Here is a 142,902-nt window from a genome sequence, read left to right as displayed (position 1 = left end):
CATGGTGGCTCACAACCATCTGTAACAAGAACTGGTGCCCTCTTCTGGCCTGCAGGCATACATGCTGTATACGTAATAAATAAATCTTTAAAAAAAAAAAAAAAAAATCCTGGCGTGAGCCGTACGGTGGTGGCGCACACCTTTAATCCCAGCACTCGGGAGGCAGAGGCAGGCGGATCTTTGTGAGTTCGAGGCCAGCCTGGTCTACAGAGCGAGATCCAGGAACAGCGCAAAGCTACACAGAGAAACCCTGTCTCGAAAAACAACAACAAAAAAAATCCTGGCATGATAGATCAGGAGTTCAAGGTCATCTTTGGCCACAAAGTGTATTTGAAAGTAGCCTGAGCTAGGTGAGACACTATCTCAAAAAAAACAAGACAAACAAATAAACTAATTGTCTAAGGTGGGGTGGCACAAAGCTATGATCCTATCACTTGGGAGGCAGAGGCAGGGTCATCAGGGGTTAGCTACAAAGAGAATTCAAGGCCAGCCTAGACTGCATGAGACTGTCTTAAAGAAAACAAACCAGCTAGTACACTGTCTTCTGGCCTCCAAGGACACCAGGCACACACATTGTGCACAGACACACATGTAGACAAAACAGCTATACACAAAAAACATTTTTAATTAAAAATAAAATTCAATGCTAGGTATGGCATGATGGTGCATACCTTTTATCCCTACACTCGGGAGACAGAGGCAGGGCTACACAGAGAAGCTATGTTTTTGAAAACACAAGCAAACAAACAAACAAATATAACCAAACAAAAGGTATCAGCTATGACTTCAAGTGATGGAACTTTTCTTTGCATTTATTCAGTTGTTTTGTTTTTTTGTTTTATTTTTACAGTACCAGGGATCAAAGTCAGAGCCTCTTGAAAGCTAGGCAAGTGTTGTACCATTGGGCCACATCCCCAGCTCTAACGAGGCTTTGATTAAGTTTATTTGGGTTGAATCAGGGTTTCCTAAGTAGTCCCAGGTTGGGTTTGAACTCTCTCTATAGCCCAAGTTGGCCTTGATTGCTACTAATCCTCTCAGCTCAGCCTCCTGAGTGTTGTTTTTCTAAGTGTAGACTACCACACTCTCAATCCTATTGAGATTTTGTTGTTGTTTGTTTTTGAGACGGGGTCTCTCTACATAGCCCAGACTATCATGACTCACTGTGTAGACCAGTAGACCAGGCTGGCCTCAAACTCACAATGACCCATCCACCTGCCTTTGCCTCTCAAGTGCTGAGATTAAAGGCATGTGTCACCACACCCAGGCCTATTATTATTTTTAAATAAACAAATATAAGTCTTTAACCCTTTCTTTCAGTGTCTAATGTGAATTGAGTGTGTGTGAGCATGCATACAAGCTCTTCTCTGGGGATCAAACCCAGCGCCTTATACAATCTCAGCAAATGCTATCACTAAACCAGCTGCTCCGACATGGCGAATGCTGATGGACAGCATCACCTCACCAAACAAAGACTACTAGGAAGTTCTCAGCAGTCTTAAGCAACTAAAAGAATATAGAGAATGAAGAGCTGACAGCCACTGGTCTATGCATCCATGGAAGGAAAACCCAGGAGTGGACATGGAGAATATATGGGTCTGTAGAGGCCAGCAGTGCCCGCAAAGGGGGCTACTAGAACCCATTTCTTTAAAGAGGTCCTGAAGTCTGGTGGGCAGAGTTCGAAAGGAAGGAGTCGAGCAGGAGGGATCATAGACTTTCAGACAGGGGATCCTGGCTCCTAGGAGTCCCTGCTTCCCTCTGCTGCCCCCACGAGGGTGCAAGTATACAGGGGAGGCCTCAAACCCAAGCCAGACCTCCCCTCACATGGGACTGAAACCTCCCCACCCCCACCCATGAGAAGGACTTGGGCCTTAAAATTATCGTCACCAAGGCCGTGCCGCAGACAATACAGAGGGGACATTATGCACTGAGAAAGAGGCCTTATTGTTGGCGCAATCAAGACAGCGGTGCTCTGTTCTGAGCAGGCTGGGGGCTGTCCATGTGCCTCAGGCCAGACCCCCTCACACCCAGAATCACGTCCTCACCCAAATGCACACACAGGCTCACTCTAGGATAGGCCTTGGGCCCTGGCTATGTCACATAGCGCATAGGAGCCTGGCAAGTGCCAAGCTCTCCACCCTCACCCTGTGTCAACATCCACCCTCTGCTACCTGGCTGGGCCTCTAGCACAGGCTTTACCACCTGCAGAGCCCTGATGGAGAGCAAGGGACAAGAGGCAGCCACATCGGGGGAACACAGGGGACAAACACCCTGCATGCCCCACCCGGCCCCGCCTGGCTGGGATCACAGGGCACTGAAACCAGCAGCCGCCTAGGCTGGGCCAGACGTGCCTGGACCCACAGAGGGACACAAAGGCTGCCTTGTTGCTTTGCCAAAGCCTTCCATCTCTGAGTGGGAGGGAGGGATCGGGGCAACTGGCGCCCCTATCCCCAGCTCCTGGCTGGCCCTAGAGCAAAACTGGACTTTAACCTCTTAGGCCACTGCTAGATCTTGAGTTAGAAGCCCAGAAGGGACACCCTAATCTGGTAAGGAAACCTGCCAAAGGAGGGTTCCCAGGAACAGAACAGCCCTAGACCCAAAGTCTCCACGCTTTAAGTCCTTCGAGGCAGGCTCACGGCCCCTTCTTTCCAGCTGTTCCAGCTGTCTGTCCAGGTCCGCTTGCCCTTATCCTGAAGGCATCTCCTCTGGAAGGCCTTCCTGGCCCTCAGCAAGTAAGTGGCTTCTGTGTGTGTGCCTGGTCACCACTGGGAGCTCCAGACATCCACAGGAGGGTCCCCAACACAGGGATCACCTTACTGCCACAGTGTGCCTCTGTGGCTAAGGACTTAGTCACATCTCAAGGCTCGACCAACCTCAGCAGGGGTGGATGGGAGCATAATACCACAGGACTGGATGAGAGTCAGGAGAGTTGCCAGCATAGCACACACAGAGCAGGACAGTCACCAGTCACCTCTCTTACTTTGGTCCTTGTTCTCTGCCCCAGGACATTTATTCCTTTCCATACGCATGGCAAGACTCACTTAGCCACATGGCAGCTGGATCGATTTCTTACTTAACACCTGCAGAGGCCTGACCTTGTACACGGGATTGTTTGGTGGGATGTGCATGTACCAACTCTCCAACTCTTCACAACACTGTGGACAGGCAGCCCAGTCGTTCCCACTCCAAAAGCAAGGAAAGTAACACGCAACGAGGTGCTGATTTCCAGGCCACATAACAGGCAAGTAGTGCGACTCCAGCTGGAATCCAGGAAGTCACTTCTGCCAGGCAGCCTTCTCTGGCCTCTCATTCCGGATGAGCCTTAGCTGTAAGACACCCCCCCCCCCCAGGCCCAAATGCAGCAGAAATCTCACCAGGTGCCCACTGGCTTGTTTCTGCATGTTTATTGGCTTGCTGACTTATTTTTGTGGTTTTTGTGGTGGTGATGGTGTTGGTGGTGTGGCCGTCCTGATGCTGGGAATCAAACCTGGTGCCTTTGCACGTTAGTCACTACCACTGCGTTAAATCCACAGCCCAGCTCCCCAGCTCGCCTCTCTTGAGGATGATCTACCAGCATCCCGGCCCCGGCCCCCACCCCCACCTGGAAGCCCAGCCTCTATAGCATCACCACACGTGGCTCATGGAGGCTCTCAGGAAACGCTGTCACCCAGCTAGCGGAGAGGAGGAGGCAAGGACTGCCTAGGAAGGCTCAAGGAGTTATGCCTCCCTACACTACACGAGGTCAGCTGTAGCTTGTGCAGTTTCTGTGGTCTCTGTGTACCTGTGGCTCTGGGAAACCCGGAGGGAGGGTCTGTGGGTGCCTGGAGGCCCAACAACTCTCTGGTCTGTCATTCCAGGCAAAACCCTCAGAATCCTCAGGTACCACGAACCAAATGATAGAGACCTATCTTTTTGGTTGTGGCTTTCTCTTTATAGCCAATTTTCTGACCTATGGGTTAGTTTCTCTGGCTTCCACCCAGTGCTTCCAAACCACTGATCAGATCCGAACCACTGGAGACACGTTTGGTGGACCTGCCAGGCCGTTTGGACAGACCCCTTCCCGTACAAATCCCATGGCCATTGGCTGTGGTGCAAAGATCAGACGCAACCACGTTCCCGCCTTCCAGTGGTTACCTTTGCAGTTCCAAAGCAAAGTCAGTCCCACAGAACCCCTGGGGACTAACAGTTCCCAGAAGACACTCCTGTCTCACAGCCCTGACACTGGGCTAGGAGAGCACATCAAAGCTGGATGTGGCGTCCCAAAGCTGTCATCTCAGCACTTGGGAGGTTAAAGCGGGGAACCTCCATAAAGGCACGGCACAAGAACATGCCTCAAAGAAATAATAAATAAAATAAAGATCACTGAGACGTCTGGGAAGGTAGAGCACTTGCTGCCAGACCTGACCACGTGAGTGGGGTCCCTGGGAGTCACATGGTTGAAAGAGTAAACCAACTCATCTGACCTCCACAGGCATGCTGTGGAATATGTGTGCCCTTCCCCCACCCCAACAACATTAAATAAATGTATAAGAAAATTAAGGAAAAACAAAACAACAAAAAACAGGTTGAGGACCCTAGAACCTTCTGAGGACTCTGTCTCTCCGGAACCAGCCTATCTTTATGTTAATGGTACTCAGAACTATTCCCTTGTGAGGGGGGATGAAAGCAAGGCTTCTGTGAAAGAACCAGGATTTCCTACCCCATGGCAGGGGTGGCATCCAAGGTCCTATTCAGGCAGTTTCTGTCAGGAAGGGAACTTGGGAGGCCTGTTTGAACTGAAGCTATATAAACTACTCCTGAAGCTTGTACAAAGAAAGAAAGAAAGAAAGAAAGAAAGAAAGAAAGAAAGAAAGAAAGAAAGAAAGAAAGAAAGAAAGAAAGAAAGAAAATGGCCCTGGAGGTGCTTGCCTGCCTGTAATTCTAGGATGAGGCAAAAGGATTTTCAGTTCTAGGACAGTCTGGGCTACAGAGAGACTCTGCCTCAAAAAACAAAAACAAAAACCCAGAATGTAGTTCATTTGGTAGAGTGCTTTCTTATCTCATACAAAATACAAAGTCTGAGAACAACAATTAATAAATGGGACCTCTTGAAACTGAGAAGCTTTTGTAGGGCAAAAGACACGGTCAATAAGACCAAAAGACGGCCTACAGAATGGGAAAAGACCTTTACCAACCCTACATCTGACAGAGAATTGATCTCCAAAGTATATAAAGAACTCAAGAAACTAGACATCAAAATACTGAACAAACCAATTAAAAAATGGGCTAAAGAGCTAAACAGAGAATTCTCAAAAGAAGAATCACAAATGGCTGAAAGACATTTAAAGAAATGCTCAACATCCTTAATTATCAGAGAAATGCAAATCAAACTGACTCTGAGATACCACCTTACACCTGTCAGAATGGCTACGATCAAAAATACTAACGACAGTCAATGTTGGAGAGGATGTGGAGCAAAGGGAACACTCCTCCACTGTTGGTAGGAGTGCAAACTTGTACAATCACTGTGGAAATCAGTATGGCGATTTCTCAGAAAATTGGGAATCGATCTACCTCAAGACCCAGCCATACCACTCTTGGGCATATACCCAAGGAATGCTCAATCATACCACAAAGATACATGCTCAACTATGTTCATAGCAGCACTATTTGTAATAGCCAGAACCTGGAAACAACCTAGATGCCCATCAACTGAAGAATGGATTAAGAAAATGTGGCACATATACACAATGGAGTACTCCTCAGCAGAGAAAAACAATGACAGCATGAAATTTGCAGGCAAATGGATGGAACTAGAAAATATCATCCTCAGTGAGGTAACCCAAACCCAGAAGGACAAACATGGTATGTACTCACTCATAAGTGGATTCTAGATATAAAGCAAAGAACAATCAGACTGCAACCCACAGAACCAGGGAAGCTACAGAGCAGGGGGGGGGACCCTAGGATGACTGTGGCTTAGAATAAGTTTTGGTTTTACTCAAAATAAATAAACAAACAAACAAACAAATTTTTTTATTTATTTTGCTTGTTTGTCTGAGAAAAAACAAAAAACAAAAACCCAGAATGTAGTTCATTTGGTAGAATGCTTTCTTATCTCATACAAAATACAAAGTCCTGGCTTAAGCTGGTCAGTGGTAGCACAAACCTTTAATCTAGGCAGATCTCTAAGTTTGAGGCCAGCCTGGTCTACAAAGAGAGTTCCAGGACAGTTAGGCTGCTGTCTTGAGAGAGAGAGAGAGAGAGAGAGAGAGAGAGAGAGAGAGAGAGAGAGAGAGAGAGAGAGAAACAAAACAAAAACAAAAACAAAAACAAACCCCACAATGACCTGGCTTAGATCCTCTACAGAGTGAGCTTAAGGCTACCCTGGGCTACAGAAGACCTAGAATTTAAAAAAGAAAAAAGAAAATAGATGCCAGAGCTGTCCCACCCAAGAATTTTACGCTAGTTCCTGCTGTATTTTTTGTCTTGTTGACAACCCACAATTGTCTCTAACAAAAAAAAAAAAAAAAAACTGTGGAATTACTGGTCTCCTCCTAATAAGACAGATATTGCAGGAAGTTGAGCCATTTATCCCAGCCTGCAGCCCCATCATGCCACCTACCCAGGCCCCAGCCTGAGAGGCACAGGTGGTTCCAGGTGGCAGCCAGCCTCCTAAGAGAGCCCTGCCCAGAGTCCCCAGCCTTCACATCTGTGGGCTGCTATCCAGGATAGGCACCCTCCTCCTTCTCAGTCAACTGCACCCGGCTCTGGCTAGATTTTTTTTTTTTTAAGTGTTTCATAACTGAAGAACTGTCTTCCAGAAAGTGCTGTCCTCTTGCCCTGCTCCTTTTCGGAGGGGTCTTTGCAGAACTCACTGGAGAAGCTGGCCACATCACGCTAGTTTATTTCTCTCCTGGACCTCTTCCAGACTGGATATTTCCTAGCCCTCTATGACTAGTCTGTCAGGCTTAACTGATCATGAGCATGTCTTGCCCACCATTATGTCTCTGTCTCTGTCTCTGTCTCTGTCTCTGTCTCTGTCTCTCTCTCTCTCTCTCACACACACACACACACACACACACACACACACACACACACACAGGACAATGCCTGGCACACATCAGCTGCACAAAAAAAAAAATATTTTGTAGAAATAGAAAGAAGGGAGTGAGTTGAGAAAGAACTAGCATACATCAAGATCTGGGTTTCTGTCCTCCAAACATTAGGAAGCAACTTTTGTTTGGGTTTTGCTGTTTTTTTTTTTTTTTTGAAACAGGTCTCTCTGGCCTGGCATGTGCTCTTCAGCCCATGCTAACGCCAAAGTCAAGTTGTCACGATTCACTCTCCCTGGCCTTGGGACTATAGGTGTGCACTACCATGTTTAACCTTAGGAGGTGTCTTCGAAATCCAGGTTACTCCCTTCCCCAGAATGGGCAGGACCTACGGCCCTAGGCTCTCTGCCCAAGGACCAGTGGTACTATGTGGTCAGCGTACAGAACCCCCATCCCAAGATCTCCCTGCAGAACCGTCACAGGCCTACCTCTGGAGATGCTTTCCCTTTTCCACACTCATCACAGAGAGATGGAAATTAATCTCCTTTGGCATAAACTGATTTTGATGAGCCCAGTCCCCAGGAAGTCATCGCAGACTCTTGAGTGCGGAGAATAGCGTAACCTATGGGCTTTGAGGTCCCAGACACTCGGCTGCTTCTGATGGCTCTGGACACCTCCAGTCCCCCTGAATCAACTGTGACAGAGTGACCTGGACAGCTGCCCAGCCTTCCTCAGGCTCGACTGGTGCCCCTGGCAGGCGCCTTCCGGGTCAGGGGGCACAGGCTTCACGGAAGCCGGTGACATCATCCTGGCTGAGTCAACACAGCCAGCCAGGGCAGGGAGACTTCAAGGGGAGGCGCCAGCAGTCTTCTCCAGCACAGACCTTTAGGGGGTCATCACTCTCCCCTGCACCTCTAGGGGTCCCCCAGACCAGACTGATCCTCTACACCGCACCATCATCCAAAACTTCACATAGACTGTCTTTTGGCACAGCACGGTCCCAGAGTTTTGAGGTCCTGTCCCAAGGCCCCTCAGACCAGCCAGGTGAAAGACACCAGCCACATGAGCATTGACTCAGTTTCTCTACCTGAAAAATGGTGACCTTTGCTCCCCTGGTACTGGGTGAACTTGACAGCTGTGAGGAAGTCTGGGAAAGTGCCAGGCTTGGAATGCTGGCTCATCTGGTCCCATGTTGGTTTGAGCCCAGTCTGTACTTGTGGCTGCAATGCCCCTCTGGCCCCTGACTCCACCCCTGCCACATCTAGGGTCCTTAGACTCTCCAGATTGGCTGCTCCCCGGCTTGTCTGGCCGAAGGAGCTGTTTCCCGCTCACCTTCTTTGTTTTTGTTAGTTGGGGTGGGGTCTTTGTTTTGCTTTAAGATTTATTTGTAGGAACTGGAGAGATGGCCCAGTGGTCAAGACCATGCTGCAGAGGACCCGAGTTCAGTTCCCAGTCCTATGTCAGGTGGCTTACAACTGCCTGTAACTCTACCTCCTGGAGATTCTACATTCTCTTCTGGACTCCAAGGCCACGTACACATACATGCCCTCAATATGCACATAATTAAAAACTGTTTTAATTAATTAATATTTTTGACCAGAAGGTAGTGGTGCACACCTTTAATCCCAGCACGTGGGAGGCAGAAGCTGGTGGATCTCCGAGTTCAAGGCCAGCCTGGACTACTGAGTGAGTTCCAGGAAAGCCAGGGCTACAGAGAAACCCTGTCTCCAAAAATCAAATATAAAACATTTTTTAGATGGGGTCTCACTACATAGCCTGGAACTCCCTATGGCCACAAACTCTTAGAGATCCACTTATCTTTTCCTCCCAACCTTGGGAACTAAGGGTGTATACCACCATGACCTACTAAACATCTTATTCCTAAGATTTATTTTTATTATTCCTGTAAAAACATTTATTTCATGTGTATGAATGTTTTGCCTGTGTGTAGGTATGTATGTGCACTAAGAGCATGCCTGGTGCCCTCTGTGGTCGAAAGAGTGCCAGATCTCCTGGAACTGGAGTTATAGATGGTTGTAAGCGGCGATGTGCATGCCGGTAATTGAACTGGCCAGAGCAGCCAGTGTCCTTAACCACTGAGCCGCCTCTCCAGCCCTATTTTTAATTTCTCATGCCTGTGCATGTGAGTGCAGATACTCGAGGAAGCCAAAGGCACTGGATCCCCCTGAAGCTGGAGTTCTAAGTGGTCGTAAACCACCAACATGGGCACTGGGGGCTAGGACTTGGGCCTTCCGGAAAGAGCAAGAAACAAAGCATTCTTAACCACTTACTTGTGTGTTTGTGCAGGGGTGTGGGGGGGGGGAGTGTGGGAGGGGTGTGTGCAGGTGTGTGTGCGCACCATGGCACACCCATGTGGAGGTCAGGGGACAACTTGGTGGGTTGCTTCTCTTCCCTCTGCCTTTATTTTTTCTTTTGAGACAGGGTCTCACTATGTAGACAGACTGTCCTTGAACTCGCAGAGATCTGTCTGTCTGCCCTACCAGCAGGGAATTAAAATGAAAGGTGTACTCCACCACACCTGGCTCTTCTTTCCACTTTTAGGAGGAGCCTCAGGATCAATCTGCGGCCGGGCGGTGGTGGCGCACGCCTTTAATCCCAGCACTTGGGAGGCCGAGCCAGGCGGATCTCTGTGAGTTCGAGGCCAGCCTGGGCTACCAAGAGAGTTCCAGGAAAAGGTGCAAAGCTACACAGAGAAACCCTGTCTCGAAAAACCAAAAAAAAAAAAAAAAAAAAAGGATCAATCTGCGAATCTGCGGTCATCAGGCTTACTCGGCCAGCGCTTCTGTCCACTGAGACCCTCTTACTGTTTTGAGATCCAGTCTAATGTACCCCAGGCTGACATGGAACTTGCTAAAGAGCTGTGGTTGACCTTGAACTTCATTCTTTAAAAGACAGGATCTCAGTGTACAGCCCTGGCTGGCCTGGGACTGTCTATATAGACTGGGATAGCCTCAGAATCACAGAGAACTGCCTGACCCTGTCTTTCAAGTGTTGAGATTAGAGAAGTCTGCCACTATGCCTTAAACTTTTGACCTTTCTTTTCTTTTCTTTTTTTTTTTTGGTTTTTTGAGACAGGGTTTCTCTGTGTAGTTTTGCGCCTTTCCTGGATCTCGCTTTGTAGACCAGGCAGGCTGGCCTCGAACTCACAGAGATCCGCCTGCCTCTGCCTCCCGAGTGCTGGGATTAAAGGCGTTCGCCACCACCGCCCGGCAACTTTTGACCTTTCTATACCCACCTCTTCAGTGCTAGGAATTGAACCCAAGGCTTTGTGCATACTCAGCAATCGATCTACCTAGTATGGTACATACTCAGCCTAGGTTTTTTGTTTTAATTAATTAATTATTGTTTTTTGAGACAGGGTCTCTCTACATAGCTTTGACTGTCCTGGAAACCACTCTGTAGGTTAGGCTGGCTTCTAACTCACAGAGATCTATCCACCTGCCCTTGCCTCCAAAGTACTAGGATTAAAGACCGGCACTACCACACCCAGTTTATTTTAAAATATTTATTTATTTATTGAAGGGAGACATGTGCTACATAGTGAGACCCTGTCTCAAAAACAGAACAAAAAACAAAACTAAAAACAAAAAGACCTTCCACATAATAAAACTTTGAACAGGGTCTCACCATGTAACCCTAGCTATCCTAGAACTCACTATGTAGATCAGGCTAGCCTCTGCTTTCCTGAGTGCTGGGATTGAAAGCATGTGCCACCATGCCTGGATGTTTTACCTTCTTGGTAAAGCACATTCCTCATCCCTAATCAATTAAGATGGTGTGAGCTCAGACAGAGACCACAGAACCAAGAACATTGTCAGAAATGGTAGTTTCTCATTCCCAAGCCCTTATCATGAGATCCTTCTTCATAAAATCGCAGTCTGCTGTGAAGCCCCCTAACAGAGCCAAACCTCACTGCCTATCCTTCAGTTGTGTGACCTTGTGCAAGTCCATCTCGCTCAATCTATTTATTCATTGAAAACGTGACCATAACAGAGCCAGGCATTCGCTCGGTTGGTAGAGTTCTTGTCCAATTCTCATGAAACCCTCGTTTCAATATGCAGTACTGCAGAAACCCACCCAGACTGAGTCCGGTGGTGCAAGCCTGTAATATTAGCTTTAAAGAGGTGGAGGTAAGAGGTTCAAAAATTCCAGGTCATCTTCTGCTACAATACTGAATTCAAGACCAGTGTGGGCTACATGATTGATCTTACCTATAAATAGTAAGTATATGAGTCAATCATTAAATAAACAAATAACAATGATAACAATATCCTCATCTGAGCACAGTGGCACAGGACCTAATCTCAGCACGTGGGTTAAGAGTTTGAGGCCAGGGGCCATCAAGATGGTTCAGCAAGGAAAGGTGCTTGCTGCCAAGCCTCATGACCTGAGTTCAATCACCACACCCACAGGGCAGGAGAGAACCAACTCCCACAAGTTGTCCTCCGAATTCCACACATGTGCCATGGCACATGTGTGTACACAGACACACAGACACAATAAATAAATAAATGAATAACTGTACAGGGAGACAGTAGAGGGTGGATCTCTGAATCTGAGGCCAACCTAGTCTACATAGTTAAGTGCCGGGCAAGCCAGGGCTACATAGTAAGACCTAGCTTCAGAGAGGGAGGGAGGGAGGGAGGGAGGGAGGGAGGGAGGGAGGGAGGGAGGGAGAGAGTTTGAAGTCAGGCTTGGGCTACAGAGTTTGGTGTCACATTTCAAGAGTCTATGTCAAAAATGAGATAGTTCAGTGGCTAAAAGCACTCAAGGTTCTTGTGGAAGACCAGAGTTCAAGTCACAGCATCCACATTGGGTGGCTCACAGCCACCTGTCACTCCAGCTCCAAGGGATCTGATGAACTTTCTTGACCTCTTTGGGCGTGCACGCACGCACACACAATGCACACACACACACAAATAAAAATAAGAAGTTTTTGAAATAGGATCACATTCTGCAGTCCTGGCTGGCCTAGAACTATGTAGACCAGACTGACCTTGAACTCACCGAGGTATAATATGCCTCTGGCTTCCAAGTGCTGGGATTGAAGATGTGAACCCACACACTTGGCCTAAGCCTGGCTTTTTATGTGAGTGTTGGAGATCCAAGCTGGGGTCCCCATGCTTGTCCAACAAGTGCTTCCCATACTAAGCCATCTGTCTCTGACTCGGAGCCCGTACCCCCCACCTTTGGTAGCACTGGGATTTATTAGGATCTTCCCTCACACAGGTGCTAGGCTCGTCCAAGGTGCTCTCAATGTGCAAAGCCCAGACATTCTGCCGGTTCTTCTTCAGCAATGACAGCAAGACTCTGACAGACAGGTGGACGTTGGAGACTGGCTCATCATCTGCCATCCTCACGTGATGAAATGAAACTTGAGTGTGGACTTCATCAACTCGGGCCACCGTGTTTTCATTGTGTGTCAACAGGGAAGGGAACTTATCCAGGCCCTGGCCCAGGATTCATGGGATCAGCTTGATCAGAGGTCAGAGGCCAAAAAGGCATTACTCCTTGGCCACCATCTTTGATGCCTCCTGAGCCCACACTTTTAGCCAGAATCCCTAGCTTAAGGAGAACTCAACAGTCTGTTCCCTGAGTTCCCTGATTTAGGCAGTGATGTGCTTGATCCTGGAACCGTTGATCTCTTGGGTCCTCCCAACATGCCTCTCAGAGTAAACACTAGGACCACCCCAGAGACGACCCCTATCTGCAGGCTCGTGAGCCCAATGGTCTGAAAATTCTCGGGGTGGAAGCTCAGGAGATGCTGGAACAGTCCCAGGGCGTCCTCCTGATGTGTGGGGGGCACTTGGGGGTCTTAAAGCAGGTGCTCTGTGATTTGGCTACCACCAAATGGGCAGTACTAAACAAAAGATCTATGAGGTCCAGACACGTTCCCAATTAGAATAGGGGTGGGAAGGAGAAGACAGGAGTTTCCCATCTCCCTGAGCCAAACAGGCACAAGGGTCTGAAAAGACTCACTCCCCTGAGCCACACTTGATTGGAAGCAACCTGCACGATCTTCGGAGAGTGAACAGTGGCAGGCTGACCAGCAGGAAGGTGTGAAGACAAAGGCTGACCTCAGCCAGGCCGGCCGGCCAGCCAGCCTACCCCCTCCCAACTGGAGCAAGCAGCTCGGCAGGGCTGGGCGCCAGCTTCTCGCTCCAAACCAAGTTCCCGCCGAGCGTGCTTAATGCTGCAGCGGTGACATTTCTGTCATCAGAGGCAAAAACAGGAACCCGGCCATTTTGATGAGAGACACTAGATTGGGAGAGTCGGTTGATGAGGAACACTAGATTGGGAGAGTTGGTTCCTGCAGTTTAACTGCCAAAGGCCCAAGGCAGAGTGTCCTCATAAGAAGGTTCCTGACAAGGAAGCTGCTAACAACAAACAAACAAAAAAACCACCGGCTGCCTTGGAAAAGTAGGGAAACTGAGGTCATGGAGTTGACAGTAGCCGAATCTAGAAAAAGGAAAACTGAAGTATTGGGAAAAGCATCCAAGATGTCTTGAGGAATGTCCAGGTGGGAGCCCCAGGCTGGGGAGTCAGAGAGCTGACCTAGCAAGCCCCAAGGACCGGTGCCAAAGGGCTCTGCACACCTGCCCCCGGCCCTGATCGCCCTCAGGAGGGCGCCTGCACCGCGTCTCATGCGCCAAGCAGCGACAGGGTTAAGCTTCCTCGCGGTACTTGCCGCAGTAAGTGGAAAGGAAAGAAGTGTCAACTCCGTTCTCACCACAGCGGGGCTGTCGGATGGCACCTCCCCCCGCCCCGCGCACCCCGCCCGGCCTGCTTCCCCGCCCTCCCCTCGGAACGCGCGCGCACACACCTCCCACCGCTTTGCCCAAATTATTTTCGATCCCGGGAGACTCCGGATGCCAGACGCGCTCGGCGGCGGCGGCGGCCGTGCCTGATTCATTGCGCCAAAGCTGCAGATGCGACCTCCCGCCTGCGCCCCGTGCCCCGGCCCGCACTGGGCTGAGCGCGCACCGTAGAGAACTGGAAGGGGGGGCAATTTGTAGGCGCTTTCCCCTCCCCACAAAAGGCGCCCCCCCCCGGGGGCCAGGTCCCCTGTCTCCAGCTCCCCGGGCTGCGCTAATTAGCTTCCTCCGGGGGCGCCACGCGGCGTGAGGGGCGGCAATTTCCCGGCTGGGCTGCGGGGGAAGCGCTCCTGCCGCCTGGGAAGGTGAAATGGGAAACTCGATTCAAAGAGACCTCCCCCACCCCTCCCGCCAAGCTCCGTAGAAAACGGGTTTGAAATTCCTCCTCTTTTTTTTTTTTTTTTTATTTATAGTGCACGGTCACCATGGCAACCGCGGAGGAGGTCACGGTAGCTGGGCCCCCGCGCGTCACCCCGCGCCTCGCCGGCTGCAGGCGCCCGGATTGCGGCCTCCCAGGCGCCGTGGCCCTCGTGGACTCTGCTCCGAGCTCTCCGCCCCCGCTCCGCCCTGCCCGCAGCTCAGGCCCCTCCACAGGACTCTGCCGAGTCCCAACCGGGAATATAGCACCTGGGCGCCAGTGCGCTCAGCTATGCTGTACCCCCCCCCTCCCCAGGCACGCGGGACTGCGCCATGAAACACGTGCCCAACACCCAGATAGGAACATGTGCGGCTCTTGCCGAGGGGCTCACCGCACTTACGGATGCCCTGGGGAATCGACCTATATTTGGTGCCCAACTCGGCAGTCCTTGCCAAAAGAGACCTCCGGTAGCTAAAAGGGCCAGATCTGGCGTCAGAGCCTACTAGCTCTGCCTAGCTAATTTAGGAGGAGCTGTGTGACTTTGGTCAAGTCCTGGCCTTTCTGTGCCTCGGCTTGCTCATCAGCAAAATGGACCTGTGCGGTTTAAATGCTTTTCGAAGTCCGTTTAAGTGCTTAACGCGGTGGTTCGAAAATCTGTCTTTGGGGTCGTTGTTCTACAGGCTGGAAACGCAAAGGCAAAGGTTCTGGTTAAAGGGGGCGCGCTCAGGTTGGAGGCTGCGAGGGGATCCCCAGGTCTCCAACACCCCTGCCTAGGCGCACAGGCGGCAGGTGAGGGGACCCTAGCGGGCAGCCCAGGGCCCGGGCCTGCCTGAGGCGTGGCGGGCCAGGCTGAGCTGTGGACGTCCGCTACATCCGCACCCGGAACCCTGGAAACGCGCCCCCCGTGGAGCCTTTCCCCGCCCACTCGCTCCAGCACCATTAGCAACAGGCCGGCTTGCCCTCCGTCGCGGGCCTGAGGCCGCACCTGCCCCACCGGATGACTGCCGGGAGCCGGGCGCTGCCCCCCCACCGCGCACACTTCCTCCCGGACCCCTGCGCCCCGTCGAGCGCGCAGGGGGAGGGGACCGGGTCACCCCGGCCCCACCAGCTTCCCACAGTTTAAGCTGCCCGCAGCCGGGGAGGCAGGAAGTCTCAGAGCCGGGGCGTGGAGGCGGGGTGGGGGCAGGAAGTTGGGGGTGACTCTCCCAGAGACCCCAGACGGTCCCCGGCGTGGGAGCAGGGTGGGCGGGCGCGCAGGGATTAAGGGCACCCCCTCCTCTGTAGCCCCAGGCCATGTGACTCTGGCTGGAGCGCCCCGCAGGGTGAGGGCGAAGGCCGCTACCTCTGGCGACCCCCAGCAGCGCGCACGAGGAGGGAGGGGCCGCCTTTGTCTACTTTGCCGCAGAGGCAGCCCCCCCACACCCCCTCCCCCCGCACCCGTCGGCCCTGCACAGCCCGGGTTTTCCATCCGGCCTGGCTCGGCTCGGCAGCTGTCAGGGGACCGAGCTGACCTTCGCGAGCAGGGAGTTTCAATTAGCTGCAGATCAGATAAGCGGGCGGGCCCGTCTCTCTGGGCACCGCGGGGGCGCAGCCCCGCCCCCGCCACGCCGCGCCAAACGCGCTCCAGATGGGAACAAAGATGAGGACGCAGCTCCACCTGCCTCCCCAGGGAGGGGAGGGGAGAGGAGGCCCCGCCGGGAGAAGCTTCCCACCCGAGGCCCGGTTGCACGCCCTCCCCAGCGGATCTGGGATCCTGGGTCGGGCCAGGTCAGGGCTCCGGCCAAGATGATCTTTGCGGCTCCTCTTGCCTCCTGCACTGACCTCATCTCCACTTGGGCATCGTGCCCTCTCTCCCCCGGAAGGAGCATTTTGCCATCTCTGATCTCATGCAGACTCTTCTCTGTGTGGCTGGAGGAATGAGACGAAGGCCAACAACGAAAGGAAACTGAGGCACTCTGTGCCTCCTTGGTCCACGGCACACACCAGGCCCACATCATCATCGCGAGTTTATTGAGTGCCTACTAAATGCCAGACAGTGTTTAAACTCTATGGGCACCAAGAGAACAAACAGTCTCGTCCCAGCTTCACAGAACTTACATTCTTGTTCAAGGAGACGCCATAATCAAATAAATCGTTGGACACAATCGCTGAAGAGCCAAGAAGACGTTAAAACAGGTCGTGTGAGACTGACTTCAGGGAGGGTGCATACTGCTGTTGTAGTCAGGGAAGGCCTCTCAGAGGAGGTGACATCTGACCTGGGACCTAAAAGACCAGGAAAAGCCTGTTAGCAAAAGAGAGGGTAGAGTATTCTGGCTGGAGGCTCATTCAAGGCAAAGGTCCCAAGGCTCGAAAAGAACTGGCCTTGTGGACGGTAGGAGAAGGCCTTTATGGGCATGGCCATAGGTCCTAATAGGCCTTAAACTCACAGAGATCCTCCTGCTTCTGCCTCTGGAATCCTGGGTTGTGTGCCACCACACCTGGCACTGACTTTTAAAAAAAAAATTTAAGATTATTATTTTTATTTTAGGTGCATTGGCGTTTTTTGCCTGCATGTGTATCTGAACAGAGTTGTGAGCTGCCGTGTGGGTGCTGGGAATTTAACCCGAGTCCTCTGGAAGGACAGCCAGTTCTCCTAATGGCTGAGCCATCTCTCCGGCCCCAACTTAAAAATGTAAACGGTCCCTCTGACACCTATACAGATCAGGAAAAGGCACACATTTTGGCAGGGAGGAGAAGGAGATGATTAGGATACAGAGGTCTGAGGAAGACGGGAGAGGTTGCTGGCTTTGTAGTACTTTTTGGTAGGGGAATTGGATTCGCGGTAAACTGAGCAGGACTGAGTGTAGGCTGGCCCCGGAGGGCATGGAGAAGCTGTGTAGAGCAGAGACTGAGGCAAGGTTCCACGCCTGGTATGTGACTGCGTTAGCCTCTTGTTGAGTTTCCTCAAGGGTTGAAGAAGAAAGGGAAATCTGGCAGTTGCTCAGTTAATAGGATGCTTGTCTAGCATGTACTGAAGATCAGTATAAACAAGATGTAGCAGCACGCACCCAACACTCTTTAATCTCACACACAGGAGCTAGAGACTAGGGGATCACAAGTTCAAGGTCAACCTCAGCTACAAAGCCAGTCAGAGCTGCCTAAGATCCTGTCTCAGAAGAAAAAAAAAAAAAAAAAAAAAAAAGGAATGGGTGGGAATTGAGAGGGTCGCTGTTAGGTATAAATATGATGCAACATGTGAGGTGTTTAGCACAGCCTGGGAAAGAGCTATTGTGTGACAGACTTTTCCTGGGGAGACACAACACACATAAACACGCGTACCTGCTTACCTCAAATAGGGACTTGACAACAGACCAAAGTACAGATACCATCATAAAAGTCCAACTTGGTGAACCAATTAGTTTTATTGGGATTATTACAGGAATAGGGGTTAGGGGTTATTTACAAGAGTGGAAATGACTCAGACAGCTGCATCACCAAAGGCCCCTCCAGCATGGCTAAGAAATTATAGCTAGAAACCTGGAGCACATTGTATAATCTGTAGGCAGCTCAACAGGTTGGAGAGTGTCCTTTCCTGGTTGCTCAGTTGGTCTGAACCTCTTCCAGGCTGGTGGGTGGGTTTCTGTTTCTTCCAAGTAGCTGGACTTGTCTGAGAGCAACTGTGAGTATATTTTCCTATTTATATATTCTTGGTGAGGGAGGGGCCTAGTGAATCTAGTCAGTTTCAGGGACTTCCTGAAACTATTTTGAGTTCTTCCTTCCTTAATGAATTTCAGGGCAGGATGGACTGTTTGAGTCTGAGGAAAACTGCTATAGACAAGTATCCTCTTAGGGCTGGAGAGATGGCTCTGCAGTTTAAGAGCACTGACTGTTCTTCCACAGGACCCAGATTTGATTCCCAGCACCCACATGGCAGCTCAAACCATCTATAACTCTATTTCTAGGGGATCCAATGCCCTTTTCTGGCCTCAGGCATCAGCCATTTACCTTTGTGTATGGATATACACAAAGGTAAAACACCCATACACATAAAATAGTAGTAGTAGTAGTAGTAGTAGTAGTAATAATGATGACGTTAAAAAAAAAGATCATAAAATAAGCACACATGGGTCATCCCTGGAGGGTGCACTCTGGAGGATAGGGTACAAGGATCAGGATTTCAAGGCCATCCTCAGCTACCTTGGGAGTTCAAGGTCAGCCTGGGCTATAAGAGACCTTATCTTAGAAAAACGAATGAAAAACAAAAACCCCACAAAAACAAAAGTCTTTTTTTTTTTTTCTTTTCTTTTTTAGACCTAGTTTCTCTGTATAGCCTTGGCTGTCCTGGAACTCATTATATAGATCAGGCTGGCCTCAAACTCAGAGATCCACCTGCCTCTGCCTCCCAAGTGCTGGGATAAAGGCATGGGCCACAACACTCAGCCAAATTCTTAACATGCTCACCAATGCTGGCTCTGACTGTGAGGTTGCCATCCCACCCACCTCCACAGACGCACCTCTGCACCAGGATTTTCCCAGTGCCTTGGCCAGCCTTCCACTCCACTGAGGTCTTGTTTTCACTTGCTTGGAAGCAGAAAGTCCTTAACTTCTCCCATTGACATTGCCACCATCTTTGCAAGGTGAAGGTCAGTGAGAAGCGGCCACCAGTCTACACAGCACGTTCTTTCAACTGTCTACTGGGAGCCTCCTCATGGATAGGACCAAGACAGTCACTGGATGTCTCTGAGGAAGCCCTTCCTCACTTCCCGCTACCCAGATGAGATGCGTGAGCCTCTCTGGGGCAGATGTGGGAGAATTGGGAGAGTAACCCCAGGTCCTACCTACCCACCCTCTGGCAGAAGCCTGGAACTAGACAGCCATTGCTGTTGGGTGTGGTATTTTGTCTTCTGGGAGCACCCAGAAAAGCACAGGATCAGGGAAAGAAGGCAGGGTGGTGTGCCTGTGCTTCTCTCTCTCTCTCTCTCTCTCTGTGTGTGTGTGTGTGTGTGTGTGTGTGTGTGTGTGTGTGTGTACCCTTGGGGATGTGTACTACTGTTATAATTGATATTCACAGACTTGTAGCTCAGAGGTAAAGTGCTTGCCTGGCATCTGTGATGTGACGCCTTCCTTAAGTTTGATTTTTAGCTTTGAAAACAAACAGGCCTTGATGCAAAGGCTATCTTTAAATAAAAAATAAAATAAAATAAAAAAGCAAACAAACAGGGCTGCAAGATGGCTTCCTGGTTGACAACACTTTGCTGTTCTTGCAATGACTGGCCTCAGTTCCCATCACCCATGTGGCAGCTCACAACAGCTTGTAACTCCAGCTCCAGAGCATCACATGCCCTCTTTTGACCTCCTACGGAGTGAGACACACTCGTGGTACACATGCATACATGCAGGCAAAACACTCATACACATGACACATTTTTAAAAGGAGCAGGGCTGGCGAAATGTCTCAGCAGTCTTGTAAAGGACCCACCCGGGCTCAGTTCCCAGCACCCACATGGCAGCTAATAACCATCTGTAACTCCAGTCCAGGGGATCTGACCCCCTCTTCTGACCTCTGTGGGCACTGCACTCATGTGGTACACAGACATACATGCAGGCAAAACACTTATACACTTAAAAATAAATCTTCCAAGAAAAACAGTAATTAATCGGATCTGCTGGGGCAGATCTGTAATCTCAGTTATTCCAGAGGCTGAGGCTGGAAGATGGCAAGGTCAAGGTAAGCTTGAACTACGGATGAGTTCAAGGCTATCCTGGGTGACTTAGTCTTAAAAGGTAAAAAGAGGGTTCAAGATGAAGTTCAGGGGTAGAGCCCTTGCTTAGCATGTGAGAGGCCCTGGTTTGAATTCCCAGTACTGGGTGTGTGGGAGGAGAAAAAGCCATTTATAGAGCCTTTACCCAGGGCCAGGCACTTGCCATGGTCCATCCACACTACATATGTCTCCGAGGGAGTCCTTACAAACACTGTACAAGAGCTTTGTCCAATTACTGTTCTTAATTTATGAACAAATAAACAGGCGCTTCAGAGGCAACTTGGTGACTTGCCTTGCCCAAGGACACAGCGATTAAATGGTGGTGCTGGGAATCAAACCCAGGTCTGGCAAAGGCCAGGACAGAAGAATTTAGCGAGTCTGTGATCTGTCTGTCACACCATTAAATGGATGGATGGCTCCGAAAGGTTCCCAAAGCACTGGAGATAGATCAGCCATTGCCCTCTCCACTTGCAGAGCAGTGTGAATCAAGGACAGTGCTTCACCTGCATTCCAGGAGCAGAGCCTGGAGCTATGGCAGGAGGGGAGCCCGCATGTCATTGCTTCTCCACAAAGTGTCCATGATGCCCGTCACACCTCCACATCTCCCCTTGGGTTCTGGGCCTCCTGTAGCCCATTTCAGAACACCCCAGAGCAGTTGGCTAGAAAAACAAAGTTCTATTTTGTGTAATATTTGTATCTGCTTTTCCTGTCGTTCACATGACATCAAAATGCACAGAGACCCTGGTACCCTACTTCCTGGCCACCCTACCTATCCATATGCTGACTCCCAGCTTGGACTGGAGGTTCTTAGGACTTGTCAACTTTTGGGGTTGTATAAGGGGGATCAGAGGGCTCTTGCCAGCCTCCCATCTCTCTCCCCACCCCACCCCTATTCCATCTTGAGGTGGCTGAGGCAGTGAGAGAGAGGTAAGGGATCGAGCAAGCATGCATACCTGCAGTAATTCGTGCACACTGCCATGGAAGAGAAACGTATGCGGTCTGCAGCGGTCTGCAGCCCCAGACAGGGTAAGAAGGGAAAAGAAGCATTTGCTGCAGGTGTTTCCAGTCTGCTTCTCCCCACCTCCCACCTACAGCACCTTCTGATAGGCCAGCCTGGCCTGAGGGAAGAGGGGAAGGCAGGAAGAAAGGGGATGATGGGTGGTAGCAAGGTCTAGAAGGCAGGAAGCTGGCTGCAATCCTAGGGGGAATAGGGGAAAGTTAGTGTACAGTCCAGACTTTTAATCAGGTCAGGACCTCCTAAAACACCCCAACATATGATAACTGTAGAAAGTAGGCACATTTGTGACTGGCTGATGTGGTGTAGCCCATGTGGGGTGGCAGAAGCCAATAACCTGCCCTGGCTGGCCCCAGCCATCGTTGTGAAGATTGTCTTGGAGTCTGATTGGCCTTGAGGTGTGAAGAGTTGTGTACTGAGGCTGGCAGAAGCATCATGCTGCTCTCTTCACGTGGAGATTTTAGGCTTGGACACCTAGTAGATTAACCTGAGGGGAAATTAGAGCTCCAGAGTCCCAGAGCAGTGGGTTCACCTGCATTTATGGATGGACAGGAGGCTTTAATGAGTGGCTTTGTACCAACCATGTGATGTGTGACATAGCGCACTTGACCGCTTGGAGGACACCACCACACCAACACCAGCCTGGGCAGCTTCCTAGAGGAGGCAGCCTAGATGCTGGGCTTCAAAGGTGTGAGTGACCTGGGCACAGGGGCCAGGGATCCTCCAGTGTGGTGCAGACAGCCTGGGAGAGAAGAGAAAGGTGTCAAAGGCTGGGTTGCGCCAGGTCCAGGAGGCAGCACTTTGCCGGGTAAAAAGGGACAGGAAAGGAAGATGTGCACTGAAGAAGGGACCCGCCTGGCCCCTACACTGACATCCTCCCTCCTGGCCTGTGTGAAGGCCCCTTAGAACTCACCCGCCCATTTTGCCCAGAGCATATAGGGATTGGTTTCAAACCCAGGAGCAACTCCCCAGGCTGCCAAACGAAGCTCCCAAGAAACACACCAGCCTGGGGTGGGCCCGTGGCACTGTCCCCGTCACATCAGCATTCAAGGGAGGGGTCAGGAACTCAGTCCTAACACACATAAGGCCCCCTAGTCTTGGGGTTCCTTCCTAGTTACCAAAATTTAGAATCTCCTTAATCTTCAATTTCCTCGCCTCAAAACGGGGACGCAGGGATGGAGAGATGCCCCAGTGGTTCTTGTAGAAGGCTCGGGTTCAGTTCCTGGCACCCACATAGTGGTTCACAACTATCCATAGCTACAGTTCCGGGGGTTCTGATGCCCTCTTTTGACTTCCATGGGCATCAGGCATGAAGGTGGTGCACACACATACATGCAAGTAAAAAAAAAAAAAAAAAAAAAATTCACATAACAATAAATAGCCGGGCGGTGGTGGCGCACGCCTTTAATCCCAGCACTCGGGAGGCAGAGCCAGGCGGATCTCTGTGAGTTCGAGGCCAGCCTGGGCTACAGAGTGAGTTCCAGGACAGGCTCCAAAGCTACGCAGAGAAGCCCTGTCTCGAAAAACAAAACAAAACAAACAAAAAAAAATTTGGTGCACATACAGGCGAAATGCTCATACACATAAACAAACCTATTTAAAAAGGGGAGGACCATCAAGTTTTTAGATTTATGTGAGAAGGTGAAGCACTTAATTTCACTTATTTAAATACTCCTTACGGGCCTCCATGTGCCCAGCCTTGTTTGAGGCACTGAGGTTTCAATCACAAATATGTAAACGAATAGTTTCACATCATGACTGTCAATATATGAAACAGGTTAATATAACAGGGTGATGTAACAAAGGTACCTGGAGGTGAGTGATTTGGGATAAGGTGGTCCAGGACCCAGTAGAGGGAAAAAGTATGTGCAAAGGCACTGAGGCAGGAAGTATTTAGTGGGAGTGAGGTTGGAGGGTCTGGAACAGGGGGAACCTGGAGGATAGAGGCGTGGGAGAGGTACAAGAGGGTGATCGGGTCCTTGGGAATAGTGTGGCTTGAATTCTAATTGCAATAAAAATTCCATTGGAGGTTTTCAATAGGCACATTGATCTACATAGCAACTGCTCTGTAACGCCTTACTGTTATCATTATTAATATAACGCTTAGAGAGGAGTAGCAATTTGTCCAAGATCAGAGAGTCCTGTCCCACAGCCCATTCTTCTCTGCTTTCCTTTCCCCCCAAGGAGCCGTGTGGATCAGCCCCAAGCCGGCTGCGAGGAGGTGAAGCCGGCTTCCTTCCCCTCCTTCCCCCTCCTTCCCTCCGGCCATTTCCCGTGCTCTGGGCGCCCGCGCCCCAATTAGCCAGCGAGGCTGACTGCCTCGGCTCCGAATGACAGACACCTCCTGTCACCCCCTGACGGGCAAGGAGATTAACTCGGAGAGGCGCCCGCTGGAAGGGAGGACAGGGAACGGAGGAAGGGGGAGAGAATGACCAGGCCTCCCCCTACCAAAGGGCTCTTTGTAAGGAAGGGGTGTGGGCTGAGGGGATCCGGCCCTCGGAGAAGAGCTCAGGCCGGCTGGGGAGGGCTACCCCACTCTCCTGATGGGCTGCTCCAAGCTGCAGCCACCGCTGCCTCAACTTCTCCTTTGCGCTTCTCCCAGGGCGGGGGAGCTGGACGTTTCACAGCCGAGTCCTCAGCTCCACATACGTTTGGGAGCCCAATAAGTATCTGTGGGCTTTTGAGCAAGATGTGGTGGGTCACTCCTGTAATCCCAGCATTGGGGAAAAGATCAGGCATTAAAGGGCATCCCAGGCTACCCAGGGAGTTTCAGTCCAGCCTGGGCTATGAGATGCTGCCTCAAAACAACAACAGAACACAAAACAAAATCCGTGTGCTGTCAGTATTAAGCACTTTTCATGCAGATTTATCCAGTCCTTTTTTGTTCTGTTTTGTTTTTCAAGACAGGGTTTTGTGTGTGTGTGTGTGTGTGTGTGTAGCCCTGGCTGTCCTTGAACTCACTCTTTTTTTTTTTTAATTATTTATTATTTTATTTGCATTGGTGTTCTGCCAGCTTTTATGTCTGTGTGAGGGTGTCAAGATCTTGGAGTTATAGACAGTTGTGAGCTGCCATGTGGGTGCTGAGGACTGAACCCGAGTCCTCTGGAAGAGCAGTCAGTGCTCTTAACCACTGAGCCATCTCTCCAGCCCCTTGAACTTGCTCTAAATGCCCCTGTTTTTCCAGGTTGGGGGGGGGTATGTGATGTTGGGGACTGAACCCAGGGCCTTGGGTAAGCTTCTTCTTTCCAATGAGCCACAGCCTCAGGCCCAATACTTTTCATTTTTCAGTTTTAAATTTATCAAGTGTGAGGCAGGCTGTGTTGAGGAGCAAACCGCCAAGTTGGCTGGCCTGGAACTACCCAGCTGAGGCTGGCCTGGAACTATTGACCATCCTGCCTCTGCCTCCCAGTTCTAGGGTTGCAGGAATTCGTGACTTTATGATGGGGGTGAGGGTCTCCCAATGTTGCCCAGGCTGACTTCAAAACCCTGTGCTCAAGGGATCTTCTACCTCAAGTCTCCTAGTATCTCAGATTGTAGGCCTGCAAAGTCAGGCCCAGCTACAATATCTTCAGACAAAACCAGGAGTGTCGGCTCTCAGGAGGCCGGGGGAGGAAGATCATGAGTTCAAGCCCAGCTTGGACTACATAGCAAGATCTTTCCTTAAAAGGCTGTAAAGGACAGAACAATAGAAGTAGGGGTGGCTTCAGAGATATTTATTTATTTATTTATTTATTTATTTATTTATTTATTTATTTATTTATTATGTATACAGTGTTCTGCCTACATATATGCTTGCAGGTCAGAAGAGGGCACCAGATCTCATCATGGATGGTTGTGAGCCACCATGTGGGTGCTGGGAATTGAACTCAGGACCTCTGGAAGAGCAGCCAGTGCTCTTAACTGCTAAGCCATCTCTCCAGCCCTTTTTTCTTCTTTTAAAGATGGGGTTTTTCTCTGTGTAGCCCTGGCTGTCCTGGAACTCACTCTGTAGACCAGGCTGGCCCTGAACTCGGTTTCAAAGATCTTATGATTACAAAGAAGACAGCTCAATAGGTCAAGGCATTTGCCTGCCAAGCCTGACATCTTAAGTTTGATTCCCATGAGCAACTCCCAAAAGCAGTCTCCTGACTACATGGACTACAGTGTGAACCAAGTCAGCTCCTGACTGAGGGACAGTATCACTTGTGGTACTTCCGGGGAGAATACTGCCCACACCATTTAGGAATCACAATCCACTTTGGGACTATGATGTGGAAGGCCCAAAAAAGGGATATTATTGATTGATGATTGATTGATTGATCGATCGATCTTGAGGACAGGGTCTTATTGATAGCCCATGCTGCTCTGCAACTTGTAGGGGGTCTTCCTAATTCTCCTGAGTGCTGGGACAGAGAGGGAAATTAGCAAAGCCGTTGTGGGCACAGCACCGAGTGGCAGGCTTGTGTGAGAAGTTCCAGGTAACTTCCAGAAGAGTGAAGCTCAGAGAGAAGGTCCAGAGGGCAGTGAGCTTTCCGGAGAAGGTGTGACAAGCTGGGCTCCTACACCCATGTGGAGCGGAGAATGGGAGGAAGGCGGTCTGCTTCCAGGCAAAGAGCAACACGGAGGGACGAAGCCTAGGAGGCAAAACCCGGCAAAGCCTGTGCTACCTCGGCAGGACCCCAGACTACAAGTGCAGAGCCCCAACACACATAGCTCACACAAAATGCCAACAGACTGACTTACTCCAAGGCTAAATCATGTTTCTAGAGGTGCTGCTGATGCAGCCCTTAAAGCCTGTGGAAATAAGTGCTCTACCACTGAGCTACACCCCCCAGCCCAAGGTCAGTTTTCTTTGCTGGCTTGTTGGACAGCGATCTTCCAAGGCGGTGAGGATGAGGATGAGGATGGGGATGGATCCTGATGTTTTGGCTCATGCTTGTAATGGTAGTACTTGTTGGGTAGAGTTAAGAGGATGAGTATTTCAAGGACATCCTGGGCTGTGCATCAAATTTGAGGCCAGCCTGGGATTCAGTCCAGAAAAAATAAAAAAAATAAAGTTAATGGTCCCCAAATCCCCAACTGCCAGAGCAGAGAACTCTCCCAACCAAATCCTTGGGGTTCAGTCTAATTGGCTAGATTCAAGTCATATATCTACTTCAGAACCAATCAATGTTGCCCAGAATCAGGGGTAGGAAGAACCCCTAGAACCCTGAGGCAGCTGAGGTGAGGAAGATCATTTTTTTTTTTTTTGGTTTTTCGAGACAGGGTTTCTCTGTGTAGCTTTGCACCTTTCCTGGAACTCGCTTTGGAGACCAGGCTGGCCTCAAACACAGAGATCCGCCTGCCTCTGCCTCCCGAGTGCTGGGATTAAAGGCGTGCGCCACCACCGCCCGGCCGAGGAAGATCATTTTACTGATACTTCCTTCCCCTCCTAGCTCCAAAATGAATATAATTCCCAAATGAGATGAGCTGTGTTCCCCTCCCCCTAAAGTAACCACACTGATGACATACAGAAGTGAAAAGTTGGGTGTAGGTGTCAGGCATTCTCAGCTCATATTCTAGCCTAGTCTTAAGACTGTTTGTGCCAGGTGGTGGTGGCGCATGCCTTTGATCCCAGCACTCTGGAGACAGAGGCAGGAGGATCTCTGTGAGTTCAAGGCCAGCCTGGTTTACAGAATGAGTTCTGGGACAGCCAAGATTGTTACACAGAGAAACCTTGTCTCAAATATATATATATATGAATATATATGTCGGTATACATGCATGTGTGTATGTGTGTATATGTATGTGTGCATGTGGAGGTATTAAATGCCTGTCAGTGCCAACCTGGTCTCATAGTCAGACCCTGGGCCTTACATAACTCCTCCACCATCATCTGAGGACCCAGCCAGTAGTTCTCAGTTGCTGAATAGCAACCCCAACCCAGCTCTGCTACTGAGAGGAGGCTCCAGGAAGGCTCCCTAGTTAAGGCAGTGTGCTGGGGGTTCCTTGGGTGTCTCCATGGGCCCACCTGACGGCTTCATCCACTTCTGGCCTTAGTCCAACTCTTTCCCTTCCATGTGTGCCTTTTACAAAACTACCAGCTCTGACTGGAGCCCGAGAAGGCCAGTCTTCCAAGAGGAAGACTATCGCCAAGTGCACCCCACCTGTTAGCCAGGAGTCAGGTGTGGCTGTCAGTTTTAGGAAGCAAAGAGAACCACAGGGCCAGCTGAGGATAGGGGGACAGCCTGCTGCCCACCCAGAGCTAATGACCTTGAGTTGGGTTCACCAGGCCAGCAGTAACCTTTCTGCTATTCTGCTCTTCCCTATCATTTGGAGCAGGTACTTGGAGTCAGAATGACAGAGGTTTGAATTCTGGGTTAGCTGGGTGGACATAGGCTCACTCTCTCCAGCCTTGACATTCCCATCTGTAAAATAGGGACAACGCACGGATGGCCAGACCTCAAAGGGTAGTGCCATAGTGATGCGATAGTGCACACCAGGTGCTGGCCATGCTCCTGCAGCAGCAACTCCTCCATAAAGAGGCAACTGTGGCTACTATTTTTCAAGCTCTGAGCCTAGCGCTTAGCCTGACGCTCAAGGTGGACCTTTCTGGACCTCAGTTTCTCCGTTTGTCCTTCTAGCTTTCACACTCATGGAGTGGGTGACTAGGATGATCTCACTGAAGGGAGGACCCCTCCCACACGGGTCAGTCCATGGGGGGGGGGGGGCAGGCGACAGTGCCCAACCAACATTTTCACCAGGCTGGGCAGGCAGCGCCAGGCAGGCGGGAGCTGGTCAGGTTTTTAATTGAACGCGATGCAAATGAAATGTAAATACCATGCAAATAAGCTCTTGCCAGGAGGTGCTGGGCTGAGAGCAGAGAGCAGGGAGGGGACTGACTGCTGAGCAGGGATCCCTTCTTGGGGGGGGGGGGGCGTCGCTTTCCCCTGTCCACACCCACCCCTGTGTTGACCACCCAGCCTGGCCATTTCAGAAGGGCAACAGCAGAACTTTGTCCCGCTACAGCTCCTTCCCAGACTCCCTTCCTTAACCCTGCTGCTCTTGGTGATAGTGGGGTGCTCTAAAGAGAAGCAAGGGACCCTGTGGAGAGGGTGAGGTTGACACAGTCCCACAGTCACACAGAAAGACACAACAATAAACACAGAGACAAGCATGCGGAAACACGTTTCCCTCCCCAGACCTTGCAACACCCAGGCCCACTTGGACACTGCCAGTCACACGTAAATATACCCAAGTGCACGCTTAGTCACACACGCAGTGACAAAGACAGACAACCCAGTCACAGAGGCAATGTACGTACACACACTGCCGTGTCATGAGGACTGCAGAAGGAAGTCCCTGTGCTGTCTGGAGAGAGCTGGGTGTGGGGGTGTAGGACAGACACCCTGTGTGGTCAGAGCCTGGTGGCCTGAGGAAGGCCAGACAGCCAGTAGGGGGATTTTCAGGGTGGCCTGGGCCCTTTGCCCAGCCCCCATCCCAACACATGACCAAGGGACTCGCAGTTATGAGATTCCAGGTGCTAGTCCATCCTCAAGGGCTCTGGGCCCCATACTACGATCTGCAGTCTATACCGTCCCACAGCCCCTACTTCTGAGACAGCCATCTTTGGGGGGAGGCTGGCCCAGGGTGACGGGGTCATCCTGACAAGGGCTAAGGGATGTGGTGCAGGGGAAGAGGGAGTGGGGTGGGGAATGAGCAGTGTGACAAACCTTATTCCACTCTTCACATCTGAGGGTGGTCCCATCCCCCTCTCCGAGGTGACTCACGCCCTACATTTAACTCTCATTAAGCGCTTCTGAGCCCAGCTGGAGGGACAACCGCCAACTTCCCCCAACAGACAGGGAGCTCTGGGTGGGCCGCCCTCGCAGCCTCAGTTTCCCCCTAGGGGCCTGGCCCAGGGACAAGCACTGCGTGGGAAGCAGAGCTCACAAGTCCCGTTGGCCTTTGGCAAGGGCTGTCCTCCAACCCAAGGAATGAGGGACTGGGTGTGGCCTCTTCCAGGAACCACCCTCCCCAGACCCTTCCGGATGCGTTGCAGCCTCCTTCAGCCCCAGCCCAGAGCTTGGCCACGACGGGAAGAAGAGGAGGAGGTGACGGCGTGGGTCCCAGGGGACCGAAGTCACTGGTGATCTCGCCAACAGTGCTTCTCCGACACCCCACCCCCCACCCCGTGTGCAGGCCGGGGCAGGGTGGACTGAGACTGGCCAAAGATCCAGGACGGCCGGGTCCTCGGTGGCTCTCAGTGAGCCCGACACCGTGCGAGGGCTCCCGGCCACCTCGGGAGGCCCCGTTGCGCTCGCCTCGTCGCCGCCCTCCCCCTCCGCGGTTCTGTGGGAAGGAGGCAGCTGGGGCGGGGGTGGCCGCGGGAGCGTCTTGCCCGTGTGATCGTGCCGAGCAGGGAACTCGGGGCCATGTGGGAAAGACATTAGTGCCGGCCGCCCTGCCAGCCAGGAATGCGCCCCCCGCTCCGCAGTCAACGCCTGCCTGGCCCAGAAACGGTGACTCACACGCTCCGGGCTCCCACCCCCTCGGCGGCGCGCACCCTGCACAGCCCACCAAGGGCCTGGCCCATGCTCCCAGCCTCCCTGCCTCGCCTGCTGCGGGCCCGCTACCTGCCTCGCCCAGCTTCCACTGGGCCAGCGTCGGGGAATCGGGGGATCCGGGGCGTCCTGGGACGCACACGTCGCCCCCTCCACCCAGGCGGGCCTGTTTCTGGGCTTGCTCCGAATAGCCACCCCTTTGGGACTTATTACCCGAGGTTGCCTCCCTCACTGCGGAAACATTCACCTCGGGATTCCCACACTCAGCCCAAGGCCAAGATCTCAGGGCAGATTTATAGCAAGGAGCCAGTGCAACATCTTGAGGCAGGAAATGGGACCTTGGTGTGGGAGGGCCGTCCCAGGGCCACCTACCTCAGATGGCATATGGACCCTTACTCTCTTGTTCTGTCCACCCGAAGTATCCATCCCTTGTGGCGAACAGGGCAGCCTCTGTGAAAGTGCTGTCTTTAGCCGTCAGCTAGGGGCAAATTGCTGAGGACTGTCTTGAAGATTTAGGAGAGATTACTAGTAATCAAGGTTATCTAACAAACACTATGTGCCCACCTCTGGCTGGCTCCGGACCTTTATTTATTTGTTTGTTTATGTATTGCGATCCAGGGCCATGCCACTCAGGCTGGCCTGGAACTAGCAGAGAATGCCCTTGAATTTTTTGATCTTCCAGCCTCCACCTCTGCCTCCTCCTCCTCCTCCACCTCCACCTCCAGAGTGCTGAGATTACAGACTTGCGCCATTAAGTCTCATTTTATTCGGTGTTGGGGATCGAATCCAGAGTTTCTAGCAGGGCTAATCACGCACTCTACCAAGCGAGCTACATCTCCAGTCCCTTGTTTTGTTTTTTCGACAGGCTGGCCTGTAATTCCACGGTCCTCCCCAGTGCTGTGAGGACCTGGTTGCTATGACCCCTCTTTCACAGATGAAACACTGAGGCTTGGTGAACAGCAGGGGACGACCAAGGGACTCTGAGAGACAGACTCAGGGCTGTGAACACCCCATGTCCCCTAACTGCAGATGGATACAGGAGCATTCTGTTTCCCCCACCTGCTGGACCTGCAAAACCAAACTGGGTTCCAGCAGGCAGCCTTTTGCCTCCGCTACCCTCCCCAGAAACCTTGCAACCAGCCTCCACCCAAGGCCACCTCTCATAACTTTTAATAAGAGGTAATAGCACCAAGCAGCAGGCATCAGCTTCATTTTTAATTATCTAATTTACATTTAATTTTCCCCACCAATGCGATGCAGTTTATTAATGTTTTACCTAAGAGCACCTTTTCATGGTCTGAAAATGCCTTCACAAAACTAATGCGCATGGGTTCTTTTGGAAGATTGATCTCGTTCAGAGTAGACCCCAGCTGGGGTCTCTTAGCATTTTTTTCCTTCTCTCTCTCTCTCTCTCTTTTTTTTTTTTTTTTTTTTCTTTTTTTGGTTTTTGAGACAGGGTAGCCCTGGCTTTCCTGGAACTCACTCAGAGATCTGCCTGCCTCTGCCTCCCAAGTGCTGGAGTGCTGGGATTAAAGGTGTGTGCCACCACTGCCCGGCTTACACTAGAATAATGAATGGACAAATTACCCAGAATTCTTTCAGAACGCATCTCTTCCCTGGCAGCCTCCAGTAATAAAGGTCATGGTGCCATGTTTGTGGAACTTGAATCTATGAACCTACTTCTCTTTTCTTTCTTTCTTTCCTTCCAGTCAGGGTCTTTACCGTATAAACGAGGCTCACAGAGATCCTCCTGCCTTCTGCTTCTTGAGTATGAGTATTCAGGCATTTTTACTCCCCAGTTCAGTAGGTATGCTAGAGAAGTGTTGCTCTGATTCAGGGCACAGCCACTTAAGAAGAGTAAGAGCAGCCCAGCACTTGGGAGGCAGAAGCAGTGAGTTCGAGGCCAGCCTGGTCTACAGAGTGAGTTCCAGGCCGTTACACAGAGAAACACTGTCTCATAAAAAGAAAGAAAGAAAGAAAGAAAGAAAGAAAGAAAGAAAGAAAGAAAGAAAGAAAGAAAGAAAGAAAGAAAGAAAGAAAGAAAGGGGAGAGTTTTGGAAGGCCTTAGAGGTGGCAGCCAGGGCCCTGACCCATCCCTGAGCCTCTGCATTTCTATGTAGCCTCTTTATTTCATAAAAAGGGAAACGGAAGCTCAGAGAAGCCAAAAGACTATCCCAAGATCACACAGCAAATTGGGGTCAGAGGAGGAAGGAGAGCCATATTTTGGTCTCACCCAGAGTGGGGACTTGGGGAAGCTCAGACAGAGCACTATGTGATTAATTCAGAGAGCACCTTGGAATAAGGTCCAGGCTGGGCTTGGGTAAGTGCAAGTATGTTCCCGTGTGTGTGTGTGTGTGTGTGTGTGTGTGTGTGTGTGTGTGTGTGTTGCTGGGAGTGAGGGGCGGGTGGATGGGGTGTCTAGGGAGCTGCTGCTGCCGCCTTCTTGGTATTTTTAGCCTTGAGAATGAGCTGAGCTCAGGGCTCTGAGATCTGGCTGTTGTTGGCAGTGAGGGAAATGGGAAGGTCCCCACCAACCTTCCTTGACACCACTAACCTAAAACTAAGTCAAGAGAAGGTGGGCACGGAAAAGTGCAAGACTCTAGGGACCCCGGCCATGATTATCGGCACTGTATCCCATCCCTATGCAGGTCATCTTTTTAATTGTAAATACACTTATTTATTTATCGAGGCAGGTGGTGTGCAAGGTCAGGAATCTTGCCAGAATTGGTTCTCTCCCTCCACTATGTGGGTCCTAGGGATCAAACTGTTAGGCTTAGTGGCAGGTGCCTTTACCTGCTGAGCTGTTTTGCTGGTCCCAGGTCATCCATCTTTCTAAGGCCCTCTTCCCAAGAAGAAAGCCATGCTACTAGGAACAGAAGCCCCGATTCCCCTACCCCAGTATCATCAGCTTTTCTTGTTATGAGCTCTAGGCCTGCTCTTGCCTGTGCTAGGTCAGAACTGTAGGGTTCCCATGACAACAAATGATAGCAGTAGAGGCAGCTGGTCCCAGCCAGGGTCAGAGGTTAAGGGGTGTAGACGGAAGAGCAGAAGGTAGCCTACATGGCATGGACACAGGTTGAAGAACTCTACATTTAAAGCCCACTCCTGAGCATTGAACTCCCAGGAAAGGCCTAGAGCCAAGGCTGATTGCTGCTGAATGATATTCTGCCACACCAGTGAGGAGAGCTGGGCACAGGAAGGGCGAGCTGACTGTGCCTTTGGTTGAAGTCATGAAACCAGTTTGAGGTGGGGCTCAGATGGAAATACCTAAACCCTACCTCTCAGCCCACCGCCATGCCGATTCTAGGTTAGGGTCTCTCGGGACCCAGATGTTTCCTTATTTCCATCTCCAGAAAGTAAGAGTCCTAAAGCCCTCCTATCCTAAACACAATCTGTAACCTGGTTTCATCCTGTTCATGTCCCTAAGAGGACAGGTCACTTCCTGCACACCCCACCTTAACCTTCTAACATGAAATGGAGTGTTTTGGTTATCCTACTAAGACAGGGGTCTTGGCCTCTGACGAGCTCCAGGAGCCTAGAATGGAGCTAGGAAGTTGCCCCACGTACCCAAGTTGACTAAAGGCTGACAACATCCTACTTTAGTCCCTCCAAATGTTGCTGAAGTTTGGAAACCATGACTGGTTCCCACTGTCCCAAGGTAAAATGTAACCACTTTAACCCTTGCAGTTGCCCGGGTTCCCACTAGCACGGTCTCACTGCCCAAGAAAGAGTTCCTAGGGCTCTTTTTTGTTTGTTTGTTTGTTTTGTTTTTTGAGACAGGGTTTCTCTGTGTAGTTTTGGTGCCTTTCCTGGAACTTAGTCTGTAGACCAGGCTGGCCTCGAACTCACAGAGATCCACCTGGCTCTGCCTCCCGAGTGCTGGGACTAAAGGCATGTGCCACCACCGCTGCCCGGCTTCCTTTTTTTTTTTTTTTTAAAGACAAGAGTTTCTCTGTGTAACCCTGTCTGTCCTGCAACTCACTGTAACCACCTCAGACTCAAAGAGATCCACCTGCCTCTGCCTCCTGAGTGCTGGAATGCTGGGATTAAAAGTGTGTGTCACCATACCTGGCCCTAAAGCTCTTAAGAAAGCAATATGGCGATGCCAGCACTCCAGGCAGGTTCAGGCAGATCTCTGAGTTTGAGGTAAGCATGGTCACCCTGTCTTGAAAAAAAATTTTAAGTTTAAAAAAAAAAAAGAAGTGCCGGGCGGTGGTGGCGCACGCCTTTAATTCCAGCACTCGGGAGGCAGAGCCAGGCGGATCTCTGTGAGTTCGAGGCCAGCCTGGGCTACCAAGTGAGTTCCAGGAAAGGCACAAAGCTACACAGAGAAACCCTGTCTCAAAAAACCAAAAAAAAAAAAAAAAAAAAAAAAAAAAAAAAAAAAAAAAGAAGAAGAAGTAAGCAAGTGATATGGTTGGGGCTGAGGAGATGGCTCAGTGGTTTAGAGCACTGCTTGCTTTTCCAGGGGACCCAGGTTCAATTCCCAGAACCTACATGGTGGTTTATGAACATCCATAACGCTAGTCCCAGGGGATCAGGTGTCCTCTTCAGGCCTCCACGGGCACTGACATACAATGAAGGCAAACACTCAATGCATAAGAAATAAATAAAAGAAAATAAAAACCTGAGTGTGGTGCATACACTTGTAATTCTGGAGCTGGGAAGGAGGAAATAGGTGGACCCCTGGGGCTTGCCGGCCAGCCAACCTAGACAAATTGGTGAGCCTTGGGTCCCAGTGAGATTCTGTCTCAAAAAAAGAAAAGAAAGAGACAAACAAACAGGTTTTGATGGCTCCTGAGGAATGATACCTGAGGTTGACCTTTGACCTCCACCCAGACACACATGCACTGGTACATATAAACATGTATACATGCATGCATGCAAGCCTCACTCCCACACAAAAAGAAGCCAGTCCTTTGCTCATCTCCAGAAAGCCATTTCTGTTCTTGGCTGGCCTCTTCCCATCCACTCTAGTATCTCTAGAGCATTGTGGGATCTGAGGGTGAGGGACCGTGCTCTCTGTTGACAGGGTCATGCACTCTCTGTCTCTCTCTGTGTGTCTCGACAGGGTCATGCTATGCTACAGCCCAACCTGACCTAGAACGTGCAGCAACCTCTTATTTATAGGCACGCATTTCCACACACAGCTAGGTGAGGGAGTTCTCAAGGATTTTTTCCCACAGCCTTCTTATTCTACCCTCCATGTGTCTTGGAGATGGGATGCCAGTGACTGAAGAGTAAACTGAGGCTGGGGGGAGAGTAGCCCCTTGCCCGTCCAAAGAACCTACACATGGAAACACAATGTTCAGACCCGGGAGTGCCCTACTGTGCCTGGCTAGGCTTTTCTCCTCCATCTTCTTGGTTCCCTTTGTGGTACCAACCCTGGGTAGCCGCCGGCTTGCAGCACCAAAGTTGGGATCCTCAAGCTCAGACCTAACAGTTCTTCCACAGCCTCTTGTTGGCAACAGGCCCATGCAGCCATTCCAACACCACTTAGCGCCTGACATTCACCAGAGGCCAGGCCTCCCCGTTACCACCCTGCTCTTTACCCAGGGCCCGCCACCACACAGGTCAGTCCCCCAGTGGGACCTCTGCGGGGCCGGGGTCTCTCGGATGGAGGAGGGGTAAGCAGAAGAAGGTAGAGGGCAACTCAACGGGTCTATTCTGGTCTAACCTGAGCCCCTCTTGCTGCAACTTGTTGAAGATGAAAGTGGGGTGACTGGCTGAGGAGCCTGCAGCTGGGTTCGGCACCCGAGGACTTTACTAACAGGCCCTTGCCCTGTTTCTTCTTAGGATGTCCCCCCTGCTCCCCATCTCCAGACCGTTCAGGGTGAGCAGGAGGGGCAGGCTGGGGAGCATACTATTCAAATCCACCACACCTCTCTTTGAGTTCCCCATGTAAACAGGTCCTGGGGGCGGGGTGTCTCAGGCCGGCTCTACTTTCAGGGCTGGGCTGGCCGGCGAGCCAGGGCGGCCTCCTCCTCCTCCTCCTCCTCCTCCTCCTCCTCCTCCTCCTCCTCCTCCTCCTCTCAGAGCTGCTGAGCTAGACTAAAACCAGGGAGACCACAGGATTACTGCTTGCTGCTTGCTCCTCAGGGTCCCTGAGGCCACCAGGAAAAGAACCAGAAAAGGCAAAAAGGAACTTGGCCTCCGCTCTCAAAACCCTCCCCCAAGTCAGACTGGCCACTGTAGGGACTTTGAAAGACAGAGGCGGCCTCGTGGGGGCGTGCCGGTGGGGTGTCGAGTACTGGGTGCCCTTGTGATGAGGCCAGCTGCAGGGTGATTAATCTTGTGAGGTTTGAGCATCAGCCCCCCCCCACCCCCAGCCTCCCAGGGCCAACCCCACCCGCACTGCCCCAGGAGTTAATCTCTGCTCCGGGGACTTCTTAGCCGCTCTCACTGATGCATTAATTTTGAGGAAGGCAGGAAGCAGGAACACAGTTGTGTGTGAGGTGGGGGTGGGGGCAGGGGTGGAGGGTGGTCAGCCTCTCTGGAAAGGTTTTGTGACTAGCAGCCAGTGAGGAAGGACCCCAAAAGATGCATCTAGGGTTCCCTTCAAGACCCAGCGCTTTCTGATGATCAGCTCCCATGCACCCCTGGTCTGTATCCTGATCATGCACAAGCTGAGCCCCGAATGCAGTTTGCAGTTTTGACAGCAGATGTCTCTGCTATTATGATTTATCAAAATGCTTAGGGTAAATAATACACACATATTTATAGTAGAGGAGTGGGTAGCACATTGGGAGGAGCTAAGTGGGGAAGGTAGGCTTTGGTGGAGCACCCTGCCTATCCTTGGTCTCCCCTACCAATGCCCAAAGACTGACTGACCCCAGGCCGACCCTAGGAAAGCAGGCTGGGGTGATACCTCCAGCCACCAGCCCAGGCTGGCCCCTGGGAGGGCAGGAAGAGACATAGCCTGTGGCTGGACTTGTCTCGCTGGGTCCCTGCCAGGCCTGGGAGGCAGCCACCTGGGGAAGCGGCTGAGCCAGCCTCACACTTCAGCCGTGTTTCCATGGCTTCACCGTGTCCCTGCTCCCGAGGGCTCTGTCGCCTTATCAACGGCTGCAGAGCGGGCACTGCCCTGGCCCGCTCACTCACAGCGGCCACTCTGCTGGGCCCCCAGCAGTTGCCTATTGTTGCACGGGGTCTGGGAGGCGGGGTGGGCTCTCCAGGGTGGGGAAGGGGAGGAGCTGTGTGAGCTCAGCCGGTGCCCATTTTGCACCCCCAGAATTTCTACACTTGCTGCTCTAGGTTACGCCCTTATTCCCTATACAGTACTTTTGTTCAGTTATTTTTTTCTAAACCTTTCTGGACGTGAGAACATTTGGTTAAAGGATTTTGGGGGCCGGGTGTGGTAGTATATGCCTGTAATCCCAGCACTCAGAAGCTGAGGCAGGAGGATCCCAAATGGGAGATAGTGAAACCTTGTCTCAAACAAACAAATCTGACTGACTCCACTGGGCTTAGGCCTGTCAGGAGGGGCAAGGTTGGTTTGTTTCCAAAGTCTGAAGCATAACCGAGTGTTTACAGAATCAGCTGTGTGACCCTGCATGTCGCTCTCTCTGGGCCTAATTCTGTCATCTATAAAGTGGGGATAATGGATCAATGCCCTCCTCATGGTATTCTGGGCATATGGATGCCATGAACTAGCCCAGTGCTTGATTTACCAGTCACAAGCTCAGTGCCCTGTGAGGCAGGAGAATTTCGCCCATCAGTACCTCTAACCAAAGGCTGTGGATGCTTTTGGGGGTTTGCAGTGCTGGGGACCGCGCCCAACGCATCGTATGCTATTTAAGGCACCGAGCCATAATCTCTGCCCAAGGAGGCTCTTTTTAGTAAGTTTCCTTCATTTATGGACAGTACCTCAATTATGATAAAAAATGCACACAGAAAAAAGTACCCAAGAAGGGAAGATGATTTTTATTTAGCTCACAGGTTTGCTGTGAGACAGTGTCTTTGATATGTAGCTCAGGCTGTCCTTGAACTCCTGATCCTCTTGCTTCCACTTTCCCAGTACTGACTATAGGCCTGCTCCACACATCTGGCTCTACAGATGTTTCTTAGCACACTTCCTGTGACGGTGCCAATGACGCCTTTCATGAACTCAAGACCACAGCCTTGACAGTATGTGATGTCACCCAAGTGGTCAGTACTGTGGCAGGGGAGATGAGGGCACCTGAGCCAGTGGGAGTCAGGCGGGTTGAGGGTGTGTTTGTGTGTGCTGGGGAGGTGAGTGAGGATCAGTTAGAAGGGACAGGAAGCAGATGTGCATCCCTAGAGCCTGGCATCTGAGACAGGGCTAGTGGTTAGTGCCAACCCTTAGATCAAATCCTCCAGTACCCAGACCTTCAGCCCTGGAGGACCTGGCCCACCTCTTCTTCATGCCCCCTGCCGCCTCTGAAGCCTGCCCTTGATCTCCGGAAGAGGGGAAATTTAATGCTGCTGGAAGATGGTAGGTGGGTGGCAGCCTGGCCAGCGGTCTCAGGAGACCCTCCCCCTTCCCAGTAAGCAGAGACCTCAAGGCAGGTGTGGCCCTTAGGGACAGGACACACTACAGAGCTATATGACACTGGGGAATGAGGTTTCTTGGTGCTCAGTTCTCATCTGCAGGGCATCAGGGTTGAGATCTGTTTTACTGTCGCCTGTCCAGTCCACAGTTCTGCTTGTTTACAGCAGCAGCAGCAGCAGTTCATCAGGTGGGCAGTGGGGAACCAGGGAGGGCTGTGCAAGTGACCTCCATCCGTGGATCTCTGGCACCTGGGAGGGAGTGGGAGCTGGTAATGCAATCAGGTCAGACCCGAATGGCCTTGATACAGCTGAGCCATGCCAATATCACGTCCTCCTGTGTAGCAGCGCGAGCTGGGCTGGGAGTGGAGGCTGGGCCTTCATGCCCAAATCTGTCCCCAGGGTCACCGGTCTCATGGCCTTGCTGTGGATCTTGGCACTATCTGTGAGGTGACCTTGGGGCTTTGCAAAGCACCTTGTCAAGTGCCCCATTCTACAACTCCTGGCTGCTGCCCTTCTTTCCAGAACAGAGGCAAGGGTACTTGGCCAAGGTCATCCAACAAGGAGAAACACACACACACAGCATGGTGGCTGTGACACATCATGACCCAGATGTCCAGACTCCCAGGCCCCCTCCCAGCCCTTTTGGAGGCAGCTGGTCCTCCTCCCAAGGGGGCCAGGAGCCTGGGTGCCAATCACCATCCTGCTTTCGGTGAGTCATACATTGTTCCTCATCTATAAAAGTGGTTATAATTCCAATCCTGATGGTTTACCTGAGCCAAAGAAATTTCAACCGACTCAAATGGAAACCAGTCTGGACTGAAGGCTGAGCTTCCAACTTGGCCATGTGCCAAGGGGAAGTTGTACCGGTCCAGAGCCCAGGTGTTGGCCCACAATCACCCAGTACAGCCCCAGGAACTACTGTTTCCTTCTTCCTGCACACCAAGCTCACAGCTCAGGGCCAGGCTGGAGCCCTGTCTCAGACCTGGAGCATGGGACAGAGACATGGGGTGTGTGTGTGTGTGTGTGTGTGTGTGTGTGTGTATGTGTGTGTGTGTTTGTGTGTGTGTGTGTGTGTGTGTGCCTTCGTGCGGTGGTTTCAGTGGGTAGAGACTAGGTCACACCAAGCCTGGCTGCCATGGGGGAAGGGTCGCCTGCCTGGCAGGCGCTGGACAGTCTGGGATAGAAGTGGGAGGCCTTTGGCGGCCACAGAGAACAAAGGAGGCAGAGTTGCCAGGGTATTCTGTGGAGCTGCAGCCAGCAGCGAAGGATCTGGGAGAGGGGCATTTCGGCTGTGGGAAAAGTCTCTGTTGCCCCTGTGCCAGTACCCAATGCAGCCTGGACCTCTGGACCCACACGGAGGCTGAGATGCCCCAGAACCCTGCGCTCTCCCTAGAACCGCACAGCTGTCGGGGTGGGGAGCAGGAGATGCTGTGGGTAGACACACACACACAGGGCAATGGGTCTGCACCCCTGGGATCCCATGGGCACACTGACAAAACTTATATCCACAACCCCAGCATTATGCAGGGTCACAACATGGTCATTACTTACATCACACACACACTCTCTCTCTGATGTCCCAGGGCCACATCTATGACAGTCACGGACACTTAGGATTATAAAGTTTCGTCCCAGGCTTGCACAATATACAACGTTGTATATTCAATACCATGAACACAGAATCACCCAATGTTACACACTCAGTTGTATAGCTTGATATCACATTGGGTTTGCTACAGGACTGTACAAGATCACAGGATCACACAAACAGTATCACTGAACATCCCAGTGACATCATTCATATATGAATCCTTGGCCACAGATCTTGAATGTCTTCTGCAATGTCACACACACACACACACACACACACACACACGGTCCCTGTGGTGTTACTGGACTTGTCTCCAGCAGTGTGTCCAGCCTCAGACTTTGCCACCCTCAAAGCTAGTTCTAAATGCTAGACCCTCAGGGGAGTATAGGATGCTGGGTGAAGGCTCCTAAATCACCAGGAGGCCATCACCACCACCACCCAACCCCAGTGTCCTTTATCAGCAGATGTGCAGGACAGGGGTAAAGGGACAGCAGACTCTGAATGTGACCAGGAGACTCAAAGGTGTGCAAAGACTAGGTTACAGGAGTGAAGACCTTTAAACCATATGGCCGGGAAGTAGGATGGCAGGCTGGCTGGCTGTACTGTACAGGCGGGTTGTACGGCGGGACAGGGCCTTAGGGAGAATGCCAAGGTCAGGTCCAGCTAATTTTGGAGAGGTCTAGTGAATGATTTTTATTATGAAGAAATATAATTTGAGGCTGGGGAGATGGCTCAGCAGTCCAAAGCACTGGCTGCTCTTCTAGAGGACCAGAGTTCAATTTCTAGCATCCATCCAGTGGCTTACAAACAGCCTGTAACCCCAGTACCCTGGAATCTGACACCCTCTTCTGGCCTCCATAGGTACTGGGCACCCATGTGGAGCACAAGGACTACACACAGGCAAAACACCCACACACGTACTAAAGTTGAATGGAAAGACATTCCCGAGAATGAGAGTGGGCTGGTGAGCTGGGGAAAAGCACACCCTCAAAATCTGTTTTATTGTGTGACAAGGTCTCTCTACATAGCCCTAGCTGTCCTAGAACCCACTCTGTAGTCCAGGCTGGCTGCAACATCAGAGATCCACCTGCCTTAAAGGTGTGCCTCGCTACACTCAGATTTTTTCTGAGACCGAGCCTGAGGTAGCTCAGGATGACTTCAAACTCACTATATAACTAAGGTTTTCTTATCTCCTGATTCCATCCCCTCAGTGCTGGGCTCAGGGGCATGCCATCACCGTATCAGCTTGTTTGGGTCTTTTCTGACAGGGCCTCCGTAGCCCAGGCTGTGCTCCTGTCTCTGCCTCCCCACAGCTGGGGTTACAGGTGTGTACCACCACAGCTGGCCCAAATATTTGTTTTTCTTACTTGTATGTGTGTACATTTATGTACTGGTGCCTGAGGAGGCCAGAAGAGGGTGTTGGACCCTCCAGAACCAGAGTTACAGGTGGTTGTGAGCCATGTATACTGGGAACCAAACTCCAGTCCTTTGCAAGAGCAACAAGCACTCTTAACCACTGAGCTATCTCTTTAGCCCCATGGATAATTTTAAAATTGGAATTGCCACTGACCGGTGCTTCCTGTGCACCAAGAACTGCCTTCATGACGGTGGTTCCTCCTTAGGCCATTTTCTGGTGAAATCACTTTCCAGGGCAAGGTTTGACCCTGCAGCGGTCCCCTCCCTTTGCTTTGGCCAGAGACACATGGATGGCTTTCACTTCCACAGTGCCCTTGGGTAGGTACACTAGGTACATTAAGAGGCAGAAACTGGAAGTGAGGGGCTTTGAACTTTGGGTGTTTCTGCACGATGGGGTGGGTCCAGGCCAGCTGACTCATAACATCCCCTCCCATTAAGGCTGGCACTGGACCCACCCACCTCAACACCTGGAGGTGTGCCAGAGGGCCGGCCTAGGCCATCTGCAGCCTGTATGCTGCCAGCAACAGCCTCTAGCCCAGTGCCCCCTGCTGGCCAGCGTCCCCACACCCTCCTAAGCCCTCCCTTCCCCCCGAGTTTCTGGAGGTGCTGCAGTTTGCCTCGTGCTGGAGTGAGGGTGCCCCCAGCTGCAACACCTCCCCCTACTCCCTGCTGGACACCCCCCTTTGGCAAAGCCGCCTGGAGAGATCACAGGCAGCCACATGAAAGGGAATTTTCCCAGGCAGAGATGGAGTTGAAAGCTACCTCCCCCGCCCCTGCCCACCCCTGCTGTGCCAGGCCAAGCTGCAGAGCCCCTGGTGCTCCAAGGGAGCCCTTGACACAGGGGAAGGGCTGGGGGTCAGGATACCTCCTCCCTGCCTTCCCCTTCCAGGAACAATGGCAGAGACAGTCCATCCCCCCCCCCCCCCCCACCTCACCACCCACTCAGCTTCAGAAGGCCCCACCTTCCTTTGTTCTCAAAGTCCTCACCCACCTGAAACCTTGTCAGGAAGTCCTTCTACAAGTCTAGCTTCCATCTCTGCCAGGCTCAGAGCAGCCGAGGAAGGGGGGGGGGGGGGACACTCCTCAAGTGGTAGGCTAGGCATCATCCTTCAGGTTGGCCTCCAGGATGTGTGAAGAGTGGCATTGCATGCAGAGGGCCATCTTTCTGTTAAGGCTGCCCTGGCCTAGATGATGGGTGGGGCCTTGCAATCATTTCCCCAGACACCAGTTGTTCTGAGGTTCTAGACCAGCTGGAGGTCGGAGCAGGAGATGCACTTCTTGAACTCAGGCTGGAATGGAAGGGGGGTCCAAGGACAGGGCTTACAGAGGGCACAGTCACGTTCGTTCCAGAAACCCGGGAGGAAACTACTCCCAGAGGAATTGTGTGGGTGGCTGGGTGAGTGTGAGATGGCCGCCATGCAAAAAGACCCCGAGAGACAGCCCACCCCAATACCAGAGGATGCCTGGCACTGGTCAGGCCTGAAGAGCCGGGGGAGCAGTATGATCCGAGGTAGATGACACTTCTAGTGGTCTAGGTTCCAAAGCCTGGGATACACTAGGCTCTCCATATAAACATGGTTCCATGCTGTGTCCGGGATGGCCGTTTCTGCTCTCACCCCACCCCGGGAGTCCAGAAGGCTTCTCCTTCCCAAGAAGACTCTCAACTCTAGCTACCCTCAGGGTATCCTTTTCTCCAAACAGTCCCACACAACCTCAGCCCAGCCACAGCCCCAAGCCAGCCCTCCAAAACCCAAGAGAAGAAGTCAGCAGTGTATCATGACACAAACATGCATTCAGTTTTATTCACAAAACAGCCTGGTCTCCTAAAACAATACAAACAGCATGTTTCCTCAGCAGGGAGCTGGCCACGGGCAGGGAGCCCCCCTGGGCACCCACCCCTACCAGTAGGTAGGGGACCACGCAGAGAAGCCCTTCCTTCTGTTGCTCTGAGCAAGGCTGAAAAGGAAGGCTTATTTTCTCTAGGGGAAGTAGCCAGGATTGAGATGCGGGCTCCCCAGATCTCGGCGGATCAGCGAATGGAATTTTCATCTCCAAAATCCGTCACTTGTTGGGGTGGGGGATCCCAAGCCAGGGGACGGCGGGTACAACTTGGCCGGGCCTGGGCCAGGGACTCCCAGTCCCAGTGGGCTCTGGCTGTAGCTCTGCACGTGTGGGTGGATACAGAGGGGCTTCTACACGGTGCCATCAACATTCTCTTTATAAACGTGAGTGGATTCTCCAGGCAAACTATGCACTATTTCATGGTTGGAAAGAATCAAAGGAAGTTTAAGGTGAGAGTGGGGTTAAAACTGTGTAAATTACAGTAGTGCTTATTAGTAACTAGATTGCAAAAGGTTACAGAAAATTTACATTCTCTACACAAAAACGGCATCTCCCGCACAGACAACATCGACATCAACACAGGAAGGAGACTGATTGTCCATTCTTTGCCCAGGAACTCTCGGTACTTTATAGATTCGTCTTTACCTCTTTTGCTGTTCTTCTCCTGAAAAAGCAGTTAATTTTTTTTCTTTTTCTTTTTATACTAGGGACGTGGAGATGTTAAAATGACAACAAAAAATATATATATATAAAAACAGGAATGAGATCTGTGAGAGAATATTTTTGGTTCTAAAGACGGGTGTATCCGTTTGTCTTCGCCCGAATCCCTTGCCGGAGACCACGCGAACAGTGACATTGCACGGAGAGGGCAGCTTTGGGTTCCCGGCCGTCACTGAAACCACCGGAAGGCGGCTCCCGTCGGAAGCATCACCTTCTGGCGGGGCGGGAGACAAAAACAAGGAGAAAGTTCAGTCAGGGTCCCGGTGGACCTGGTGCAAGAAGCTCCCCGTGGCCGGCTCAATGGCGGAGGGACGGGCATGGAGAACGGACGGGCAGTTACCCCGAAGAGTTCCTGTTATCCTGGCCAGGATAGGCCGGCCAAAGAAGGAGCCATGACCCGTGCTGGGCTACCCAAGGGCCCAGAGCACCCAGAGGCCTCCTGAGCCACTGCACTCAGGAGCCTTCCTTCTGGACCCTTTCCCTTGGCCCAGAGCACCAGGTGGCCACAGTGCACGGGGCCACGGCTGCGTTCTGTCCAGTGAGTGTGAGCACTGCTGTGTGCCTGCACTGGGCTAGACTGTATGGAACTGTGACGGGGAGGCTGACAGGTATCTGGCGTTCAGTAAGCAGACGAGGATGCCTAGGATGAGGGGCAGGCGTACAGGTGGGTGTCCACCCCGGAGTGGGTAGGTAAGCAAGACACACGAGGGGTGGTGGTCAGAAAGGTGGCACAAGGCCGTGGCTAGGACACCACCCATGTTTTCCAACTGTTATGGAATCAAGCCTACTTCCAAGAGGGCTGGGCACTAGTGGCAGGGATAGCAAACTGCAAAGCCGCTTCTGAACCCGGCTAGTTTACCACATCTGGGGACAGGGACAGGCTCGGCTAGGCGGGTGCAGAGAGCCCTGCAGTCATGCCAGCCTCAGAGTTATGAACGAGCCGGGCTGCCCCTCCCCACCTCCAGGCAGGGCGGCCAGCACAGCGACCGCTCTATTTTGGGTTGCCTGGCGTTCTGTGTGGAGGGTAGGGGGCGGGGAACACACGACTCTGGGGGACAAGTTGTGGGGCTCACTCTAGGCCACAGGGTCCACAGACAGAACCTTTCAGATGGGGCTAGGGACACAATCAGAGTCTTAGGTTACCGCTTTCGGACACGTCTACGAGACAGAAACTTGGTACCTATGTGAAAATACCTGACCCAGGCCCTAGGAGGGGCATCAGAGTCCCAGGGCCTGCCTCACTGGGAATGCCAGGCCCCTACCTGCAAACCATGGCTTGCTGGCATCTCAGGATGTGGCTGACTTTTAGGGCAGTGAACAGGTACCGTGCAGCCAGACCTCCAGGCCCTAGGACTGGCTGGGTATCCCCCACACTTGGCAGGCAGGAAAGGTGGGCTCCAGGACTCAGGGGGGTAGGTTTGGACTGCCAGACAAACGGGAGAAGCCCGCACACCTCCCTCTACGGTGCTGTTACCTCCAGAGCAGCGGAAGGCTTCTTTTTGAGTTCCTCACACTTTCTGAATTTGCAAATCTGATGGCCAGTCTTTCGGTTCCTACAACTGCTGCACTGCTCGCAGTTGATGCGCCGCCGGCAGGGCGCACACATGCCGCAGCGTTTCCGCTTCTTCTTGCCTGAGCTGATGGCGGAGGCCAGCTCTCCCTGCATGGGGTACTCGGCCAGGCCAGCCATGTGCAGCGCGCTCTCAGCCAGGAACACACCGGCTGGGGTCATGATGAAGAGGCCCGGGTTGATGGGGAAGGCGCCCAGGTAGGGGAAGTCGGACTGGCCATTGAGGGCTTCGGCGCCGGCCACAGCCTCCATGTCAGGCAGGCCGGCACCCGCCTCGCTCATCAGCGGCAGGTGTTCCTGCACCACCCGCTTCAGCATCTCCGTGGACTGTGCGAACTGCTGCAGCGTCAGCTGTCCCTCAGCCGCCAGCTCTGTGGCCCGCTCCGCCTTGCTCAGCAGGCTGGCCACAGCACCGCTTTTGTGCTTTGAGGTAGGGTTGCTCTTGTCCACTGCCATGGCCGCAGCCAGGTCATGACCATTGGCCAACAGGGAGGCTGCGGCTGCGGCCGCGGCCTTGTCAGCCGACTCCCCACCTAGCATGCTTCCACTGCCGCCACTGCTACCAAAGGAAGAGTAGTGGGAGAGTGGGCGGGACCGGCGCAGGCTCTTGTTGAGGGGTTCGCTGATGATGCCGCTCTTGTTCCGGCGCTCAGGGGGTGGGGCATCATCGGCCACCGAGGCTGGTGCGGCCGCCGTGGCCACTGGGGTACTTTTGTCTGTTCCTCCTGCCTTTGGGCCACTGCCGCTGCCGCTGCCGCCGCCGCCGCCGCCACTGCCCCCGGCGTCCTGGGAGCCACCGCCGAGGCTCGACATGATGGGGCCGAGGCCCAGACCCCACTGCTGGGAGAGCCTGCAAACTGCTGGGGCCTCACAGATGAGCGTGGAGCCCTGCTGCCCACAATAGAGACGCCTGGTGGGCCTCAGTCAGGGCAGGCGCATGGTCAGGCGTCCACGTGGAAACGTCTTTACTCTGTTGGGAAAGGTGGGGGACAAGGTCAGTAAACCCTCCTCCTTCAGGACCACCACCCGTATTGCCATGGTAACAACCAGAAGCCTGATAAGGCATTAAGTGCCAGGCCTATCTTGGTGAAGGATTTATTTGGACCATCTCACTTAAGATTCAGCAGAACCTTAGGAAGTGGTAGGTGGTAATCCTCTATTTCACAGCCAGGGAGAACAAGGCTTATGGGAGTGACTAGCTCACGGACACAGATCTGCCCTGTGATGATCTAGAAGACCTACCAGTGAAGGGAAGTGTCCTTGGTGGGGTAGGAGATCTGGAGAGGCTATCTAACTCTGGAGGATTAATGACCTCCACTCTCTCTGGTCCCCACCAAAGAGAGAAGTAAAGATAGAGACCACAACACCCAAACAGCTGCCCCCGGATACTTGTTTGGAGGTCGCAGGCAAAGGATTCAGGATGCTCTGTTGAATCCAAAGCCTGATGGGGTACAGCACCCTCATTTTAAGGACCGTCTACCCTTCTACAAAGGAAAGGGGGACCACGGGGCCTGAGGTGCCCCTCCTGCAAGAGTGGGGAGACATGCAGTATATTCCACACACTTCCTCCTCTGTCCCCAAACCGCAGTCCTCATCCCAGCCTGGCTCTGGTGTGTGTTTCTGCTGTGCCCTGGCCTGGCTTCCAAGCGGAGGGAGGGCACAGGTCTGACAAGGTGCAGAGAAGAGGTCCCAGTGAAGACCCAGAGGGCTGGGATGGAGTAGGTGGAGGCAAGCAAGACCCGTCTTCCAGCCACCTCCACAGTTCTGAGGCCCGGGGCCTTTCCCAGGGCATGCGAGTGGCCAGCCCCCTTGTCACAGGTCCAGATGGAGCGGGGTGGCGGTTTCCTCATCAGGCTTGGCTCTCTAGCATCCCATCCCTGTAGGCCCGCTTCAGTCTCACAGCCCCAAGTAGGAGTGAGAGCACAAGGCCCAACCCCCGAGCAGCTGGTGGCTCAGGGGCAGCTGAACATCTGGCGAACCCCACCCTGCCCTGGGCTTCAGCGTTGGGAACACATCAGATCGTTGTCCCCGGACAACCCCATCACACCCACCAGGCTGCCCTGGATACTCGGCCTGTACCAGGTCATGGAGTCCAACCCTCTGCACTTACAGAGGGGTAAACCTGTAACCTATAGGCCCTCTGCTCCAGGACTGCCCACAAGCAAGTAACCACAAGGAGTGGTCAGTGTACCCAACTGAAATGCTCCAGGAGAGGCAACCTGAAGCCACACTCCATAAGCAGTTCTTCCACAGTTCTCCACGGATCCGAGCCCACCCAGGGCACCTAGCTGAGGAAGATTCAAGCATGTTGGAACCCACTTGGATAATCCCAGGAAGGCCTGGTCAGAGGTCAGGCCCGTAAGAGGAAGAGGACCATCTACCTGAGGATTTTGTGGTATCTCACCTCACCTCCAAGGGGCCAGCCTAGATCACCTTTCCTTATGTGACCAGTGATCCCTCTTTGGCACTAGTGACCCTGAGTGTGCAGGGTGGGGGTGTGTGGGGTGGGGATGTGTGTGTGCTGACAGACAAGAGTCAGAAAGCACCAAGTCACTTCTTCTAGCTCTTGAGTTCAACTTCCTCGCCCGGGGCCCCAGCCCAGCAGCAGCCCCCGACTACAGAGACAGGGAAGAAGGAAGAGGTCTACGGACTGGAGCGACAGGAGCAAAAGCCCATGTGTCCCCCGCCTCTAAGGCCTGCTGGCCTGTGGCAGAAATCGATAGCCGCATTAACGCTGCTCTTGCTTGCTCAAGCCCTCCTCCCTCCCTCCACCGGCTCCGGGAGCTGCGTGCATGGCGCTGCGTGCAGGGCCGGCAGGTCAATTAGAAGTCAGCTCCCTTCCACACAGCAAGCAGCATGGTTCAGGGCCGGTGCTTCCTTGCTCAGGCGGAGCTCCTGCTTTGTCCCCAGCCCCAGCCTTTTACATGTTGGGAACAGACAGGCCTTGCGTTCTATTCATCTCTGGTCCCCTCCTAGAATTTTTCTCATCTCTCACTTCGGCTCTCTCTCAGGGACCACCTGCCCTCACAGTCCCTCAGGTCCTAAGGCGCACTGAGCTTGGGACAGAGAACGTGATATGTCACCGAACAGGTGCCGCCGCCGCCGCCGCCGGCGGAACACTGTGGCTTGTCAGACCTGGAAACTGCAGGTGGGGGAGGTACACACGGGGACTGGCCACAGGGGCAACAGTCCTCAAACTCAGACAGCAGATATGCAAAACTAGTCTTCATGGCCTAGTCCCCGAGCTTCTTCTAAATCTGCCTTTGTGACTGTGTCCACCCCCTTCATCAGACCCAGGGAAAGGCTGACACCCTCCCTGGTCCCTAAGGACCTCCTGACCACAGGCCCCACCTAACCTGCTCACAGGAAGGAGAGAACAGAGAGGTGACATTTTCCTAGGCTCCCCCCACCCCACCTTTTACAGCAGGGCACACAGCAACCCCTCCCAGGCCAGGATGGGCCTGGCAATACCCAGGCAGCAGGGGAAGAGCTGGGGCTGCGTTGAAGCGGAGCGGGAATGAGCGGGAGGGAAAGCTGGCGGGCAGGCAGGCGGCAGCGGCGGGCGCATCCATCATCCGCCCTGCCAGGAACGCATCCAGCCCCCAAAAAGAAATACTGCGTCTGAGGAGGGACAACAAAGGGCTCCGTTTCATCAGCAATGCGGAGCCAGCGCCCCGCCGCCCTGCCAGCCGCGGTCAGCCCACAAAGGACCCCTTTGTCCAGGCAGGAGCCCGGCGGCCTGGAGCTGGGACCAGGGGCTGACGGGTGGGGACAGAGCCTAGGGGTGAAGGAACTAGTCCCCAAGAGCTGGGGGTGGGGTGAGGGGGAGACAGGTGGTTAAGGGCAGAGAATGTTGACAGCAGAACTCAGGAATGGGTCAGAGACAAGACCTGGTGGGATGAAGTGGTCCTGGGTAGAGGTCAGAGGGCCGCACGGGGGGTCAGAGACGGAAGGAAGGAGCCAAGCTGGACACATCCACAGAGGGAGGAGCTGAAGAGTGAGAACCAGGGACACCTGATGAGACGATGTCTAACCTAAGGTCAGGGAGAATAGATGGGAGGAGGGTTGGGGACAGAGTTCTTGCCCCAAGGACTGAGGACCCAGATCCTGGCCATCGTAGCCCACGGAGGTTGAGACCGTGGCTGTTTGAAAGAGGGGAAAAGCCAGAGATGTGACCACTTGCTAGCATTGGGGGTTACCCCCACTTCTACCCTCTGAAGGCACGGACCTTGTTCTCTTCCAACCAGCACCCCGACTAACGTCTAACTAAGAACCTCTTGCTTGCTGCTCACATTAACTAAGCACCTACTGCGCTGTGGTGTTTGTATGCTTCATATGTTAATAAGATAGTAACCAAGAGACAGGAACTTTTAACCCGTTTCAGAGATGAAGAGAACAAGGTTCACAAAAGTTCAAGCTGTGAGCCTCATGTCCACAGCTAGTGCCTAGCAGTGGTGGAACTTGAACCCAGAGCTCTGTGTCCGGTCACCTGCTCCAAGACCGCCTTTGCTCTACCTGGGCAATTAACAGGACAGCCCAAGGCAAAGTGGCCCAGTTATCCTACCGCCTCCCACCAAATTGTTACCGTGCCTGTCACCTCTCTGTGGTCAGGGGTGAGCTGTCACAGGCCCCCAGGGGAGTGCCCCACCTGGAGGCTCAAGAGATACACATGCAGGAACTCGGAATGCTGGGCCAGTGACATCATAATGCCAGCTGCCAATGAGGTCACCGGAGGTGGTGGCCTCACCCCACCCTCCCTCCGCCCCAGAAGAGCCTGACTGCATGGGGGAGGAGTTTACATCTTGGGAGGGGCTGATGCTCTGTGTTCCTAGGAGGGCTGCAGCAGCTAGATCTTCTCAATGTTGGCTGGCACCCCCCCCCCTTTCCTACTGATCCCAATAGCGGCCCAGTGTCCTGTGCTACCGTGGAGGGAGGGGCAATGAGGACCCAGACACTGACCCTTCCTCCTGGAGTACACCAGGAGAGCCAAGGTGGTGGCTAAAGAATTCAGGAGACTGGGTAACCTAAAGGGCTGCGGGGAGGAACAGGCTGCCGCCCAAAGAGCTAAGCACAGAGACAGTTACCAGAGGACACACAGCTCAAAGCCTTAGGAAGAACTGGCTGAAAGCGGGTGTCAGGTATGGCTATGAGCTTTTTCAGGGTCCCAGCTGGACAGCGCCTTGAGGTCAAGGGCAGGACTTTTACAGTATAATTCAATGTTTTGTTTCCGCGCACCCCCCCTCCCCGGGAGGGGGGGGCTCCAAGGACCCCAGCCTCCTGGTTGCTGGGGTTACAGGTGCTATCCATCATTCCTGTCACTGGTTCGATGATTTTTTTAAAGTGCATTTTTAGAACTATGTAAGCACCATCCTGCCTGGGGGCAGGTTTCCCAGGGTGTTATGCCTCTTCTACTATACTGGCTCTAAGAACCTTCTAGCCGAGCGGTGGCGGCGCACGCCTTTAATCCCAGCACTCGGGAAGCAGAGACAGGCGGATCTCTGTGAGTTCGAGGCCAGCCTGGTCTACAAAGTGAGTTCCAGGACCTTCTAGACCTATCCTGCCTCCTTCACTAACCCCAGGGCTCTGGCCAAGCAGAATTCATCATGGCTCAGTTGGGCTAGCTCTACAGAGTCCCCACACTGGCTTAGGACCCCTTCTACCTACCTGGGGTACAGAGAGGAGCAATGCTGATGAGCAGTATAAGAAGGTCAGATGGACAGACAGACGATGTTGGCAGGGAGCCCAGACCACAGGTTCCAATGACTGAATGAAGCTGACCCACTGATACCAAGGAGGGGGTTCTGTCTCTGAGTCCCATAATTCAGTCTGGGAAGTTTCCAGAGGTTGGGAGGCCTCTTGGGCCCAAGAGACACACACAAGTGCAGCGACAGCCTGAGGCCAGGGCATACCCAATATGGAGGAACAGACCTGTACAGTCATTGCAACCACCCAAGCACCTAGCAATGGCTGGGGTGAGACATGCCCTTGACACCACTGGGGGATCTTTAAGAGAACATTCCAAGACAGTCCCCCCCACCAAGAAAAGAGGAGCGGGGTGTGGTGGTGCAGGCCTTTAATCCCAGCACTTGAGTGACAGAGGCAGGTGGATCTCTAGGAATTTGGGGCTAGCCTGGTCTATATGAAGCTGCAGGACAGCCAAGGCTACAAAGTGAGACCCTGTCGTCGTTCCCCCCCCCCCCAACAAACAAAACCACCCTGGGACTGTGGCAGTCATACTCTCTGACTTGAACCTTCTGCTTCAGATACACAAAACTTTGAACCAGAAAGCAACACGGGCCTCTGTTCTTCCCCACAGAATTTCCTAAACTGTCCCTGAGTATCTTCTTAGACTGGCACACCGAGGCCCTGGCCAGAGGCGTGCTTTCACCTGGGCTCCAGGCAGTGAGATGCAGGGCCTGCCGCTCTGTCAAAGACTCCCTCTCCTGACACCTCCCCTGAGCTAGGTTCTTTCCCCAAAGGCAGCAAAGGCCCAGGAATGCCCTTCCTCGTTTTGTGACCTCGGCACATGACCTTGGAGCCCTTTTCTGTCATATGGGACCCTGTGGATACAGCTAACAGGGGCAGAGCCCATATACTCCTCATAGACACCCTCTGAGGATGTCCCGTATTGCCCTACTCAGAGCAGGCAAAATGGTCAGCTGGCTAGGATGGACAAATGATACTGTCCCCTGGGGTGTCCCTGGGTCTTGAACTAAATGCTTCCCCGAGTGATGCCTGCTGTCTAAGCAGACACCCACCTGAGACTGTAGTCCCCATCCCCGCCTAGCCCCTCTATCCTGATGGGTCTCGTCACAGGACAGGACTGGAAAGCTAGCTCAGTGACACCAGTCAAGAGCTAGAGGGGCAAACTGTGTCAACAAAGTAAAGGTATGCGCTGGAGTCGTAAAAGTCTGAGTTGTGCCTCTGACTTGGTCTTCCCTCACCATGAACTTTGAAATAGCCCTTCCCCTACATCGAGCATCAGCAAAAATAGGAAATATAGCTGGGCGGTGGTGGCGCACGCCTTTAATCCCAGCACTCGGGAGGCCGAGGCAGGCAGATCTCTGTGAGTTCGAGGCCAGCCTGGGCTACCAAGTGAGTTCCAGGAAAAAGCACCAAAGCTACACAGAGAAACCCTGTCTGGGGGGGGGGGGAGGAAATATTGTTTAAAGCCCCCCCCATTATTATATTTTGTATGTATGTATGAGTACCTACATATAAATGTATGCACTAAGTACATCTCTGGTGACCAAGGAGACCAGAAGATGGTGTCAGCAGAACCTCTGGAACAGGAGTCACAGCATGTTTTGAGCTGCCAAGGAGGTGCTGGGATCCAAACCCCAGTCCTCTGTAAGAGCAGCTAGCAGTCTTAACCACTGAGCCATCTCTCCAGCCCTGGAGAAGAAGGTTCTTGATCATCACTCTAGACTGCAGGACCCATTCTCCTGGGCGTGAAGAAGACAGATCGGAAGACTCCCCATCCAGCTCCCGACAGAGGGTAGTGACCTAGTGGCTGGACAGGAGCCAGAGCAAGTCACAGGATTTGCAGGTAGGAAAGGTTCTGAGCAAGCCACAAGCAAATGTGGCTTACGGGGGCAAGGAGACACATGGTGCCCTCTAGCTCTGGCCATCTAAGGGGACAGGACAGCAAGTCAGGCACTGGGCTAAGCATTTTTCTTGTACTTTGTTTTTGCTGTTGCTGTTCTGAGACAGGGTCTCCCCTCTAGCTGAAGAGATCTGCCCGCCTCTGCTTCCCAAGTACTGGGATAAAAGGCGTGAGCCACCACACCCAGCCCTTGTAGTTTATTACTGGAGTCTCACCACACGCTTTTAGCTAAACGATGTGAAATCATCAGCCTAGGGTCACAAGGTCAGTAGGTGGCAGAGTCAGGGTTTGAACCTGTGACTCCAGGGCTTGGCTTTCCAACATTGGCTGAGGGCTCCGAGGCACATGGAGACTTGGAAGAGAAAGCTCAGTTTCCCCAAGGGTCTTTCTGGTGGTTTTCAGGCTCTAGGCACATCTCAGCAGTCACTACTGCCAGAGAGCCTCCAACTATACCCCAAGCCCAGGCCAAGACCAGGGAAGGGGCTACGGGTAGGCCGGCCGGGCCTGGCTGGGCAAGAGCTCCGGGCATTCCGGCGGCCTCCGCAGGAAGCAGAGCGGGACGGAAACCAGCTCTTGCTGCCTCCCCCAGAATCCTGTGGGCAGCCCAGTCAGGCTGCACAGAGGCCTTCTTTGTGCCGGGCCCCAACCCGCCACCCGGCTGGCCCAGGGTTTTGAGTTTCCTGGGGGGGGGGGGGGTTGTCCAGCCACCACTAAGCCTCCAGCTTCTCCCCCTCCCAGGGACAACCACAGCAGTTCACAGCTGGAGGAGGAAGTGAATGGATGGCTGTGGCTACCCCCAGAAACTCTAGGGGATCTGGAACAGGCCCACATCCCAGTCACACCCCACACCCCCATATTTACATACCCTACACCAGAAGCTGTGGCACCTAAGCAGTCACATTCCCCACCCTCCTGCTGGAAGCCTGTCACGACCCACCTGGAACCACCCCCACCCGACTCCACCAGGGTGCTCTTGGGCCAGGTGGATGGGGCTTTTCCCACATTCCAGACACACACAGGGCACACCAAGCAGAGGCCTCTTCCCGACATTTCAGGGGACAAAAGTCCCTTGGGTAGATAATTAAGAAACAGAGAGTACCTGGGAGGGCGTGCGATGTAGAATGTGTATCCCGAGGAGCAGGACTATGTGTTACCAGGGGAAGTATGTCAGACATTTACGCTGCGAGCCTGGGTCTGGTGGGCTGTGGGTGTGCCCAGGTGCAGATGAAATCCAAGGGCCAACCTTTGTGGACTGGAGCACTACTGTACACATGGTTATACACCAACACAGGTGGAGGTGCCTGGACTGTAAGCTCCCAGTGTGCAAGGCGGAGAGGGGTGTGCTTTCTACACCTCAGAACACACAGCCACGAGAGTTGTGTGCAAGTACAGCATTAACTGTGGTGGGTGGGCGTCTGCAGGTTCATCAGGTCTGTGTGTTAACCCGTCTTAGCTGTGAGACATCGGTGTGTGCCCTCTGTGCCTTGGCCGAGCCTGAGTGTGATGGGGATGGTGCAGATGGGAACTGGCGCCAACTGCTAGGGCCCCGATGGAAACAGGAAGCTGCCCACAGGTGTGCCTGGTGTGAAATGGGGGCTGGGTTGCACCCAGGTTCAGTCTGTCCCTCTGAGAAACCAATTCACTGTTTTAACTGAGAAGCCCAGCCACGAGGGAGGCACCTGTCTGCTGTTCAAGGTCCAACAGCTCTGGTCAGCATCTAGCCACCTGCCTGCCTGCCTGCCTGCCTGGCTTGAGCTTGGCAAAAAACTGGAAAACAAAAGCCCCCAGACCGCAGGCAGGCCCTCCCTGCAGAGGCGTGGGGGAGGCAGGCAAGAGGCAGGAGACTGAAGCGGAGGGAGGGGAGGAGGGAGGTGTCGCCGCCGCCGCAACCCCGGAACACAAAAATAATGAGGCGAGAGGGGCCATGGGGCCAAGCTGGCTGGTTCCGGAGTCACTATCTGACCTTGACAGATGCCACAGCTGGGCGCCTGGAGAGGAGCCGCAGCCACCGCTGCCGCCGCGCTGCAGCCTGCCCCCAACTCCCCCAGGCCAGGGTCGATTGAGGCTCTTACAGGCCAGCCACAGGCAGCCGCCCACTAGGGATAGGAAGGGAGAGAGCTTTGGGTCTGGAGGTGACTGGGGGTGGGGGGGGGAAATCCAGCCACGGGGTCTCCTGAGGGTACCCCAGCCCTCAGGTGTGGCTCAGTGTGAGCGGCATGGAGCTCGCCATTGTGCGGCGGCTTAGCTGTGTGTCTGGGTGTGCGTGGAAGTGGAGCAGAGTATGAGTGTAGGTGTGACAGGGACAAGGGTAGTGCTTGTGTGCTTATGTCCTTGGGGTCACACACGACGGGCAGGATGGGCTAGCGTCCCTGCCGTTGATGTGGGCACATTCTTGGGGATGGGCACTGATCACTCCCCCTAGCCTCTTCCAGAGACACAGCTGCCCTGGCCAGCGCACGCGAGGCTGGGACTAGGGCTGGGGTGGGAGACAAAGAGAGCTGCATCCCCAAGCCCGGCTCTTGCAGACGGAGGAAAGGCTCCCCCGCGGCTCTCTGGCCCACTCTCCCCCCTGGACCGGTTGTGTCCCTCGGCAGGCGGCAATGGGTATAGAGTTGGGTACTGCCCCTCGGGGGTTGGCAGCAAGGGGCTGGGGTGTGAGCTGCAGCAGGGGACGCTGGGCTAGAGGTGGATTAGCAATTCCGAGCACTGGCTGCATAATTAAAAAATCATTACGGCAGGCAGGCGGGCAGAGCTGAGTGTGAGCTCACGCTTGGAGCAGGCGGGGACACAGCCACAGCGCTCCCCCCTCAAAGTGCTTCCCCGAGGAAAAATCCCACCTGCTAATATAATTATGGAAAAACACAAGCACGGAAATTCTGTTTCAGCAAACAGTGTGCCTGAGTGCCCAGGGCCTGCATGGCCCCCAGCACAGCGAGCAGGACTTAAGGCTGGTACTTCTGGTTCACTGCAGTGAGGCAGGTCCTGCTGGGTCCAGACTCTGACCTCCACCTGCTGGCATCCCCAAACCCAAGATTCTGCAAAAGGTCATTGCTATCAGTCGAGGCAAGGCTGACAGGCACTGGGTGGTCCTACTCACCCACGCAACACCCCAGAAGCTCAACAGCCGGCCACTCCCCTGTCCCCAGCTTGCCCTTCATCAGTTTCTGCCCAGCCCCTCTGGTTGGTTGTGTGGACCCTCAGGCTCCAGGACACAGGGCACCCTGGGCTCGTCTGGGTTAAGCCAGGCGGGCGGACATTCCGCCTGGGAAAGGCGGCCAGCTTTGGGGCACATGCCCCAGAAGGGCAGGCTGAGCCGCCATCACCTCGGGCCTGGAGCGGGCAGCGCAGGAGGGAGCCGGGCCTAATTAGTCGGCCTGGGAGGACGGGGCGGGCGCCAGGCGGCTGCCCAGAGCAGCGCAGGCACGTCCGCGAGCCGCCAGGAGGTGGTGGCGCCCGGAGACGCCTGGAAAGGAGGGCTGGGGCCAAGGAGATTCCACAGCGAGCACAACTGCCGCCCCTCACTCCTCCATGCCACCAGGCGCGGCAATTAGAGGCTTTCAAAGTTTGTCCTTAATTGGTTTCATTTTTGCCTCATAAATGATTCATGGCCCCAGAGGTCTGGGAGGCGGAGGGAGTGGCAGGGGAAATTTGGGGAGGCTTTCGCCCGGAGGCCAGTCCCTCTACCTGAGACCGGGAGAGAACTCGGAATCCAACACCGTGGAGACGGGCTGGGGAAGCGTTTGACCGGTGGGACCCTGTAGCAAAAACGCAGTACCCAGGCCCTCTCTTTGGAGCACTAATTAGGAGCTGCAACATCTCTTCTGTGGACGAGGCTAAGGCCAGGCAGAGCCACAGCAGCTGCCGGGGCCCAGGAAGCATGAATAACGCCAAGATAACAACCTAACTGCATCCATGGTAATAGCCATGAACACTTAAGGACACTTTAACTGGGAACAGGCAGAGGGTCTTTTAACCACTCCCTGCCCCAGCACCAGAGGGTGCAGTACTAAAGATCCCTGCTTTCGAAGAAACTGAAGCCCAGCAAGATGAAGACCTGCCCCCTCTGAGCCCCTCTCTGCCTCCTGCCAGAACCCCTCACTCCCAAGCTCTCGGGGCTCAAGTGACCTTGTCCTCATGGGGCCTTGGCACACCTGTAAAATGGGAAGAGAGAAGCCCAAAGTCCCTGTGGAGTGGCACCCTGTGCTGGGCCCTAGGATACTGAAAGAGGTTATGGACACCCTTTGGGAGCTCCTGGTCTCAGGGACACAAGGAGACATTTCAGTTTATACAGAGAACTTCTGAACAGATCCTATAAGCTAACATAGTGGGGTGGGAACAGGTCTTGGAGCAAGTGGGGACCTCTTTCCCTCTGGCTAGCCCACAGGATGCTCAGGGAGGGGGGGTGGCCCATTTAACCCAAGCCTGGGATCAGATCTCTAAGAAACTTAGAACTACAAATTACACCAGACTGACATGAGACGCAAATTACTACTAAATAAACTGTTAAAAAAAAATTTTCCCCCTTTCTTCTGAGATAGGGTCTCATAATGTCTTAGAACTCACTATGCAGACCAGGCTGGCCTCGAACTCAAGAGATCAACCTGCCTCTGCCTCCCCAGTGCTGGGATTAAAGTACCATGCCTGGCTTTTTTTGTTTTTTGTTTTCTGGAGACAGGATTTCTTCTCTGTGTAACAGCCCTGACTGTCCTGGAACTTGCTTCGTAGCCCAGGGTGGCCTCAAACTCAGAGATCCACCTGCCTCTGCCTTTGAAGTGCTGGGATTAAAGGTGTGCACTACCACTGCCCTGCTGTTAAAGTTTTTAAAGATTGTGTGTGCATGTGTACATACACTTGTGCACTCATGCCCATGTGTGTGTGTATCAGTGCCCTTGGAGGCCAGAGGCTTTGGAACTGGAGTTACAGGCCCTGAGAATTGAACCCAGGTCCTCTGAAATTCAGTGAATGCTCCTAACCACTGAGCCATCTCTCCACACTAAATTCACTGTGGGCCCCTAGAAATTCTAGAAAAGAAGAAGCACACAATGGGCTAACTACTCCCCCCCCCAAAAAAAAAATGTTGCCGGGCGGTGGTGGCGCACGCCTTTAATCCCAGCACTCGGGAGGCAGAGCCAGGCGGATCTCTGTGAGTTTGAGGCCAGCCTGGGCTACCAAGTGAGTTCCAGGAGAGGCACAAAGCTACACAGAGAAACCCTGTCTCGAAAAATAAAAAAAAAAAAAAAAAAAAAAAAAAAAAAAAAAAAAAAAAAAAATGTTTAGGACTGCAGGCTAGTTGCTTGGTCTTGGATCCTTCACAGACACCATCTCCTCATGCACCACATATACCAGATTCTCCTCCAAAATGCTGCCCAGGCAGCAGAGCCCTGGAGGACTCCCCAACCTCCCACTTAGCCTGCCTCCATGAGGCAGAGAAAACACTTCAGGCTGATTATACCTGCCTAGACCCTACCACAGCCTTTAGAATATGTACCTACCTACTCTTCCCAGATGAAGGAAGTGAGGCTCAGGGGAAGAAACAAGGGGCTTGCCCAAGACTTGGGGTACCCAGGTTTAGCAGCCTAGGGAGCCCATGTCCCTTACCCTAGTAATGGGGTGAGGCAAGGAGTATCCTCAACTTCTCTCATGCCTAGAAACTTTCTGCCCCAGCCCTGATCATTCTCAAGGCCAGGAGTGCCCACACTTCCTCAGAAACTAGAACTTACGCCAACTGAAGCATGTGGTCAATGGCCTCACAGGAGACCCGAAGGTGTAGGCCAACTTCTACGATCATGGCATGCATAGGGCTGCTGGCCTCCTGCCTCATTCCAGTTAGTAGATGGGATGGTAGGAGACAAGCAAAATGGCACCAGGGTGACAGGCTGAACTGCTCACCCTCACTTAGGACAGTAGGTGCTTGGGGATCCCCCTTGCTGAGGCATTCATTCATTCCTTGGGAGGAAGACTAAGGTATTCTCTATCATCTTGCTGGACTGTTTGATGGTACAGTCATGTCCCTCTTGGAGGAAGAGGACACTCATGGCACTGAGATCCATGTACTACAGAAGCCGACAAGGGCCACTAACACACAGGCAAGTGGGCCAGTTCTTAGGATACGGAGTCATCCTCAGTAGACCTAGCACCCACCACGGACCAGGACACAAGCGTTCTTTGCTCCTGTCCACCCACCTGTCACAGGGCTGTCTAGTGGGGTCATGGGGGTCCCTTTTCCCAGCTTGTCCAGCAAGCTGCATGTCTCCAGTGGGTCAGTACTGACGTCAGCAAGGCCAGCCGGGTGCGGAGCCTGCCACCTCCGGAACCACCAATTAATTAACTTTTTCAAATTAATTTCCCAAGCAAAATTCCATAATTACATCTGTCTCCATCAGCCTCCTAGCTGGTAAAGGAAGAGGATGACCCCACGTTGAGGAAGAACATTGGATGAGGGATGACTATGACAACGTGGAGCCAGGTTGAAAAGGACACGGGGGGTTGGTTTCATTAGGACAGGGACTTTGCCCGGTGTCCTTACGGAAACTGTTTTGAGGAGGGAGGAACTAAGGCCAGAGTCCCTCAGCCCAAAAGTGAAGGGTTCTCAGAGACCTGTGTCCGGCTAAGTTCACCTAAGCTGCCGCCAACCCCCACCTCGGTACCCCAAACACAGCAGGTCTTGGCCCAGTAGCAGCACAGGCTCCATGAGGCTGAGAACGCGGCTGCGGTCTAATTTCCCAAAGGGGCTGAGATTAATTAGCTCACACACAGGCGCAGAGAGGGGGAGAGGAGAGTGGGAGCTGGGGCGGGCGGGTGGCGTCAGGCGAAGAAGGAGCTGGCTGGCGCTCCCCGCCACCCGACCGACCGGCAGGCAGTCAGGCGGGCGGCCTTGACAGCCTGGGTGCTCTGAAGGTCAGTGGCCAAGCCGGCTGAGCCAGCAGACTGACACCATCTCCTTCCCAGAATGCTCAAGATCAAGGCTGGAGGGATAGGAACCAGGAGGGCAGGGTTGGGGGAGGGAGCTCACTGTTACCGTCTCTCGGGGTCTTAGCGAGGTGCCCTGTCCACACACACACATCTTGTTCGTCTTCACAGCAGCCCCCAGACAAGGGCAGCATGGTTCTCCCACTTCACAGGTAGGGAAGCTGCAGCTCAGACAAGGACAGTGGCCGAGGTCACTCAAGCCTGGGCAGCAAAGGGAGGCTTTTATAAATATTGGTTGGCCCCACTCTAGAGGCCACCCTGCTGCCCCAGGTCTCCGTGACAGCACGGAGGACAACAGCGCCTCTGGAAACCGAATGCTTAGCACACGGCATCTCAGAGGGTCTTCTGCTTCAAAATGGGCAGAAGGCGTCAGCCATTTCACAGAGGAACACTGACCAAAAGGAGGAAGTGATCTGAGGTGGAGACCACATTGGCCTAACTAGGAGAAGCTTTAGGGAGCCCCCAATGGCCACATGGAGCCTGGGGCTCTGTTTGGTTAAGTGGTAAAACAACCAGAGGATGGGGAACAGGGTCATGTTTTCATGACTGCCCCTGTGTACCCAAAAGGAAATGTTTGCTTAAAGGACCTCGCAACCACTCTCTGAAGCTTCCCAGAAAAAGAAAAAAAGGACCCCCAGGAAGGCAGAAAGTGGGAGAGGTTAGAGACCCTTAGCAAGTGCCTAGGTGGTTCAAGCCTAGTGCTGAAATTTCTCAGCAATGGTCAGCAGGGACGTTCCCATGGGTGCTCACCCTCCCTCGGCCCACAGGTCAGCAGTCTCAACATTACGCATTACCCGTGATTCTGGAGGTGGGGAAGCGTACCCCCTCTTGGAAGCACAAGTTCAGGTGGCTAGAGGGCTTTGGAGTCAGGATTCCTGACCCTGCTCCACCTAGATCTAGTCTAGGGGCTCCCAGAGAAGCTGCTGAAGCTTGCTGAGCTCAAGCCCCGGTCTGGAACAGAGGCCAGCTCCAACCCGCTGGGTCCTGCAGACCACATACCTGAAGCTCTTGATATGGGGCCGGCCTGTGATTTTTACAGTCATCACCTGCTCCTCGGGCCATGGGTATTGAATGACCAAGGCCCTAGTTTTCCTGGGAGCTGCCAATTCCCTCATACCTATCTTCTGCTCCCCCCCCCACCCCACCCCACCCCACCCCACCCCTTACACCACAGTTCCTGCCCTCTACCTGCAGACCCCAGGAGATAAGCACGTGGCTGGGTCTGAAAGTTACCAGGAGGGAGGGGCAGCTGGCTGGGCCCTCGCCCCTTCTGACCACAGAAAGAGCCCACCTACACTGAGGGTCACCCTTTCCACGCCCACCTTAGTTAGGTTGGCACGTCTACGTCAGTAGTTGTGGAACCGTCAGTAGTTGTGGAACCGTGGCTCTTTCCGTTTCCTTCCAGGATATGAGGCCTCCAGGGAGTTACCTGAGGCCTCAGGCTCCGCTACTCTGAACCCAACCAATCAACAACCCTCACATCCGCACCTCCTGCCACTCAGCTGAGCTGCTTCACCTCTGCATTCATCTGAGAAGAGCTCCAGACAGGGCCCTGTCCAAGACAATCTAATTAAGGATGCTTCTTGAGGTGTGCAACCCCCAGAAAAACTCCAGCTTTGGTAGGGCAGACAGGGGCTCACTACCAGCCCCAGCATAGCTCAATGGGACCAAACCCTTAGCTCCCATCACTTACTAAGTACTATACGATAGCTTTAATACAGAGATGGGGCTTAGTCTATGCTATAAATGACCAAAAAAATGAAGCCAGAGAACTTGGCAGGCTAGATGTGGTGGTGCACGCCTTTAATCCCAGCACTTGGGAGGCAGATAGGCAGATCTCTGGGTTTGGGGACAGCCTGGTCTACAGACTGAGTTCAAGACCAGCCAGGGCTACATGTATTGTGAGATAATCTTGTCTCAACAAAATCAAAACAAAGCTTGGACACGGTACAGCAATCTAGTAGCCAAAGATCCGAGTCTCCAGCTTAGGGAGAAACCCAGTGGCCATTGCTGCTGTTTCTTCTCAGGCTTTCTGGGACCTTCTCCTTCCCCCGACCATCCTATGTAGGGGACAGCAGGAGGTGGGCGCTGGCTGTGCCCCAAATGACCTGTAGTAGAAGTGATGGGCAGCAGTTGTTAATGCCCCTCACCATTACAAGGCCATGCCCACCCGGCTCAATTCTCTCACTTCTTGTATGGAAAATGGTTATGTCTCTAGTTCTATGTGGGAGAGAAGACAAGCCCGGGCCCCAGCGGAGCTAAGGCTTAGACACCACTGCAGGCAGACAGCCAACCTCACAGCCCAGGCCCTCTTGTCAGGCCAGCGCCATGCAGACTAAGGTGTGGCTAAACCCCAAGCCCCAGGGGGCTAGCTGGAGGGGCACTGTGTAAAGAGGGTCTTGGGAACCAAGGGGACAGAGTAAAGTGGATGCCAGGAGGGCAGGACAGGCTCCTTGGACACAGCTCACTGTGCCAGGAGAGGTGTCCTTCCTCCCCCAGCTCCCGGGATGGTCCCATCTCTCACAGACCCCACCTTCAATGGGGAAGAGAGCTGGTCACTCAGGGCTCCCGGGAAAATGGATTGTCCGAAGCATTCCTGCTCCATTCTTTCCTCCTCTCAGCTCTTCTGCCTCTCTTCCTTCCCTTCCTCTCCTGGTATACTCTGCTTGACCAGGGAAGCCCCTTCTGTGTAAGCGTCCACAGGGATGAGCAGAGTCTGCTGACAGGAGGCTTGTGTATATGCAAGAACATGCAACAGGCACTGTTCTCCGTGCTCCTGGCCTAAGCCTGCAGCCTCATAAAGGTGTGAGCCATGGCCTACAGACCACTGCCTGAACCCGGACAGGATGGGGAGATATACAAGGCCCGTGAGGGCAAGTGTGGCTTCCTACCTACACCTGACTGTGACTGTGCATGTCTGCTTGCCAAATCCGTGCCAGCAGGTATGTGCACCAGGACTGGGTATTTCTGAGGTCCCCACACATATGTAACTAAGTCTGGAGCATAAGCGGTGGTGGGTCATGCAGAGGCATGTGGAATTAGGTGTGCCGAAGCTGTGTATCTCCTCTGTATCCCCGGCTGTGTTGTGTGTGGGGCTGCATCGAGTGTGTGCTCGGCCTGCTGCTAGGGATGGGGTGACTCACGTCTCCTGAGCTAATCTCGCCACCCGCCCGCCCGCCCAGCTCACCCTGCTCGGCTGGGCTCATGGCCGCCAGCACAAGAGGTGGGGAGGAGGCGCGGGCAGGCGGCGCGGCGGGGAGGCTGGCTTGATAAATAACCTGCTGCTTCCCCAGGCCTCTGTGAAGGGGAGGCTGCATCAGCAGAGGCGCAGGAGAGGGAGGCAGGAGAGGCGTCCTTAGCCCCCCAGGCTCTGACTGCCCTGGCCCCCACGGTCGGTCGGTCCAGTCTCCGGCGGCTGCGGTTCCTGTTTCATAGAAACCTGATCTGGGAAAAGCCTATCGGGTCATCTTGCCTGGCCTGGCCGGGTCGCCAGGCCCAGGCAAGCTGCCCCTCAGGGAACAAGCCCACAGCCTGGCTGCCCAAGCAGTGGGTGGGTGGGTGGTAGGATATTTCTGTCCAGACTAAATGCAGCTTCAGGCCTCTGGTGCACCAACAGCTGCTCCCAGAGGCCCCAGCTACGCAGTGATGACTAAATTTAGCCCCACCCCCCAAAGCTCACCTCTTCTCATTGGCTCCACCCACATGAGGACAGAGGGAAGGAAGGATGGGTAGTCAGTCACCTTGGGCCAGTGAATGCCTCTCTCTGGGTCTTAGTTGTGAACAACAACAACAACAAAAAAAAATCATGTATTACTCAGCTCTGGGCTCTGTCCTGCCTAGCAGGATTTATTGAGGATACTTCATAAAAGCAACTAAGTTGGGGTCTTTGCGCAGTGGTTACAAAGCCTGAGAGGTTTCTTCCCCATAATATAAACTTGAAGCTTATCAACACCGCTCCCTCCACTCTGCCTTTTCCTTGCTCAGACTGGGCAACACCAATCTCCTCCAATCTACCCAACCGGACACTGGCCAGGGGACAAGTTGTGCCAGGCTGGTGTGTGTGCCTGTGTGTGTGTGTGTGTGTGTGTGTGTGTCTGTGTACATGTGTGACAGCTGCTATTTCCTGGAGGCGACAGTCGGGCACAACCCGAATTCCTGTCTGGATCCTAACTTCGGCAGGAGAGCCTCTCCCAGCTTGGGCCCTGGATAGGATCAGTACATCTCCAAAACCACACGGCTCTGGTATTGGGGGGTGGCGGGGGGTCAGTCATCTCCACAGGGCTCAGCAGGCCGGGAGGCAACCACGGTTCCCCTGCTCTGCCCACCCGCTGCTTCCCCCAGCCCCACATGCACTGAATTCCCCACGTGCCTGTCTGTCTCTGACAGCTCCTGCAAAATACTTGGCTGAGCAGGCGCCCGCTGTTCTGAGCCCGCCGAGCATCCTCCCTGTCTTCCCAGGGGGTTCTGCAGACACAGCCAGGGACGGGAAGAGACGAGAGCCTAGAGCTTGGTGGACGGTTGGGGTAAAGAAAGGGCAGGAGAGACCAGTTTCAGCTCTCCCAGCATTATCCCCAGTCCCTGGCCCTGGGCACGGGAGCCTGGGGAGGCGACTTCAAGCAAGCCAGGCTGTCTGGGTGGCAGCTGACTACAACCCTACTGCTCCCCCAACATCCCAGGAGGCCCTTCCAGGGGTTTCCCATTCTCCTGGGCCAATGAAAGAGCACCTGCCAGCTCCCCCCGCCCCCCAGGTAGTAGCTCAGGACATAGCTGAGGGCATCAGAAGGCTCTGAAATCTGGATGAGGGCCCAAGCTCTCCTGGCAATCATAGCCCCCCCCCCTTACAGAGCATGAGGGGGTGCGTTCCAGCTCTCCTGCAGTGAGAGGCACACCCACCCAGCTGCCAGGCTGGGATGACTCCACGTAGACCTGAGGGGGGCCCGAGGGAGGCCAAGTCTGCCCCCTACTGCCTCCCATCCAGCTCTTCGGGTCTTCCTAGGATTGCAGCTGGGATTTTCCCCTGGCCACAGCCTAGCTGCCAAGCTCCTTCCACTCACCTCTGTGACCCAGTCACCCCCCCTCCCCCATTTCTGCTGCCAAGGATCCCCCTTCTCCCTGGGAGATGGGCCACTTGACTCAGTCCCCAAGCACCCATCACATATCCAGTGGAGATGTTGACTTGGCCCTGGCGGGATAACATGCTCCATTTCACAGATGGACATACCAAAATCAGGAGGGACCCCCCCCCCCCCCCGCCACACACACACAGGGGCAGGGGCAGGCTTCCCATCCAATCTCATCCTGAAAGAAACGGATTCAATTCCCTCTCTTATCTACCCACCCCATTAACCTACATTTTCCTGCTCAGGAACCCAGTCACCCCTTTCCCAGGCTGCCGGGGAGACCAGAGTAACTCCCCGGGAAGCTCTCGGTGCTGGAAGGCCTTCTGGATTACGCTGTCGCTCTCCACAGCCTCGCAGTGGTCTTGGGAAGACTCCTAGCCTTGCTGTGGCAGTGAACCACACTGTGGGACAGAGTCTCTTCTCCCCATTGCACAGATGGAGTTGCCGAGGACCCCACGGGAGGGGAGCTGCAGGCAGCCGTGAGTCAGAGGGGGAGCTGGGAAGCCGCCCGGCCCTGCCTGCTGTCGCTGGAAGCAACAGCCTGCATTTCCTCCTCACGCTGGTGCCTCGGGAAGCGTGGGCAGCAGGCGGCAGGCTGCCACAGGGAGGACCCCTCCTGTGCCCACAGGCCAGCCACGGCCCCTTGCCGCCTGGCTGGGCCTAGAGCCCACAGGCTACATGCAGAACTGGCCTTTCGGTCCCAGGAAGAGGCTCATGTCGCTTGAGGTCTTCTCCAGGCTCTGTGACCTCAAGAAAGCCCCCCAGCCCCAGCCCCACACCCCAGAGTCCTCTATCACGGAACAAGGAGATTGAAGCATGGCCGTTCATGCTTCCTTCCCGCAGGAAAACTCACTCCTCGGTGATTATAGAATCCCAACCTGACATAAATCCTGACTTAAAACATCCTCTCACGGCCAACAGTCTATGATTCTAGACTGCTATCACTGAAAATTCCCAACTGCCAAGACCTAGCAGCCCTGGGGAGGGGATATGTCCAGCCCACCTCCATCTCCTACGCTGGGCCAGTTAACCAACCTCCTACCTAGCTTTTGGGGAGAGGACTGGTCAGGAGAGGGACTGGGTTTCTTCTATCACGGTCAACAGGAAATGACATAAAGCTGGGGTTTACTATGAGCTGTGGGAGGAACCCGTCTAACCCCAAGGGGACAGGCCACCTCCTCCTGGCACACAGGGCCACTAACTACACAGATGTCAGGAAATGAGCTTGTGGGGGAGTGAGCGTTGGTGGCGGGGTGTTTGTGTGTGTGCCTGTGCCCCCCCCCCAAAGGAGGGCCCAGCCCACATCAGGTCAGCACTGGTCTCCCTGCTTCTCAGGTTCCAAGCCAAGCTCCTGGCTTTATCTTCCTGTCTTCACCACCCACTGTTTCCTGCTTCCCACCAGTCCCTTCACCTCCCAGGCTGGCCCCAGTTGAGGCCAGCTGGTGGCCAGCCAAAAAAAGACTCCACGTTGGAGCCCAATTGACAGATAGGAACAGCGAGGTCCAGGAAGGTAGGACCTGCCCATTGGTTCTGCCCAGCGGGTAGTTGGTCTCTGGCCACATCTCTCAGTGCTGGCTGGCGAGCTCTTCCCTTGAGCCAGCAGGGGTCTACACAGCAGCCCATCTAACCCCACATCCCCGTGTACTTTGGGAAAGTTCACTCACGCTGCCAGCTCGCTCTTCATTCATTCATTCATTCATTCACTCACCTAGTCAACCAGCCTTCCTCTGCTGGGGTGATGGAGTTGGGGGTGGGAGTGGGGGTGGGTTGAGGTTCGGGGTGGGAGCGACCCAGACCTGTGTTGGGTAAACATTCAGGCCGAGGGGAAGGTAGAAAAAGCATCACACACTGACCCAACTCTAGCTGTCCTCAGGGTCCTCCCAGGCGATCATGGACTCGCGTGCCAGTGTCAAATCAGACTCTAAGCCTCTCTTTCCTCAGTTGTACACAGCCGGGCGCAAACAACACCCAGCTCCCTAGTCTACCGTGGGGATGAAAAGCAGAAAAAAAAAGGCCAGAAAGATGCTGACACTGTAGCATCACTTAGCAGGGCTTAGGGTGGGCTAGCCATTCTCATATCCATGTGCGGGCCGAGCCTGATGATGGCAAGAGCCAAAACCTTTGAACACTCACACGGTGCCAGGCACTCGGGCACGGAGAGAGGAGTCCCTGCCACATCCCACTTGCAAGCCTGGCAAAGAGCAGGCTCCGAAGCCTTGCAAGCATCTGATGAATGAGGGAGCCGATGACAGGAAGTGTGGCATTGTCTCCAAGCAAAGTACAACCTAGCACGTGCTTGTGACTAAGCAGGTCTCACCACACACAGACACACAGACAGATAGACAGACAGACACACACACACACACACACTCAGGTGTGTACACACGGTCCTGTGGGAGGGCAATGAGGGATTCAGCCGCTCTGGCTCTGCACCAACCTCACTCCTGCCCCTGATCTGAGCAGAGCTGAGGAACTGTGCCAAAGACAGGGACCAGACCCAGTGGAGAGGGGCCTAGAATGGCGGTTTTTCATAGTTCTGACCAGGAGATTACAGGCCTAGGTTAGGCTCCTGGGTGGGAGACAGGGTGGCTGCTGGGTACTAGGCCTCCAGTACCCTCACTGTAGGCTCATTCCAGCATGGCAAACAAGCGTTCCTGTTGGCAGACCAAGAGAGCCTGAGGAGGTCAGAAGAGGTCAGAGGCAAGGGAGGGGCTGGTCCCCCCAAAAGACACGTGGGGTCTGCCAGACAGGACAGAGTGAGTCCAAGGCTCCCCAGGGGCCACTGGGCAGGCCTGGCTCTGCCCTGTTGAGCCCGGCAGCTGGACAGGAGTAAATACAGCGCAGGGCGTCCCAGCCACATTCCTGGGAGGCCAGCACGGCCGCCCGCCCGCCCGCCTGCCCGCTGCTCTCGGCAGAGAGTTGAGGCAGGCCCAGGGCCGCCACTGCCCTCTTCCCAAACAAACAGAAAAATAAATAAAACCAGCTCTCACGCCAGCCAGCCAGCCAGCCAGCCAGCCAGGCAGGCCAGAGGAGGGGGCAGGAAGGGGCGGAGGGCGCAAGGACAGGCAGGCCGACCAGTTGCCACGGTTTCTGTTCCCTCTGGGAAGGGGGAGACCAACAGAAGAGGAAAATGGAGGAAAGGCAGATGAGACGGGTCCGAGATGTCAGGAGGGGAGACACGAGATGGGAATGGGGTGGGGGTGGGCGTCACCAGCGGGAGGTGTGGAGTGGGTGGGTCAAGAGAGGCAGGCAAGGCGACAGGGGTGGTGGTCACAGTGGTCACGGTGGGAGAAGGTGGAGGCAGCGGCTGGGTCAGTAACTCAGGGACAGAGATGCTTGGGGCGGGGGTGGGGGAGCAGACAAAGGGGGCCCTGTGGGCTGGGGCAGGGGGTCGACTTGAAGGGCCATGAAATATTAAAGAGCCCAGGCCAGTGAGTGACAGAGGTCACAGAATTCAGAAGACTAGCCAGTAAGCTATAGGGGAGCCTGAGGCTGCAAGCAGCCCCCACCTCTGTCACAGCCTGTCCAAGAGAGGACAGGCAGAGGGCGGGAGGGACCATGGGGATGGCTGACAGGAGAGAGATCTCTGCAGTCCACTCTCCCCTCAGGCTGAGTTGGGTTCAGCCAGCCCTCCAGAGCTGCCCGTCACCCCAGTGAGAAAGCCAGGAGACCTGTCAGCACGGTGGCTGCCATGGTGCCTGGGAGGGGTGTGGGGGGTGGACTCCCCTTCCCAGAAAGAAAGGAAAAGGTCCATCCAAGCCCCCACTTTTCACAGTGACCAGCAGCGAAGGGGAGGCTGTGCCTCACAGCCCAGCTGAGCCAGCAGGCCATTCCCTGGCTCCAATACCAGTCTCATGACCTTGGCCAGTCCCTTGCCCTCCGTGTCTATACAGTTCTACCCATGCCAGGCTTCCAAGTGAGGAAAATAACGTAAAATAGCAATGTGGCAAACCTGTTGGGGTTAAGCATCCTGCGTCCTGTACACCTTCTGATGCCCCGAGGCCAGTCCCATCGGTCCACTGTACAGATGGGGACAGTGATGTAGCCAAGGTCACATACCCGGTTATTAGAGACATCCATGCCCCCCCCCCCGCCCCCATTCACTGGGGAAGAGTCTCTGGACACTATAAAAGCCATCTTCTAAACCTAGTGTGGTGTTACATGCCTTTAATCCCAGAAAAGGCAGGCGGATTTCCGTGAGTTCAAGGCCAGCCTGGTCTACATGGCAAATTCCAGGATAATCCAAGCTAGAGAGATCCAGGTCTCCAAAACACAAAAACAGAAACAAAAAAACCACCCCCCCCCACTCCAAAGCCAACTTCTGATTAGATGAGGTCCTCTCCTCATGCTGAGTCTTTGTATTCGATCTAAAACGGGTCTCATGAGGTAGCCACTTACTGTCCCAACTCAGAGATAAGAAAACAGGTTAGTACAGACACTGGTCATACAGTCAGCCACAGTGGCCAGGATTCACGGCCAGGTCTGATGATGACTGTTCTTGAGTCCTGCTGTTCATGGGTACTCGTCTGAGTGGAGTCCGGGGATGGTTCATGGGTACTCGTCTGAGTGGAGTCCGGGGATGGTATTAGGGGGGTTCAGTAGAAGGCCTTGGTGGTCCCACGGGCCCCTGAAATCAGCATTATGGCTTGGAACAGTTATCAGGAAATGCCTGTTCCCATGAGAAGGCAGAGGAAGAAGGGTCTCTCCAAGTCTGAGGTTAGCCTGAGCTACATAGTAAGATCCTGTTTGGGGGGGGGGGAGACTAAATCCTAAGTGCTGTGTTAGGTAAGTAGTAAGTGCTATGAGGGGAGGACTTGGACACAGCCTATGGAGGCCATCCATGGTCAAGGTCTGGCCTAGGGGCCTGGCTACAAGGGTCTGCCTATTCTACAGGTAGCCCTGAAACCATCTAATAGAGAACCTGTTTCTGGACAGAGGGATACTGCAGTTGGCTCAAAAGGGCTGGTGGAGCCCTCCCTGTCTTGCTGGTCCCCAGGGTTCTGACTTGAGCTTTAGGGTCACAGTACCAGGAACTAATCACCCTCCCAGATTCCCCAGAGCTAGCTGAAGGGAAGCTGGGTTTGCCCACCACCCCCCAATCCCTGCGAGCCCAGAGGGAGGCCAGCATCAAGAGGCAGGAAATGAAGAAAAATTTGCAATCTAATTGAGCTGGCGGGGGATTAGGCAGCAGAATGCAATTACAGAGGCTGGAGCAGGGCCAGGGGCGCTGACACCCCGAGATGTGGCCTTGTCCAGGTGACTGGGTCCAGCTACTCTCCAAGCCAGAAAGATTCAACTAAGGGAGGGGAAAATAGGTAAGCAAGGCTTGGGGCTAGACCACTCTCTCTTAGAAGACTGTCCAGCTCCAAGCTGGAGTTCCAGCTCCCAGGGATGCCCAGCAGCAGGAAGTTTAACTGGCAATCACGTTCGTGTCGTGTCGTCCTCCCGGCCCCCGAGAATCCAGGACAAGCCCACGGACTGTCATGTGAGAGGTCAAGGCAGACAGGCAGGCCCTCTCACAGACTCTGCTGTGCATGCACATACGTGACTATGCTCCCAGGTAAGTCACACACACACACACACACACACACACTGATGTTTACCTGCATAGGGACACACTCTTAACCTGCACACACATAGCTGTAGACCTCGGCTGCCACTGGCTCCGCAAAGGGGAGAAACATAAAAAAAAAAAAAAACCACCCATGACCTTAAAATCCTTTTATTCTTATAATCACAGGCTGCCATCGCTGGGGATATGCGCTGTCACCCCGGCCCCAGCCTGTCTCCCTCCATGGCTTCCAAAACTCCCAGCAGGCAGGCAGACCGGGAGGCTGCCCAGTTACTGCTGGGGAGGGGGAAGGGCACCCCGGAGTAGAGAAGGTTTTAAGTCTCTCTGCTTCTCAAGCAGGGAGGGAAGGATTCAGAAAGAAAGTCAGACTGGCAGACAGACAGAGAGAGAGAGAGAGAGAGAGAGAGAGAGAGAGAGAGAGAGAGAGAGAGAGAGAGAAAAGACCCAGCCACCAGCCACTGACTACTGCCCACCCAGCTCAAATATGCCCACTCTAGGTTTACTTCAACACTCACAATCCAACACTCACAGTCCAGACACATGCCACTAAAGGAGCGACCACTTCTAGATTTGTGAGTCCATACAAAACAGGTTCATGCCAGGAGCCAGGAGTGTGGCAGCGCACACCTTCAATCCCAGAACTAGGGAGGCAGAGGCAGACAGACCTCTGTGAGTTCAAGGCCAGTCTGGTTTACATAGTAAGTTCCAAGGCTACATAGTAAGAGCCTGTCTCAAAACAAACACATACAAATCACAAACCCTACAAAATTCCACATACTCGAAACATACAGAACACGAACACACACACACACACACACACACACACACACAATATATATATAGGGAAATGGCCAACCTTCAGACATGCTGACCTGAGTGCATGAGGTATATGTACCTCATCACCATTCACAAAATCACACATCTTAAACTTCCACATCCTCAGACAGATACGTTCTACACACAGATTCCAAGACAGATATACCACCCAGGTTCTCACACAGGAGATCAGCACAGTGCCACACAAGCCCATCTCTGTGGGCCGAGACTGCCTCTGGGTCTCTGAAGGGGCAGTCCTTTCTCACTGCCAGCAGCCTGGGAAGGTGGGCTCGGCACTGAGGGCAGGCAGACAGAGTAAGGGGGAAGTTGGAGAATGCAGGAGAAAAAACTTTAGTGGGATATTCTTGTTGGGCAGTAGTGCGTGAGTAACCGGGGAGGCTTTTTGTGGTCTGGTGAGTTCCAGCTATGAGTGAGAGTTTAACTATTAATATACTTAATCAAGGACACTTTTCGTGCACACACACACACACACACAGCCACACACAGCTCCAGAATGAGACCAAGCGGTAAGGGTGAGAGAGAAGCATAGGAGGGAGGTAGCCCCTCCACCCAGCTGCACCCCCAGACTACAGAAGCAGAATATGCACCCCCAGAATGGCAAAGTGCTCAGTAACTTCTATTTCCTGTCAGAGAATGAGTAAATGAGTTACACGTAATGACTGCCCCATCCATGACCAGTGAAAGCCAATGCTGGAGAATCACCTGTGACTCCATGATCACACAGAATTCCAAGAGCAGGACCAGGTCTGTCCCACCTGTATCCCTGCATCTCGCTACCTCACCCTGCGCTAGGACGTCCACTGGCTTTGGCTCAGTCCAAAACTCTCTCATCTCTCTTCCATCTCACTGCATGCTCTCATGAGTAACCAGGTGGGGACCTGGAGAAGATGGGGTACTTAACCTACAGAGACAACCATGCTCCCACATTCCTATGGGCCCTGGTCTCACACTTGCCAAATAGGTATCAGAAAGGAAACAGCAAGAGTGAGGGGTCACCATGGGAGCCCCGGGCACATAGCATGTGAGGGGCTTGAGCCCCGGATTCAGAACCCTCCCCTCCCTTCCCCCCATGCAGCCCAGCTCAGCCCAGCCGGGTGGACATTCCAGGCCTCACGTGATAAAGGGGAGGCCATTGGCCCTCCGGTAAGTCAACAGGGGAGATAGGAGGGCCAGGCCAGGGTCACCTGCTGAGCTGGGAAAACGGGCCCAAACACACACATAAATAAGGCACTACTAAGCCAGCCAGCCAAGGGCCCAGCTCGCAGAGGACCCTCTGTCCCACCTTGGAAAAGGGGGGGGGGGGGGGACCGACTCAAGCTTGGCTAGGGGTTTCCCCTCGAGAACTCAGCTCCGGCGGGGGGGGGGGGGGGGTGGAGAGGGAGGCTACAGAGCCATCCGGGCTGACTGGGAACCCAAGGGCCAACCTCCCTCAGCTGTTCCCACCCCTCCCCGGGGCAAAAATCAAACTGTCACCCCTCCCTCCTCCCTAAGGAGAAGGACAATTTCCGTTCTGAGTGGGGAGGTAACAGCTGCACAGCGAGCCACTACCCCCCCCCCCCCAACAAGCTCCAGCTTGACTCTCATCTAAGGAACTGCTAAATCAACACCATGCAGTTACAGGCGAAGTAGCCGCGGCCAGTCTCCTCGGAATCCTCTCAAAAAAAAAAAAAAAAAGGATGGGAAAGATTTCCAGCTAAAACCAGGACACAGGAGCCTTTCGGTAAAGGGTCAGGTCAAGCTTACCCCCCGGGCACCCCCGAACCATCTCATTGAAATGCTCTCCATCGCTAGGACCGTACACTCCGAAGCCCGCGGGCGGGGGCAGCTGAGGTGGCGCCGGGCGTGCAAACCGCGCTCCAAACAAGTCCGCAGCGACCGCGCTCGCAAGCCCCCGCCAGGCGGCCCCAGCGGAAAACTTGAAAGGGACTCTGTTTGCCGGCGGCCCTGGGGCGGCTCCGGCGGGGGCGGGGGCGAGAGCCAGCGATCACACGCCCCCTTCCCCAACGCTTCCTGGGCAAACCCGCGGGGCAAGGGAGGGCTCCACACACTACAAAACCCAGGGCTCCAAACTGCGCGGGGGCACAGGGAAAGGCGGGGATCAAGGGCCTAATCCGCATCTCGTCTTGGGCACCCCCAACTGGAAGACCCAACTCTCAGAGCACCCAGGGTCCCGGGGAGCAAAGTAGGGTGCAGCTGCCAAACCTTCACCCCCTCCTCAGGAAGACTAGAGAGACCAAGTCTTTCAAGATGAGTCACGACAGAACCCCCCAAATCTAATGGTACCTCCTTGCAACCCATGGCACCAACCCAACTCTGCGCACCCCTTACGATTCCCCCCAGGAGGAAAAACAGGGAAATTTTTCTTGCTCCCTTCCGTTGCGCACTAGCTCCTGTGACAGGTCCCCTACTTAAAAATCGGGGTCCCTCACTTTCGGTAGAACCTATATATAAACAAAGCCAGGCGCACCCCGCGCTCCCCGCCGGAAAACAGCCCATTCCGGGTGAGGACAACTTCCCCCAGTCAGAAAATTAACACATTCCTCTCGCGGCGGTTCAGCCCCCGGCTCCAGGGATGCGAAAGGGAGGGGGCTCGGGCGGGACTTCGGGGGGTAAATTCGGGGCCAGAGCAGCGTGGCAGGAGCCTGGGATGCCCGCCCCCTGCAGCCCTGCAGCTGAGGAACACCCCCCCCCCCCCATTCTGCGTCCCCGGCCTTGCACGCAGCTGGGCACACGCGGAGAGGCGGTCAGAGACTCCCCAAGGCCGTAGAGGACAGAAGAGAGGCCGCCTGGGCGGCGAAGGTGGGGGTGATATACTTTGACGGGGGGGAAAAAAAAAAAAAAAAAAAAAAGGTCAAACTTGATCAGCCCGCCCGGCACCCTGCAGGCAGCGGGGGCGAGGAGCCGAAGCGGAAACACAGAAGTGGCCGCCGCCTCTTCCAAGTCGAAGGGGAGGCACGGCCACGCGTGGACCGAGGCGCTCGGGGCAGTTACGGTCGCCCACAAACACAGGGCAGCTAGTGGGGTCTGATGCGGGGAGTGCGCGCCGCAGATCTGCAAGCAGCCGCCCCCGCAGGCGCAGCACCCGCCCAGCACTGCGAGGTGAGGACCCCCGGCGCCCGCGAGCACCAGTGATTGGGAAGGAAGCGTCCCCCGCAGAGAGAGCTCCAGCCTCGCTCCTCCGCTCCCAGCCCGCCGTCCTCGACCCTAAAACCCCTCTTTTTGTCTGAACTCAGTGATCTGCGACCGAGCATACTGCGGCTTGGGAAGGCTTGGATATAGCAGCGGCCACCGAGCGATCACCGGAGCTAGGTCTCCCAGGCCCGGCGGCTCAGGCTGCGGGCGTCCCCCGCCCCTCCCCAACACCGACCCCTCCTTCCCCATCCCTGGCTCTCCGCACCTGAACTTCGGGGGAACCCGCGCCACCAAACTTTCCGCGGACTTGCAGCGAACTCCGGCCCCGGCCGCGCACGGAGCCCCGGGGGAGGAGAGGGAGGGAGGCGGGGAAGGGGAGGGGGCTGGCCTCCCGGGGGGGGCCGGGGGAGGGCTGTGGCCCGACACCTACCGGCTCTGCGAGTCGTCCGAGCCGCCACGGTCGCCGCGAGGCCGAGGGGGAGGGGCGGGGCGGGGAGCTGCGCTCCGCTCTGGGCACCGCCGCGGTGCGCTCCGCTCCAGTCGCCCGCCGCGCCCGGGGCCAGAGCCGGAGTCGCGCCGCCGCGGCTGGCCCGAGGCGGGGAGGGGGGGGGAGCCTGCAGCACCTGCCCCTCCTCCCCCTCCCCGCGGCCCAAATTAAAAAACAACAAAAAGCAACTAATCACCCCGGAGCGCAGCGCCTCGCGGCGCGGCGGGCGGAGGACTCGGCGTGCGGCGCCCGGACTCAGCAGGCGGCGCGCATGGCTAGGCACAGGCTGGGACTCGGGGCCGGGCTGTCGGGGGCGAGGCTCTCCTCTTCTGGCTCTGCTCGGACGCCTGCTCTCGCCGCCGCCTCTACATCCCAGCTCAGGCTCCGCCGCCTCTGCCGCCGCGCCGCGCGCCCGCCCGGGCAGGAGCTCCGAACGCTGCCCGGGGGCTGCCGGCAAAACCCGGACCGGACTAGCGGCTCCCTCACCCCCCCCCACCTCCACCTCGGATTCCCTCCCTCCTCCCGCGGCCTCCCTCCCAGAGCGGCTTTGGCCACTTGGACGCCGCAGGCTCTGAAGCTGGAGCCGCAGCCCCTGCGCTTCCCGAATCCAGCGTCCTGGCGAGGTCCGCCCAGGCTCAGCTCCCCCGCGCGCCCGGCTTCACCCTTTTTCCGTGCAACTTTACAAATAAATAAAATAAATGGCCCCCACCCCCTTTGTAAGAGATGCCTGGGCACGGAGACGCACCTTCCGGGGAAAATCCGCCGACCTTCTGCCCCCTGTTCAGCTGTTCTATGGGGCAACAAGCTATGGGAATTGAGAGGGAGGGTTTGGCTGCCCACCCTCCAGCTCAGGTGCTTGTCGGTCCGCCGACTCTCAGTTCAAAGACCGCACCCTTCCCAAAACCACTTTTCCTGCATTCAGTAGACACTAATTTCACCGGAAGAACGGAGGCAGAGTCCTAGTCCCATTTCACAGATGAAGAAACTGATCAGAGAAAGGACGTTTTGTTTTGTTTTGTTTTTTTTGTGTGTGTGTGTGTGTTTTTTTTTTTAAGGAGGCAGGCTCCTGCCCAACTAGAGCATCTACACTAAGCCCTAGAGCTGTGGCCTATGAACTGAGTCTGAAATAGTACCTGGAACAAAGCAACGCTCAGATAACCCCTAAGAGAACGAAATCTCAGCCCTATGCAACCGAGTAGGTGGGAAAAGAGCTGATGTGAGCCCGTACGTCTTTGCACCTATTCCGTATGTGCCTCTGCCCTTTGACAAGGTCCCCTCTCTTATCTGCCCCGTTTGGGCTATTCCTGCAGCTGAGGTCTTCTCAGAGAGCGACAGAATGAGCCCCGGCCTCCCGTCATTCCGGAGTGATAGTTATGCAGTCTTCAGGGATCCGAGCGGGAGGGAGGAGTTGCCGCAGTCAGGTCGCAGAGAAAGCACAGCCCCTAGACCCACGAGGAAGTAGCATAAGGTTGGGGGGTCAGCTTGGTGCTAAGTATTACAGTCGGATACCAAGTGGGGTCCAGATAACAGGGAGTTAACTGCAGCCACCAGGGTGCCTCCAGCCACAGGCCATGGCCTCCAGCCACAGGCCATGGCCTCTATGGGAGTAGCGAAATCGCCTCCCACAGCTGCTTCCTCTCTGGTTGTGGGTCTCCCTAGAGCTGGGACTAATATCCACCCTCCAAGCCATCTGTGTATGGACTTAGGGCTTTAGCCCAGTTGGGGTCGGGGTGGAATGTCAAAGGGCAGAGCTCATCTGGAATGTGTTACCTGTCCCCCACTCTTGGCAATCCCAGGCCACAAGGAGTGACTCCTCCCAGGCACTGGGGACACCTAGCCAGTTCCTTCCTACCTACTGTCGAATAATGGGTCCCTTTGGGGAGGTGTTTAGCTCCCCTTAACCTCCAGCTGGTTTCTTCATAGTCACCCCAAATAAGTCTGTTGGCTAAGTAAGAAGGGGCTTGCTATGGAAACAGTCTTTCTTCTTTCTTTTTCTTTCTGTGACAGGGTCTCACTATGCGGTCCTGGCTAGTCTGAAATTCACTACATGGACTAGGCTGGCCATGAATTTAAAAAAATCCACCTATCTCTGCCTCACCAGTGCTGGGACTAAAGGTGTGCACCACCACGCCCTGCATGGGAAGAGCCCTAAGATGGTGGACATACATTAATGCTTACTCCAGGCTGCTTGGAGACTCTGGTCCTCATCTTGCCAGGCACTATTTGGCACAGGCCATACAAGGAAAAGAGGCAGAATGCCTGGACTCTGTGCTCCAGGATGTCCCAGTACTTACCCCTCCTCTCCTACTGTATCTGGGAAAGCTGAGACACTCACTGACTCCAAGCAGGGACCTGCTCCCTGGGAGTCAGCAACCTGAGCTAGAAGATCCTGACCCAAGAAGTGAAAGGACCTGCAGCTAGGTCCTTGAAGCCTAGAGCCAGTACAGAGTCAAGCCCTGCATACTGGGAAAAGGCTCTGTGGTGAAAGATCTAGCTCGCTCAGGAAATAAAAGTGCTTTCCTTGCCAGTAGGAAGACCTGAGTTCAATCCCCAGAACCTGGGCTTGTAAACCCAGCATTGAAGAGGCAGAGACAAAGGGATCCCTAGGGCTTACTGGACAGCTATCCTAGACTATCTGATGAGCTCCAGGGCAATGCGAAGCCCCAACTCCTGAGGAGACGGGCAGCATTCCTGAAGATGACTCCTGAGCATGAGTTCATACATACCTGAGCAGCCCAGCGCCATTAAAAGGAAAATCTCGGCTGGGCGGTGGTGGCGCACGCCCGGAAGCAGAGCCAGGCAGATCTCTGTGAGTTCGAGGCCAGCCTGGGCTACCAAGTGAGTTCCAGGAAAGGCGCAAAGCTACACAGAGAAACCCTGTCCCGAAAACAACAACAACAACAACAAAAAATCTCTAAGCCAGCATCTATGAGGGGCTGGGGGAGCCTCATCTTAGGAATGTGCACTTTTTTTGAGGACACTCCCCCCCCCACCTCAGCAAACTCAAGAAGCCAAAAGTTAAGGGTCTGCAGTGGAGGGAGCCCCGTGTTCCAGAGGGCCTGACTTTCTCAGGGAAATGAAAACAACCGCCTGGTCTTGGAGTCTCCCCGTTTTCCACCTCAACACTGGGAGAGAGAGGCCCAGATCCTCACCTGTCCAATCTACTTGGGAACTGGAGAGAATACTGTTCCCGGGGGAAACACAATGTGAACAGGAAATGCCACACACACACCATCTACCTGTAACTCTATCATGAGTGTGTGCACAAAGAGAGGACATCTAGGCAGGGCGAGGCAGGAAAGACCGCTTCTTCTCAAGAGGGAGGAAAGCCACCTTGGTTCTGCCCCTCAAAAAGGAATATTTTGGTTTACATTGTTATTAAAGTTTTTACTGAGGGTTTTTGTTTTGTTGTTTTGTTCTTGTTTTTGTTTTGTTTTTTTATCCTGGTGTGATCAGACACCTGAAAGGCCTGGGAATTGAACCCGGGGCCTCTGGAACATCAATCAGTGCTCTTAACTGCTGAGCCATCTCTCTTCTGTATGGAGTTTTCAACCAACACCCACCCTGCAAGTCTCCAGCACGTGTGAGGACAGGGTCCCCCCCATGCCCACCCGCTCTACAAGTCTCCAGCACGTGTGTGAGGACAGGGTCCCCCCCATGCCCACCCGCTCTACAAGTCTCCAGCGCCTGTGTGAGGACAGGGTCCTCCCCCCATGCCCACCCGCTCTACAAGTCTTCAGCGCCTGTGTGAGGACAGGGTTCCCCCACACACCCACCTGCTCTACAAGTCTCCAGCACGTGTGTGAGGACAGGGTCCCCCCCCATACCCACCCGCTCTACAAGTCTCCAGCGCCTGTGTGAGGACAGGGTCGTCCCCCCCCCATACCCACCCGCTCTACAAGTCTCCAGCACATGTGTGAGGACAGGGTCCCCCCCCATACCCACCTGCCCTACAAGTCTCCAGCACGTGTGTGAGGACAGGGTCCCCCCCATGCCCACCTGCTCTACAAGTCTCCAGCACGTGTGTGAGGACAGGGTCCCCCCCATGCCCACCTGCTCTACAAGTCTCCAGCACATTTGTGAGGGCAGGGTCCTCCCCCCATACCCACCTGCTCTACAAGTCTCCAGCGCCTGTGTGAGGACAGGGTCCCCCCCCCCCCATGCCCACCTGCTCTACAAGTCTCCAGCGCCTTTCCCTCTCTCTCTCTTCCTCCTCCTCTCAGGCCTTCCAGCTCCCCCAGCCTGATCATGCCCTCTTGAATTCAACTGATAATATTTATCCTCAGCATTGATTAAGCCCTTGCCCATCTCTTGTTTTTCTTTTTTCTCTCGGTATCGTCTCCATTTCTCGGATGAAGAAACCAAACAATCGGTGCCAAAGCTGTTCTCTAACCCAAGACTTGCTGTCCCTGGGAGGCTTCGTCCACAGTCTCGGTGAGGCTCATCTCTTTCACATCCTGCGGGGCTCCCTACAGTCCATGGATCGGCTACAATTTCCAGGACTTCACCTATACTTTTCTTCTGCGAAGAGGGGCTGATTCAAGCTTCTCACAGAAGGTCCTGTTTAAGACCTAGGACTCCTCCACTGAGGGCCTCACTAGCTGTCACTGGAGCCTGAGCTTGGGCCCTACCTAGAAGGCCAGCAGTAGTGTTTGTGATACTCGGAAAAGGTGTCCCTATGGGCTGACACGTGGAGTCTCTTCAGTCCATGTTAGGTACTTTTGTTTTTGTTTTGTTTTGGTTTTTCGAGACAGGGTTTCTCTGTGTAGTTTTGGTGCCTGTCCTGGAACTCGCTCTGTAGCCCAGGCTGGCCTCGAACTCACAGAGATCCGCCTGGCTCTGCCTCCCGAGTGCTGGGATTAAAGGTGTGCGCCACCGCTGCCTGGTGGTACTTTTTTTTAACCTCTGTTTATTTTTATTTTATTTTATATGGATGGATGTTTTGTCTGCATGTATGTTTATGTACCACGTGTGTGAGAGGACAGGAGAGAGTGTTAGATCCTGTGGAACTGGAGTTTACAGAGTGCTGGGAATTGAATTCAGGTTGTCTGGCACAGCAGTGAAGTGCTTTTAGTCTCTGAACCATCTCTCCAGCCCCTTAACCTTTATTTTTATTTTATGTGTATGGGCATTTGCCTGCATGTATGTCTCCGCATCCTGTGCATGCAGTACCTATGGAGGCCAGAAGAGGGTGTCAGATCCCCTGGGACTGGAGTTACAGGGGGTTGTCAGCTGTCATGCGGGTGCTGGGAATCGAACCCAAGTCCTCTGGAAGAGCAACCAGTGCCCTTAACTGCTAAGCCATTTCTCCAGCTCCACTAGGTATCTTTTCTGAAGTGTATTTGTTACACACCTATACCATGGCCTGGCTCTCTGCCAGTCATAAGGCCACTCTGAGCATGTCACATAGAAACAGGTTGTTTTCTCTTTTGGATGGGCTGGGGATGAGATCTGCTCACATTAGGCAGGTATGCAACCACCGACTTGCATCCCCAGCCCCAGAAATAGATTTACTTGTTCATTTGGCTGCATTTAGTCATCCATTACACCACCCATGAGAATCCTTGAAGGTAAGGTGTGTCCTACCATCTCCACTCCTGAAGTCTGTCTTTCTGTGTGGGAACTTACTATGAGTTAGGCAGCAAGCTGACTGCCTTCAGAACCTGTGGATTAAATACGCACAGAAAGCAGTCAGCTTGGTGCCCAAGTTTCCACAGCAGCAAACCAACTTCTCAGGCCAACCTTATCTAAGGTCTTCTCTGTAACTGCAGTGTCTCGGCTTATGCCCGTCATTAATGACACAGCCAGTAGCTGGAGATGTCTGAGTGGAGGAGTGAGTCTCCAGTGAAGATGTCCCATTCAGAGTCTAGCTCGGTAGCACACACCTTCAATCCCAGCACTTGAGAGGCAGAGGCAGGCAGATCTCTGTGAGTTCAAGGCCAGCGTGGTCTACAGAGCAAGATCCCGGACAGCCAGGGCTACACAGAGAAACCCTGTCTGGAAAAAAAAGATGTCCCATTTAGAATCTTGCCTAATATCAGCTCCTCTCTCCTCTAGGGCAGAATTCCCTCACCAGTATCACAAAGGATGGGAGGGAGGGAGGGAGGGAGCAAGGGTGTCTGCAAGCTGGCCTACTGGGGTAGAACACAGAGCAGACTTTAATGGAGGTCACTCTGGATTATGATTGCAGCCAAAAGCCCAACATGGGCAGGAGAAGAGAAGAGCTTAAAAGCCCACTGTGGATTCAGGCTTTTGGGGTCTCAAACCATCACACCGACCACTGGACCTTAGTGTCACCTCTACCTCATGACAGCTGACAGTTATTCACGGAGACGTAAGACCACAGGGAAATGTCAAACATGGTCCAAGCTTACTCCTATAGAATTAGTTTGGTGGCCTACTGGCCCTGGTCTGAAAAAAACAAAAGAGGAAGGAGGAGAAAATCGGGGGGACCTCAGCCCCAGAACAGAGCAGCTCTGGAGGCAGAGACTAGCCCTCTCCCCAAGCCATGCACACGGTTATTTACACATTACACATGTATAAATAACCAGACATAGTTCTACACTCTTATCAGGTACAAGGAGTTGACTCTGTGTGTGTGTGTGTGTGTGTGTGTGTGTGTGTGTGTGTGTGTGTGTGTGTAGGGAGAGGGGAGGAAGGTCAGTCTGGTGACTATTGTGTGTATGTGTGCGTGTGTGCGCGCGCGTGTGCGTGTGCGTGTGCGTGTGTGTGTGTGTGTGTGTGTGTGTGTGTGTGTAGGGAGAGGGGAGGAAGGTCAGTCTGGTGACTATCATGCCCCTGACAGTAGTAACCCTTGACTCCTCTCTAGGCACAGCCATGAGTCAACTGTCTAGTGGGAATGCAGAGACCAAACTGTGTCTCCAGGGCTCCCAGGTCAGGAAGGAGTAACTGAAGATGTCTAGGGGAGTTGGAGGGAGGGCAGAGTCCTGTACCAGGGGGAGGATGAACTGGGCATTGGGAAGCCTGCCTGGTCTATGTCTGCCTAAAGCCTGCAGGCTAGGGTGGAGTAGCAAGGGGCTGCTGGTGTGAGGGGGTTAGGACTCTTCCTCTCTCAGACAGGGCTCCAGAGGATAAGAAGGGTGTTAAATGCCCCCCACATTGAGGTTTCTGAAAACTACCCATGCTCTCCTATGACAAGGGGGCTCGAAGACCCCACCCACCAATCTCTACACTGTCTTCCTCTTCAGACTCCAGAGAATAGGGTGCTCAGGTTGTGCCTGGGGTGGGGTCTGGATGAACTGCTCTTTGAACTGGTGGGACTGGTTTTGTGTCTAGCCACCTGGGCAGTCACGGGTTGCCTACTGGGCCAAGGAGAGAGGCCTCAGGAAGGGGCCCCTTGTAAATCGTTAACTCCCACAGCCACCACTGGGTCCCTTGGGCCCCACCCCCAGTCATGACTCTGGCCCTGAGTGCTCCCCCACAGGCCAAAACTCAAAGGTCAGAGGTCAGAGCCAGAGGTCTCAACACCTGGGTAAGTCCTTCCCCTAACTCGCCAGGGGAGGGGGAGTTTCTGTAGGGATAGCCCTGCCCTCTAAATTCTGAGAACTGTCACACGGGTCTGCCCTCCAGCCTTCCTGTTGCAGCCCTGATCTGTGTCTCTGAGGAATTCTGGGTGGGCCTCAGGGCAACCCCTGGGCAAGTCCTAGCCCCACTAGCCCTAGATAATGATGCCAGGAGTGTCGGAGGCTAGACCAGATTAGAAAAACCAGCAGACACTGCTCAGAATTGGTCATCTTTCCAGCTCCAAGGGTTACAATAATAGCTGTCTGTTTGGGTTTCTCTGGGTAACAAGCCCTGGCTGTCCTAGAACTCTCTTTGTAAACCAGACTGGCTTCAAACTCACAGAGATCCCCCTGCCTCTGCCTCCAAAGTGCTGAGATTAAAGGCATGCCGCCCCTACACCCCACCCCACCCTTGGCTATTTTTTAATTTTTTGAGACAGGGTCTAGCTGGTGTGGACTATGTAGTCCAGGCTGCCCTAGAACTCACAGAGATCCACCTGCCTCTGCATTCAGAGTGCTCGGATTAAAAGTGGTAAGTAATCTTTTAGTATGTGCAACTATACCCAGCACATTTTATTTTTTTAGATTTGCTTATATGTATGGATATTTGGCCTGCAGGTATGTATGTGCACCATGTACGCACTTGGTGTCTACAGGGGTCAGAAGAGGGCATCAGATCCCCTGGAACTGGAGTTACAGTTGGTTGTGACTGAACCTAGGTCCTCTGCAAGGGCAGGTGCGCTTAACCTCTGAGCCATCTCTCCAGCTCTTAGTATGCTGGTGCCTGTAGAGGCCAGAAGAGGGCATCAGATCCCCAGGAGCTGGAGGGACAGGTGGTCAATGATCACCAGCATCTTGATGGGGGTGTAGAAACTAAACAGGGGCCCTCTGGAAGAACAGAAGCACTCTTAACTGCTGATCTATCTCACCAGCCCTATAGAACCTGGATCTTGACCCTAGAAAGGTTCTAGCTCATTTCATATTCTGAAGCTATAGCTGATAAGATATAATAAACCCTTTTCCCCAGGTATAATGCTGTTGGGAATTTCTGATATGGGAATAATAGGGGACATATCTAGGCAAAAAAAAAATCACTATCAACCGGGCAGTGGTGGCACACGCCTTTAATCCCAGCACTCGGGAGGCAGAAGCAGGTGTAACTGTGAGTTCAAGGCCAGCCTGGTCTACAGAGTGAGTTCCAGGACAGCCAGGGATACAGAGAGAAACCCTGTGTTGGGAAACAAACAAACAAAACCCATCAATAACACCCATGTCTCTGGGAGTCCTGCCCCCAGCATACCCTCAAGTGCTACCTCCATCCCCAAGAAACCTGTTCCAGACAAGCCAATGAAGGAGGTTGACATGTTCCCCTTTTTGATAAGGCATCATCTTATAAGCCAAGGAGACAGGGGAAAAAAAACCCAACATCAACTTTTAATAGAGATTACAGATTCAGAAAAGATTCATAACTGAAATGATTCCCTAAGGAAATATAAAAAGTTACTTACGGCATGGCTAAATTGGGCAGACTTCAATCAGGGGCTGTTGAGAAGTCATTAAGATACATACAATGATTTACATGAGCTCTGTCAGGAGAACTGGCCACTACTCCAGCTAAGAGAGGGCATCTGGTTCTGGGCTGCCTTGGCTCCAACCCAGAGCTAGGGAGAAAGGGAAGAAGCCCTACCTCTTGGCACCAGAGGCCACTGCCCAGGGACCTAGAAATTCTAGCAAGGGAAAGTGAAACAGGAAATAGACAATCTGTTGTTTTGGTTTGGTTTTTCAAACAGGGTTTCTCTGTATAGCAGCTCTGGCTGTCTTGAAACTTAATCTGTAGACCAGGCTGGCCTTGAACTCACAGAGATCCGCCAGCCTCTGCCTCTCAAGTGCTGGGATTAAAGGTGTGTGCCACCACCGCCCAGCTAGATATTCTATTGTTGAAAGCAGTCTTCTCTCCAATAGTGTAAAAGGGAGCTGCAAGGCCATGACTGCTTATCTTCTCAAATCTAAAGAAGGGATGGGCATGGTGGCACAGGCATTTACTCTCAGCATTCTGGAGACAGAGGCAGGCAGATTTCTGTGAGTTCCAGGCCAGCCAAGGTTATATCGTGAGGCCCTGTCTCAAAAAACAAAGCAGAGGGCTGGGGAGACCGCTCAGGAGCAAAGAACAGAAAACTGGGGTTTGATTCCCAGCACTCATGCACTCACACACTCACAGGGTGGCTCACAACCTTCTATAACTCCAGTTCCAGGGGATCTGACATTCTCATCTGATCTCCAGGAACACTCCCACACAAGTGCACGACGCATGCTCGAATGCACACACATAAAGCCTTTACTCCCAGAGCTCAGGAAGCAGAGGCAGGAAGATCTCTGTGACTTTATGGCCAGCCTGATCTACAGAGCAAGTTTCGGGCCAGCAAGGACTAGATAGTGGGACCCTGCCTCAAAATAAAATAATAAATAAATAAATCACAACAACAGCAACAAAAAACAACCTAAAGACGAGGTCACCTTTCATGACCTCAAACCCTTCCCCCTATTTCTTGAGTCAGCCTGAGGACGTGGGCATCCTATTTTGGACATGAGATAATTACTAAAATTATTTTTGTGAAGATTTATTTAGGAGCTGAAGAGATGGCTCACCAGTTAAGAGCTGCTCTTCCAGAGGACCGGGGTTCAATTCCCAGCACCCACATGGCAGCTTACACCTGCCTGTAACTCCAGTTTCAGGGGATCCGACACCCTCACACAGATACACATGCAGGCAAAACACCGAACGCACATGAAATAATCATAAATAAAAGGATTTAATTACTTATGTGTACATATGTGACCAGTGTATGTCTGTTTCATGTGCACACAGATGCCTGCAGAGGCCAGAAGAGGGCATTAGATCTCCTGGTACAGGCAATTTTGACTGGCCATGTGTCTGCCAGCAGTCAAACCTGGGTCCTCTGCCAAAGAAGAAAATGCTCTTTACCATTGCTCCCACTCCACTTTTCTCTGAAAGGCAAAGTCTCACTATGTAGCCCTGGTGACCTGGAACTTTCTATATAGATCAGGCTGGTCTAATTCATAAAGTTCTGCCTGCCTGCCTGCCTCTGCCTCTCCAGTGCTGGGACTAAAGGGGCACACCACCACACCTGGCTCCAAAATACAGTCTCGAACCTGCACCTGAGGCCGTGACCTGGACAGTGAGACTGGGGAGGGGCCATTCTCTTTGTTCTCCTCCAGGACAAACGGTGTGAATGTTCTAGGGGACTCCAAAAACAAGTAGCTTTTGAGAACTCTCCCCTCGAACTGCAGGCACCTTCGAGTGCTAGGGTTACCGGGGTGTCTCTACTGCAGCCTGTGAGCATGTTTCTGGTCCTGACTTTACATATGACTGCTAGGACAGGATCACTACTGAGTAACTTCTCCCTCTGTTTATTCCTGTGACCCAGGACTGAGATCAGGCCTTACACATCTCCATCTCCGCTGAGGGTCTGGCCTCCAGTTGATGCTAATGTTTGTTAGAGGAATGGTCCTGGTTATGGCTGGAATACAACTATCTCATGTACCAGTAGGGGATGAGAAGAAAGGCCGGTGGGCCTGTGTGTCTGCTCAGGGGATTGCAGTGGATCTTCCTGACCCCCTCTCCTAAGGCACATCTGCCTTAGCCCCCCTCCTTCACTGTCTAACCATCAGGGAAGGCAAGGGTCACCCCCCTCTACCTCAGCTATAGGGTGATGGCTAAGCTGCCTCGTGGGTGACCTGGACCCCATCCTGGACAGGCAGAGGCGCTATTTTAAGCCTCAGCCCCAAGCTGCTGCCTTAGCCTCTTCCTTGCTAGGCCCATCTCTGATTACCAAGCCATTGCTCACCTTCCAGCCACACTCTCTTCTTTACCCTGGGACCTGTATAACGGGATCCCCTGGATTTTTAAAAAAATTAATCTTATTTTAGGTGTATGGGTCTTTTGTCTGTATGCCTGGTACCTGAAGAGGCTAGAAGCATCAGATCTCTTAGGACTTGAGTTACAGACTATTGTAAATTGCCATGTGGGTGCTGGGAATCAAACCAGAATCATCTGGAAGAGCAGCAGTGCTCCTAGCCACAAAGCAGGTCTTGGACTTTTTATTAAAAATTTATGATTTATTTATGTGCATGTGTATATGCAGGTGTCCGGCCAGAAGAGGGCATCAGATCCTCTGGAGCTGAAGTTACAGGTAGCTGTGAGCTGTATGTCTTATATTTAAGAAAGACGTAATTTTTATTTTATCTTAAATGTTGTTTTACTGCCATTTATGAATTCTCCCGAGAACTCCCATATGACTTGCCCTGTCTTTGTTGTGTCCCTGCATGTTAGCAGCACATCCAGGGCAGGAATCACTGTCTTTGACTGCCCCAATGGCCTCCTCTCTAGCAATGGTGCCATTTAAGGGATGCTCTTCTTGTCACCTGTCCCCTCTAGGTACCTTGCTTCTTCAAGGCTCCTGACCAAGGGTAGGATGATTTCTCTTCCCTTCCATCAGCCAAAACAAAATCAGGAAAATTTCCCCAAGAATCATTCCAGAGGGTAGAGTCCATGACCATCATGGCCGGGAGAACAGCAGCAGGTAGGCAGGCATGGTGCTGGAGCAGTAGCTGAGAGCTCACATCTTCTTCCATAAGTTCAAAGCAGAGCTATTCTTATTTTTAATTATGTGTGTATGCGTGTTTGTGCATATGTACACCTGAGTCCAGTGCCTGGGGGAGGCCAGAAGACAGTGTAGGTCCCCCTAGTTGGGAGTTAAGGTGGTTAAAGCACCTGACCTGGATGTTAGGAACTAACTGCAAGAGTAGAAGAACACTGTTAGCTGCTGAGTCATCTTATTCCATGCAGTGCCCACCGAGGTCAGAAGAGGGCACCAGATCTGCTTGAACTGGAATTACAGATAGCAGTGAGGCACCACATGAGTGCTGGGAATCAAACCAGGTCCTCTGCAAGGGCAGCAAGTGTTCTTAACCATTGAGCCATCTCTCCACCACGCCACCCTTCCCAAATTGTCTTAATCTCATGTCGATGCCCATCTCCCATTTCCTCAGCCTCCACTCAGGCGTCTCACCCCTCCAGCCACAAAGGCACCCGCGGACCTGTATATTGAGATTTCCCCCTCAGATGAAGAGGGGGAAAATCCTTTGCCAGAGGACTGTGGTTCTGGGCAATGTTTCTGCTGGGGCCAGAATGCAGGCCGGGAAAGGAATGATGATTTAGGAAAGAAGTGGGTTAGGCAGAAGTAGGGACTTCCCAAGAGTAAGTAAGCCTGCATCAAGCTTTCCCTCTTCTGCCTGCCTGTGGAGGAGGTGACTCCAGGGGGCGTCCACATTACAATTCTATGGTTCAAGGGCCATGGATTGGCAGTTCAGCCAGTACCATTCAGTTAATCCACAGTGTCTTCCCCTCCTGCCTTCTGGAGGAGCTCAGCGTTCAGGTGGCCCAGCTGTCAGCTGGCTGAGCCCACTGGACCCGTGTTCACAATCTCTCTCATACCCCCAGCCATAGATAGCTGAGCTCTGCCAGCACTACCCCTAGCCAACAATGACCTTGAGGGCGGCAGCCAGGACACCATGGGAAAGAGGCTGATCACTGATGCTGGTGAGCCTCTCCTGAGACCCATCACCCTCAGTGACAGGTCACTGAGGCACCCCAAGTGGCTCTGTGACCTCATCTACTCCCCTGCTTCCACAACTGGTAGGTTCAGCAGTGAGGTATTGGCACCAAGCCTGAAGAGGATAAGCAAGGATGCCAAAAACCCCCTGCCATCTCAAGCAAGCAGTCTGCTCCAAGCTAGTAGTGGGGGCCATGGGCACAGAGGACATTTCCAGTAACTCCAGATCTGAGACAGCTGGGGACAGGGCTGTTTTGGGAGATCACTCCTTCACTATTACAGATCTCTGGCATCCCCACGATATTTTGTCCTCTCCAGGTGTTGGTCCTGAGGTTAGACCATGGCTATTTGGCAATTTCTGAAAGCCCAACCCAGCCTCCCCCCAGTACTGGGCAAGTGCTCTACCACTGAGCTATGTCTCTTGCCCCTGAAGACTTTTTGCTGTTACTGTTGTTTTGAGGTAGGATCTCACACTCTAGCCCTGGCTGACCTAAAACTCACTATGTAGACAAGGCTGGCTCTCAAACTCATGGTGATCCTTCTGCCTTTCAGGTGTTGGGATTATAGGTGATTGCTCCCATATCCAACCCCTAAGGACACTTTGATAGTCACACTGTTGCTACTGGCATCTAACAAATAGAAATCATTGATACGGATAAAGAATTTGCATTTATGTCCCCAAATGTCAGTAGTGCTGAAGCGGTAAGGCTGATAGGAAGCCAAGGGTATTCTCCAGCCCCACACCACAGGCATAGGGGCTAAGGCTCATCATTTCACCAGCACAGGCAAAGAGGGTTGCCACTCTAGCTTCAAAGGCCCCTTGTGGCCTTAGGAATGTGAATCGGCTGCCTGCTTACCTACCCACACACCAGCCTCCAGTGCCCATGATGAGGGGGCCTGGTAAAGTTTTAGCTGTTGAGGAAGAGTCACCTACCCCAACGCCAGGCAAACCGTAGTCTTCCTGACCCAAAGAAGATTCTGGTCCTAAGGAGAAGGCCGGGTGAGGATAGGAGGCTGACATACAACTGCCCTGCCCCTCCAAGCCCCCCTCTTTTAAAGAGTTACCCCAGTCTGTGCGCCTGGCTGGAAGCTCTGCCTGCCCCCGCGCCCCCCCCCCCCCCCATTTAGGAGGCAGCCATGGTGGTTTAGCTCCTGTCTCCGGTTTCCTAGGGAGCTGTGCTGAAGCAGCTCAGCCTCCGTGAGTCCATCTGTCAGGGAGGCTGTTCCGCCCCATCGATTGCTGTTCCCAAGGGGCTGTGTTGCTCGAGGGACCCAACAAGGGGCTGTGTTGCTCGAGGGACCCAATGTGGCGGCCAGATAGCAGGGAACCACACGGAAAGGCAGGGAGGGAGGCAGCTTGGCAACAGGAAGAGCCAAGAGGGGCTGACACTGCAGGAAGGCAGAGCTAGACAGGCATGAGAAATGTCGAGGGCCAGGGGCTGTGCGGCAGCAGGCTAGCTGCAATGACCTCTGAAGCCAGCTGGCACCCTTAGGACTCAGTTTTGCCTTTGGACACACCAAGTTCCCACTTGCAAAGACAACAACAGCTGACATTTATTGAGCAGGAACAACGAACGTGCCTGGCACTGGGCTGGGGCTTCACACACCCTGCTTTCACTTGAGGAACTGCCCATGCAGTGCAGGTGCCGTTAGTCTTCAGCAGCAGTGGAGGAGGACTCAGAGAGGCTGCCGCACTGTCAGTGGCCACACACAGGAACTGGAGGGAGTCTCTGACGCAAGTCAGCTGGGCCCAGTGGTTGCGCCCCAGCTCCAGACAGACAGAGCCAGGTCGGAGGGGGAGGAGGTAGTCTTGCCTGGCCTGAAGCCTTGCCCGCCCTCCCGGGGAGCCGCCTCCTCCCCTGGGCTGCGTGACATCTGCCCCGCTTCCCGGCCCCAGACAGCTGCCCAGAGCCACGTCAGCACTTCCACCAGGGAGTCTGGAAACTGGCTCTGGCCCCCGAGAGAGAAGGAGGGGGAGGGTTGCGGTCCCCAAAGGTAGCTTTTCAGGGGGGTGACCCACTCAGCTGAGCAGGAATAGGGGTACATAACCTTGACTTTTTACAAGATCCAGTTTCCCCTGCTTGGGTGGATATGTAGTGGGGGCCTTTTGGCAAGGGTATTAGTAGCATCCAGTGTGGATAGAACATATATTCCCACGCAGCCCAGCCATAGTTCCAGGGTTACCGGTACAGCCAGCGACCCTCACAGCCTACATAGGGCCATGTGGTCATCTGATGGGGATCCCAGGGATGAGAAAGCTGCGTAAGGAGGTGTATGGCCTAGCTCAGCAACTGGCCGGCTGGGGCTAGAGATAAACCAGCGCCTCCCGGAAAATCATTAGCATCTGTTTGGGCCAGCAAAGTTGGCCCGCTGGTGCCTCCGCCTACTGGAAACGGCGGCTGAGGCTCAGCCCCTTTAGTGTACAAGCCGGCTTTAACTCGGGTGGGGATGACACCTAACCACCCACCCACCCTAGGAGAAGGGCCGGACAAGCAGGGGACAAGGGCTTGTATCGTTAGGAGTGGGGGCTTCCTATGCGAAGTAGGTGGTTCACTCCGCACTCTGGGTAATCCAGGCCGGCTCTTGGAGATGCCCGTGCTGGCGGCAGCCCAGGGAGTGTGTGGAAATGACACCGCCAGGGCGGCGGAGATCCCCCCCCTCCTGACATTGGCTGGAAAGTGGAGCAGCTCGTCAGGGACAATCAATGGCGATCGATCGCTGCGCGGCGCAGGCGGCCAGCGCGCGGGCGGGGGGGAGGGGCAGCACGGCCAGCAGGGATGGGGGCACCCGTAGTGAGGTCAAAAAACACACAGACCCGCAAAAGGGCATAGTGGGGTCGCATGGATACACAACTGTATAGGGAGGTATCACTATAGGCTACCACATTAGAAAGAAGGCAGACTCATCACACTAGTCTGTCACAACACAACAGGGTTAAATGTTTGGTTTTCACGGACACACGATGGAATCAGTCACACATAACTGCACAATGATATTGCCTATCACACTACCACACGACCAGTTCCACCACACACAGGGACCACAGAACCACAACGGATGCCCTAAACTACTCACCCACCATTTGCCAGCATACAAACTTACATGGACTGGTCTCAACTAGACAAAAATGGGGGGAAAAAGTCAGATGGCTATACTGTGTATCACAAAGCCTCAAAGAATATTGTTAAACTGGGTCTCACTAGACACTTTCACAATGAGATCAACAGCCCAAGTGGAACACAGCTGGGCCACCCATTGTGTCCTAAGGTGCACCTCAATAACTAGAAGTCAAGTTGCTTGACAACACCCACATGAACACAACTTCATCAAATGGAACGCCCCCATCCTCAATAAACACCAGAGCACAGGTAAACTAAACTAGCACTAACTCACAGTTCTGACAGTACTACCAAGTGAAGCTGCATGGCCCAGGACCACAGGAAAAGAACCTTACACAGGAATCTTGGGTCACTATTAATGGCTATGTACTAGATTGCTGTTCTCAACCTGTGGGTCGAGACCCTGTTGGGGGTTGAATGACCCCTTTACAGGGGTCGCCTAAGACCAATGGAAAATACAGATATTTACATTATGATTCATAACAGTAGCAAAATTAGGAGTTAGGAAGTCGCAACAAAAATAATTTTAGGGTTGGAGGTCCCCATGAGGAACTGTAATGGGTCACAGCATAAGGAAGGGTGAGAACCACTGTGCTATCCTATCTATACAATGTCACACCTATACAATGACTGATTCCCTAGCATCACTCTAAACTTTTAAGCTTGAGATCCTCTCTGGGAACCTGACTCACCCCAGCAGCAGCAACACTACTTGTCATTACATCTGAAAAACCCAACTCAAACATCACAAACCCAGTTCCTAAGGCCGTTTCCACCCCACCCACTAGATGTGTCCTAGCAGCAGGGTGAGCCCAAACAGCACCCAGGCTCTGGGGCCTGGGTGGGGAAACCACCCTCAAGCTCTCACGGGGTGAGACTCAAACAGCCATGTACTTACTTCCTATTACTTCCACAGGACAACAAAACACATTTCTCCAAAGTCACCCACCCCAAAGTCTCCCAAATTCAAGGACTACCTCTACTTAAAGGCACTTTCTATCCCTTTATTTCCGACAGGAATAGAAGTGTTGGTTATAGTCCCAGAAGGCTGGGTGTGGTTGCGCACACCTTTGACCCCAGCATTCTGGAGGCAGAGGCAGGGGGACCTCTTAAGGCCAGCCTGGTCCGAGTTGAGTTCCAGGACAGTTAGAACTACAGAGAAACCCTGTCTCCAACAACAAAGTCCCAGAAAGGTGTAAAGCAGCAAAACAAGGCTGGTCCTAGACCTCAGCAATGTCCCTACTCCCATTCCAAGGAGGTACATTTGTGGAAGCAGGATCAAGACCTTTAGTCCTACACACACCCTTTGAAGACCTCCACTGTGAGCTAATGCAGGTCAGCTGGGCTGGAGCCCTAACTTCATGTTCAGGCCTGGGCCCACCCAGGGACTTCCAGGAATCTCTGCTAGCAAAGGAGCTCCCCCTAAAGGTCATGCCTAGAGTGACTCCCAACACTGCCAGTCACTTTCTGTGACTAGCTCTCAAGTCTCACACATTGACCTAAGATCTCTCCTAAAACAGAGGCCTTCCTTGACTAGGGAATGAAGACTGTTTTTGTGACCTAGGATGGAAACAGCAAGGATCTGGCCATCGAGGGTGTTACAACTAACTCCTCTTCCTTCCCCTTCAAGTAGAACTGGAACACACATGTAAGAGATCAAATCTGCCACTAACACTCTTCACCCACAGCTGAAGGCCAATTCTTACATTACTCCTCTCCCCCCAGGCTTTATATCCAGTCACAGATGGTTGACAAGACATGTGTGTCCATGTGCCTACCCACACATTTGTGATCACACTCATTAGGCATTGCTGAGGAGGTATGTATGCTCCCCTAAGGGGCCCAGACAGTCTACACAGGTACCTGGTACCCCAAAAGCTGGTCTTGCTCAAAGGCTTGCCATGAGAAAACAGGGCATATGTAAATTGTCCATAGCTACTTCCTTGAACCTAGTCCACAATTCTCTAATTGGTAAGATCATTTTCCACCAAGTTTACCTACAGACTAAGTTAGAGACCAAGTGCCTATTTTCTTTTTCTTTTTTCCAGACGTGATTTCTCTGAGTATCCCTGGCTGTCCTCAAACTCACAGAGATCCACCTGCCTCTGAGTGCTGAGATTAACCAAGTGTCCTGGGTCTTGCTCTGTAGACCAAGCTGGCCTCGAACCTAGAGATCCGTCTGGCTCTGCCTCTCGAATGCTGGGATTAAAGACGTACGACACCACTGCCCAGCCCAACTGTCCATTTTCTAACGAAAAAAAGAAAATCAAAGGACATATAAATTACTTGCCCCAAATTATATGACTGAAAAGCCTATGATTCAAACCCACATCTAATTTCTCTTTTGTAAAGGCTACAGATTTAGGCTCACACCCATATGCACAAACACTAAAGAATGTCCATGCTCACACTCTTCTCGAAAGTTCCTAACATGGACAGCCCCTCCCGCACACACAGAAGCTGGCCTATGCTCTCCGTCTGGAGCCAGTCAGCCACATTCTCCATGGTTCTGTCCTTCAGGGACATAGCAGGCAGGGAGTCTACATTCCCAGGTTTCCACCCTGACCCTGACCCACCCCCTTCCCCACCAGCGTCTTCCTGCTGCAGCCAGATAACCAGCCCCAGTGGGGAAGACCTGGAGGAGAGCAAGGAATTCTGGGGGCCAGTCTGCTAGTCCTACTCAGGGAAGCCTAAGACCCAGTTCTACTGCCTGTGTTTCGTAGCAAGTCAGCCTTTCCTTCAGGTAAGTCTCCACCTTTTTAGTCCAGCTAGAATGAAGGCCTCCCTCTTTATTATGGGGACTTTCCTAGGTCCAAAGTTTTCTTCAGATGCAATCCTTTACATGGTTAGGAGCTAAAGCAGATTCAGGGAGTCCCCTAGACTTCCCTCTCTTGAAGTGTACAGCCAAAAGCCTGACTTCCAGGCAAAAACAACCCCTAGAAGCTCTCCCAATCTTGGGGGTGGTAGCGGCTCTCATGGCTCTGCCTGGGTTGCAGCTACTTGGTGGCTTCAGCAAATCTACAGCAAATACAGTTATTTGCATACCCAGATGGCCAAGCCTAGAATTTCAAAGAATTCCCAATGAAGAGGCAGCTGGCTTCCGGATGGTGGCCCTGGAGGCCCACAGCTGTTGCACTGGAACACTAGAAAGCCTGGGGCCCCCAATCACAAGATAAGATTGAAAAAGACAAGAACATTTCCCAGGCCTTACCATAGTGCTCTGCTCTTTTTCCTGAACCTCAATCTTTGGATCTAAAAGAACCACGTCATGGCCATCTACTTCTAAATACATCAAACAAAAAGCCAAACCCCAAACAAGCCTCCACACCCCAAACAAAAGCCCCTCTTAGTTCTGTCCATGGACATTCACTGACCTCACACACCTTGCAGTTTTCAAAGCTATGGGTCATCATTGCCCTCTGCTGGCTACAAAGGAACTAGCAGCCACACAGAACCTCTTACCTGTAGACCCTGAAAATGTAACCTAGGTTGCTGTTCCGTTGAACCTTGAGTTAACAGGGGCCAGAATGGTTAGAAACTAAGGTAGGAAAACGATGTGTGCATGTGCGTGCAATTGTCTCCCACTCCAAACAAACATCGATGCAGCTCAGAAGCTATATCCACTCACAGAATAAACATCTGGAGAACCCTAAAAACCCACCAGACCCTTCCATCTTTTCTCATGTCCTTGCCCTATCTGCTCCAAAGGAAGGCTGAGTGATAAGACCTAGAGCCACACTTTCAGAAAGTTAAACTTTTTAAAATAATTTATTTGTATTTTATGTACATTGGTGTTCTGCCTGCATGTGTGAGGGTGTCAGATTCTCTGGAACAGGAGTAGATAGTTGTGAGCTGCCATGTGGGTGTTGGGACTTGAACCCAGGTCCTGTGAAAGAGCAGCCAGCACTCCCAACCACTGAGCTATCTCTCTAGCCCCCAGAAAGGAGTTAAACTCTAAAGGAAGGTCTGGGACAGTTTTGTTTTCATGGTCCCCTTTGCCACTCCGCAGCAAATACACGAAAGCTGACAATGTCCTCAGAAACAAGACTGGATCCTTTAACAATTGGCACAATATTCTGCAGATTAGCGAGCTACATCTTCAAAGATGGCTGTTATGCTAGCTTGGGGACTGGGGTGTTGAGATAAGTGAAACCAATGAACAATATATTTTATTAGTGGGGAAAAGCTCTAGACACCAGAACCACAAGGTAAGTAACCCAGCTTTTGCCAATTACTTCAAGCATGGCATCTCTCTCTTACTTCTGAGACAGTGCTGGCTTTAAAGCACAAATGCTAGGTTGTCCTTTGGGATGCTTCAGGAATCTTCAAGAATGACCTCAATTTCTAGGGAGACCAAGCCAGAGAAAACTAGAGATTTGCGGAGAAGATGGTCTCCTTTAACAAAACCCCCTCCTTACCTACTGTAAAAACTTAAAATTCAAGATTGGAGGACCAACAAGATGGCTCCCCAAGGAAAGGCACTATTTGCTGTCAAGCCTCACAACCTAAATTCAACCTTTGGAACTGACATGGTGGAAGGAAAAAATCTTCAGAAACTTGTCCTCTAACCACACATGTGCTGCTGAGGCATGCTCAAAACCACATACATATTCCCACTAAATAAATGTTTAAACATTTCAAGACTTGAGTAGGATCTGGTGGGACAGACCCAGCTTTTCTGGAAAAGGCAAGAGTACCCCAAATTCAAGACCAACTCAGGTAACTTGAGACCCTGTGGCAAAAAGCAAAATGAGGAGTTGGAGAGAGGACTCTGATTATAAGTACTTAATGCTATCGCCAAGAACTGGAGTTCAGTTCCCAGCACCTATACAGTACCCCATCAACACCAGTAACTCCAGTTCTGGGAATTCTGATGAACTCTAGGGTATCTGGTGCCCTAGAGCGGTGCATGTGGTACACATATATTCATGCAGGTGTACAACACATACATATTAATATGAAAAAAATCTTGCAGGGTGCGAGGCACATGCTCTTAATCCCAGCATCCGGGAGGCAGGAGGCAGAAGCAGGTGGATCTCTGAGTTCAAGGCCAGTCTGATTTATTGTTCTAGGACAGTCAGAGTTGTTACACAGTGAAACTGTCTCAAAAAATAGAAAAAAAAAAATCTTAAAGCCAAGAATGGTTGTTCATACCTTTAATCTTAGCAGTTGGGAAGCAGAGGGAGGTGGATCTCTGAGTTCGAGGCCAGCCTGGTCTACACAGAGAAACCCTGTCCTGATAAAAACAAACAAAAAAATGAAATGGGGGCTAATGATATAGTTAGTGGAGTGCTTGCTTGCCTAGTATGCATGAAGCCCTTGGCTCAATTCCCAGCACTGTATAACTGGGTGTGAGGTGCATGATGCCTGCAATTCCAGCACTTGGAAAGTAGGAGGATCAGAATCTCAAGGTCATCTGCAGCTACACAAGTTTAGAGACCTTGTCTCAAAGATACATGTTTTCAAAATTGAACTGGGTGCAGCCTATGCTTGTAGTCCCAGCCGTCAGGAAGAATTCAGCTCAGAAGTTCAAGACCTACATAAGTAACAAAGTTGAGACTACACATAAAAAACAAGAAATTCAAGGTTTCTAAGTACTTCAACAAGAAGCTCAAATCCGAGATTTCAAGAATAAGTAGACATGGAGAAAAATGGTTATGTACCTTCAGAAGCTGTGGCAGGCATCCTTCATACTCTCACAGGGTTGAAAGGAAACTCAATACATTTATCAAGGCTCCTGCTGTTTATCTCTGTACATCATCTTAAGAGGCCTAGCTTGGGTATTTAGTGGCTTCTTGTTTTCTTTCCTACAAGTGATCAACCATTTACTTTCAGAGTACAATGTAGGAAACTGTACAAATAACAACTTACATAGGTTAAAATCAAACAATGAAAAACGAATCAAAGACTGTTTGAGCTGCTGTGTTGGTACCCAGGTACTCATTTAGGCGAGGTAATAGGGATCCAATCCAGGGCCTTGTGCATCCTACACAAGCACCAATCTCTGAGCTACCTCCCCGGCACCCCCACCCCCGAATATTAATATAGACTTGCACCTGATCAAAGATAAAACTTCATGAATAAGTCAAAGATTAAAACATGATCCCTAGCCACTAGTCAAAATGTCTAACTTGCCTCAATTAACTAAAGACTTTCAAACTCTGAGCTTTTCCATTTACACTAAGGTAAAAATACAGCAACAATCAATAGGTTCAGAAATTATCAAGAACACAAGTTTCCTTTAAGTAAGTTTACAGTACCAAGAGAAAGAGAAAGACTTTTTTTTATTTTTTTTTTAAATTAGACAGGATCTTATATTCTAGACTTTGGATCCCCAAGTCCATACTTCCAAACGGCTGGGATAACCTGTGAACCACTATGCTCAGTCCAGGCAGATTTTTCTGGAAAGTAAAGAGAACTTGGTGAAGAGCATGCACAACACAGGGGAACAGGAACCTGCACCAGGAGTATATTCCACAGCTCTAAAGGTGAAAGAGGTGAGGGTGAAAAGGAAGAGGAAGTTCATCCATCCATAATTCAGAAGAGCCAGGAACACAAGAAAATTCTATTGAGACTGACTTACTCCAGTAAGTATTAAGGAGTCCTATACTGAGACAAACCAGAGTTTCTCCTTAACTGCAGACAAGGGAAATATATAGGCATTTTGACTATAATTTAAAAAATAACTCACTTCTCCGGACAGTCTAAAGCTCAAAATAATTGGTTGAGGCAAATGGGACTGCCAGAAGAAAAGAAATGCTTCTACCACTAGGGCAGTGCATAAAAAGCCTCAGTCCCTGGTCACACTTTCCTTTTCCCCACAAACTTCCTATCCCTTCACCAACCACCATTACAGCCCTGCTAAATCTTTGTTCTAGACAAAGTAGAAGTTAGCAGGACAAGCCGGGCGGTGGTGGCTCACACCTTTAATCCCAGCACTCGGGAGGCAGAGGCAGGCGGATCTCTGTGAGTTCAAGGCCAGCCTGGGCTACAGAGAGAGATCCAGGACAGGCACCAAAACTACACAGAGAAACTCTGTCTCGAAAAACAAAACAACAAAAAAGAAGTTAGCAGGACAATAACCCCTTTGACTACTGGCCAGTAATAGAGCATGCAAATATCTGAAATGGTTTGGTTTTTACCAAGAGATTGCTCTAATATAACTGGACAAAATTGTCTAAACTATTATTAATAAGACCCAAATAGAAACGTGTAACTTTGACATTCCTTTGTAACCACTACCTTACCAGAATAAAACAAGGTTGCTGCAAATTAGCCTTTAGACACCAGGGAAGTTTCCTGTGCGAGAATCCCAAGTGACATCTGTTTACTTATAGACTCATAAAACTAGTGGACTCACCGCATTCACCGGCCTAATATTGTCTGTGACCATCCAAACCTCTCATTTGGCACATAAACAACAAATGATGGCTTTTATTTAGCACAAAAATAATTAGAGTACTCTTAAAAAAAATACCCACACTATGACCTAATAAATGACAATAAGCTAGCAGCTCTCAGAGATGAGAGGCAAGTAAGAATAATGGGCTTTCTAGAGCTGTGCAACTGAACCCAAAGTAAGCAGCAGCGTTAATAGTAAAAAACAGGAAAGTTCAGCAGGGATCTAGTCAATGGCAGAATAGCTGACCAGTTAGTATGTGCAAGGCCCGGGGCCCACTGAAACAGACAGACAGACATACACACAGCACCCAAAACTGAATTTCCATCTGCCTATAATAGTAATGATACATGGTGATTTCTGGTTAGAGTTCAATCCTGAGTCTTCCTCTCACAACCAGTTACAACCATTACCTGCAAGGGCAAGGGGATGCTAATCAGTACTCCTGAAACACTTGTAAGCCACCAGCTGCTAAGAGGTTTTTAGCTGACAGGTTGTGATGGATGAACAGTGACACTGAGAGATGAGACAGGGGAACAAGTTTAAAACCAAAAGCAGTGGACATTTATTCCTCATTTTTTTGTGCAAGAGTGTAAAGATGCATTTCAAAGAACCCAATGACTAGAGAGCATCAGCCATGGCCTTCAGGCTGGCCTGGCTTACAGTAGGTTAGGAAAAGGGGTGAGGGGAGGTAACCTGCCTAGTTCACATGAATGTTTCTGGGTAACAGTTGTTTACAAATTTCAAACTACATTTTACTAGAGTCAAGGGAAGACTTCAAAAAGCCACATACAGTACAATTTCAAACCAATGAACATCCTGCAAATGTTAGTGCAAAGTAATTACTCTCCAATACAAGATTGTGCTCATGTTTCCCAGGTTTGGTCGGTTTTCTTTTATAATTACAATCACAGAGGCTTAACTTATCAAACAGCAACACCTTTGTGTTCTGTGTCCTATGTACCAAGAGAATATCACAAGGTTTTGGTGAAATGCTGCTCAGTTTCATTAACAAAGCAAATTTATTTAGTTTAACAGTCATGTTCCTGGAATGGTGCACATATAAGTTTCATGAAAATGCCTTTAAGCTTATGCCTCTACCTTGTTTAGTAAAATTACTCTCATATCTTTTTTACTATGTAAACTGGAATTGTTTCATGATTTTGAAATGCAACAAATATAAATGAAAACATTTCAGGGGTGAGGAAAAATCCACCACTAATCTTAGCTAGACAAAGTTTTTAAATCAAAAAAGCCTATTCACACAAAATTATATGTAATGACTGTAGTAATCAGTTTATTACACAGATTAATCATTCTTGAACGTACAAGCTCCAGAGGAGCAACTGGGTCTTTAAATATACACAAGTATTTCCATCAAATGAATTTTCACCCTTACATCGAAATAGGCCTAAAGCAGTTAAAAACATAAGAAAAATAAGAGCTATAGCTATGTATTAACTGAGAAACCACATACAAACCAAAGGTTATGGAAAGGGGCTAAAATGAAGAAGGCTGAAAGGGCAGGGCGATGTGAAAGTGTTGGGAACAAGGCCCACCACACTTTATGTACTAACAGCTCCAGTCCATTGAAATGTTCTTCAGTTAAACTTAGACCTTAAAATACAGCACGCAGGCAGAGTTTAATCTGTTTGGTCATAGCCTTCACCTAAGCTGTAGGTCCTTCAGGGTGAAATGAACACAGAAACAGCTTCTTGTTCTTCACCCTGCTTTGTATGACTGTTTGAGATTAGATGGATTCCACTTAAGAACAATCTCCTACGGGTCACTGGAGCTTTTTTCCTCTCATCCAAGCACACACTGTGTACCCACTACCCCTCACATCTTGCCATTATCCAAATTTAGGTCAATAAGGAAAGCTTTTAGTCTCACACCTAGGTTACGCCCGGAGAACTGGCTTCTCACACACACACTTCTCTGCTAGGAGGCAATGTTGGTACAGAAGTACAGTATTTCTAGTTTGTTGTTCCAGGTATGTACAACACGCAGCACTGCTGTGTCAGGTAAACATGTGCACAGGGGAAGGTGAGGCGTGGGCTCATAGAAAGCAGTCAAATGGAAATCAAAAGGACTTTCTCTTTCAGAGTTCCCCTAGCTTTATTTGCAGAGGTTATCCAATAATTTCTTTAATTACATCGCATACTTCTGAGTCCATTCCCGAGCTATTCTGTTGTACCTGTACACACACAAAGAGAACTTGGCTTAAGATAGGTAAGGAGTCATTAAGCAACATATTTCATTCATTATCCCAACTAGTAATTTTAGGTAGTAACTGAAAACACTCAAGCAAAATCACCTTTCTCCCTCCAGTTTCTTTCACACATATCCCCCTTTCTCTCTCACCCTTCCCTTTTTTGGAGCTAGGGTTTCACTTTAGAGCCATGGCTGGCCTTCAACTATCTAAAACTAGGGTGGATGGCCTCAAACTTGAGGCCATCCTCCTGGGTGCTGCTATTGCAGGGATGTACCATGACCTAGCTTTACCTCTAATTACAAATAAGTCCACACTCACGATACAGTGAGACACTGCAGTAAAAGCCAAAACCATCTCCTAGAAATGCAGTATCCAGGACTCAGATTCAAGTTTAGTATTTGCTGATCTGTACCTCATCCTAGTTTTTTTTCTTCCTGAAACAGGGCTTCTCTGTGTAACAGCCCTGGCTGTCCTAGAACTCAATTTGTAGACCAGGCTGGAGAATCCAGAGATCTGGGTACCTCTGCTCCTGAGTGCTAAGATTAAAGTCCTGTGCCACCATCCTATGTTTCTGACTGACCATCAATTCAATGCAACCAAAGGTAACCTTAAACTTGCAGTCTTTCTGGCTTTGGAGGGATATAAGTATGTGCCAACACACCTTAGGATTTTTTGTGACTATGTAATTCTGTATTATATGGTTCTTAAAATCATTTAACAGTGATTTAAATGGCAATAATGAGCTAGGAGGGGAGACTGAGACAATAGGTTCCAAAAATTGTCTCAAAACACAGAGAGACTTTTGTCTCACAAAAATACAAAATACAGTAAAGGAGCTAGAGACAACTCAGCAGTTAAGAGACTTGCTGCTCTTAAGGAGGACCTCATTCAGTTCCTAGCACCTGCATGGCAAGTCACAACCATCTGTAACTCCAGTTCTGGAGATCCAACTCCTTCTTCTGGACTGTGTGAGTACCAGGCATCCATGTGATACATACATACATACATACATACATACATACATACATACATACATATATATATACATGTGGTGTATACACATATACGCAGGCAAAACTTTCCCCTATCTGTGGGAGGCCAGCTCCCACCTTTTAAAAGGTTCCTATGAGGAGGACAGAGATATTAAAAAGCAAAAAACAAAAACTTGTTGGGCGGTGGTGGCGCACGCCTTTAATCCCAGCACTCGGGAGGCAGAGGCAAGTGGATCTCTGTGAGTTCGAGGCCAGCCTGGGCTACCAAGTGAGTTCCAGGAAAGGCGCAAAGCTACACAGAGAAACCCTGTCTCGAAAAACCAAAACCAAAACAAAACAACAAAAAGACAAAACAAAAACAAAACAAAACAAAACAAAACAAACAAACCCTTTTAGACAGAAAGATAGTGAAGAGGAGAAAGAAACACAGGATAGCTTTGGGAGAACCTGGATCAAAACCCTTCTGACTCTTCAAAAGGACTTTTTGTAACAATGTCAAGGGGCGGGGCAAAAGATCTCCCCCTTGCTAGCACAAAGCACAGCCAAGTGTAGACCCTTCCAAACACCTGGTAACCATACTCTTGGTCAAATCATCCCCTTATGTAGCCCTGCTGGGTAAATCAAGCTTAGATTCTATGACCCTGAGCAGGGTCTTACTAGGAAATCTCTGTGGGTCAAACACATAAAGTAAATATAAAAATTATAATGAGGTGGGTATGGTGGTGCACTTCTTTAGTTCCAGCTCTTGGAAGGCAGAGGTAAATGGATATTTGTGAATTAAAGGATAGCCTGGTCTACACATACCAAGCTGCACGCCAGCCAAGGGTACATGGTGAGACCCTGTCTCCAAATAAAAACAAATAAAACCCTACAAAGAAATAAAATGACACGATTCCTTCCTTTATATTAATAAAAGAATTATTTGGCAGGGTTTACTTCAATAATAAAAATAAATGCTCCATAAAAATATTCCAGTTAACAAAATAAACACAGAAGGCTGTATAAGTCTAGAAGGATAGCGAGTTCAAGGTTACCCATAGTTATATAGTGAATCATGAGACCATCTCAAAACAAAAACAAACCAAAAAAGAAAGAGAGGACAAACAAAGAATCAGGAATGTATTATTAGGCACGGTGGCTCATGCCTGAAAATCTGGCACTTGGGAGGCTGAGGCAAGACGATCGTGAATTTAAAGGCAGCAAAGGCTATATAGCAAGACTCTTTCAAAATGTGTACATGTATGTGTACACAGCTATAGCCCCAGCTACCAAAGAGACTAAGGCAGAAAGATCATTTTAGTACATGGGTTTAAGGACAGCTTGGACAGCATAGTGAGATTCTGTCTCAAAAACAACCAAAATTAATTTTATTTTAAAAAAGATGAGGGGCTGGAGAGATGGCTCAGTGGTTAAGAGTGCTGACTGCTCTTCTAGAGGTCCTGAGTTCAATTCCCAGCAACCACATGGTGGCTCAAAACCATCTGTAATGAGATCTGATGCCTTCTTCGCTTAAAGATAAGACAGGTCACTCACATATATAAAACAAATATAAAAAAAAATGAATAGTTCTGCTGAACATTAGTTCCATGCTGACTTAAGATATCTTTCTGATAAGCATTCATATCCATAATTTATATAAAATGGTTCTCTAATGAAAACAATTCAGTTGTGTATAATATACAAAATAAATAAATAATGAAGCTAAGGTTTGGGAACACATACCTTTAGTCACAATACTTAGGAGGCAGGGGCAGGTAGATTTATGTGAGTTCCAGGCAGCCAAGGCTTTTTAGTGAAACTCTGCCCCCAAAATAAATAAATAAAAATAAGCTGCAGGGTCTAGAAAGATTTCAGGCAGATAACTCAGCAGTTAAGAGCACTAGCTGCTTTTCTAGAGGACCCTGGTTCAAATTCCAGCACTGACACGGTACTTCACGCCCATCTAATGCCAGTTCTAGGGAATCTGATGCCCTCTTCTGCTGTGGGATGGTCTGTATGTCAAATGTGTTGTTCTGATTGGTCAATAAATTAAACACTAACTCGCCAGTAGCCAGGCAGGAAGTATAGGCAGGACTAACAGAGGGGAGAATTAAGGGAACAGGAAGGCAGAGGGAAACACTGCCAGCCGCTGCCATGACAAGCAGCATGTGAAGATGCCGGTAAGCCACGAGCTACGTGGCAAGGTATAGATTTATAGAAATGGATTAATTTAAGATGTAAGAACTAGATAGCTAGAAGCCTGAGCCATTAGGCCAAACAGTTTAAATAATATAAGCGTCTGTGTGTTTATTTTATAAGTGGGCTGTGGGACTGCTGGGGCTTGGTGGGACCCGGAGAGAAAACTCTCCAGCTACACTCTTCTGGCCTCTGCACAAACATGCAGGCAACAAGCACACACACAATTTAAAATTCAGCCAGAAACACATGATTATAGATGGTACTCAGACATACAACAAAAAAACTAAAAATTAGTGCCAGAACCCCCCATTCCTGTTGTAGCTCCATTAAACACTATCATAAATTAAAAAAAAAAAATCATCTATGATTTTTCTATTGTTTTTGATTTGGGGCTTTTTGAGACAGGTATCACTTTGTAGTCAGGCTGGCTTCAAATTCACAATCCACCTGCCTCAATACCTATGACTTTTCTAATACAACAGATTTTAAGTAATCATTTAATATTTTGTTTCTAACTGATTAATTAATTACAGACAGGGTCTTACTATGTCTGGAACTCAGAAATCCACCTATCTCTGCTTCAAAGAACTGGGATCAAAGGGGTGAGCTACCACACCCAGCTAGTCATTTATGGGTTGTCGTCCGTCACCCCCCACCCCCAAGACAGGGTCTCTCTGTGTAGCCCTGGATGGCTTCAAACTCAAGGAGATCCACCTGCTACCTAGGTGCTGGCATCAAGGGTGTATGCCACCACCACCCAGTGGCAGACAGATCTCTGAGTTCAAGGCCAACCTGGTCTATAGAATTCTAGTATGGTCAGGGCTACACAGAGAAACACTGTCTCAAACAGCACTTCTCCTATATAGTTCCTTTATAATCTCACTAAATAATACATAAAAGCAAAAATGATTAGAACTCTCTAAGTTACTGTCACTTTTGATGTCCTGACCATTCTTCAATAATTCATAGTATACAATTCTAAAATACCTAATTCTGAATCAAAATTTGTTTTAAAAAGGAATTTGGCACTTTTATGCCAAATGGTAGAAAATTCAATTATCTTTACCATCAAATTTACCCAACTACATATAAGACAAATGGGAACTTGATGCACAATGATTCATGAGTCCAAAGACAAACAAGACATAAAAGTATTTTTAAGGGTTAAAAGAAGAAAGAGCACAAAAAAAGGATTTTTAAAAATCCTCTGTACTGTAGGAAAGATTTTTAGTAGACAGTACATTACACAATTAGACATAAGATTAGAATCATCTATTTATAATAATTGGTAATAAGAACCCTTTCATAGCCTGGTGGTAGTGGTGCACGCCTTTAATCCCAGCACTCAAGAGGCAGAGGCAGGTAGCTTGGTCTACAGGGCAAGTTCACAACAGCCAGGACTGTTACACAGAGAAACCCTACTCAAAAATCCAACCCCCTCCACAAAACAAACAAAACAAATAAAAACAAACAAATAAATACAAAAAGTCCTTTCAAGTACTCCTTAGAGAGTTTATGGTAAACATCTGGTCCATACTCCAACTCTATAAGGAAGTTCTGAGACAGCTCCATCCCACACCTGACAGCTTTCCATCTGAAGGTGATACTTACTTTTCTCTATCTGTTTTGTAGATCCGAGCAATCTCAGGCACTAAAGGATCATCTGGATTGGGATCACACAACAGAGAACAGATGGACAAAAGTACTAGAATATTTAAAAAAAAAAAAAGTATACATTAGTAGAAGACCAAAGTGAAGGGCTTAAACATCAGAGGCTAGGCAGCACTCAGGAGGCAGGGGCAGGGGCAGGTAAAGAGATGGATCTCTGTGAGTTCAAGGCCGGCCAAGGCTGTATAGTGAGACCCTGTTTCCAAGGAAAAACAAACAAACCCCCTCACAAAAACCCAACACGAGATGCTAACCAATGTTAAGACTAGAATTGGGAATGCAGGTAGCTTAAGGCTGGAGAGCTTGGATAATGTGCATGAGATTCTGTTCTGAGTTCAGTTATTAGCAGAACACAACCAGCTCTTCTAAACCCTAGATTCAGAGAACACTTGTCAGTGCCAGTGAACTTCAACTTTAGAAGCTCAAGTTCACAGAAGACCAGCTGTCAAATTTCCAACAACAGACAAAATGAGTTGTCTGACATCACCCTCCGTTACAAGGGAACTGCAAGGGCAATTCGGGATATAGGAAATTGTCTCAAAAACAAAATAAATTTTAGCCAGGCACCAGTAGCTCATCCTTGTAATCCCAGCACTATAGAAACTAAGGCAGGCACATTGCCACAAATGGTGACGGAGCCCAGACTACAGAGTAAGATCCTGTCTTAAAACAGTAACAAAAAAACCCCAACCCCCCTACAAAAATAATCAAACAGGACCAGTGAAACAGCTCAGCGGGTAAACTACTTGCTGAACAGCCTGCCAATCCAAGTCTGATTCCTGGAACCCAAAAGTGGAAGGAGACAACCGACTCCATGAACTGTCCTCTCATCTCCCTGCAGCGCTGTCGCACTGCCCACCTTGTACACGAACAATAACAAGTGAATAAATAAAGTCAAACAATCACATCATTCATCTTCTCAGTGGTAGCTTGTTTATTTATACTTTTAAGGCAGGACTTCACTCTGTATCAAGCTAGTCTCAAATTTGCTATGCAATCAAGAATACTCTTGAATTACTACTGATCATTCTGCTTCCACTTTCCAAGTATTAAGATCACAGTGTATACACCACTATAACAGGCTTCTACCTGTTCTTGAGTATCACAATCAACAAACCTGGCATCACACCAAGGATTATCTATTCTTTTTTTGTTTGTTTGTTTGTTTTGAGACAGGGTTTCTCTGTGGTGCTTTGGTGCCTGTCCTGGATCTCGCTTTGTAGACCAGGCTGGCCTCGAACTCACAGAGATCCATCTGACTCTGCCTCCTTAATACATACATAAAATATGCATAAAATAAACACGCATAAAATAAATAATTTGAAAAACAGATAAAAAAGATAAACCAACAAACAATAAAATCAGTTATTTCACCTTGATATCAAACAACTATTCTATTACCTTTTGAAATAGTTAGTGCTGGAGACCACTGTGACCGTAGAATATCAAGACAAATGCTGCCATTACTGTTAATATTTGGATGATAAATTCTTGTTGTAAATGCAACCTGAAGAAAAAAGAAATCTTTGTGACTGATTTACTAGTATCATACAGAGCATATTAACAGCAATGATCATATTCCAATTACCTTAGGTGGTTTGAAGGGGTAATCTGTTGGGAAATGAATTGTCAAGAAAAACACTCCACCCTGATAGGGGCTGTCATTCTGTTGATGAAAAGAAAGTGAGATTTAAAATGAATAAATTACATGAAGTAGTTATTAAGGAATTAAAGTGAATACTTACTGGCCCCATTATTGTAGCCTGCCAATGAAACACTGAAAAAAAACAAGAAAAAGAAAATCATCATGTTAATGATATTCAGATCACACCTATACTGTAGAAACCTATCATTCCCTGCCTAATCAAAGTTCTTTTATGCCAGGAGGTGGTGGTGCATGCCTTTAATCCCAGCACATGGAAGCAGAGGCAGGTGGATCTCTGAGTTCAAGGCCAGCCTAGTCTACAGAGCAAATTTCAGGGAAACCGTATCTCAAAAAACCAAAAGAAACATCAAAGTTCATTTTAAACAGTATCATAACTGAGACAGGGTTTCTCTGTGTAACAGCTTTAGCTGTCATGGTACTCACTTTATAGACTAGGCTGGCTTCAAACTCCAGAGATATGCCTGTGTCTGCCTCCCGAGTGCTGGGATTAAATAAAGGCATGTGCCACCATTGCCTGGCAATAATGACTATTTTCTATGGACAGGATGAAGGCTAAACCAATTGTGATTCCAAACCACTGAAAAATGAATGAATGAATGAATGAATGAAGGCAGGCAAATGAGTTGAGCACTTTTAATCCCAGCACATGGGAAGCAGAGGAGCAAGTAGATCTCTGACTTGGATGCCAGCCTGGGATCCAGGACAGCCAGGGCTGTTATAGAGAAAGTCGGTCTCCAAAAACCAAACGAACCAAACACACCAAAAACCAAAACACAACAAAAATGAACAGTCAATTTAAAAATAGGTGGAGAGGCTAGAGAGATGACTCAGTGGTTAAGGGTGCACACTACTCTTGCAAACCAGTGTTCAGCTCCCACCACTTGAATCAGGTGGTTCATAACAACCTATAACTGCAGCTCCAGAGGATCTGATGCCCTCTTCTGGTCTCTGACCATTTACACTCATGCACATACCCGCCTACCTCGCACACACCACCACCATCAAAAACACAATAAAACCACCAACAAAAGAACCCACACACTTTTCTTGAGGCCAGCAAGATGGTTCAACAGGAAAAGTTTTGCTATCAAGCCTGACATGAGTTTGATTCCCAGGGCTCACACACAAGGAGAAAACCAACTCCCAAGTTGTTCTCTGGCCTATACACATTTTATAGCATGTGCACACACACTGGAACTAAGCATGGTGGTATAGTATATAACGATACTGGCAAAGCTGAGGCATGATGCTAAATCTAAGTTTATCTTTGGCTAAGGAAAGGTTTTCAGGGCACCCTGGTCTACTTATCTACAGGGTAAATTCCAGGTGAGCCATGGTTACATGCTGATTCTATCACAAAAACCAACCAACTTACCAACAAACAAAACCTGTTTCAAAGTCATGCCTAGAAGATAAATTTGTTGATAAAGTCCAAAGAAAGGTTCTAAGTGCTATTTTAAAAAATTATTTCTTTGCCTCTAAGACTTTTTGTCTTTTTATTCCACCCACTCTAAAACAGGGCTTCTCTCTGTCCTGGCTGTCCTAGAACTCACTGTGTAGATCAGGCTGGCCTTGAACTCAAGAGATCTGTATGCCCCTTGCTTCCTGAAAACTGAGATTAAAGGCGTGCATAGCCACCACCACTTGGCTGCCTCCAAGACTTAATCATTCCTCAATTACATAAAATATACTTAAAAAAATAATGCTGGCATATGGCAGAAAGGGTCCATACACTCAAATTAGGAAAAACTATTTTTGAGTGTGCATGTGCTGAATGTGTCCACATGCATGTGTTTGTGGGAGTGTGTCCATGTGTGCGGAGATCAGAAGTTGACTCTGGGTATATTCCCCTATTATTCTTTTTTTTTGTTTCTCTGTGTAGCTTTGCGCCTTTCCTGGAACTCACTCTGTAGCCCAGGCTGGCCTCGAACTCACAGAGATCCGCCTGGCTCTGCCTCCCGAGTGCTGGGATTAAAGGCGTGCACCACCACCGCCCGGCTATTCTTTTTTATTCCAGACAGGGTTCCCTCACTGAACTTGAAGCTGGCCTTTTTAGCTACAATGGCTGGCCACTGAGTCCCAATCCATTTGTTTCCACATTTCAACTTGCAACAAGCACTATTTACAGGTACACTATCACACACCCAACTTTTTCTATTGTGTTGGACATATTAAGCCATGTTTGTTTACATTCTGTATAGCAAACGCTTTACCCACTGGCCCATCTTCTCAGCTCAGAAAAGTTGATGTCTTTTTTGCTTTTCTTGTTTGTAGTGGGGAGTAGAGGAAACCCTGAATGAGTGAACTTCTGGGTGAATGTGTCTTGTAAACCATTGTCTGGTACAACCATGCCAAGAAGTCCAAAGCCTCAGACCCATGGGAAAATGGCAAAGCTTTCCTCTCTGGGTGAGGTTCAGAGGAATCGCAAAGCCTTTTTCTGGTCAGTGTGCAGATTATAGTGTGTACAGAAAATGTCCACTGTAACTTTCTCCCCTGGATGACTACAGCCTGAAGACTACTCCCCTACAGCAATTGCTCCTACAGAGATTAGCTAAACTTGCTTTCATGTTTGGCAGTATAGCATAAATCCTGCCTCATTTTCCTTTTTAACTATACAATGAATATGCTGAGTTTCTAGGGTGCTATGGTTTCTGCATCAGAAATCCCAGTCCACCCAATCTCAGCTTTTGTGTCCATATGTTTGTATTTTCTTCACTCAACACCCTACCCCAGCCAGGTCCAATTCCCAAAGCCCTACAAATACATGGCAATGGGTGTTTTGTCTGAATGTATGTGTGTGCACCACATGTGTGCAGTGCCCAGGAGGCCAGGAGAGGATGCGAGATCCCCTGGCACTGAAGTTCCAGACAGCTGTGAACCTCAAGAGGGTGGCAGGAACTGAACTTGATGAAGAGCAGCCAGTACTTTATCTTGACTGATAAACCATCTCTCCAGCCTCAAGATTTTTTAATTTTTCAGACAGGGTCTCATGCATGCCAAGCTGGCTTGAAATTATGTATGCAGCAGAGGATGATCATTCCACCTCTGTGATGGCATGTGACACCACAACCAATTTATGTAGTCCTGAGGTTCAAACCTAGGGTCCTGTTCATGTTACACAAGTACTTTACCAACTGAGCTACATTCTCAGCCTCAAAGATTTCTTTTAACAATAAAGAAAAAAAAACATAGGCCATGCACTGTGTCACTTACCTTTAATTGTAGTACATAGGAGGAAGAGGCAGGAGGATCTCTTTGACTTCAAGGCCAGCCTGGTCTACACAGTGAATTCCAGACCAGCCCAGGCTGCCAAATGAAGACCCTGTCTCTAAATAAAGGAAGGAAGAAGGAAGGAAGGAAGGAAGGAAGGAAGGAAGGAAATGATATCATGTGTAGGTCTTTAGAGTTTCCAGTACAGCCTTCAATACAATGCTGTGGGGTATGAAGCATTTACCAGCACACAATACTTTGGGCCGGATCCTCAACACTACTTTTAAAAGCAAACAAACAAACACAAATTTGATTATAAATTGTAGAAATAATTTCAAATCAGTCAATAAGGAAACCTCCCATATAAAAGCAGAAAATAATACTCATTCCATTTCTAAAGCAGGCTTACTCAATACAAAGAACAAAAATGTTTATAAGCAAAATTTAGCCCTTAATATTCATACTAGAATCTGAGAGCAACACTGCCAATGTGACTTTATCTAGACCACCCAACCTAGCTAACTCTTGTCACAAGATAGAAATGTAAAGACTAAGCAGTTACATCAACACTCACTGGGCTGTCTAAGTCCTAAAGGGCCTTCAGATTTCCTAAACATGTAATTGTCTCCATGGTTTGTTTCCCTTATTAGGCACCAAACTCACCAAGAACAGCTCATTTATCAGAAAAACATTTTTAGATTCACAAAATTCATTTTTAAAAAGCATCAAACAAAAATTAATTAGCTGGACATGGTAGCCCACACCTTTAAATCCCAGCACTCAGGACGCAGAGAGGCAGGCAGATCTCTGACTTGAGTGCCAGCCTGAGAACCAGGACCACCGGCCTGCAGCCAGGGCTAAGCAGAGAAACCCTGTCTCGAAAAACCAAGGTCAGAGGAAACCTACATTTGTTAGGTCCCACAGACTGAACTGAGGTAGTTAGGGTTGATAGTACCTCACCTGTAGAGTCATTTTGCTGGCCCAGGAATTAAACTGTTCTTAATTTTGTTTCAAAAGACAAAACTCACCAAGTCTCTCAATGTTTTCAAATTCCTGTCATGTTATTTACTGAGACTCAGGGACGAAAAAATTAGTACACAAACTAAATATTAAGGACAGGTTATTGCTGAAGTTTTTATCCTTTGAATATATCTTCCTAGTAATTAAATTCTTCATACTTTGAACAACCAACCAATCACCAATAGATTAATAAATAAAAGCAGTTGAGAAAATCATTTTGAGCTACTATATCTGTCCTGGTCCTACTATCTTCAACCAAGTCCCATAAAAGACCCTTAAAGTCTGGTTAAAGAAGTAAGAGTCAATTCCTGTAATGGCTGCTTTCCGGTCAGGGTTGTCACGGGTGACCTCTTAGCCTCAGCAACCGGAGCTCCAAAGAGGGACTGTTTCACATTGGATAGAATTTTACATACACTCTGGTTTGGGGAAGTTCAGCCCTCCAGACCCCAACATCATGAATTCGGTGTCAACACAGTTGATCTTAGTGCTCACTTCACTGCTGTTGATTATGCCTGTTGTTAAAGCTGTAGAAGCTCGAGATGCGATTGCACTCTTACTGGGAGTGGTTCTCAGCATTACAGGCATTTGTGCTTCCTTGGGGATATACGCCAGAAAGCGAAATGGACAGATGTGACTCTGGAGGACTCTTCTGAATTAGACTTCACCCTGGCCAGACTGTGCTATTGAGGCCAAACCCAAGGTTTGATCTCTCCCGTTCCCAGCAAGAGGGTTACAGATAAGAGGATGATTTCACATTTACTTGGTTGTTTTTCCTAAGATGGGAGTAGATGGGGTGGGGTGGGAGTGGGGACTCTTTACAACAAAGAGTGCACTAAGAAAATGGCCTATGGTTTGTATTTGCTGCTTAGGAAGGGGGTCAAGGAGGGCTTAAATTTGCATAAGCATTATTTCATGCTTTCTAGATTGTTAAAGCACATGACATTGGAGGAAAGAAGTATTTGCTCAGAATCTAGTAAATCAACATTGTTGCTGTATTAATCACTGCCTCTTGAATTCTGGGGGAATCTTTTTCTCTGTATTTTTTGTTGTTCTATCTCCCTAGTTGATATTGTACTTAGATATTAAATAGCCAAAAATTGAAACTTTTATGTCTGAGAAAAAGATTAACTAAAATGTACTCAACATGTCTAATTCTAAAATGAAGAAAAGATTTGTTAAAAAAATAACTTTATATTAATTGAGTAACATCTCCTTTGTGAGGAGTACTGTATCAAATACATATCCATTATGCCATAAGTGAATCTGGTTATTTTGGTCTGTTTGTATCTATGTGTGGACTAGTTATTTTTAAATGAGTAGAGAGAGCCTGGTTACCTTACCTTAACAGATCACAGTGGATGAGAAATGAGCATCTTTGGGATAGGAGAGGCCTTTGGTAGAAAATCCACAAGTACAGAAAGAAATGTATTGGCCGCATTGATTTGTACACCAGCTAAATAAATGGGCACACCTTCTATGCCATAGTTTAAAAAAAAAAAAAAAAAAAAAAAAGTAGTAAGAGTCAGCTGGGCATTGTAGTATATGCCTTTGACTCAGCATGAGACAGGCAGCGATCTGTGAGGTGGAGGCCAACCTGATCTAAACAACTAATGCCAAATTCACACACCTGTAAACTCAGCAGGTGGGAGAGGCTGAGGTAGAAAGAGTTCAGGATCAACCTGAGCTACCAAAGGGAAAAATAGTCTCAAAAGACAAAAACAGGGCCAGGAAGATGGTTCAGTAGGTGAAAACACCTATCACCAGGCCTGATCACAAGTTTGATCCCTGAGACACACAAAGTGGAAGGAGAAAAGAACCAATTCCTTTTAACCTTCAAGTATGTTCAAACACCCATGACCACTACCTACACAATAAATCAACAAAATGTAAGACTTGAGAAAACATAAATCAGGACAAGTTTCTGGCTAAAAAGTTAAAATAATTCTTTTGTGGTTCTTGTTATTTTATGCTCTAGGATCAGTCTATGAACAAATAGATAACACAAAACAGAAATGGCAACAGGTTGGCAACAGGCTGAAATTATGAAAAGAATACCCTTTCTAATAAAAAATAGGAAAATATCAACATTCTCAAGTAGTACTAGTGTCTTAGTACTCTACTGCTGTGAAGAGATACCAAGACCACAGCAGCTCTTATAAAGAAAGACATTTAAATGGGGCTGGTTTACAGGTTCAGAGGTTTAATATATTACTGTCATGGTGGGAAGCATGGTGGCACGCAGGCAGACATGGTGCTAGAGAAGTAGTTGAAGACTTCTATATCCAGATCCTCAGGCAGCAGGAAGAAAGTGACACTGGACTGGACCTGGCTTGAGCTTCTAAAACCTCAAAGCCCACCCCTATGACACACTTTTTCCATCAAGGCCACACCTCCAATACTACTACTAGTCTATGGGAGCCATTTTTGTTCAAATCACCACAACTGCGATGTCTTTCAATCCATATTCCAGTGAAGACACTGTGGTGTATCTGAGATGGATTATACTTTTGAGAACTTGAACAATTTTCATATTATTGTTGAATGCATATGAGGTATGGGTACAGTGTGCATGTGCCACTGTGTATGCAGGAGTGGAGGTCAGAGGACAACTTTCCAAGTCAGTTCACTCCTTCCACCATGGGTTGGAAGGTCAAACTCATTAAGTACTTTCTTTTACCCTCTGGTCCTGCTCCCAAGAACTGTTCCCAGCAACAGCAGTAAGAAGACCTATTGGAGGGCTGGAGGGATAGCTCAGCCGTTAAAGGCTAGGCTCGCAACCAAAAATATAAGAAGACCTATTAGAATCACTATCAGGTTTCCCTCTGGAGCCTTATACTCCTGGCTCTCTTTAGGTAGAAATATGAATGAGGAGAAACAACAGTGATACAGTATTTAACCCTCATTCAGATGACAAAGGCTTTGTAAATAGTTTGAGAAATTCCTAGATGTTCCAAGTAGAAAGAACTCCAGAAATAGTTATTGGTCAAATATGGACCCATCCCATAAACATAAAATATCACTGTATTTTACAAAAACATGTTAGTTAAGGATCTCTGAGGAGTTTGAAATGGAGTTTATGATATCAAAATAAAAGTTGGAAGCCGGGCGGTGGTGGCGCACACCTTTAATCCCAGCACTCGGGAGGCAGAGCCAGGCGGATCTCTGTGAGTTCGAGGCCAGCCTGGGCTACCAAGTGAGTTCCAGGAAAGGCGCAAAGCTACACAGAGAAACCCTGTCTCGAAAAACCAAAAAAAAAAAAAAAAAAAAAAAAAAAGATGGGTTGGTTTCCCCCTGGTGTATGGTGCTGGCTAGGCATTGAACCATGGCCTCAATCATACTAGACAAGTACTCTATGACTGAGCTATATACCCAGCCCTAAAAACAACCTGGACAATAAGAAACAAAAAAAAACAAAACAAAAAAAATGACTACTTATTATGACTTTGGTTTGATGCTGTCAAATCAAATTACAGAAACTAAAAGCTACAATGTTGTATAAGCATTAAAGGTGATTTTTACAGCTCAATAATTACTACACTTAGCACTACAGATGAAGCCTTGCAGTTAAAACAGATAGTAAGAATATTTGTTAGTTTGAAATTAAATCTTCAGAGACCTATGTCTGAACACACAGATCCCAAGAGAGCCATTTCACCAAGTTCAAAACAAAATAGATTAAATATCTTCAGCTTACTTCAAAGGGAAAAAATAGAACATTAAAATTTGAATAAAGTAAAAGCACTGGACGTAGTAACACACATCTTTGATCCTAACACTGAGGAGGCAGAGACAGGTGGATCTCTGTGAGTTCAAAGACTGCCTGGTCTATACAGTGAGTTCCTGACCAGCCAGGGCTACATACTGAGACAGTCTTTAAAACAAAACAAATAAACGAAACAACCCTACCAAAACCAAAACACAAATAATAACTTACAAGTCTCTCTCTCCCTGCTGCCCCCTGCCCCCCTCCGTGTGTGTGCGCACGGGTGTGTGTGTGTGTGTGTGTGTGTGTGTGTGTGTGTGTGCGTGCGTGCGTGCGTGCGTGCGTGCGTGTGTGTGTACAGGTCAGAGGATTGTATCAAGTGTGTGCTCTCTCTGCCTTGTTTTGAATCAGTCTCTCTTCCTAAACCTGTGGCTTATGTTTTCCAGTCAGAATGGCAAGCCAGTAAGCCCCAGCTATCTTGTCTCAGCATCCCACAATGATGGAGCTTATAGCTATAGGCCCAGCCAGGTGAGACCACATCTGACTTGTTACATGGTGCTAGAACTTGATCTCAGATCCTCGGGTTTGCATAGTAAATGCTCCTACTGAACCACCTCTCAGCTCCCACCTTATTCATCTTGTTGTGTTTACTACTTTGCCCATGCTGCTTGAAAGCTTTTTATTTGTGTGTTTTTAAGACAGGATTTCTCTGTGTAATACTTCTTTCTGGCTGTCCTGCAACTCACTTTGTAGACCAGACCAGGCTGGCCTCGAACACAGAGATCGTTTGAGATGCTCTTAACTTCTCAAGTGCTAGGAGTATAAACCCATGCCACCACACCAGCTTCTACCATTTTCCTCTCTTAAATAGGGTCTCACTAGCTGGGCTGTGGTAGTCACACCTTTAATCCCAGCACTTAAGAGGTAGAGGCAGGTGGCTCTCTATGAGTTCGAGGCCAGCCTGGAAAGGAAAGCCTTTCTAAGAAAGGCTCCAAAGCTACACAGAGAAACTGTCTTTAAAAAAAAAAAAAAGTCAAGATGCTAGCTCAGCAGTCAAGGGTGTTTGCTGCTTTTCTAGAAGACCTGAGTTCAGATCCAAACACCCAGGAATAGCTCAAATCAACCTATACCTCCAGTTCCAACACCCTCCTCTCTGGCCTCCCCAGGCATCTGCATAGTACACACACAGCACATAAACTAAAACTTACTTTTTAAAAAGTTTCTTTAAAAAAAAATTAGCCGGGCAGTGGTGGCGCACGCCTTTAATCCCAGCACTTGGGAGGCAGAGCCAGGCGGATCTCTGTGAGTTCGAGGCCAGCCTGGGCTACCAAGTGAGTTCCAGGAAAGGCGCAAAGCTACACAGAGAAACCCTGTCTCGAAAAACCAAAAAAAGAAAAGAAAAAAAAAAGAAAAAAAGCCAGCTGTGGTGGTGTACTATAACCCCAATAATTGAGAGGCAGAGGCTACAGTGTGATATTCCGCGGCCCCCCAATTTTGATTTTTCAAGACAGGGTTTCTCTGTGTAGCCCTGGCTATCCTGAAACTCACTCTGTAGACCAGGCTGGCCTCAAACTCAGAGATCCCCCCACCTCTACCTCACAAGTGCTGGGACTAAAGGCGCGACTACCACAGCCCCAGTACTGTAAACAATTTAATAATTATACCTGCTTTCAGAGATATGAGCCATTAGAATATAGTTAAATACAAACAGCATATACCATGTCATCCTTAAAGAGCCAAATAGCCAGGTGTAGGTAACAGTTTTTTTACTCCAAGAAAATATCCAAAAGAAAGGATACGTAGAAAGAGACCAGAGCAACTACAAAGATAATGCTAGCAGAAGAAGCTCAAACTATAATAAGATGAGTACACTTAAAATAGATTTTACCAGGGCATGGTGGCACATGCCTTTAAGTGTCAGCACTCGGGAGGCAGAGGCAAGCAGATCTCTGTGAGTTCAAGGCCAGGCCAGTCTAGTCTACAAAGCAAGTTCCAGGGCTACACAGAGAAACCCTATCACCCCCCCCCAAAAAAAAAAATAAAATAAAATAAAAGAGGCTGAAGAGATGGCTCAGCAATTAAGAGCACTGGCTGCTCTTCCAGGGGTCCTGAGTTCAATTTTCAGCAAACACATGGTGGCTCACAACCACCTGTAATGAGATCTGGTGTCCTCTTCTGGCATGCAGGCAGAACAGTGTATACATAATAAATAAATAAATCTTTAAAAAAAAAACAAAAACAAAACAGATTCTGTCATGGGAAACAAAGAGTTTAAGACTCCCCTTTCCCTATAGCAAATGACTTCTTAACACATTTCAATAACAGTAAGGCTGGCTCAGCAGCTGAAGTACCTGCAGCCAAACTTGACACCAGAGCTCAATACTGAGACTCAAAAGAACAGACTGCAAGTTGTCCTCTGACCACCATATGAAAACTGGGATGCTTAAACTGAAACACACATATCCTTAAAAATAAAAACATATGCCGGGCGGTGGTGGCGCATGCCTTTAATCCCAGCACTCAAGAGGCAGAGGCAGACGGATCTCTGTGAGTTCGAGGCCAACCTGGTCTACAGAGTGAGATCCAGGACAGGCACCAAAGCTACACAGAGAAACCCTGTCTCAAAAAACCAAAACAAACAAAAAAAAAAAAAAAAAAAAACCAAAAAATAAATAAATAAATAAAAACATAAAAATAAACAAATGACCTTAAGAAATACAAGATCTCCAGAGATCTTTAACTCCACTCAGATACTTACTATCATCTCCAACAGGACCTGCTGAACACTGTGCTGGAGGATCTCGGGCCAGGTCATTCAATTCCTTAAGAAAAAACAAAGAGAAAAAATATAAATTTACATGGTTCCTAAACTTAGCTGGTTAACAATGTTCTCTGCCTTACTAGGGAAGCTTTTACGATTATTCTTCAGTCAGAGGAGCAGGTAGTGATTCTTGGAAGCATTGAGTATTTTTTTTTTTTTGGAGAGTAGGGATGACAAGGTCTCACTATGTAGCCCTGGTTGGCCTTGAGAGATACACCTTGCTCTGCCTCCCCAGTACTGGAATTATAAGTATGTACTACTACATCCTGCAAAGCTAGTTTTATATTTTCTTTCTTCTTTTTAAAAAGGTATTTATTATATCTTACAAGTGTTTTGCCTGCATGTATATATGTACATCAGAAGATGTCAGATGTTAGATCCCCTAGAATGGATGGCTGTGAGCTACCATGAGGAATTCAGGTCCTCTGGAAGAGCAACAAGTGCTCTTAATGGCTGAGCCATCTCTCCAGCCCCCAGAACTAATTTTAAATGCAAGCTAACTGTGCTGACCACCTACTCCTGCTTCATCCTCCTTAAGTACTCATGGCTAAGGCTCTTGGTTCAGTCTGATTTCTGGTCTTAAGTCTTATATACTTTTCTTATACAAATGGTTGTAAACACTTTTTTTCTAATTTCACTGTTTTTTTTCTCTCCTTTAAAAACAAAACAAGTGAAAGCTGAAACAGTGTTTTTGTTGTTTTATTTAGTGTGTGTGTGAAACAGAGGACAACTTTGAACAATCAGTCTCATCAACCACTTTTGTTGTTTGTGCCACACTGTACTTCTAGCTCTGTGGACCCTAATAAACTTCCAGCTAATTCTGTCTCTAGCTCCCATCTCATACAAAGGATGCTAGGATTACAGATGCATGCTACCACAAGTGGCATTTTACATGGGTTCTAGGGACCGAACTAAGGCCATCAGGCTTATAAGGCAAGCTGAACCATGTTGTAGACCCTATTTTGGTTTTCTGAAATGGAGGCTACGTTGCTCAGATGGTATTGCTCTCCTGGGCTCCAATGGTCCTCTCATGCCAAGTGTTTTCCATGTTGGACTAGCTCTCCAAAACTGTTTTAATTAGTCCAGGCTAACCTTGAATTTATGGCAATCCTCCTGCTTCAGCCTCTGAACGCTACCACCCTAACCTATTTTAAAGGAAAAAAAAGTCATTATTTTTCTTTTATCTTTCCTTCTTCCCTTCCTTTTAGCTTTTTGAAATGAAGTCTCATTCTGTTGTCCAGGCCTGCCTTGAAATTTGTGATCTACCTGCCTGAGAATAGTTCTGGAATATGTGCACACCACCATGCCCAGCTGCCCCTTCCCTTTCAAATAGCCGAGGTTGGTCTATACCACCTTACCTGGCTCTTAATTATTTGAGGAGATGGGGGAGGGCTCAATGAAGGTTTTTTTTTTTTTTTTTTTTTTTTTTTGCGACAGGGTCTCACTATGTAGCCTTAGCTGGCCTGGAACTTCCCCTGTAAACCAGGCTGGCCTTGAACTTGCAGAGAGCCACCTACCTCGGCCTCCTCTCCTGCTAGGATTAAAGCTGTGTGCCACCATGCCCAGCTCAATGCCAATTTTTGTATCATCAAACTGTTAGAGCAAGCTCTTAAAAATCATTTAAAAGGGGAGGGGGGGGGTCTGAAACTACACTAGACCGCCTGACAAAATACTGACATGTTTTCAGCTGATGTCTTTCCACCAATGTGCCAACCAGAAAAATCTTTAAAAGAATGTGGTACACTCTAGTCAGATGGGGCAGGTATATAATTTCAGCTACTCGAAGTAAGGGCAATATCAAGGCTGCCTGAATAATGAGGAAATTCAAGGACGGTCTGGGTAATTCAGTGAAAGTAAAAAACAAAAACAAACAAACAAACAAGAGCTGGGGATTCAGCTCAGTGGTAGAGTAACTGTATATCATGTTAGTCCTAGTGTCAGTCTCCAACTTCCAAAGAGAATATATGATAAAAGACTGACCAAAGCACTGATTTACCTATAAGTACTGCTCCACAATCACATGTCAGCTCTTTAGCTATTTTAACACAAACTTGGAGCCTGGTAATGGATAGTAATATTTGAAAACCCGTAAAAAGGAAAATATTCTATTCTTTCTCCTCAGCTTGTTTTTCATGTTTTCTTTTGCAGTGATGCAGATCTCGCTTACAGCCTGGCACATGCTAGGCAACTGTACTACAACTGTAACTACAGCCTTCAGCTTGGCTTTAGATATCAACAAGCTGTTAGGAAGGACTAATTTTAGGACATATTTTAAAAGTACAACAGGAGAAAATAGTAAAAATCCAACATTAAAAAGTTGTATTTGGAAGCCGGGCGGTGGTGGCGCACGCCTTTAATCCCAGCACTCGGGAGGCAGAGCCAGGCGGATCTCTGTGAGTTCGAGGCCAGCCTGGGCTACCAAGTGAGTTCCAGGAAAGGCGCAAAGCTACACAGAGAAACCCTGTCTCGAAAAACCAAAAAAAAAAAAAAAAAAAAAAAAAAAGTTGTATTTGTTTTTTTGGTGTGTGTTTTGTCTGTATGTAGATAGATAGATAGATGCACCATGTGTGTATTAAGTGCCTGCAGAAACCAGAAGAAGGTGTTGGAGCACCTGGAACTGGAGTTATAGACAGTTATGAGCAGTCACCATGTGGGTGCTGTGAATTGAAGCTTGCTCTGGAAGAGCAGCCAGTGTTCTTATCCACTGAGCTACCTCTCCAGCCTCAAATCTAACTTTTTTTTTGTCCATGTGTGGGGTGCTTCTCAAGACAGGGTTTATCTTTGTAGCCCTGGCTGTCCTTGAACTCAGAGATTAAAGAAACTCATCACTACCTCTTGGCTTAAATCTTTAAAGTACAATAAAACACATTTAGACTGGAGCAGGGTGAGTTTTACATGTAACTTAGGCCAGCCTCATATTTATGTAACCAAGACTGGCATTGAACTCCTGATCCTTCTGCCACAGCTTTCCAAGTACTACAGGCATATGCCGCCTTATATTCTGCTCTTTCTCCTCAAAATACTATAGTATTTTTCTATGTATTATTTTTCCTATCACTGCCTACTTTGCTACTCTGTATCTAAACTATTATTTCTTTAGCTGATAAACTAAAATTATTTTACTCTGGCTACTTCTGATGCTTTGGAAAATAACCTTGTTTTTGGTGTGTGTGTGTTTCTCTAAATAAATACTTAAATTTGGGCCAAAGCCTCCAGAAGGCCACAGGCTTAGATGCCCTACATAAGTCCTTCCTCAAAGTGCTCTGATCTTCTGCCACTGAGGTCCCAAGGTTATAATAAAGCATTTTCCAACATCCCCCAAAGTAACCCTTAAAATTAATTAGAAGTACTTTGTCCTTCAAAGTATAATTTTCTTACCAATTTAAATGTTTCACACAATAAACTGTTTGCCATTAATTAAGCAGATGTTTCAATTATTATAGAAGAATTTACCTGTAAATAGTCACCATTTTCTAAGTTTATAAAAAGATAATTCTCTACATCTTTAAAGGCAACAGGCAAATTAAGGTTTTCTAAATCTTCATACTCATTGATGTTCTCAACATTATGCTCTTAAGAAACTTTAAACATTGATTTACTTGGTCTCTTGAGATCAGTTTTCATACCTACATCAAGGGAGTTAGACCGAAGTAGAAATTTACAAAGTATGATATGGCCATTGGTTTAAGAATCAAATAATAGAAAATACTGTATCCTCTGTGTGTCTATGTGCTGGTGTTGCACAACACCTGAACCAGTGTACACAGAGTCAAAAGACAACTTACAGGAGTTGCTTCAAGGATCAAACTTGGGTCATGTGCCAGATACAGTGGCCCAAACATATCTTTAATCCTAGCACTCAAGAGGTAGGGGCAGGAGGATCTCTTGTGAGTTCCATGCTAGCCTGATCTACAAAAGCAAGTTCCAGGACTGCTGTGGAATGGTCTTCCTGTATGCTGTGAATATATGTTGCTACTATTGATTAATAATGAAGCTGTTTGGGCCTATGGTAAGGCAGGATATGGCCAGGCAAGAAATCCAAGAGAGATATAGGGAGAAAAAAGGCTGAGTAGAGGAGACGCTTTGAGCTGCCAGGGGAGCAAAATGTAATAGAACACAGGTAAAGCTACAAGACATGTGGTTAATAGAAATGGGTTAATTTAAGATGTAATAGCTAGCTAGCAATAAGCCTGAGCCAGAGACCAAACAGCTTGTAATTAATATTAAGTCTCTGAGTGATTATTTATAAAAATGGCTGCTGCCCAGGCAGGACCAGGTGGGACCAAGAAATTTTAGTCTGCACAGGAAAGTCAAAGCTACAGAGAGAAGAAACTCTGTCTCAAAAAACCAAAAATTAGCTGGTCGAGGTGGTAAACATCATTAATCCCATCTTTCAGGAGGCAGAGGCAGGTGGACCTCTGAGTTGGAGGCCAGCCTTTTCTACAGAGAGTTCCAGGACAGGCTCCAAAGCTACACAGAGAAACCCTGTCTTAAAAACCAAACAACTATATTATTATTGTGTATGTGAAAGGTATGATGTGTTTGTGTGGATACACCTGCAACAGCATACAGGTAGAAGTCTAAGAACTCAAGTCTGAGTTCTCCTTCCACTCTCACATGGGTTCCAGAGACCAAACTTGCATCTCACCAGATCTGAACGGCAAGCACTTTACCCACTGAACCATCTCTCCAGTCTCAACAGATTTATATTTATTCTTCCAATCTAACAAAATTTTGGCCAGGAGCTAGAGAGATGGCTCAGTGATTAGGAGTCGCACTAGCTGCTCTTCCAGCACCTAGGTCCAATTCCCAGCACCCACAGAGCAGCTTACAAACATCTTTAACTCCAGATCCAACACCTTCTTCTGGCCTCCACGGACACCTGCATATACATGACGCACAGACATACACTACATATAAACTAAAAATAAATTTTATAAGATCTTAAACAAAACAACAAAAAACTTTGATCAGCCGGGCGGTGGTGGTGCCCGGCCTTTAATCCCAGCACTGGGGAGGCAGAGGCAGGCGGATCTCTGTGAGTTCGAGGCCGGCCTGGTCTACAAAGCGAGTTCCAGGGAAGGCGCAAAGCTACACAGAGAAACCCTGTCTCGAAAAACCAAAAAAACAAAACAAAACAAAACAAAACACCAAAACAAAAAAACAAAAAACAAAAAAACCTTTGATCAATTTCTTTCCACCCTCAGGCCCTGGAGACCCATTCTACTCTACTTAAATAAGTTGAGTTTGAATTTTAGATTCCATATACAAGTGAGTTCGTATCATGGTCTGTCTGCACCTAGAATATTTAACTTAACAGTAAGTCCTCCAGATTCATATGTATTATTATAAATAATAGGATTTTCTTTTTAATCCTGAACAGTAGTCTAAGGTACACCTTTTCCCTTTCTCTCTCCTTTTTTTTTTTTGTTGTTGTCTTTTTTTTTTTTTTTTTTTTTTTTGAGACGGGTTTTTCAGTGTAGTTTTGGAGCCTGTCCTGGATCTCACTCTGTAGACCAGGCTGGCCTTGAACTCACAGAGATCCACCTGGCTCTACCTCCCAAGTGCTGGGATTAAAGGCGTGAACCACCACCACCACCACCACCACCACCACCACCACCACCACCACCACCACCACCACCACCCGGCCAGTTTTGGCCAGTTTTTTGTTTTTTTTTTTTTAACTTTATTTTATGTGCATTGGTGTGAAGGTGTCAGATCCCCTGGAACTGGAATTACAGACAGTTGTGAGCTGCCATGTGGGTGCTGGGAATTGAACCTGGGTCCTCTGGAAGAATAGCCAGTGCTCTTAACTGCTGGGCCATCTCTCTAGCCCACCACTCCCCAATTTTTTGTTTTGTTTTGTTTTTTAATAAGGTTTTTACTATGTAACCAAGGTGACTTCAAACTTGTGACCCTCCTGCCTCAGCTTCCAAAGTGTTGAGATGTGTTGAGGTATGTGGCATCATGAACAGCTCCAGAACTTTTAAATTCACTTGCTTTTAAATTTCAACCAATCTCCATCTCTGGGAATACTGTCTAGAACAGTCTTTCTATTCCCACTCTCCTTTTCTACTTCCTCCATGTACCTTTAGGTTTCACTTAACTGCTGCCTTGCTAGCCCCTCACTCTCTCATCATTTATTTATTGTTAAGTACTAAGGAAAACCTCAGGTTGCTTTTATAACTAAGTATAGTTAACATTTTTCTGTGGTTATATAGTGTCTCTTAATCCATAACAAATAGGAAGGAATCTGATCTCTAGCTTTTTGCACACTGAAGTCCCTGGGAACTGCCCAGTAAATATCAGTTCAACATATAGCTGAGAAGCTAGAGAGATGACTCAGCAGTTAAAAGAGTACTTGTTGCTCTTGTGGGGGACCCTAGTTTAATTCCCAGCACCCACATGGCAGCTCACAACTATCTCTAACTCCAGTTCCAAGGGACCCAATGCCATCTCTGGCCTCTGTGGATACCAGGGACTCACACAGTACATGGATATACATGTAAACAAAATACTTACACACTTAACTTTTTATGTGTATAAAAGTTAAATAAATAAACCATATACTTGAAATACATAGTAAGTACCCAGAGGAAGGTAATACTGTTTTTACTGACTAATGAATGATATCCCTCTTCCCCACACGGCCTCTTGTAGCCCTTGTAGGCTGCCTTTAGACTCTAGATTCTCCTATCCTCCACCTTCCAAGTACAAGGATTGCAGGTGTGTACCACCATGCCTGTCAGGTAGTACACACATTTTTAGCACAGCTGAAATGATATTTTTCAACATAACACTCAACTGGCAATAGTTTTTCCCTTCTTTCTTCTTTTGAGACAGTTTGTGGCTGGTGACCTTGAACTTACAGATACCCAACTGCCTCTGGTAATGCCCAGCCAATGTTTTCTTTTCTTTTTTCTTCCAGAGCTGAGGACCAAACCCAGGGGTCTTGCGCTTGCTAGGCAAGTACTCTACAACTGAGCTAAATCCCCAACCCTCAATGTTTTCTTTCTTGATTGCATTTTAGATATAACAAAGATAGATACATGGAAAAGCAACTATCTCATACTCTGATACTGCAGCCACAAGATCACATACCTAATAAAATACAAATTAGAATTTTAACAATTATAGTCAAAGAAGAAAACCACTAAGTAAATGGCAAAGCTAGGTAAGAAAATCAAAGTATTTCAGAAAGACTACCTTTGAAATAAAGGAACACAAACATTTTCCAAGAACAGAAGCTGCCAAGAACTGCTAGTTTTTGCCAATTCCTCAAGTTCACAAACAGTGGTGGCTGTACCAAGGCAAGTCCGACTCCTATGACATAGGATCTGTTAGGATCCAAAATCCCCTCTATTGTCAGTTATTATCTCTGCTCTCCAAAATGAGTGTGTCACATAGCCAAGTAGATGAGAAGAGTCCATGTTAATAGATATCAACGCCAAACATATCACTACTATCCAAGCTCCAAAGAAAACGCTGAACACTAGGAGTTTCTGTCCTGCCATTAAGTTACTATGGTCCCTTCCAATAGTTCAATCTTACTTTTAAAAGCAACTACATAGAAAACTAGAAATCTAAAATACTTATTAGTAAGGGATTACTGCCACCTTCTACAATACTAACCACCAAACCCCAAGCTTAAAAAGGGGTGAAGGGTAGTGTTACTGAATGCTAGTATTTTGATGTGTTTCTTTCTTTTCCTTTTTTTTGGGGGGGAGGGGGCTTTTCAAGACAGGGTTTCTCTGTGTGTAGCCCTGGCTGTCCTAGAACTTAATCTGTAGACCAGGCTGTCCTTGAATTCATGGGGGAGGGGGGTGGAGAAGAAAGAGGGGAGAGAAGAGAGAAGGGCTGGGGAAATGGCTCAGTGGTTAAGAACAAGAGTTACAAGCACCCATATTTGGCAGCTTTATATCTGCCTGTAAACCCACCCCCAGGAGACCCCACTCTTCTGGCCTTTATGGGAATTGTATTCCCATGCGTACCACACCCACACAGCAACACCCACATATTAAAAACAAAGTCGGTCATGATAGCACACACCTTTAATCCCACCACCAAGGAGCAGAGGCAGTTGGATCTCTTGAGAATTTGAGACCAGCCTGGTCTGATATAGAAATACAGAATATAGATATGACAGGAAAAAGAGTGGATTGTTGAACCTACTTTTAAAGAGCAACTTAGCCGGGCGTGGTGGCGCACGCCTTTAATCCCAGCACTCGGGAGGCAGAGCCAGGCGGATCTCTGTGAGTTCGAGGCCAGCCTGGTCTCCAAAGCGAGTTCCAGGAAAGGCGCAAAGCTACACAGAGAAACCCTGTCTCGAAAAAAAAACCAAAAAAAAACCAAAAAAAAAAAAAAAAAAAAAAAAAAGAGCAACTTGTTTAAAATGTTTTACATTGGTATAGATTTTTGTTTATTGATACAAATTTAAAGTTAATTTTGTTACACTGTACATATATTTTTACTCTTGTTTAAGGTATTATGTTTGTACAGCTCGTTTGAAATTGTAATGGATAATTAAGAAATACAGATTAATAATTAGTCTTCTATGGTAGTCAAACTTATAGTCATGTTAAGTTTTCTAGGTATACATAGATATAATTCAATTAGGTAGGTAATCTTCAAACACTTCAAAGACCTACAGAATATGGCATTTAAAATGTTTTAAGAACTTTGACTTTGTGGACACTGAGACATGTCTGCTCCTGGTAGCATCAATCTACTTCAGAGAAGATAATGGGCAGTGAAGAAACTCATTATGGAGTTTGCTTTCTTTGTGGCAAAAGTTAGCCACTGGATAAAAAAGTGCCCTTACATTGACTGATGATACATGCAGGACCCATAGGAAGGTGACCACTAAACTTTTTGCAAGGCAAAATGGTCCTTCAGGATTCTGCTTTGCAGAGGAAACTGCCAGACATTCTACAGGACACAGAGAAAGCAACTAGACTCTAGGCCTGTAGGCTGAAGATGGATGCCTCAAGACTGCAGAAAAACTTTGGGTGACTGTTCAGGCAGCCAGCTGTCTCTGTCATTCTAGATTTTTGGAAGTTGCTTACAATGCTATTCCTGTTAGGTAATATTATATCCTTCTGAGGTCTTTAATGTAGTTGAAGACTAGATAGTTATAATTTTCCTTGGTTATGATAAAAGATAAATTAGATATGAAACTTTAGACTCACAAATATAGGATAGAAAGAATATTTTCTTTGATTTTGCCAAATACAAATAGCCTAGATATTGTAACTGTAATTCTTGCTTGATAACTGTTCTATTATATGTAATCTTACTATGTTAAAGTTAAAACCTTCTTTTTTGATTAGACAGAAAAGGGGAAGTACTGTGGGATGTTTGGTATGCTGTGAATATGTTGCTCTGATTGGTTGATAAATAAAATGCCGATTGGCCAGTAGCCAGGCAGCAAGTATAGGTGGAATAAACAGACAAGGAAAATTCTGGGAAGAGGAAGGCTGAGTCAGGAGACGCCAGCCCGCAGTCCAGGGAGCAGCATGTAATGGCACACAGGTAAACCCACGGAACACGTGGCAACATATAGATTAACAAAAATGGGCTGAATTTAAGTGTAAGAGCTAGTCAGTGGTAGGCCTGAGCTAATGGCCGAACAGTAAATTAATAAAAGCCTCTGTGTGTTTACTTGGGTCTGAGCAGCTGGGGACCAGCAGGACACAGGAAAACTTTAGCTACACCAGTCTACAGATCGAGTTTCAGGACAATCAGGATTGTTACAAAGAGAAACCGTCTCAAAAAAACAAAACAAAACAAAATAAACAAATGAAAAAATAAAATATTTTTAAAAATTTAGAAAGACAAAGCTGATATGGAGGCTCACATTATAAGAAAGAGGATCAGGGGCTGGAAAGATGGCTCAGAGGTGCTCTTCCAGAGGTCTTGAGTTCAATTCCCACTAACCACATGGTGGCTCACAGCCATTTATTTACAGTGGGATCTGATGCCCTCTTCTGTCATGCAGGTGTACATGCAGATAGAGCACTCACACATAAATAAAAATCTTTAAAAAAGAAGAGAATTAGGAGTTCAAGGACGGCCTAAACTACATGAAAAGGGCTCTCGATGTCACTTAGTACTGCCTAGTATACAAAAAGCAGTGGGTTGGATCCCCAACACATGTGTGATGGCAAAAGACTGTGATCTCAGAAACAGGAGGACCAGAAAATGCATAATAAGTTCAATGCTTTCCTGGGCTATGTAAGACCCTACCTCAAAAAAAAAAAAAAAAAAAAACCAACCTAACCTTTCTTTCTCATCACTACTTCTGCTAACTCCAGCTGAGGCAAGAGTATGGCTACAAGTTCACAGTCAGCCTTAAAGAGTAAGACTATCTCTATACGCACACGCACGCACAGCTGGAGAGTTGGCTCAGCAGGTTAAGAGCACTGGGCTGCTCTTGCAGAGAACCTAGGTTCAATTACCAGCATCCACGTGGCAGCTCTCAAATCTCTGTAACCCCAGTCCTAGAGAATTCAATGCTCTTGTCTCATCTCCTTGGGCAACAGGCCACAGTACATATACATTCACACAAGTAAAACTTATACACATTAAAAAAAAAATTCAATTTCCACAATCTTGGCACCTGCAGAGGCCTGCTGGGAATGCAAGTATGTCTAGAAGGTTGTGGGTCAAGGCCATTTTTGCTGGCTAAAAGTAAATGCTCTTCTTAAGATTGAAGATATTTATGCCTGAGATGAAAATGAATTCTACTTAGGCAAGAGATGTGCTCATATGTATAAAGCAAAAAACAACAATGCAGTGACTCCTGGAGGCAAATTGAACAAAACCAGAGCAATCTGGGGAAACATAGCTCATGTCTATTTACAAATGGTGACATGGTTCATGCCAAATTCCAAAATAACCTTCCTGCAAAAGCAATTGGACACAGAATCCATGTGATGTTGTACCTTTCATGGATTTAGACTAATAAATAGTAAATAAAAGTGATTATAGCTGTCTGCTATTATCCCTGTTCCCCCCACCACTACCAAGGAATGCTTAAAAACCATACAGTGCTACTTGTGGGGTCTCAAAGCATTTTTTGGATTAATACAGAAAAGGCAGCAAGCAGAGGTGCTCTATAGTATAACAAAAGCATGAAAATATTATAATGTAGCCAGGCACAGTGGTGGTTCATGCCTTTAATCCAGCACTTGGGAAGCAAAGGCAGATGATCTACAGAGCGAGTTCCAAGACAGTTAGGGCTACACAGAAACCAAGTCTCAAAACAAAATATTACAATGCATACACAAGATGGCTCACAATCATCCCTCCACTCTTCTGAACTCCATAAGCACCAAGTACATACATGGTGCACAAATGATAATCATTTATACAAAACACTCATATTCCTACTGCCTCCCCTTCTCCAGTGCTAGAATTTCAGGTGTGCTGTCATCATACTCAGCATTAGAATTATTTTTAGTGAATCCAAGGAAGCAAAATGATATAGTACAGGGCCTTCAGAATGGCTAAGCATGAAAGGTGCTTCCCATCAAACCTAATGACCTGAGTTCTCTACCTTGGATCCACACTATCAAAGAAGAAAACTTCCACAAGTTGTCTTCTGACTTCCATGTGCATTTTGTGACACATGCATAAGCCCATGCACACACATACAATAAATTAAATAAAATGTAATTTAAAATTTTAAAAATAACCCAGCACTTGGGAGGCAGAGGCAGGTGGATCCCTGTGAGTTTGTGGCTAGCATGGTCTACAAAGGAGGTTCCAGGACAGCCAAAGCTACACAGAGAAACCCTGTCTCAAGACACATACTCACACTCCTCTCCTCCTCTAAAAATACCTGAGAATGCCTTTAATCCCAACACTCAGGGAGGCAGAGGCAGGTGGTCTCTGAGTTTGAACTCAGAGACCAGATTGGTCTACAAATAAGTTCCAGGACGAGAAACCCTATCTTGAAAAATTAATAGTAATAATAATAAAATCTTAAAACTTAAATATATATAGTACAAAATTAAATTGTGTCACATGATTAATCAAAAATTAAGACGTTAAGATAATTATTTCCTACATTTTGTGTGTGTGTGTTTATTTTATGTGCATGGGTGTTTCACCTACAGCGATCAGAAGAGGGTGTCATACTCTCTGAAACTAGAGTTACAGACAGTTGTTAACTGCCATGTGGGAGCTATGAAACAAACCCCGATTCTCTGGAAAAGCAGTAAGTACTCTTAACTGCTAAGCCACTTTTCCAGCTCCTACATTATATTATATATATAAAACATATATGTATATATACATGTATGTGTATATATATATACACATACATATATATATATTTCAAAAAACAGCTACCAATTATTTCCTCCTTCCCCATAAGCACTCTACTTTTTCTAGAAGTAGCATCTACTAAATAAAATACAGCTAACAAATCATTATCAGGGCCAGAAGATGGCTATGCAGTTACTGCTTTCCTAGTGGGTGTCAAGTGATTTCCTACAGTCACTGTGATTTGTGATGTGCATTTTGATAATGAGCAATGGTGAAGATATAGGTACTAGAACCTTCATAATAGCTGGTAGGACTATAAACAACTGCCCAATTTGGAACACAGTCTAGATTTTTTTGTATGTATACAAGACAGTATATCCATACCAAAAAAAAAAAATTCAATGCTTTAGCGTAACTGTGGTTCTCTGAAGCTGGAGACTGAACCCAGGACCTCCTACATTTAAGAGAAAGCACTCTTAAAGTAGGAAGGTTGGAGAGATGGCTCAGCAGATAAGAGAATATATTGCTTTTGAGGAAGACCTGAGTTCAGTTCTCAACTCCTTAACACCCCGTGCTCATGAGCACCTAACTAAACACATACATGCAATTAAAATTTTAGGACTGGGCAAGGTAGGGCATATCTTTAATCCTTGCACTCAGGAGGCACCTAGCTATATTCTCAGATCCCTGTATGAGGGAGTGTGGTATGTTTTAAGCAGCCACTTTCTTGTGTGGCAATAGATAGCTAATACATATAGGACAATAAGTATTCCTAAGATGGGAGATAAAATGGGAGACAACTTCAATGACTGAAGCAGCTCTCAGCAATGGTTCAAAATGACAACATCCCAACAGACAGGATGTGATGAAAAGCAGCCAACTAAACAAATCATCCACCACCTAAGGTGCAGAGATACACAACACTGAGCTTCAAAGACATTCCTGTCTTAGACAAATTAAACCTAATATATGGAAATATGAAAAAAGCCTAAACTAACTCAACTAAAGGAGGCAAGGCCCATACTCCTCTAATTCCAGCACTTAGGAGGTAGAGACATGTATTTGGGTCATCCTCTGCTACAGAGTCAAGCCTGAGTCCAGCCCAGGTAACAAGACCCTATTTCAGAAAAATAAAAAAATAAAACTAGGAATTGCCATGGCATCACACCATCAGATTCCTTAGAAACAGCTAAAGAAAAATAACACTAGATTTTTACTAGATTTGCAATTTTTCCATAGGCCTGAGTTTTAGATTTTCATAAAAATTAAACAAATGAAAAAGCCCAAAGGCTGATAAAGCAGTTACTTTATTAAACTGTGGATATTAAATAGTGTACTGTTGTGGGCCTGGAGAGACTGGACCTGATCTGGTTCCCAGCACCCACATCAGGTGGCAGAAAACTGCCTATAACTCCAGCTCTAGGGATTCCAACATCTCTGGCCTCCTTAGGCACCTACACTCACATGCATAAACCCACAAACAGAAAGACAGACACAAACACATAATAGCCAGAGCGTGCCTTTAGTCCCAACACTTGGGAGATAGTGGCAGGTGGATCTCTATGAGTTCCAGGACAGCGAGGGCTACACAGAGAAACCCTGTCTCCAAAAAACAAAACAAACAAATAAACAAACAAAAATAAAGCCCAGCATGATGGCACACACCTTTAATCCCAGCACTCAGGAGGCAGAGACAGGATCTACTATGAGTTCCACACCAGCCAAGGCCACATGGTGAGACTCTTATCTAAAAAACAAAACATAGTAACAAAATTAGGGGCTGAAGAGATGGCTCAGGAGTTAAGAACACTAGCTGCTCTTCCAGAGGACCTAGGTTTGGTTTCCAGAACCTACATGGAGGCTCACAAATGTAAATAGTTTTAGGGGATCTGATACCCTCTTCTGGCCTCTGGGGGCACCAGACACGCACATGGTGCATATAAATTATTAGGAGGGGGGAGCCCAGCCCTAGTGGCACTCGCCTTTAATCCCAGCACTCCAGAGCTTGGCAGATCTCCGTGAGTTCGAGGCCAGCCTGGTCTATAGAGTGAGATCAGGACAGGTACTAAAACTAGACAGAGAAACCCTGTCTCAAAACACCCCCCCCCAAAAAAAAATTATTAAGGGGAAAGTCAGAAATGAGCTGGGCATACTGATACACACCTTTAGCTCCAGCGCTCAGAAGGCAAAGAGAGGTGGGCAGATAGATGTGAGTTAAGAGGCCAGCTTGGTCTACACAGTGAGTCCCAGGCCAGCCAGGGCAACATACTGAGACCCTGCCTCAAAAACAAAACAAAACATGACTTTTATGTATACTTAAATGGCCAACCACTTTTCACTTTTTTTTTTTTTAAATCTCTAGACTGCAGGATATGTGGCATTTATATCCCCATGAAGATAAAAAAAGCCAAGATTCAAGAAAACTAGTAAAGTTGTCAGGTGTGGTGGTACATCCAGTAAGTCCAGCACAGGTGGAAGCAGAAAAAGGAATTCAGTCAGTCTGGGCTACGTAGTTGAGTATGAGGTCAACATGGGCTACATGAACCCCTATGTACAAACACAACGAAACAGGCTAGCATGGTGGTACATCCCAGCATTCAGAGGCAGAGGAAGGTGGATCTCTGTGAGTTCAAGACCAGGGAAAATCCTGTTTAGAAAAAACAAATAAATTAGGGATTTTTTTTTCTTTTTCCTTTCTTTCTTTTTTGGAGACAGGATCTCTCTATTAGTCCCAGCTGTCCTGGAACTTGCTATGTAGACCAAGCTGACCTCAGACTCAGAGATCCATCCACCTGTCTCTGCCTCCCTCCAGAACGCTAGGATTAAAGGAATACGCCACCACACTCAGCCCCCCTCCCCCAATAAATTTTTTTTTTTTCCTTTTGGTTTTTTGAGACAGGGTTTCTCTGTGTAGCCCTGGCTATTCTGGAACTTGGGGACCCATCTGCCTCTGCCTCCCAAGTGCTTGGACTAAAGGTGTGGGCCAACACCGCTGGCCCAAAAAAATAAATCTTAAAAAAAAAAATTTTTTTTTTCAAGTAAGCTGGGCATAATGGATCATGCTTGTATCCTAGCACTTAGGGAGCTCGAGAGTTAAAGGCCAGATTGAGCTACTGAGTGACATACTGTCTAAAAATAAACAAGCAATACACAATTCAATACAGGGTTAGGGCTGTAGTTCATTGGCAAAGGGAAGACCTCAAAATGCTTGATGCCCTAGGTTCAATCCCTGATACCGCTCGCTCTCCAAAAGGAAAATAAAAGATTTAATTCAAATAAAAGGAAATTTTTATTTTATTATTACTATTATTATTTTGTTGCTTTTTCGAGACAGGGTTTCTTTTTAGCCCTGACTGTCCTGGAACTTACTCTGTAGACCAGGCTGGTCTTGAACTCAAGAGATTCGCCTCTCAAGTGTGGGATTAAAGGTGTGTGCCACCTGGCTTCAAAGGGGAATTTTTTTTTTTTTTTTCTTTTTTGGTTTCTCTGTGTAGTTTTGGTGCCTGTCCTGATTCTCTGTGTAGACCAGGAGAGCCTTGAACTTAAGAGATCCACCTAGCTCTGCCTCCTGAGTGCTGAATTTAAAGGCATGGACCACCGCTGCCTGGCCCAAAGGAAAATTTTAAAGTAGCTTCAGGAGGCTGGAGAAGTGGCTCAGCAGCCAAGAGCATTCATACTGGCTGTTCTTCACGGGTTAGATTCCTAGCACTGACTATGTAACTATAGCTCCAGGGGATCAGACACTATCTTCTGGCCTCCACAAGCACTGCATGCATGTGGTTTTGTACACAGACGTAAACGCAGGTGAAACACCCATAAAATAAAACTATCTCAAAAAAGAAAAAAAAATTATGTGTTTTGTCTGTATGTATGTCTGCACTGTGTGTGCCTGAGACTGGAGTTACAGACGATATAAGCTGCCATGTGGGTACTGGGAATCGAACCCTGGTGTTCTGGAAGTGTAGCCAGTGCTTTTAACTCTGAGTCATTCCTCTAGCCCTTCAGCTCTAGTCTTACTAATCAAGTTACACTGTCTTATCAGATAGCAACCCTAGAGTATGTTGCAGTGCTAGTATTACAAATCTATTACATGGTATCTCACTTGATGCTCTAGACAGAACAAATGGGAGTTTATTTCCTTACATTATAAACCATTAAAACTTTATTTGTACAGAAAAAACAAGTGTACACCTGCATTTCCAAAATGAGGGCTGTAATAGTTCTGTCAGCAGCAGGCATCATTCAGGAATTCCTGTCCTGGAACTACCCAGGATATTTCAGCAGCCACCTCTCTGATTACAATATTCAGAATTGTAAGATCAAAACTATCCCTTATCACTCAGATTCACACTTAAAATGACCTTTCTTCCAATACTTCTTATTCCTCAGTAAAAGTTATGTGTGGCCCACATCTTTAATCCCAGCCCTTGGGGAGGGAAGCAGAGACAGGAGGATCTCTGTGAGTTCACAGTGAGTTCCACCTCAGCCAGGACTTCATAAGAGACCCTGTCTCAAAAAAACAAAACAAGGCTTGGAAGGTGGTGATGCATGCCTCAGCACTTGGGAGGCAAAGGCAGGTGGATCTCAGTGAGTTCCAGGACTGCCAGGACTGTTACAGAGAAACTCTATCTCAAAAAAACAAAACAAAATACACACTGAAGAGACTTTACTGTTGTGGATAGGCATGAACCAAGCATGCACTAAGAATGTATTCCAGAATTTGGCTATGCCAACAGTTGTTTTATTTTTTAAAAAATGGGTTCTTAATGTTTCCCACATTGATCCTGGACTCCTGGACTCAAGCATTTCTCCTGCCTTAGTCTCTCAACTTAGCTGGGACTATGCCCATCTAAGAATCGCTGTCTAATGAGGGGAGGAGACTTTCAAAAAAACTTTATCATAAAGTTTATCTTTTGGAATAAGCTATGCCTGCTTTCCAAGGCAGTAATCCAACCACATATGCTAGTACTCAGTATTCCACAGGAATATTTGCTCATTTGTTCATCATTCTGCCCAAAATTACTCAACCCTTACCTCTAATAATATTAATGTAACACATAGCATATATTTCTAGCACAGTATCATTTGTATTTTCTGAAATACTGAAGAGTAAGCAGAGTGGCAAACATTTTATCTGAAATTTATCCTATATGATCAATACTATTTTTTAAGTAATATTTTTAAATTTAGTAATATTAGAACTCGCAATAGTACTACCCACCCAGCAGAGGCAGGCAGATTTCTGTTAAATTCCAGGCCAGCCTGGTCTACATAGCAAGTTCCAGACCAGTCAAAGCTGTATAGTAACCTCTACACACACACACACACACACACACACACACACACACACACACACACACACGGAGGATTATCTATCTGCCAATACTACCCACAGACCTTGGTAATAGCAACATTTAAAGGGAGATAGGTAGCAGGTGCCCTATTTTCTAGATCCCTCATTCTCCTTGATCACTTTAGTTGTCTGACCTTGAGTTCAAAACCTTTTTGAGAACTTTGTTTTGTCTCTTTGAGGTCTTAGAGCTTGCCTTAAATACAGATCAATGATGGCATTACTTTGTTTCAAAACTGTAACTATCAAGACACTATTAAAATATGCAAGGCATTATTGGGTTTAAAAGTATCCTAGCTTGCTCATTTATTAAGAAAGAATCTTCTATATGCCAGACTGGCCTCAAATTTAACATGTAGCTGAGGACGACCTTGAACTCCTGATCCTCCTGTCACCACCTTCGGTTCTGGGATTACAGAAGTACCCCACAAGGTGCTAGGGATCCAAATAGGGTTTGCAAACTAGTTAAGCACTCTACCTATTGAGCTTCACCCCCAGGTCTAGCATCTTTTCTTTTTTCAGTCTTCAACTCCCAGAGAAACCAAGATATTTAGCCTGTTACCCTTCTCAAAAACAGAAAAATTAAGCCTGTACTTCAACAAGGGCACCTGCATCTTTACAAGTGAAGGTAAAAGGAAAAACAGGAAGTCAAAAAGGTCTTTGATCAGCCAAAGAGACCATACAGTTCACAGAACACATGAAGCCCTCTTCACTCAGAGCCTACTGGTTCTTATTTTAGACACAATTTTAATAAGCTCCGTGATCTGGTTTCTTAGCCCACAACAGATGAGATGCAGCCAACTGGAAAAGGGCTGGGGGTGGTGCTAGATGAGGCAGGACAGGCACTCAAAGCATCAAAACACCTATAAAATCAGCAGAAACCTAAAACACAGAAGGCCATTTGGTGCGTGCAGACAGACAGACACACACACACAATTCAAATCCCTGCCAGAACCATACTGTTCATGTGTTTCTGTGGCAAATTTTCCCTAAAAAGCGGCTCAGGAATCTCTAAGATATACATCAAAATAATACCCATCAAAAGCTTTTTCCAGGGCTTAGGGTCTACAGCTCAGTGAAAATAAAAAGTGCTGTAAATCTGACCAAAACAGACTATGCATGTATGAAACTCAAAGAATAAAAAATACGTATTTTCTAAAAGTGCCAAATTCAGACAAAAATCTACTTGTCAAAGAAGATACTGAATTTTTAAAGATGACTCTTGTCAAATGTGGTAAAATTTTAAGACTTCTATTAGAACCAGATAAAAGACTTCATGACATCTGAAGCTGAAAAGGTACTTAAGTAAGAGCTCTTTTCAGAGATGGACAACAGGAATGGCTCAACACCAAGACTGATTATACAGACCAGGCAAGACTTCTAGGGATTCCAGTTCAGATGCGTTGGCTTGAGGATAAGACAGGAATGGTTTTATCTGTATCCATTAAGCCTATCATTTAAAGTAAACTATATCACACACACACACACACACACACACACACACACACACAGTTTGAAAACCTACTTCTGCTTTTGTTTTCACAATAATTTTGATGAAAATAAGAGAGGGTTTTTCTAGTCTTTGGCAGTCTAAGAGAAGTGAAGCCATACTTGACCTCAATTAAAGTTATAAAATGGGGATGGAGGGATACATATATAAAAAAGTTCAAGCTATTGAGCTAAGAATGCAGCTGAGGTGGCAGAGTGTTTCTTGCCTAATATGTAAGAAACTCTGGGTTTGAGTCCAGGGCCACTTAAAACTTGACAGGGTGGCACATGCTTACAATTCTAGTATTTAGGAGGTAGAGGCTAAGGAACACAAATTCAAGGTCATGCCCCCACACATAGTTTCAGGCCAGTTTGGAATACATACAACCCTGTATCAGGAAAACAGCTGGGGGCTAGAGACAGCTGAGCTATTAAAGAGCATTTTTGCTCTTGCCAAGGACCTAGGTTGGATTCCCAGCTCCTGAATGGTGGCTCACAACCACCTGTAACACCAGTTCCAGGTGATCCAACAGGCATATACAGTGAGCACATACATACATGAAAGCACAACATTCATAAAGTAAACTATATAAATCTTTTAAAAAGTATTTAAAAAAAAGACAAACAAACAGCTGGGGGTTGGTGGCGCACGCCTTTAAGCCCAGCACTTAGGAGGTAGAGGCAGGGAAACCCTGTCTCAAAGAACAAAAAGTCAAACTCCTAGGACCCGTGGAAAGGTGAAAGGACAGACTCCACAGTTATCCTCTAATTCGAGTGAGGGCTGTGGTTCTCTCTCTCTCTCTCTCTCTCTCTCTCTCTCTCTCTCTCTCTCTCTCTCACACACACACACACACACACACACAGAGGTCAAATGAACATTTCTAAACCTGCTTTCCTTTTTAAAGATTTATAAGAACTGGCAATATACTTCAATGGTAGAGTGTTTGCCTTAGCATACTTAAGATCCTGGATTCAATCCCTAGTACTCTACAAAAAGATTTAGGGAAGGCAGGTGTGGTGGTACATGCCTGAATCCCAGTACTTGGGATCAATCCCAGCCTGAACTACACAGTGACAGCCTATCTCAAAAAACAGCAACAGGCCGGGCGGTGGTGGTGCACGCCTTTAATCCCAGCACTCGGGAGGCAGAGGCCAGCGGATCTCTGTGAGTTCAAGGCCAGCCTGGGCTACCAAGTGAGTTCCAGGAAAGGCGCAAAGCTACACAGAGAAACCCTGTCTCGAAAAACCAAAAAAAAAAAAAAAAAAAAAAAAAAAAAACCAGCAACAGAAATGATATTGCTGGGGGCAAACATTATTCTAAGATTTAAATGAATGTTTTGAGTCAGTGTTACCTCCCTTTCTGAATAAGTCTCTATGGCATAGATATTAATACAAACACTAAAAACTATTAACTTGCTGGTTTAATATCAGCACACTGAAGGCAGAGGCAGATGGGTCTTGGAGTTTGAGGTCAGCCTGGTCTACACCATAGTAAGTTGCAAGCAACAGAGCTAGGAAGACCCTTCCTTTAAAAAAAAATTAAAATAAGCCGGACGGTGGTGGTGCACACCTTTAATCCCAGCACTTGGGAGGCAGAGCCAGGAGGATCTCTGTGAGTTCGAGGCCAGCCTGGTCTACAGAGTGAACGCCAGGACAGGCACCAAAACTACACAGAGAAACCCTGTCTTGAGAGGAAAAATAAATAAATAAATAAATATTTAAGTATCTCTGTAAATTATCACACATCAAACTCACTTTCTCTCCCAGCTTTAGGGGACAATCTTATATAGGTATAACTCAAACAGCATTTCAAATTGATAACTTCCCACTAGACTCTGAAAGACTGCTAAAGTCTTAGAATTAGAAACATGCTGGGCAGCTGTGGCGCTTACCTTTAATCCCAGCACTCAGGAGGCAGGAGGCAGGTGGACCTCTGTGAGTTCAAGGCCAGCTTGAGTTCCAGGACAACCTGGGTTGTTACAGAGAAACCCTGGAAAGGGGGGGGAAGGGGGGGAGACACGACCAACAACAGAAAAGAAATACATATACACATTACCTGGATGTTTATCCCTTACATGGTTTTTCAAGAGATCTTTACCTAAAGTTCATACTTCTTTTAGCAAAGACCCTGCTTCATTTTAGCACAAGACTTACTGCTAAAGCCTATCCTTTGATTTCTAAGAAATCAAAGAAAACAAAAGTTAGTAAGGTGCTAATTCGCAGTAGGGAATGGAATTAATTCCACATTCCAAGTCTTGAGGAATAAAATGAGGACCAACTGCTGAACTGTGGTGTTCCATCTTTCAATCTGCATTTGACTTCGTTCTCCACTTTTCTTCGTAGCCCCATTCCATCAGCCCTTAGAGGTAATCCCAGGTTCTATCACTTACTAAGAAGGTAAAGACTTACTATGGCCCATCTGAGGAGCCAAATGAAACACCAAACAAAACTCATAGTGGATGACTTCTTACGTCCAAGGAAAAAATAGTAGTGACTCTAAGAGGTTAATATTAGGGGGAAAAAAAACAAACCCCTAAAGTTTAAGCTAAGCCTATGCTCTTCTTACAGTGTCAAATCTTATCAATAACTAAATGGATAACCTTTCACTTAAAAGAACTAAGAAATTATTTCTAACCAAAAATTGAGTAAAATCCCTTCCAAATTAGGAGTCTTGACGAATACATCATCTAATTGTAGCGTTAAAATCATTTTGGGATAAGTCTGTGAAAGGCGGTTTTCAACGTTCGGTTTTCTGAACTGACTGGCTTCTACCCTACCAGGTAAACACAGTTTGTTCCCCTAGATCCAATCCTGCAAAACGGGAGGGTTAATTAATTTCCGACGACATACGGCAACCCCAAGGAACAAAACGCTTCTCCACTGAATCCCCTCCTTCCTCCGGAGTAGCATTTTCTTCCCTCTGACTTTCTACTCCACTTTCTACACCAGTAAGGCGGACTTAAGTGCCCAGGAGTTCCAGTGAGCTCAATCAAGGAAACAGTCGTGGATCGGGCAAATGGGCCCCCTTGGTCGGCCTGTCCCGGTCCTCGAGCTCAGGCAGCTCAGTGAAGGGGGACAGAGATGGGACAAGCAGCCCTATCGACCTCAGATCACAGGGGCCGCCCAACGCCCCGGCCGCTCCCCCCCACCGCCCCTCCCCGCGCCGTCCCAAGTCCCCTTCGCGGCCGGACAATAGCCCTAGAGAGCAGCGAGTCCCGGGCTGGAAGGCGGCCTGGAAAGGCGTCGGGGAGGAAGACTGCGAGGCCCAAAGCAACTTCGGCCTAAGCAAGGTCCCCCGCGCTCCGGCCTCCGCGGGCGCCATCTCTGGGAGCGGGGTGTGAAGGCCGCCCCGTGGGGCCGGCGCCGGCAGCGGGAACCAGACGCCGCCGCCGCGAGCCCAGTGGAGGGAGGCGACCGCGGGAAGAAGTGCAGGCCGCAGCCCACTCAGCGGGCTCGCCCAGCGGCCCATGCCCACAGCAACGCCCCGGCCGCTTACCTTGTGGATTCTCTTCAGAGCCATGGTGGGAAACGGTGGCGACGGGCCCCCGGGGCGGGGACGGGGACGGGGGAGGGACGGGGAAGGGGCGAGGGAGGGGGCCTGAGACCGCCCGAGCGGTCGCGAGTCGGCCCGAGAAGACCGGGAGCTCCGAAGCGCGGGTCCGACGAGCTGAGGGCCGAGGCCCGCTCAGCTTCTGGGCCTGCCGCAGCGGTCACCGCATCACCCGACGGCGGCCCCTTTATGCGCTGCTGCCACAGCCACCGCCGCCGTAGCCGCCTCTTCCTCGTAGGCTCAGCGCCGCCTCCTCGGCCGCCGTGGATCCCTCCGCCGGGGAGGAAGAGCCCCCCAAGCTCCGGGCTCGCCGAGCGCCTCACGGTCGCGGAGCCGGGGAAGCCTGCTTCCCTGCCTGGTGCAGGTGGACTAAGGGACGCGCGGGCGGGCGGGCGGCGCCGCCGGGGTGGGGCCGCCAGAGCGCGGGGTGGGCCCAGGCCGAGGGGCAGGTCGGGAGGCTCCGGGATTGGCGGGCCTGGGAGGGAGGGAGGGCCGGGCCGCGCCGGCGGCGGAGGGATACGGGCCGCCCCTGCGAGTACCTTACGTGCCGGCGCCGGCGCAGCCACGGCCGCGGAGGGGATGACGTCGCGAGGCACCGAGCGGGGGGATCTCGCGAGAGTTTGGGCGCGGGTTCTAGATGCTCCTCCGCCAAGGCCCCAAATGGGCCCCTGGTACCCTGTGCGCGTGGGGCTTCGAAGATCAGTAAATGCTGAAAGCCACGTGTTGTTTGCCACATTGTTTAGCCACCGTGGGCGTCAGAAGGCAGTACCTGATCCCACTGCTGCTTTGCTGAAAGGGGAAGGGACTTTTCCAAGGTCACACATCTCTTCCTTTGGGGGCAGTATTATTAATACCCCATCCTGACCACCAGCCCGAAAAAGAGGGTCCCAGAGCTTGCACAGGGAGGGAGCCTTGAGACTGGCCATCCCAACCAAGACCCCAGCTAGGCATGACTCGAATGTGCTTTTTTGCAGCCACCAGCATGTTAGCCGTAGGAAACATGTCATGGAGAAGAAGAAAATATGAAAGGATTTTTTTTTTTTTTTTTTTTTTGGACAAGGACACACAGCAAATGGCAAAGTTGATCACCTCTCCTCGTGGACCCCCAAAGAGAAAATTGTAGCCAGTCACCCAGACTCTATATGTTAGAGCTTCTAAATGAGGGGGAACATTCTGTAGGCCCAGGTCTTTGTGAAATGGGATGAAAGAGGCACCAGAATGCCTCCAGGTCAGATTTTTATTTTTTCTCAATGATAACGTTCTTGTACATACAAAGCAATGTGGGAGCTGTCGACAGCTCAGTGGGTATGGTGCTTGCCCCCAAGCCTGCTGACCAGAGTTGGATCCCTGAGATTACATGGAGGAAGGAGAGAACCTACTCCCAAGTTATCCCGTGACCTCCACTCCCATGCACAGGTATACATACAGGCACATACTTACACAAATGTAGGTTCAAAAAAGTAAATAACATGTATTTAACTGATTCTCTTTGGGGAGATATTCTAAAAGCTGTTTCCTAGTGCTGGAGAGATTGCTCAATGGTTGAGTACACACTACTCTTACAGAGGACCAGAGTTTGGTTCCCAGCACCCACGTCAGAATCCCAATTACCTGTGACTCCAGCCCCAGGGGACCCAACATCTCTGGCTTCTCCACTCATGTACACACACTCTCCCCCCAGAGAGATGTATACATAAAAATAAAATACTTTTTAAAAAGCTGTTCCCAACTTTTACTATTAAAAATAAGGGTGTATGGGCTGGAGAGATGGCTCAGCCATTAAAGGCTCAGACTCAGAACCAAGAACAAGGGTATGAGACAGAGGAGATAGTATGTACCTGCAATCCAGCACACCGTGGGAAGAGCCAGGATGATGAAGAGTTCAAGGGCACTCTCAGGTGCATAGAGAGTTTGAAGCCAGAATGAGCTACATGAGACCTTAGTTCAATGATGCATAGTGATTTCCTCAGGAGCTCATTAAGACCCAGGAAACTCTCCTTCTCCCTCTCTCTCTCTCTCTCTCTCTCTCCCTCTCTCTCTCTCTCTCTCTCCCTCTCTATCCCTCTCCTCTCCCTCTCCTCCCTCTCCTCCCTCTCCTCCCTCTCCCTCTCCCTCTCCCTCTCCCTCTCCCTCTCCCCCCCCACTCTATTTCTTTCTTTTG

The 142,902-nt window shown here is 49.5% G+C and overlaps 3 protein-coding genes across 9 annotated transcripts; 1 reads left to right on the top strand and 2 right to left on the bottom strand.

Moving 5' to 3' along the window:
- Positions 1 to 42,855: 42,855 nt before the first annotated feature.
- On the bottom strand, positions 42,856 to 74,976 carry Cxxc5 (CXXC finger protein 5). 6 transcript variants are annotated; one of them, XR_009375225.1, is made up of 5 exons: positions 49,799 to 49,898; positions 49,104 to 49,247; positions 45,118 to 46,183; positions 43,569 to 43,857; positions 42,856 to 43,335 (listed from the first exon to the last, which is right to left on the bottom strand). XR_009375225.1 is itself a non-coding variant. In XM_059246061.1 (4 exons), the coding sequence occupies exons 3-4, from the start codon at positions 46,024 to 46,026 to the stop codon at positions 43,813 to 43,815; spliced, it is 954 nt and encodes a 317-aa protein (XP_059102044.1). In that variant the 5' UTR covers positions 46,027 to 46,183; positions 49,104 to 49,247; positions 49,799 to 49,898; the 3' UTR covers positions 42,856 to 43,812. The 6 variants fall into 6 exon arrangements, 5 of the variants coding, with proteins under 5 accessions (XP_059102044.1, XP_059102046.1, XP_059102047.1 ...); XM_059246061.1 differs by having other exon boundaries at positions 42,856 to 43,857; XM_059246063.1 differs by having other exon boundaries at positions 42,856 to 43,857; positions 49,104 to 49,203; positions 49,799 to 49,876.
- Positions 74,977 to 99,151: 24,175 nt separating this feature from the next.
- Ube2d2 (ubiquitin conjugating enzyme E2 D2) lies at positions 99,152 to 141,114 on the bottom strand. Of its 2 annotated transcripts, XM_059246602.1 has the most exons (8): positions 140,688 to 141,112; positions 119,176 to 119,228; positions 118,021 to 118,084; positions 107,409 to 107,440; positions 107,252 to 107,329; positions 107,065 to 107,170; positions 105,607 to 105,700; positions 99,152 to 100,807 (listed from the first exon to the last, which is right to left on the bottom strand). In XM_059246602.1, coding segments are annotated over exons 3-8 (357 nt in total). In that variant the 5' UTR covers positions 118,022 to 118,084; positions 119,176 to 119,228; positions 140,688 to 141,112; the 3' UTR covers positions 99,152 to 100,761. The 2 variants fall into 2 exon arrangements, with proteins under 2 accessions (XP_059102585.1, XP_059102584.1); XM_059246601.1 differs by lacking the exon at positions 119,176 to 119,228 and having other exon boundaries at positions 140,688 to 141,114.
- LOC131896024 (small integral membrane protein 30-like) lies at positions 111,870 to 112,227 on the top strand. Its single transcript, XM_059246603.1, has one exon. The coding sequence runs from the start codon at positions 112,014 to 112,016 to the stop codon at positions 112,191 to 112,193; it is 180 nt and encodes a 59-aa protein (XP_059102586.1). The 5' UTR covers positions 111,870 to 112,013; the 3' UTR covers positions 112,194 to 112,227.
- Positions 141,115 to 142,902: the final 1,788 nt, after the last annotated feature.

This window comes from Peromyscus eremicus, chromosome 19 (assembly GCF_949786415.1).
Source record: "Peromyscus eremicus chromosome 19, PerEre_H2_v1, whole genome shotgun sequence".
Classification (NCBI taxonomy): domain Eukaryota; kingdom Metazoa; phylum Chordata; class Mammalia; order Rodentia; family Cricetidae; genus Peromyscus; species Peromyscus eremicus.
Note: the sequence above shows the minus strand (reverse complement) of the source record. Positions and strands in the feature narration are given on the sequence as shown.

Coding starts and splice junctions, on each gene's coding strand:
- LOC131896024 (XM_059246603.1), top strand. CDS start 112,014: ATGAATTCGGTGTCAACACAGTTGATCTTAGTGCTCACTTCACTGCTG.
- Cxxc5 (XM_059246064.1), bottom strand. CDS start 46,026: ATGTCGAGCCTCGGCGGTGGCTCCCAGGACGCCGGGGGCAGTGGCGGC. Junction 43,858..45,117: donor AGCCTTCCGCTGCTCTGGAG/GTAACAGCACCG, acceptor CCGCCCCGCCAG/AAGGTGATGCTTCCGACGGG.
- Ube2d2 (XM_059246601.1), bottom strand. CDS start 140,711: ATGGCTCTGAAGAGAATCCACAAG. Junction 107,330..107,408: donor AGGCTACAATAATGGGGCCA/GTAAGTATTCAC, acceptor TTTCATCAACAG/AATGACAGCCCCTATCAGGG. Junction 100,808..105,606: donor TACAAAACAGATAGAGAAAA/GTAAGTATCACC, acceptor GTGTGTGTACAG/GTACAACAGAATAGCTCGGG.